General features: G+C 39.5%; 1 protein-coding gene across 3 annotated transcripts; it reads right to left on the reverse strand.

Annotated features, from left to right (window-relative positions):
* Positions 1-61,777: 61,777 nt before the first annotated feature.
* AKAP11 (A-kinase anchoring protein 11) lies at positions 61,778-111,219 on the reverse strand. 3 transcript variants are annotated; one of them, XM_036932392.2, is made up of 12 exons: positions 111,107-111,219; positions 101,241-101,338; positions 96,007-96,123; positions 93,282-93,329; positions 91,631-91,765; positions 89,559-89,823; positions 84,500-88,997; positions 80,225-80,380; positions 75,610-75,693; positions 74,793-74,839; positions 67,986-68,146; positions 61,778-65,618 (listed from the first exon to the last, which is right to left on the reverse strand). In XM_036932392.2, exons 2-12 carry the CDS (start codon positions 101,289-101,291, stop codon positions 65,478-65,480), a joined length of 5,703 nt encoding a protein of 1,900 aa, XP_036788287.2. In that variant the 5' UTR covers positions 101,292-101,338; positions 111,107-111,219; the 3' UTR covers positions 61,778-65,477. The 3 variants fall into 3 exon arrangements, with proteins under 3 accessions (XP_036788287.2, XP_057350629.1, XP_036788288.2); XM_057494646.1 differs by lacking the exon at positions 111,107-111,219 and adding an exon at positions 105,867-105,966; XM_036932393.2 differs by lacking the exon at positions 75,610-75,693 and having other exon boundaries at positions 111,107-111,162.
* Between the last annotated feature and the right edge of the window lie 10,677 nt (positions 111,220-121,896).

Genomic DNA, 121,896 nt, shown 5'->3' on the forward strand with positions numbered 1-121,896 from the left:
ACAGTGTCGGTGTTTCTGCTCCGATCCATAACCTGACACACGGAAGGAAGGAAGGAACAAGATTCTGATCATGAGCCAGGCCTCCTCCTCACATCTGCTTTGCCCTGCACACTCATTTCTGTGTCTTGCCCTGCCCCTCCTCCCACCCCATGCGGCCTCACGACAGCTGTGTGTCCTGAGTCAGAAGCTCCACGGCCTTTGTCGGGGGGGGGGGGGGGGGGGCGCAAGCTCAGAGGCTCCCACCCTGTCCTGCTTCTCCTGAACTTTGAGAAAGCCCACCTGTTCTGCAGAGGCTCCCAGATCCACAGACTGTCATTTATCTACAGACCTTTCCCCTGCCATTTATAGAATCCTGTGCCTACCTGTGCTTTCTAATTGCTGTGTATTTTTTCCGTAAGGCAGGAAGAAGTGTTGTCTGATCACTGGAAAGATTGCTTGGAGACTGAGAGGCTGTGTAGCCTGGGGAAGATTACTTTGACCCTCTGGGTAAGCTGGTGTTTCAGCAGCTTGGCTGAGTAAACAGAAAGCAGCTCAGGCACCCAGAGAGGGGTGTCCTCAGTTGCTGGGCCTGCCTGGTCAGGAATGGTTCAAAACCTCTGGTGCCTGTGTGGCTCCTAGGACAAGCAGGTGTCCTGAGTCATGGACCTACTTTTTCTTTCCCTTCCTCCAGTTTTGACTCTTTGGCTCCTCCAGCTTCAGTTGATCAAAGAAACTCAAACCTTAGACACCACAAGCCAATGCTTGCCCAATAAGCTTCACAAATTCCTACGTGTGCCTGAGAACCAGGTATGCATGAAAAATAGGCTGAGCCTGGAATGGATAAAAATAGAGAGTGCTGTCAAGAATTCTGATCAATGACTCCCTATTCCCAACTCCTGTTCATAAATGTCACCAAGACACTTTCAGTCTCAAGGGACAGAAATTCAACTCAAATTGGCTAAGCCAAGAAAGAAACCCATCGGCTTACATACCTGCTTATATCTGACCACGGGCAAAGCTGGATGTAATGTTATCAGAGTCTATTATCAAAAAGGTAAAAGGTAACAAATGTTGGTGAGGATGTGGAGAAAAGGGAATCCTTGTGCACTATTGGTGGAAATATAAATTGGTACAGCCATATGGAAAACAGTATGGAGGGTCCCCCCCAAATTAAAAATAGAACTACCATATGACCCAGCAATCCCACTACTGGGAATATACCCAAAAGAAATGAAATCAGTACTGCAAAGAGATGCTGCACCCCCCACATTCCCTGCACCATTATTCATGATAGCCAAGATATGGAAACAAACTAAGTGTTGACAGATTTATGGGTAAAGACACTGTGGTATAGATAAGCCAGACAGAGAAAAAAAACACTGCATGATCTCACTTATATGTGGAATCTAAAAGAATTGAATACATAGAAGCAAAGAGCTGAACAGTGTTTACAAGGTGCAGGAAGGTGGGAGAAATGGGGAGATTTTGGTCAAAGGGTACAAAGTGGCAATTATGCAAGGTGAATAAGCCTAGAGATCTCATATACAGCATGATGATTACAGTTAACAATACTGTACTGAGAACTGAAAATGTGCTAAGAAAGTCGTTTTCACAAGCTCTCCTAACAACAAAAAAGAGGTAACCATGTGAGGATATATACACGTCAGCTTGACTGTAGTAATCATTTCACTATGTATATCAAATCATCATGTTGTAACTTTAAATGTATACAGTTTTCATTATAAATAAATTAAAAATAAATTTAAAAATGTCTTTGGAGCTCTGCTTCTGTTTCTACCTGCTGGATAGGTGTTCTCCAAAAACTTGGAAGACTGCTGCCAGCTGAGAATCCCAGCAGAATGAAAGTCTTTCCAGCAGTTCTGGCAGAAATGCCCTGGGATGCTTCTGTTCCAGCCGACTTGCTTGGCCCTCTCCTCAACTACTCCTGGGTCATATGGCTCCTCTGTGGCAGGCTGGACCTGGCTCAGGTTGTGGAATATGTTCACCACAAGAGAGAAACCTTCAGTTCCTGGAAAGATAGAAATGGATGATAGACAGGCAAATACATTCAATGTCTCCTACACCATCTGGAGCCATCTAGGTGCCAAAATGGCAGAAACGTGCAACAAACTGGGTTGTCTACTGCATCCAGGCCTCAGCATTCTAAACCTTACACATTTCCAATAAAAGGCAAAGAAAGAACTGAGGCCACGTGCTAGATATATAGAGCAAAACAATATGGCACTCTGTTTTTCTCTATAGTTGATTAAGGCTCTTCCAGCTTGGGAAAGTTAAATACGAAGAGCCAGAGACTTTGCTACAATCATCAAAATATTTCTATGACTCAAGAGATAAATGAGAAAAATGCACAGAAGAGTGAACATTACACTGAAGTTAGATGTAATCACACCTTTGAGTTCTGACAGCCCACTGACATGATCCCACTTACATGAGAGCACATAACTGACTTGGTTTCTCCATGGAGGGTACTTGATCAGTCTAAAGCAGATCCCCCTCTGTGGATTACCTGAGATGAGCTTTTCACACACGTTGGTTTCTCATCAGCAATCAGCAAGGCTCCTGTCTCTACCACTGAAGATAAACACGGACTACAGTCCCAAAACCCAAATTTGAAGCTACCAACTCATCTGATGAGCCACAGATTAGCTTAAAGGACATCACTCTTTCTTCAAACACTAACACAGAGGGCTCCAAGTGGATGAGGAGACTTTTTCTATAATAAAAGGGTCAGTACTCTCCGTAGCATTAAGGACACTTTACCACCTCGATGGCTGCCAGGAAGTAGGGACCTCTGAGGTAAGCTTCACAGTCAGAGAAGAGAACCCCAGGGAGTACGTAAGTCAAGCTCAACAAGCAGAACTTACCCGACTTTGTGGTAAACTGAGTTTGCTCAACCTCAAGGCTCTGTGTCTCCCACAGGCTCCTGTCGCAGGAACCACCAGCCCCCAAAATTCATGGGGCGCTGCCATGTGCCAGGCCTTGGTTCACAGAGATAAACTGGAAGAGGCCCTTCCAGGCAAGGTACAGTTGTGAGCTCAGTTCTGAGCTCTCCGGCTCTACTCCAGGCCAGCAATGACACGTGAAACATTTTTTGTGCATGTTTAAAATCATGCGGACAAATAAGTATTTCCATGGAAGAGACTCAGACAGTAGTAAACAGCTGGAAGGCAGAGAGAGCCAGAGTTTGTATCTCCGGGATAACAGGGAATAAGTCCTGAGTCAGGATGACCGCCTGAAGCCACGGATGGTGCTGATCTTCATTTACAAAAGAAGCAGGAAAACTGTAGCCATTGGCCTAACTCGCTGGCTTTCTTACAGAAGCCAGGAAGCAGCAGGCACAGCCTACAGCCCCATCCTGGGTGAAGCCACTCACCCTTAGTGGCAGCATGATTGTGTCCCCAGCACGTGGGAGAAGCTATCTAGCCCCTAATATTTCACCAGAATAGAGTTCCTGAGAGCCAGGCGGAGGCAATATCAAAAACCACGCAACAGGAAGAAAAAAAACGCAGAGCTCTAAGGAGGGGCAAGCCACTCAGGATGAACATGCAAACCTAAATTTTAAAGGCAATCTAACATAGCAAGTTAGACAATCTCAAAATTCCCTCAAATATGGAAATACCTGAGCAATCTCAAAAATCATTTAAAATGAGTATGTTTAAAACCCAGAAAGGATAAAAGCAATTATATATGTGAGAAACAAAAAAATAAATAAAAGAAGATATGAATGATGAATATAATATATGCTTCTGAAAAAAAAGCCAAATACAAATCCTAAAAATAAAAAATACAGTCACTAAAATTAAAGCCCATAGACTGCATAAATGTTGAACACAACTGGTGAGAGAATTAGGAGCTGGAAGACTGTACTGAGGAATTTATCCAGAATACAATGCAGGAGATAAGAAGGTGTAAGACAGGGAAAGGAAGATGAGGGGCCCCACCAAAGACTGGGAGCAGCTTCAGAATGAAAGGATAGAGGAATTGGTGGGGGAAAAATACAAAAGGACTAATGATTATTGAGTTTCCAGTATTGAAGAAAAACAAAATTACAGACTTATAATAAGCACAGGATGCCATGCACAATATATTAAATTAAATACACACAAATATATATACACATAGATGTGTCTGTATGTCTGTATTTATACCTAGACACATTGTAATGAAACTGGAGGACATCAACTATAAAAAAAAACATCTTGAAGCTGCCAGAGAAGATGGCTAACCTACAAAGGAATAACAGTAGGACCAACAGCAGAGGTCCCATCATCAGCAACAAAAATCAGAAGACAAAGAAGTGACGTCCAAAGTCTAAGGGAAAATAACTGTCCATTATCCATTATGAAGTCCTTACCAAGTTAAACTACCGATGAAATAAACAACAAAGGTGTCCACCAATGGATGAATGAATAAAGAAAATCATACACACACACACACACACACACACACACGCATACATACAATGGAATATTCAGCTATAAAAAAGAAGGAAATCTTGCTATTTGCAACAAGATGGATGGATCTTGAGGGTATATATGTTAAGTGAAATAAGTCAAACAGAAAAAAACAAATACCATATGACCTCACTTATAGGTGGAGTCAAAAACATAAAACAAAAAAGACCCAGCTCAGAGATACAGAAAAGAGATTGGTGGTTGCCAAAGGCAGAGGTTAGAACATGTGTGAAATGGGCAAAGGGGGTCAAAAGGTATGTTTCCAGAATACAGTAAGTCATGGGGATGTAATGTACAGCATGGTGACTATAGTTAATACTCTACTGAATATCTGAAAGTTGTTAACAGAGATCTTAAAAATCCTCAACACAAGATAAAGAAAAAAAATTTTGTAACTTACATACAAATTTTGTATGTAAGGTGACAGATGTTAACTAGACTTAGAGTAGTGTTCATTTTGCAATATATACAAATTTCGAATTGTCCTGTTGTAGAACTGAAACTAAAATAATGTTATATGTCAGTTATACCTCAATAAAAAAAGCTTTTAACATAAAAAAGAAGTTGAAATAGACTTTTTTAGACATATGAAGTCTAAGAGCTTTTGACATCTATGGACACTCTATAAAAGAAATATTATATAGTTCCAAAAAAGGAAAGAGGAAATAGGAAGGACTAGAGACCTTCTTAAAATGACAAAGAAAGAAACTAGTAAATTATGTTATTAATGTAACTATTAACTCTTGAAAAATAACTAACTTTGTATTTTACATTTTAGATGGCAAAAACAAGAAAGACAGAAGAGGGAAAATACAGGAGAATTAACTTGCCAAAGTCTTGTGTAGGAGGAGGACAGAGAGACATGCTGGGTAATTTTATATGTTGTTATAATGTACCAATATACTAAAAATGTATGGATGGCTTACCAAAAAAAATTAAAGTTATAGTTTCCAAAGAAATGGAGAGAAAGGGTGAGTAGGGGAGAAATAAAAATACATTTTTAAGATGGTAACAGGAAGTCCAAATATAACAATAACCACAATAAATAACATATTAAGTTCATGTGCTAAAAGCAATCTACCAGGTTGATTTTTTTTAAAGCTCATGTGTTTTAAAAAGTGCACTTTCTTGGCAAAAGGGTTGGGGAGTGCAGAATTCGATGTCATGGGATCAGGTGAGGAGCCAAAGCTCTTCTAGGCAAGAGACTGTGGGGGATGCACCTGAGGCAGCCCTGGATTGGGCTGGAGAGAAGTGGGGTTGCAGAGACATACAAGAAGGGGGACTGATGGACATGCCAACAGATAGGAGCAACTGAGTGAGAAGGAAGATGAGCAGAGTTTCATGCTGGGCCTCAGCTACACGCAGGTGGTGGTTAAAAGTCAAGATACTGATCAAATTGCCTGAAAGGACAGGAGAGAGGTAGGCATCAAATCCTGGGCACCACCAACTCTGGGAGGACACACAGAGGAAGAGGATCTAACCGAGAACCCCAAAACATCAATTTCGTCACATGGTAACTGAGAAAAAGACTTTGGAGGCAGGTGGTGACCAACTTCAAATACTCCCCAGGGTAAAAAAAGAACCAGAAAGCACATGTTGGACTTGACAATATGAAGGTCACTGGTGGGCTTTGGCCTTTTCAACTTAACAGGTCTTGATTGAAGGGCCAGATTGAATGCAAACACAGATCCCTGTGGGTTCGTCCACAGGGCTCCCCAGGTGACCTTGGGTGTTGACGTCAAAGCAGATGGCTCAGAAGACAGATCTTCAAGCTCCATTCTCTGACTCCCCAGCCTCTTTCTCAGCATTTTCTCACTTTTTCTCTTTCAAGGAAAGGACTCCTTTGTTTTTAAAGGTGGAATGGACCGCCATCCTGCTTTTATGTTCAGAGCAACCAGTATTTACCAAGCAGCTTCTCTGTGCCAGGCACTCAGCAAGGGGCTGTCATGTTTTTAATTTACTCCTTGCAAGCATGTGGTGCAGAAAGGCAGTGTTATCCTGTCTTACAGAAGAAGAAATTCTCCAGCAAAACTTTACAAATGCTGCCTCTTCACAGCTAAGGGTAAACAGGAACACTCATTCCTGGGTCAAAGAACTACTGCAGCCGTGTTGGACATAAATAGCATCCCATTGGTCCAATACCAGGAGCCAAATGTTGGAATTATGAATAATTTTAAACATTTTGGTTCAATTCCCAGACAAGCAAAAGTAAACATTTTGGGTATAGTGTAGCATAGGGAACTGCTCAAGGAAGTAGACTTGGGAATAGAAGTGTCTAGTCTTCTCAGGTTTCTGCAACAAAATATGATAGATGGGGTGGCTTAGCCAACAAACACTTCTCACAGTCCTGGAGGCTAGAGGTCCAAGATCAAGGTGCCAGCATGGTTGGGTTCTAGTGAGGACTCCTTTCCTGGCTGTTATACCTTCTCACAGTATCCTCACATGGCCAGGAAAGCACTATGACTTTGTCATCCCCTTTATGGGCCCCAATGTCATCGCAGAGCTCCACCCCAGTGACCTCATCCAAATCCAGGCACCTCCCAAAGACCCCGCTTCCAAACACCATCACATGCCTATTAGAACTTCGACGTATGAATTTGGAAGGACACAAACATTCAGAGTAAGAGGGAAAGAAGGAGGGAGAGACAGGGAGAAAAAGAAACAAAAGATGTGGGAGTAGAAGGAAGACTGGTGCAGCGAAGGCTTGGGCCAGAAATGCACAGCCACCACAGGAAGTCCTCCTCAGGACCCAAACAGCCTGCCGGCCGGGAAGAGAACACAGCTCACACCTGGCTTCAATAAAGAGCTCCTCCTGCAAACCCTGTTCGGTCTAGCAATGGTCATGAAATACTGGATTTTTTTTAAAACCCAAAAGTCAACTTGCCTGGCACTCTGCCACTTGAACTACTGTCTACGAATTTTTGGAAGCAATGGATTTATGCTGGCTCTGCTCATTAAAATGCTATTTGAGAAAAGAACTGTCTGCTACTTAAGATGCCCAGAGTGAAATGCCTGTTTCCAAGGAAGAGAATGCAGGTAGAAAAGTGCATTGGTCACTCATTTCTCCTTGCCACTCAACACGTTAATTTTCCAGTGGACTTTCAAGTCAGACGAACTGAATGCTCCTTCCCACCCTCTTAGGTTCTGCTGACACAGGCACTCAGGGATGCTGCTTTGATGGCATTTCTACATCCTCCCTCCTAACAACTCTATCATCAATACCACAGCCTCCATTGTATTGTCTGGATTTGGGAAAAAGCCATTTCAGTTTGATCATTTATGGTTTCCCTACTTTGTGATTAAGTTATCATCAACACCATTTAAATATTCTCTATTTTGTTTTTATAGGCTTGAACAAAAGCCATTTTCATACTGGCCACTTACATTTTCCTTAACTTTGTGATTAAGATTGAAACTGCATGTAGTTTTAGGCTTGAAGATCCGACTCTGTATTTCCACTTGCCTGTGGTCCCACATGATGTCAATATTTCTAGTTGTCCTAGAGGCTCTCCCTGAATCAGCCAGTGTGACCTCCCACCACCCCACAGCTGCAGCCTAAGGAAACCGGTGAAGGGCTTTTTCCACCCAAGCCCACAATTTCTGAAACCACTTCCTCTCCTCACTCCCCTTGACCTCCTTACCACACCCTCTTTACAACTCTCTGGCAGGGGGGTGAGGGGCAGACTGTATTAAGAGCAAACATTCTGGCATCAGCAGACCTGATCATGAATTGCCATCTGCCACTCCGAACTGCAAGACACTGAGGAAGCTGCATAAAAACTCCGAGCCTCTGTTCCTACATCTATAAAAGAGGAATAATCTCTACTTCATAAGAATTGTGCTGAAAACTACATTAGTTGCTTATAAACTGTTTATAAGGGTCGCAGTCTCCAAGAGTTAACCATAGATGAATGCCCCCCAGTTCACATTTCGTCTCCCTTGCTGGCTCCTAAACAACTTTGCCCAACCTGCTTCAGTCTTTAGCCACCTGCTCCTCTCTCTCTCCCCTCTGTGTCCCCGACCTTCCTCCCATACCTCACCTGGGAGCCAGCAGACTGGCGGAGCAGCCTTGCACTTACAAATGACCCTTGGAGAAAGGGCATCACCTCTAGGTTTCCGTTTCCATGTCTGAGTTGTTGAGTGAGTGAATGATAAGACAAGGTTCCCAACTGCCCCTTTCTAAATAGGTGAAGTGATTTCCCCTGCCTCCTCCACAGTCCTTCTATATCCACTACTTTCCGTGTTCTCTCCTTCCTATTCCACGTTTCTGAGGCCTGGAATGGAATTTGGACTCTGTACCAGATTACAATAGTCTAAGTTGGAAATTGCTAGTACAAGATTCTGTCTCTTAGCCCCCATCACCTAGCAGAGCTATGGCTTTGGAGATGTACAGTAACTTGGATACCTCTACAAGGAATGGTTTTGAGAACTTCCTTATGAAATTTAGTTCATCTTAGTGAAGAGCATAAAATTCATGAAGACACTGAGGTGTTTTCTCCCTCATTAAGCTGACCTACAGATGGTAATAAATCATTTCCATGAGAAAGTAGATGCAGCCATTCTGGAAAGCAATTTGACACTATTTAAGCAAATTGATTACTTACCTATACTCTACTGTCCAGCAGTTACAAGTACAAAGGTCTTAAGCAGTATGAGAACAGTCACCATGACAGAGATTTGAAGGCAGTCTTGGTGTCTACTGGGTGAACAGACTCATCAAATGGGTGATACACATCCCGGAATGCAATATTATTCAACAAACAGAAGCTAAGAACTAGTATACATACAGCTCTATGAACAGATCTTAAAAACAGCACTGAATTTCTTATAAAAAAAAGGATAAAACAGAATGCAATATTTAGCACAATACCATTTATGTAATTAATAATACACACCCATATAATTGCAAGGAGAATGCAAGGGAATCAGCACATTACTTCTGGAAACTGGTAAATAGAAGGAAAGAATCAAACAATTATTCTGACTTTCCTCTATGCATTACACCATGGATAACAAATTATATCAGGGTAAGTTTCTTGTTATAGAAATGTTCCAGCTAATAAACAAAGAAGGACTGTTAGAAGTAGAATATCACCATTTTGCAACAAACTCTAAGATGACCCCCAATTGCCCCAGAGTTCATGTCCTTGTGTAATCCTCTCTCCTTGAGTATGGGTGGGACCTGTGACTTTCTTCTAACCAGTGGGATACGGTAAAGGTGACAGGATGCCTCCTCCATGATTATGTTCCAAAGATTGTACTTCTGTCTTACTAGCTGGCTCTCTCTATCTTCCTTGCTGTCTTTGATGAAGTGAGATGCTATGTGGAGAGGCACAGGTGGCAAGGAACTGTGATGGCCTCTCACCAAAGGCCGGCAAGGACCTGAATCCTGCCAACAACCACAGAAGCTTGGAAGCAGATCCTTCCCCAGTCGAGCTTCAGATGACATCACAGACCTACTGGACATCTTGTTTGCACACTTCTGAAAGACCCTGAAGCTGAGACCTCAGCTAATTCATGCCTGGATTTCTGACTATGAGAGAATTAATGTGTTTTGTTGCAAGCAACTATGTTTGTGGCAATAGTGTCACATACCAAAGGATAACTAATCCACTAATAAATGAACGGGATCATAAGCTTTTTTTACCAATGGTGCTAACATCACACAAAAAAAGAGACAAACAAATATTATGTGCATCCTGATGGAAGAACATAAGACAAACCATTAAACAGTATTGTCAAAAAATTAAACATGAATCCAATAGTCTTTTGATTCAGCTACCAACTCAAAGGATCTGCAGATTCAGAGGAACTTGTTAAACCAAACCACAGAAATGCAATCAGCAAAATCACACTATTATGGGATAAACAACCTAAGTTACTCAACATATAAATTACAAGGAGAAAAAACAAATTCAGTGGGAAACCTAGTGATTAAAAAAGACTTAAAAAAAATCAACCAATAACTTATGCATGGGCCTATTCCAATCCTGATTCATATAAAAAACTGTGAAAAGAAATAACATTTATGAAAGAATTGGAATTTTGAGGCTGGCTAGTCAATGGCATAAAGGAAATAGTGGGCGGGGGGGGGGGGTTAAGCTGTTGATAAAGATATTGTGGTTATGTTACCTGGTAGAGATGCACACTAAAATACCAATGGATGAAATGATACAGTGTCTGAGAGGAGGGAAGTGGATGGGGTATGGATGGGATAGGATTGGCCATGGGCTGAAGACAGTTGAAGCTGAATGGTGGCACAGAGAGTTTATTATATTCTATCATCTCTTTTGGGGTGTGCTCAAAAGTCCCCATGATAAAAAACTTTTTAAAATTATATGCAAAAGAAAACAAACATTTTGTCAGAACACTTACAAACAAAAGGACACAAATGTTAGAATGATTGCATATGGAGAAGGAAACAAGACTGGAGAATGGGGATAAAGAGGTATGAGTAAAGCAACCCTACTCCTGGGTAATTTCCAAAGGAAATGAAATCAAGATTTTGAAGAGATACCTGCACCCCCACATTCACTGTAGCATTATTCACAAAAGCCAAGACATGGAAACAATCCAAGTGTCCATGAAGGATGAATGGATAAAGATGTGGTGTATGTGATGGAATATTATTCAGCCATAAAGAAGGAAATTCTACTATTTGTGACAGCATGGATGAAACTTGAGGGCATTTTGCTAAGTGAAATAAATCAGACAGAGAAAGACAAATACTGTACATTCTCACTTATACGTGAAATCTAAAAAACCACACTTATAGAAACAGGGATTAGTGGTTACCAAGGGCTGAAGGTTGGATGAGATAGAGAGATGTTCATCATGGCATACAAACTTCCAGTTATTAGATAAATAAGTTCTAAGGACTTAATGCACAGCCAGTGACTATAGTTAACAATACTTGAAAGTTGCTAAGAAAGTAAATCTTAAATCTTTTCATCATACACACAATCACACACACACATACACACACACACACACACACACACAAAGTAATTATGTGAGGTGAAGGATGTGTCAACTAACCTTATTTGGCAATCATTGCACAATATATACATATATCAAATAATCACTTTATACCCCTTAAATCTACACAGTGCTATATGTCAATTATAACTCAATAAAGTTGGAAGGGGGAGGGGGCATGAGCAAATAAGTAAAGGAACAAATAAAATAAGTGAGGGTCTTAATGAGACCCAATGATGGCAGTGGTTATAAACAGAAGCATGTGATTAACTCAACTCTCTACTCAAAAGGGAACTGTTTGCCCAGGGCCTTTCCTGTCAGAAGTTTCCAGTCCTGCCCTTCCCTGCAGCCTGACTCTCATACCCCTTAAATCTACACAGTGCTGTGCTCCTGTTATTCTGCATCCCATCCAGTCTCCTGCAGCATCTCTCGATCCATCTGCCCGCTGCTACACCCCAGGCAACTCCGCATCACCGGCGTCCTTCCGTGGTCTCTCGCGTTCTCCACTCCATTCTCTCCCTCTCGTCTGTGGGAGGTTCCCCACCAACGATACAGTCTTCATCAAGTACAGCCATATCACTGCTCTACTAAAAATCCAGTAACCTACAAGATGCTGTTAAAAATTCTCTTCGGAAAAGGCAAGGCCTTCAACAATTAGCTGCAACTCCTCTTCTTACTTTATCTCCCATCACTTCTCAATATGAACTCAATCCCACCGCCTGTCCCCACCCGGTGCTCCCCTTCCCCAGCTCAGCCAAACCAAGCCAGCCGGCACCAAAGCACCAAAGCACTTTGCGGCTTGTTTCTAACCCTGTCTTTGTGGGGGACATAAACCCCCTTTAGCTCCGCCCCAAGGGGCGGGATGCTAATCCAACTTGGTTGCATCTCCAAAGCCCATCCTAAGGGGGCGCTGTCTAGGCCCTGCCGCGGGATCTCTGGCGCCAAGGCTTCCCCCCGGGCTGGAGCTGTAAATGGGCTCCAGAGCCGCCACGCTGGGGCAGCCGTGGTCACCCCTCTTGCTGTCTTGGGCTTTGCTCGTCTCTCACGCCTGAGGCAACAAGGGTAAACTGAGCCAGGACTGCCGCGCTCTGGGCAGCCCCAACCGTCTGGCTCTCTGTCCGCTCTCCTGTGTGTGGGGAGGTCGGTTTCACTTGGGCTATGAGCCTGAGCTGCTTCCACGACCAGAGAATCCCCGCGGGTAACCAAACCGTGGTTTCAGATATGCCCCGGGGTGAGGGTACAGCCTGTCAACACTACAGTGAAATCGGGAGTAGTCAATATTACCCAGGAAAAGTCCTTAAGCTGCCCCTAGAAGAGTGCCTGGAATAAAGGCTCTGTGCATGTAATCCTGTGTCCTTCCAATTCTTGTTGGCCTGTGCTTCTCTGTGACTTTCAGTTAATTCTTCAGTTTATTCCTGGAAGGTGCCAAGCCCTCTGTCACCACCCTCAACTAAGCCGTCTAAGCAAAGTGCTTCTCTTCTTGGTCAGTGGCTGGAAAATCCTTACAAATCATTTACAAGAAGGGGAAGGGGAAACTGCAGTGAGGTGGAGGTGGTCGGGCACAGGGGGGATGCTTTCTCCACTGGGCAGTGGGTACTTGGGAGCGTTCACTCTGTCGTAACTCATCAAGCTGAACAGAAATGACTGGTGCACTTTTCTATATGCATATTATATTTCAGATATTTTAGAGTTTATTTTTAAATACGCCTTCTTTCCTTGAATTTTCCTGGAAGTCTTAACTGTTTTAGGTTTGATGCCAGGACTCATCAGATTCAGCAGAACAAGCAGAGCTTCTTTCTCTTTCTCTGTCTTCTTTTACCCAGTTGTTACATTCTAGACAATTCATTGAGGACAGGATGAGTGAATTAGAAAGTGGTTCTGTCACTGACTTCTGGCAAAAATTGCCCAGCCTCCCTCCACATCTCTTTCTGGTCTGCAGAGTGAAAGTCTCAGTAGAACCTTCCACATACTACTTTGCTGGGCTGTTGAAAGGGGATTAAATGACATGTGTGTCAGTTGCTTAGGAGAATGCCTGACACATAGTTAGCACTCAATGCATCATAAGTTTTTGGTCTTGTAAGACATTTCCCACTTGTCATTATTCCCATTTGTTATTTCTTCCTGTAGAATGGTAGATTTCTTCCTCTCTAAGATATTTCAAAAATCAATAGACAGTTGATGAATTACTTGGAAGGCTATCCTAAAAGTGATATATTCCGTGGGTGGACATTCTGAACTAAAACTAATGTGTGTGCCATTCCTGTAATGCTTCATGTGAATTAGCTCATTCTCAATCAATGAGATGATACTTATTCCAATTTTACAGATAGGAAAACGGACAGTTGGGGAATTAGTTACAGCAACCAAGGCCATCCAGTCACAGTTTGTGTGTGACTGGTGGGACGAGAACTGTCCAAGCCCTAAAACTACCCCTTTTTTTTAAATTTTACTTTTTATTCATTTTATTATCATTAATCTACAATTACATGAAGAACATTATGTTTACTAGGCTCCCCCTTTCACCAAGTCCCCCCCACAAACCCCATTACAGTCACTGTCCATCAGCGTAGTAAGATGCTGTAGACTCACTACTTGTCTTCTCTGTGTAAAACTACCCCTTTTGAGAGATTTGTGAGTAGGGCAGCACAGGGCCTCTCTTTCCCATCTGACTCCTAGATATGCCCTCTCCGGCCTCTCCCTGGAGAGCTTCCGGGGGTGCTGGAATTGGGGAACCCTGGGTCCCTTGACCTCCCCTGTTCTTGGCAGCCTTGGCATGTGGCCCAAACTCCTCCAAGCCCTCCTCCCACCACTTTTCACCATTCTCTGAATGTCCTGTGCCCTTTCATTCATTTAGTTATTCAGTCAACATTTATTGAGAACCTATTATGTGTCAGTGAGGACACGGTGGCACAGTGCTTAGCAAGATGCATCCACATCTGGTCTGTGGCCCCCCGTTGCCCACCGTCTGATTCTTTTCATGACTCCGTGCTGTTCCTTCTACAGGCATACCCATTTTATGGTGTTTTGCTTTGTTGCATTATAGATACTGCATTTTTTACAAATTGGAGGTTTGTGGCAACCCTGCATGAAGCAAGTTTATCAGCCACAAACCACCGCCAACTGAATTTCGTTGATAAATGTAGTATGTGTTCTGAACGCCCCACTGACCAGCCGTTGCCCTGTCTCTCTCCCTCTCCTCTGAGACTCCACAATATTGAAATTAGACTAACAACCTTTCAATGGCCTGTAAGAGTTCAAGTGAAAGGAGGAGCTAACCGATATGGCAAACTTCACTGTCGTCTTATTTAAGAAATCGCACAGCCACCAACCTTCAGCAAGCACCACCCCGACCAGGCTGCAGCATCAGCGTCAAGGCAAGACCCGCCTCAGGCAGAAAAATTACATATGACTCGCGGAGAGCTCAGATGATGGTCTGCATTTTTTAGCAATAAACCATTTTTAATTAAGGGATGTACATTTTGAAGACATAATGCTATCGCACTTACAGTATAATGTAAACATAACCTTTATGTGCACTGGGAAAAAAAATTGTTTGACTCACTGTATTGAGATACTCACTTTATTGTGGTGGTCTGGAACCGAACACCCAGATCTCCAAGGCGTGCCTGTATTCGTAGTTCCCTGCCTTTCCTCCTCTCCACCCCTGCCCCAGCCAGGCACACTCCTGCTGAGCCCCAAAATCCAGTTTACAGTCTTACCCTCTCTTCCACCTTCCCCAGCTCCCTGAGGATGGCATTCAAAATATTCAGCAACCAGTTTAGCCCATGTAATGGATGCCCGCGCTGAGCCACCCATCCACCACATGTCCTAGCTGGACTTCTGCCCTGCTCAGAGTCACTCACATCCCCCAGTGGGGTCCTCAGCACCCAGTCCGTACAAACACTGATGTACTGTCCTTGATCTCTTCCTGTGAGGGGTCTTCCCCATTACCCTCCAGCCGCCCTCCCCGGCGTACCCACACCCACACCCACACATGAATGTACCTTTGAGCTCCAAAAGAGCAAGAATGTTTTCTTTGCCCAGGAGACTGGCATAATGCACGTACGTAACAGGAGCTTAACGAACTACTGAATGAATGATGCAGGCAGGAAGTAATCTGGCCGTCATCCTGGAGAATTTCCTAAAATACCATCCCTGCTCAGAACAGCAACCTTTCCTACTTTTGAGACTAAAAAAAAAAACTTTTAATATGTGTTGGGCTCATTTTCCTTTATTTTAGTTAACATTTAAATATTTCCTTTGTGTAGCAGCCCTTATATAATGCCTTAGAAGGCATTCCTATGCTTCTTATATTTCTCCCTCTGGTTATCAAGTTATAACAAAAGAGTACTGTGATGGGCTGAATTGTGTCCCCTTCCAGTTTTGTATGTTGAAGTCCTAACCCCCAGCACCTCAGAATGTATCTGGAGACAGGGTCTCTAAAGAGGTTGTTATTTTGAAACAAGGGCAGTAGGGCAGGGCAGGCCCTAACCCAACATGACTGGTGCCCTTAGAAGAAGAGGGGATTAGGACACAGACACGGACAGAGGGAAGACCCCTTGAAAACACTGGAGAAAACAGCCACCTGCAACCTACAGAGAGGAGCCACAGAAGAAACTGGTCCTGTTGACACCTTGATCTAGGACTTCTAGCCTCCAGAACTGTAAAGACATAAATTTCTGTTGTTTCAGCCACCCAGTCTGTGGTACTTTGTAATAGCAGCCTTAGCAAACATGTGTAAGTACCAATCTCTCTTGTAAGTGAACTATTGCTATAATGAACAACACAACTTTTCATTGTATATGTACTATTTCCCAGTACATTGGAAACTTCTTCATGTTAGTGAAGATGACTTTTATTTCTTAGAATCATAAGGCATAGCATCATTTATATATATAATATATGCTCAGGAAAAATTTAGAACCTATTTCCTGAACCACAGAATACATGAGAACATTCATCTTCATCTATTCCAAGCTTTTCAACCTCCAGCATTATTGACATTTGGGACTGGGTAATTCTTTGTTGCAAGGGGCTGTCCTGTGCATTGTGGATATTTAGCAGCATTCCTGGCCTCTGACCACTAGATGCCAATAGCACACATAGCTCCCCATTCCCACCATGTTGTGACAACCAGAAATATCTCCAGACACTGTAAAACATGCCCTAGATTCAAGACACTCCTGGTTGAGAACTGCTGCTCAAGTGTGACACTGTCTTTTTCTCCTCTTCTTGGGTAGTTGGTTCAAGCGCTGTACAAATCTGGAGATTCCTTAGAGAAATGTACTATCAATCTCAAGAATCAGAAGGATAACAAGAAATGGGGCCAAATTTAATGGGGGCAGCTGGTGCACCTCAGAGTATGATCTGGTAGAGATATTTTGTCACATTTGGGCTGTAGGAAGAATAGGCTCTACAGCAGGAATGGACTGAAGAAGAGGCTAAAAATGTCAGGCCGTGGTTTCCGCTGAGTCAGAAGCCCAGGCCTCTATTCCCAAGATTTCACCTCCTGGTCACTGGGCACCAGCTAGGATCAACAGGGACAAGGAGTTATTTCTATCTTCAGTAGGATTAACTATTTTAAATGAATCTGTGGTTCTGGGGTAGACAAACCCCACATCACAAAAACCACCAGGGAAATTGCTGCTGATCAGCGTGCTCGTGAACGACCCAAGGAGAGCGGGCAGCGCTGGGGCCCCAGAACTGTGGTCTCCGCTCTGACGATGGGCTGGCACGCTGGCGCTAAGTCTGGAGGGAGCACACAGCGAGGTCTCCTGCTGCCTGATCCTCCCCGGTTTGGAGAACCATCGGAGGGTCTCAGGATTGACCTCTGGACCCCAGCAGCAAAACCGAAGACTCTCATCAGCGAAAAAACAAAATTATAGTGGAAAAGATCATGGGGTCAGTTCTAATTACTCAGAAGCTGAAGGAATAATGGGTTGTGCTGTGTAGCCAAGATCTGCAATCTAGTCAGAAGGTTCCAGCACCTCTACCATCTGAGATCAAATACATGGAGGCAGAAGGCAGAGGCTGGAAAGGCAGCCTAAAGCCAGACTATAAAGGCCTATGATGCCCAAACTAAGGAACTGGGCTTCTTTCTGGGCCCATTAGACTTCCTTTGTTAAGAAGTCATTCTCTTTGATATTTCCAGGGGAACCATGGATGGTATTTAAGAAACTGGTGTCTTGGAGCACAGGAAATCCCTGCGATCCCCATGCTGGTGGGACTCCCAGCAAAAGTTGCCAGGAGAGGAGAACAGACACTCTCCAAGCCTCTCTAGAAGCACTTTCTTGACGCAAAGCCCAATAGCAGACACAGCAACACTTTCCCTTTCCACTGTCCGGATGACTCACCGTGCTATTTACCATCCCAGATGTACCAAGAGTATCAGAGAGACAAAAACGTACCCGCGCTTGACTTCAGAGGAAGTCTGTGTCGTATTTTTACTGTGGCCTGTCATGCCTGCCCCCTTTCCCTTGGCGACAGATGCAAAACTCCTTCTGATTTGACTAAAAGTCACCCACACATCTGAAGTTTGAGTGAATACCCACAAGCTGCAGACTAAATATGTCAGAGGGAGTTTCACAGGGGTCTTCACAGCTTCCCTATTTCCTTTCAGTCGGCGGCAGGACGCACAGGGCTCTGTCTGGGACACGCAGCCTGGGGACGTGCTAAGCTCAAGGGGTGAGTCCTGTTAGAGAAGGGCAGGGTGAGCTGCCATCGACCGACACCTCCACACAAGCCACCCCTTAATCACATTATCGTGGTTCCCATTGTCCTCTGTACCATTTTCTGTGGCAAAATGAATTCCCTATGCAAAAGTCACTATTTGTACAGAGTTATCTCCTGGCTGTCCAACTTAACCTAGAAAAAGAATCAATACTGACTACTTCACTGAGCGCATACAGAAGCTTTACTACTTTCGGACTAGGTTATAACAGCCACAGCACAGTCATTTTAACTTCACTTAACAAACCACAGAAAAAATATATGAAGAATCAAAAACTGGCACAGATGCTGAGGACACATAATACACTACAAGTGCCTGTGATTGAAGTTGAGCTTCGTCCTCACCTTGGAAAAGAGTGTCAGAGAAGTCAGTTTTGTTTCCTTTTAACACATCCTGTGTCTTACAAGCCCTTCGTCCAAGGGGAAAATCACAAGTGCTGACAATTTAGAACACCTTTAGCAGGAACGAAGGCACCGCGCAAACTGCTATGGCACAGCCAGCCAACACGGCCTCAGGCGGACTGGAAGCGTATTTTCCTTTCAGGAATCCAGGCTCCTCTTCTTTTTTTTTTTTTTTTCCTGTTTTCTTATTACTATGATTATTATTAAGGTCTATTATCTAGTCAAATTCACTTTTTAAGAACCTCTGCCTTGCGGCCCCGTTCTTCCCGCAGGGAGTCGCTCTCCCGGCAGCTCCTGTCCTCCACCCCAGCCCACAGGCAGGGTCAAGGAGAGCACCGCAGCCGCTTCTTTTTAAAGGGCAGCTCATAGCCCATTGCCTGGAATTGAATCACATGCCTAGCTTCCAGGGAGCTAAGAAATGGGGTCTGTGTGCCCAACTGGAATGTGGAATTGTCTTTTACTAACAGAATGAGGGGGAAAATGAATACAATTAGGGGATTATGGCATAGCATTAAAATCTTAATGAAACTTAAGAACTGCGCTATTGTGCAGTATCTTGTAACAAATGAGAATATAATACTAGAACTAGGCTACTTGAATTTGCAAATAATCAACAAAGCAAAAGTTTGTGCAGCAATATCCACCTCTAGCATTCTTGTTGGTCGTTATTTTATGCCTATTTTGCTTCCATTTGTTTCTAAAGATCTGAATCAACTAAAAGCATGAGATTTGCTGTCAAGCACAAGAGACTATTGCCACATAGTGTCTTTCTTTTCTTTTTTTATTGAAGTATAGTTGATATACAGTATTGGTTTCAAGTATACAACACAGTGATTCTCCAGTTACCTACATTATTAAATGCTCATCCCAGCTAGTGTAGTTTCCATCAATATAGAAAGATATACAGAATTATTGACTAGATTCTCTATGCTATTCTTCATCCCTATGACTAACTGATATTATGATTGAGATTCTGTGCCTCTTTATCCCCTTGCCACATAGTGTCTCTGTTATTTTCCTTTGGCACAATACAACGTTTGCTTTCAATGACTCTGGCAATCATAAAAGGAAGAAATCTGTGGAGCAAGAACCTTCAGCCCAAAGCTGTTCTACAATGCTTGGCAAGTGTCTGCAGTTCAGAGTTATCTGGCAATAACAAAAAACACCCTGCACTTCTTTCTGAACCATATCTTTCCTATGCTATGGGCTATGACTCTGATTTGATCTTTATTTCCCACGACAATTATGAAAATTTGAGAAGGACAAAGTTCTATAGAATGTCAATATTCCTTTAAGTAGTCACTGCTTTTGATGAAAGCATGACTAATTGTTGGCAGAGAAAACTTTGGACTAGTGAAAGAAAATAAAAGATGCTATCAGTGTGTTAATGAAGAGACTTTTATGGTGTGTACACAAAACAAATAAATGACGATGTCAATTCCAAATCATTAAAACAGCAGTTGGTGTGATGTTTTATCTGTTCAGAAAATATCAACGCCCAAGGACAGTAACTGCTATAGTCCTCTGGCATGCCGTGTTATACTGAGTGGATGGCTTAGCAAAAGGATATATATTCTTCTGGTATCAACAGTGAAAATAACAGTGACGATAGCATAATTAATAGTAGCAGGTGAAATTTCTTTAGTTCTATGTATTGGCCACTATGCGAATTATTGTTTATGCAATTTTTCTTCTAATTTCCCAACAATATTGCAAGGTAAATATAATGGGCATCACTCTCTTTTAGGCTCAGGTAGTAGCTGCCTAGGCTCAGTGCGCGGTTGCAGCAGTAGAGGTACTAACACACTGAGCGCTTCCTCTGTACCGGACCACGCACTCAGCACAGTGAAGCCGAAGTCAGATCCATGGCACCCATGCACGGTGTCTCTCAAAATGAGACCTTGGTTACCACAGACAGAATCCTGATTTGTCCCAAGCCACTGGCTTCATCCTGCTAATGCAGCCTCAGAAGTGGCGTCTGAAGGTGCAGCCTCTGAGCGTGCCGTGTCTATCAGTGGTGTGGGAGTCTAAAATAAATCCGACCCGTGGAGCACCTCCCTTCTCCTGCAGCGTGTTACATGGGGTTGAGGAGGATGGTGTATTACATGGAGCCAGGCCATAGCTACAGAAATGCTGTGATGGAATTTGTGGCTATCAACAGTTGGGCTTTAATTCAAAGCCTTCAAATTTTTCTGAAATAAGAGAAATACGATGTTGATTGGAATGATATGCCCCACATCCTCAAATACTTAAAAGCAAAAAAAAACATTTAAAGGAATAGTTGTGATCGGTGTTTAAGAGGAAATGAAATAGTTGTGATGGTTTTTAAGAGGAAAAATTGAGTTGACCAAGCAGACCACGGATAATTCTCTGCTCCCTGGATTTCAAACCATTAGGTCATGGACTAGTAAATCTAACGGAGATTTGGTTGACTGCTTAAAGAACTAAGATGCTGGTAACTAGAAAAGTTAAATGGCAGATTTCTTTGTTGGGACTGTCTTCCATTAAATGTAAAGAAATAAGGACCCTCTTGCTGACAAATTATTTTTATTACAGAAGCCTGCATTCAGTCATCTAAAATGTAAACTTCTGTCTGTAAACCATGTTTTAATAGTTTTTAGGAGGTCATGACCTGTGGTTGGGGAAGATATAAAGATAGTCACAAATAACACTTTTAATTACTTTAGATACAACTGAATTTAAAATAAACTTGCCAAGTTTTATTAGTGCCATTATTACTATCGGCAGTAGTAGTTGTATTTACTTGAATCTTACCACTGCCTGTCTTTGTTCTAAAAACAATTTTTTTAACCCAGAGAAATTTTTAGTTGTTGAAATGGCTGTTACAGTTTTGCCTCCCTCCTATGGAAACTCACAAAAACAAGCATTGATCGAGTAATCGTGCTTCTGACAGTATCTGACTCTAAACATCTTGCTTCAACACGTGTCTGCCATCATATGGTCTCCCCACCCACATAGGGAGACCCAGGAGGGCAGGGCTTCCCTCTCAAAGGTAAGGCTTTGTAGTGAACCCAATCTACCACAGTCCCAATAAATTCCCACTAAAGAGAAGAATCTTCATAATCTGCAATTTCCTTGACAGGGAAGGATTTGTTATTGTTTTTTCCTCAGCAGTGACTGGTTGGATGTTTGACTGCAACTTGGATAAAAAGAAACAGAAACCATATAAGCATCACAATTGATAAGCAAACTAAGGATAATTTGAAGTGATACATGCCAGCAGGTAAATAGATATCTTACACTTTCAGTCACACACAGTTTTTCAAGAACACATCTATTGAATTGGTGAGCTGCACCTGTCCACGCAGGGTCCAGTGTTGCCGCAAAAGGCCACAGTCACAGAAGCACAGTTTATAAAGTTGGTGAAGAAGTTCACACAGATTCTGTTCATGGTCACTGAGCACCTGCTAAGCCCAGCACTACCATGGGCACCGTGAGAAATACAAAAAAGCAGTGAGATTCTACAATGAAGAGGTTACTAACGAATCAAGGTAATTAAACCAAAAGTTAATGGTGGATGTGCCCTTGTTTCTTGTAGTTTTCTAACTTTTTAGTCTTAACACCCCTTTACACTCTTAAAAATTATTGAGGCCCCCCCAAAGAGCTTTATTTATATCTGTCAATAATTACCTTCTTAGAAATTAAAACAAAAAATTCTTTAATATATATTAATTCATTTAATACTAAGAAAAATGACCCCACTGCATATTAATATAAATATGTTCTTGTGAAAAATAACCACATCTTTTCCAATGAAAAAATCAGTGATAAAAATGTCATTGTTTCCCATTTATGCATGCACATCCCCTAAATGCCTGATTTCCTAGAGAAGAGTCGTATTCTCAAATCCAGTGGTATATTCAGTGGACTACAATATATGCTTTCAGTTGAAGTATATGAAGAAAATCTGGCCTCGCAGAGATAAGCCATTGAAAAAGAAGTATCTTAAGCCATTTTAGATCATTGTGGCTACTCTGTGATACTAAACCAAACTCCAACGAGTGGTAGTTTCTTAATGGTTATCTTCAATGCAGAATCTAAAACCATTACATAAAATCCATTAGTCTTTCTTGCAATTCAAATTTTGCAGCATCATGTATTGGTCTTTTGGAAAATATCAGTAGATCTTTGAAATGCTGACACCTCCATTATCCAATATAAAAAGATTACATTTGTTCATATCATTACTGATCCCATTAAAAAGTCTGTATTTTGAAGCTGTCAAATTCCTGGTGGCAGATGCAAGTTTTCCAAAATTCTAATTTCCACTTAAAAGCTCTAATTTTCACTTCAAAGCCATAAATACTGTCCATTGATTCCCTTTAAGTACCGGACTCAAGTTTCTCATCTCTAAGAAAAATATCTACCAAATATACAAGTCTGTCAATCATTCTTTCACAGAAATGTGGTGTCCCGTGGAAAAAGCAGCTAGTTGAGCCTGCAACTCAAACAATTGCAAAAGTGCTCAAAGGTCTGCATTTATTCATCTAAAATGCAATTTTTCTGCTTGTAAACCAGGTCCTATAAACTGTGAGAAAGACATGACAGATGGGTCAGGGCAGGACATAATGATATTCACAAATTATACTACCAGTTCCTGGTAGGGAAGAGCACCATGATTTGATACAGCTTGGTGCCACTGTCTTGACTGGTCTGAGGATATGAGCAATTTTATCCACCATAAATGCAAATGTCAACCCAGTGAAATGGGCAAATCATGACTTGAAAATATTATAAAAATAGTTTTTGCCTTGCAGTCCAGCTGAAAAGATATGAAGACCCCCACCTTGAAAACTGATAAGGTAAGGAGAACCTACCACACACACCCAAGCCTAGTTTGGGATTTAGGGTTTTAGTGTCCCTTGGCTTCATTAGCTATACCAGTGCCTATTAGCTTAAGTATAAAGTAATGTATTTAATATCTCCTGATAATAGAGCCCTGCTTCTGTAGCATTAAAATCACAGAGGTTTCTTTTGCAATTGGCCATAGCAGCTATTGTTGGGAGCCAAAATAAAGTAAAAATCCCATTACCAATCCTCTTTTGTCCTTAAGGCAAAAGCATCCTCTGACCTTCTGTCTCCTAATTACCCCCGATGGATGGCTAGCAAGATGAGTTAAGTCTTTCTGATTTCAGCAAGCTCTGCAGGGGCAATCAGGAGGGAAGAAGAGGGTTAAATGTCACCAACCCCACTTAATAAGATCAAAAGGTCCAGAGCCCAGCAGTTCAGAGCTTCTTTTCAAAACCTTTTACCAAGTGTGCCTGTGTGCTTGCCACAAACATATCTAAAAGCAGGATTCACAGTAAAGAATACCAGAAAAACCTTGTGGCTTGGTTTTTTGCCTTCTTACCTTTTTCCTTAAATTGTAAAATATACACAACACAGCAAGTATTTTGGAATATTTTTATAGAAAAGAAAGTACACTGTATCGCCAAATATTTTATTGCATAGGAACAAAAGCACTTAAGCATTCTAATTGTAGAGACAAACACTGACAGGAAAAATATATGCTGAGAGGTTTATATGAAAAGTTATGAAAAGGGCCCAGATCATAGGAGATGAGGGAGTTCCTCTGGCCTGCTGCCCCTGGGCCTGGCTATATCTTCCTGCGACCTTATGACCTCTATAGGAAAGCAACATTTGGTCAGAAACAAGTGAGTCAAATTAATCGACTTCATTTTTTTTAAGAACAGTTTTAGATTTACAGAAAAGTTTAAGAGATAGTATTGAGAATTCCCATATTCTTCCCCTCAACCCCCCCACCCCACACACAGATTCTCCTATTACAAACATCTTGCATTAGTGTGGTACATTTGTTACAATTAATGATCCAATATTGATGTATTATATTATAATCAACCAAAGTTCATAGTTTACATTAAGTATGTAATACTTACTTCTTTGTGTTGTCCTTTCTGCAGGTTTTGATAGACATACAAGATCACGTATCCACCACTGCATTATCATACAGAATAGACTCAGCACTCTAAAAATCCTCTGTTCTCCATCTATCAGTCCCACCCCCTTCAGTCCTGGCAGCATACATCAAAGTAAGTAATATACCTTCTTTTCATAGCCCAATGAGACATTTACTAATTTTCTGACACAACACAATAACATAAACTGACAATAAAATATGATTTTAAAAATATCTTCTTCAAATGAAAACCTGATCTAAAATAATTATTTGGCCAAAGGAAAATTAAACCTTGAATTATACATTACTTAAGAATTGATGACAGTATGAATCCTCCATAAACAACTTGAGAGATACAGCCAATAGCATTTTCAATAGAAAATTCATTAACTTAGACGTGGTTGTTAATACATAAGAAAAATCCAATCCAATTTAATGAAGAAAGCATTCAACTAAAGAAGTTTTTAAAAAAGCATAATAAGCCAAAAACAGTAAGACTAAAGAATGAATAACATAAAACCAGAAAAAAATGATTTAGAAGGCAAATAAAAGCATCAGAATGAATAAGATGCAAAAAATAAACTAACCTCTGAGAAAAGAAAACACAACTAAATTAACATGGGAAATTTTAATGTTAGGTCAGATATTTTGTAAAAGAATACTGTGTAAAAACTTTGAATTGTTATGACTGTTTTCCAGAAAAAATGAAATCAACAGAATTTATCCCCCAAAAGAAAAATTATTTTCTTAATTGAAAATATAGTTAGATTTACCCCCTGAAAGTAAATAAGACTTGATTAAGTTTATAGATAAGTTACAACATATGATAATTCCTATAATATTTATTAATTCCAAATGAACAAAAAGTCTAGAAGATTTCCATCTCTCTAGACTTGTATAGTCTTGATCCCAAAGCCTGATCATGACCGAAAACAAAAATAACCAAGGAGATCTATTTGTGAAAGTGTCTTAGTCCCTTTGGGCTGCTATAACAAAATATCATAGACAGGGTAGTTCATGAACAACAGAAATTTATTTCTCACAGTTCTGGAGAAGCTGGGAAGTCCAAGATCAGGGTGCTGGCAGATTCAGCCTCTGCTGAGGGCACACTTTCTGGTTCATAGCTGTTTTCTGGCTGTGTCCTCACAGATGAAGAGCTGAGGGAGCTCTCTGGGTCTCTTTTGTAAGCAGTAATCCTATTCATAATGGTTCCTCACTCATGATCTGATCACCCCCCGCAAAGACCCCACCTGCAAATACCATCACATTGGGGGTTAAGATTTCAATGTATGAATTTTGTAACACAAACATTCGGTCTATAGGAAAAGTTACCATGGAAATTAGTCATGGGAGAAAAAATGAGCATCTCTATAAATTCTAGAAAGACATTTGATAAATTTTCCTACTGATCAAAATACTCAGCAAAGTAGAAATATAGGAACACTTTCTTACCACCATACTTATTTCTCTGTGCCTGTGTATGTGCACGTAACCTAGAGTACAAGATGTGTTCCAAATTAGGAACTAAAAAGTTATCCTCGCAACATTTATGTTTAACACTGAACAATCTAGTTAATATGTATTTTTTCACCAGCATTTAATTTCCCTTGCAAACCTCAGGACCAGCTAATTTGACCAAAGAATCCTACCTTCCCAAATCCTCTATGAAACAGGAAGGCAGTGGAAGATCGGGGTCCCTTTCCTGGTGATGAAACCCCAGTGCGCCCTGCTCTTGCCTGCCATCCTGCTGGCCCTGCACCTGAGGCTTTCCTCACAGATCTACATGAGCCTGTCCTTATGTCAGCTTTCCCGCCTTTTCTGTACTGGTTAGGGTTTGATTATAGAAGCAGAACTAGTATGAATATTAAAGAATAAGGAATTTACTATTGGAATTAGACCTTGAATAACTGTAAAAGGAACTAGAGTAGTACAGTTCTGAAAAGGGTAAGAGAAAAGTCACTGGGGTGGATATATGACCAGCACTGGGGTGGGTATATGAGTCAGAGTTTGCAGAAAGTTAGGCATATCCCCTGCAGGATGGATGGGACTGGTGAAGAAGCCCACAGAAGGTTGGTAGCTCCTCATGGCTGCCACCTGTCTGAGCTGCAGCAAAGAATCTGGACTGGTCAGCAGTGAGAAGGGATACATGATATTAGGAGAAGCAAGAGCAAGCTGGAGCCCACCAGAAACTCGGCACCCATCCCTCCTCACCTCTGACCACACTGTAGCTGCTGATTCATTCTCAAGAAAAAAAGAAAGAGGACACAAATAAAATCAGAAATCAAAATAAAATTACAACTGACACCACAGAAATGCAAAACATAATAAGAGAATTCTATGAAATTTTATATGCCAATAAATTGGACAACCTAGAAAAAAATAGAAAAATTCCTAGAAACATACAATCTTCCAAGACTGAGCCAGGAAGAAACAGAAAATCTGAACAGACCAATTACCAGTAATGAATTTGAACTGGTAATAAAAAAACTCCCAATAAACAAGTCCAGAACTAGATGGCTTCACAGGTGAATCCTAATAAACTTTTAAAGAATAGCTAATACTCATCCTTCCTAAAGTAGTCCCAAAAATAGAAGAGGAGGGAATATTTCCAAACTCATTCTATGAGGCCAGACAAAAAACTACCAAAATAGAAAACTACAGACCAATATCCCTGATAAACACAGATGTTCATTTCTGACTCTCAAATCTCCTGCAAATTTCTCCTAGGAGTAATCCTAACCTGGTCAACAGGAATAAGAATTCTGGGAAATGTAGGTGCTCATTAGCTACTCCAACAAAGAACAAAACATCACACTTTGCTGAATAACCAGAAATAAACTTCATCTACAATACATAGCATTTATATGTAGAAAGTTATAAACCAGAAAACATTACTGAAAGGTATGAAAGAGAATATGAATAAATAAATGAGCATTGGTGGGTAAAAAAATCAGTATTATGGTGCTATCAGTTCTAAATTAATCTATAAACTCAGTGCAATCCAAATAAAAATTGTAGTCAATCAAGAATGCTTCTAAAATATTGCTAGCAGAAAAACATGAAAAAATACCCAATCTGAAAAAGAAGAGAAATTGGAGGTGGGGTTGGCAACAGGGAGTTTGCCCAATCAGATACTTAATATACATAACCATAGTAAATTTATAAATGAGTCACTATGCAGGAATAGATTCACTGACAAGTAGAAGAGAGACTATAAACAATCTCATAAGTCCAAGTATGTATAGAAAATAAAGACAACTTCCAAATGTAAAAGATACTTTAAAATGTTAAAATCAATAGGGAACTACGACCTATTTAAGAAAGATATTGGAAAACTATTTGAAATAGGGAGAGAAATAGCACAAGGTCTCTGCCTCTTCCCTTATACCAAAATAAATTCCAGATACCTCAAAGATTTGAGGATTTGAAAAATAAAATTATATGAAGTATAAAATGATTTGGTGGAATATTGCTAAAGCTGTGGGAAAAAAAATAAACATGTCACAAAAAACAAATAAAAAAACTGATAAATTTACATATAATTTGAAATTTCTATTTTAAAACACACTATAAAAAGGACTGGGAAAATAAATAAGCTAGAGAAAAATATTTGCATGACATACAAAAGACAGCAAGGAATTTATTCCCCATTAGGGTGTGGGAAACAGGCACTCATATACCCTGATGGAACCATAAATTTATGTACTATTATCAAAGTATAAGTTTATAAAATATGTATCAAAATATAAAATGTCCCAATAAACTGGCTTCTTAGGATGTTACCTAAATAAGTATCACCCAATTGGAAAAGTATATATACCCAAGGATGTTTTTTAGAACATTGCTTACTATAACCAATTAAAAGAAGGCTCTTCAAAGTAGATTATAGAATGATGAAACATTATGTATCTGTTAACAATAATGACAAAAAATCTTTCTCTTCTGATAACAGAAATCTGATTAACGTATATTGTCGAGTAAAAATGCAGGTTGCTTCATTCCATTTATGTAAAGTTCTGTACACATAACTAAATTACATAAATGCATAGAAAAGTGTCTGAAAAGAGTTTTTTTTCTCAACTTAGTAAGAGTTGTTATCTCTAAAGATTTGGAAATCAGTTTATTTCATTCTTCTCTGGATTGATTAAATTTTTACATGAAATATGTATAATCAACCTAAAATAATTTGTTTAATTTGGGACTTCTTCAAACGAGGCATTTCTTTAACCTTCACAATTCCCCCTCTCCTGGACCACTTCCTTTTAGTCCCTCGGACACTCACCAGCCTGTTCCTTCTGGAGGTACAGGATACCTCCTTCCAGTTTCTTTGGATGGGCTTTTTTTAAAATCACCTTTTAACATCTGATTACATGTATAATACGTGTTGGTTGGAGCTTTTTTCAATACAGAAAATCACCAAAAATATCGTTAAGAATCACCTCAATTCAGCAGCTCAATGCCTTTTTGCAATGTTTCCCCTTTCTGCTCCCTGTCATTTCTTTCCATGCTTTATATTTTGAAACTTGAGCAATGTATCCAGGAAATCATACCCTGCAGCTCAGCACCCCTGCTAGAAAGCCCTTGCTTTTGTTTATATGGCAGGGGCTTCTGGAAGCTGCCTTGTCAGACAGACCTCTAGGTTGAAAATCGTACAAAAATGAATCTGTGGATGTGTAGCCTAACTGCCTCTTTTGCAGCTTTATTCGGAGTCTACATGGATATGACATGTAGGAGGCGGTGCCTGCAGGAGCCCTTCAGTAACTGAGACACTGCTCCGTGTATGCAACAGCCACATCGTCTTTGAAGGATGGAGGAACCAACCACTGAAAGATTCCTGTTTCTGTAAACATTATTAAGATGGATGAGAGCAGACTAAGGGAGGAGTACTAACAAGTACGAGCTAGTTCTCTGAAATTAAACAAGAACTCTGTAGATAACCCAAACGTCTAAGGCAACCATAAATTGCTACCTTGAAGAGATGAAAGAAAATGAGCGAAAAGGTAAAATGGCAGCAGGAGGCAAAATACTTGCAGTGTGTTGTGTGTGCTGGATGCCTAAAGGCCCTCGGAGATCCATGTACAGCCCTCTTGGGAGATTGATACCATTATCCCTGTTTTACACAAGAGAAACGTGAGTCTCAGAAAGGTGGAAAAAATCGTCCTGAGGTCACATAGCTGGGATGGCCTAGAAGTTTCCAAAGACTGGGACAAATCAAAATGTATACCTCCCTCCAGTCTAATTATTTAATTTCATTTCTATGAGTCACCTGATTTGTACAGATGAATTAGGGTGAAAAGGACATTGAGAAAAACTACCCATTTCTTTGATTTTTGATAGGTTTGGATTATAAAACCACAGTGCAGTTGAATTCAATTCAACATTATTATTTATTGCTCGCCCCATGTACAGGGCAATGTGCTTTATAAAATCTCAGGAGGGAAAAAAAACCAACATAGTTAATTAAAATACACATCAGGATATCCTGATGAAATAAATTACCACAACTAAAGACACCTAGGAATAACTGTTTTTGAGGTCCAATTTTTATCAAGACTTTTGAGGCTATTTACCAGCTTAAAAAAAAATTTGTGGCTTCTCTCTCTCCTATGATTAAAAAAATATCAAAGTTCTGTGGTCATATTTGCTGTCTCATCTGCTTTGCTACACTCATTTGCTGATCTACGTTAAGTTTTCCTGATGCACTGACTTAACAGGTTCTGCTAACGCGCCCTTCTCTAATATGACAGGTCTGCATTCCCATCAATACCACGCCACCCAAGGTAGCTGGGAGGAGAACAATGCCACTGATTATAACAGGAGGCCTGACAGCAATGAGAAAATAATGTGATTTATTTTATAATTATCACAATCATGATGACAACAACAGACTGTGGTGAACCCAGTACTGACATGGGTCCCTGATTTAGACACAAGCAGTCATGTACTTCAATTTCCCTCACTTATAGACAGGAAGACAGAGATCTAAGGTGTCTGAGATCCCTTCCTGCTCTAAGGTGCCAAGAGGTTAAATTCACATAATTTTTCAAAGCCACTACCCAACATGGCTATGCATTATATTTGTTCAGTGTTTAACTTACCAGCCAAAACACTTGGAAAAAGAAAAAGTTCTCCAATAAATCTTTTAGAGGCTGCCTTGCTTTTGCTCCATGCTTCTGAATTTTCTATAGCTTAAGTTATTTTTACTCCATGTCCACCTGCCAGTCTCACCTCTGGACAATAATTGAATGAGCTGCTTCTCACTGCACTAAGTCCTTCTGATAGAGCAGGACACCTTCGGCCTCCAGGCGCTCCCATGTTCTTTCATGCTCCTGTATCTTCAAACTTTCCCATCCTTCCACCTAAAATGTTCTCCTCTTCCTCTTCGAAGGCCAGTTCAATACCCAGATCAACAAAAGCAATCGTGCGTCTGGCCGGAGGTGCTTCCACCTTCTGATCATCCACAGTGACACAAACTAGGGCTTTTGGCTTCTCCTCAAAACACATTCCCAAAAAAAGGACCTAATGCCTCCAGGGGAAATGAGCTCCCAAGAGTCATACTTACTGCCTTAAAGACAAGTCAGACAGCGTCAACTAACCGTCCCAAACTGTCACCGACACATTGGCTGGTGGCTAATATGCCTAGAGAAATAAAGGACACTTTATTGTCAAGACTGAGAAGTGACAAAAACAAAATGGAAACATGTACGAAAGATAACACAGAGAAGGGATAAATGCTTGGAAGAAGGCGGCTGAGACTAAGCTTGTGAGTTAGAATGTCAGATTGAGGGACTATTCTAGAAGGAAGCAGGAAAGGGTCAAGAGATAGAAATTTTAAACAAAAAGCCAAAGACGCAGAAGATAGAAGTAGAAATGCTATTACTCATCGGACAGGAGCCCCAGAAAGAGAAAAAGATTTAAAAAAAGAAACAAGGCGGCGAGGGGCCCTGGGCCGGGTCAGCGCCTCTCCTCCCTCTGAGCTCTTGAGAGCGGATCAGCACCAAAGCCCACCCCCTGCCTCCCCTTCAACCCGCCTTCTTCCCCATTTCCCTGGTGGGGGATGAGGCAGGAGCCTGCAGAGGTGATTACAGTACCTTCTCCCCTCCACTCAAGTCCTCACATCGCAACAAATTGGATGCCGCAGGCTCGTCGAGAGAGAGAGAGGAAAACCAGTCGCACTGAGGTTGTCAGCCTCCAAGGACCTCCTGACCATCATTTCGTCTCTGGAAACTTCTGTCTCCCGTTCTTACAGCACCTGCTTACAAAGGCCTAAGAGCCTCACAGACCCCATCCCACCCCGTGAACGGAAGCAGGGGCTCAGCGCTCAGATCTTCGCTCCACAGCCAAGAAAGGGAGGCAGCAGGATCTCAGATCTCCTGTGCAGGTCTGTCGGGGAGCTGCGGGGTGCTCAGACCCCGAAAGACGCCTGACGCCAGGCCCTGGGTCCTGCCGGGTGACAGAGGACACCTCGACACCACAGCTTTGTCGTTTGACTGCTGCCAAGGCCTTGTTCTGTTGCTGCAGGGGAAGAAAGACTGTGAAGCACCACTGCCATTCAGCTTCCTCCACAGTATTTATTTCCACAGTGTCACAGAGAACACATTAAAAGTACCAGAGCATGGAAAATGAAAAATGACTACTGTATGATATAAATTGGACCACATACCTTAACCATTTAATGGTGTGTCTCCTTCATAAACATTGAATCAGGAAATCCACAAAGACCAAACTGACGTCATAATTCCTTTCTGGCTGGTACTGATCCCTCAGGTAGACAGAAGTAGCCAGCACCAGCTCCTCCTGCTAAGCCTGTGCGCGCACTCCCTCACTGGAGGACACTGACCAGGTGTGTATAGTTTATAGATTGTTTACCTTGTGCACTGAATCGAGGGTGCAGCGAACATCTGCAGTACCCCTGACCTGACCCTGTGGGCAGTACTCACTGTGAGGATGCACTGACGCTGAGAAGGCGGCCCTGGACCTGTGCGTGTACACGGGGGCATCAGCCATCCAAGGCCCAGGGCCCACGTGGATTAACATAAACAATGCTGTCAGGTCAAGGAGTGACAGCATGTTGGCTGTGATTCAAGCTTAGTTCAGAAGCACAGTTACAGAAGAGGGGACTCTGGCAGATCTCCCACTGTGGACTGACTGGTGGCATTCGGAAAACTACCATCAAGAAGTAGTTACGGTCTTTTTATTCACAGTTTCTGTGGCTTGCTTGCATGGGTTCCGTTTGCTCCATGAGTAACACAGTTTTCACCCCATATGTGGAATTAAATCATCCTACTCTTTCAATCGATTTCCTAAGTTTAAAAACAAAAAGCTGATCGTACCTTATAGGATAAGGCTGGGGCTTCCCAGGAGTCTGTACCTCTTACGCATTTGATCTGCACACATTCGTAGCATCCCAGGAAATATCTGAACCAGATAAGTGAGAATCTCTAAGAACACTGGTGCTCTTTTGAAACAATATTTTACAAATTATAAGAGAAAAAAAGTCAGTAATTTTCAGTCTATGGGTTTATAATAAATTAGGAAGGAAAGAATTAAAATAAAAATTAATCTGCACCCTCTGTGAGGGCAGGGAACCACTCCCAACTTCAATTCTTGCATCTCTTAATGCACTAACACAATACGGGCAAGGCGGATGCTGCTGCCACTTTTTCGTTCACTCATTCATTCACTCAAAAATATCTTTGAGCACTTATTATGAGTGAAGATACAACAGGGAACAAAGCAGACCCAGAAATCTCTGTCTTTTAGGTCATATTTTAATCCAAATTATAACCAACAGGACAGAAAGGAAGGGCAACAAGAGCGCTGGGATCACGGACGCTGCGCCTTTTTGGCCTCACAGCTCCCCCTGAGGGCCGCGGGTGGGGGTGTGGCATGGAATGGAACTTATCAGGGAGGCAGATGCTTGACTGGGGCCCAGATTTATTGCAGCCATTCACAAGGCCACTGTGGGTGGTTATTGCTTCTATTGCTTAATCTTCTCTCAGGGATCTCTGAATAATTTTTTTCTCCACACAATGCACATACAAAGTTTTTAGATCTTATTTCAAATAATGCACAGTAACTGCCCCCCACCAACCTCAGCCCTGTTCCTCTCTGTGCACCAGCCTTATTCTCCTTGCTATCGAGGCACTTCGCCTAAGCAGGGGGAAAAGGGGAGCACAGCGTAACAGAGAGGTCCAGGCGTGCGTGATTCCAGTCCAGCATCTCTAGGGGAAAGAGAGCGTGCTATCTCCACTTTCATATGAATTCCCTGGAGAGACCCCTGAATGCTCTGGCTTGGGTACTAGACCATCAGTCCAGGTTCCGTGGCCTTAGGGGTAACACACCACGATTGCCGGGTCTGGCATAGCACACAAGGGCCCATTACTGTAGCTGGAGCAAAGGATGGTTAACCGCAGATGGCAGCGCCATCAAACTTAACTGCATTTTTTTTCTCTGACTCTTAGTGGAGTTGTTTTTAGGAAAGTGACCCAAATCTCTCACAGCACCCCCCTCAATTGCAACTTGAGGGCAACTTTCAAGTGTTCAATATCCACCTGCTCTGGCTACCATATTGGACAGTGCAGCTGTAGACCCCTGGCCTGCCCTCTTTTACTCTGGAAAGCTCAAAGCATTTGCTAAATATTGCATTCGTTTACTATTGCTGCTATACAAATTACCTTAAACATAGTGGCTTAAAATAATAGAAACTTACTGTCTTACAGTTCAGGAGGCCAGAAGGCCAAAATGAGTTTCACCTGGCACAAACCAAAGTGTAGGCTGGGCCATGCTCCCTCAGGAGGCTCTAGAAAAGAATGTGTGTTTCTTTGCCTTGTCCAGCTTCTTGGGTTGCATTCCTTGTCCATGGCATCTTTCTGTACCTTCAAAGCCTGCCAGAGCATGCTCAAATCTCTCTCTGCTTCCATCGACACACTGTCTTCTGGGCCAAATCTTCCTCTGCAGATTACATTTTAGGGCTCATCCAGATAATCCAGGATAATCTCCCCATTCCAGGATCTTTAACCATACCTGCAAAATTCCTGATATCATAGAAGGTAACATGCACAGGTTTTAGGGATTTGGACCTGGCTATTTTTAGGGGCCACTATTCAGGCTACCACAGACGGGTTGGAGGTAGCATGATCATTCCAAAGAGAGGACACAGCACATGTTAAGACATGGTTGTGTAATGGGGAAGGCAAGTCCTTAGTCCTGCAAGGCCACTGAGACTGAAGTGTAGAGAGAGGGGCAGGGTGGATGAGACAAGGCCAGAAGAGTGGGCAAGAACCGGACCATTGAGAACCTGTGCCATGAGAAAGATTTGGGTCTTTCTCCCAGAGCAATGCAAGTCCACTAGGGGTAAGGAAGAGGAATGCATTTGCATTTTTAAAAAGATCACTATCCCCGTGGTATGGAAAAGAGACTGGGGGAGGAGGGCCAGGGAGGGACGAGGAAAACCAATTTAGGAGGGGACTTCAGCAGTCTCCGGGAAAGGTGGTGGTGGCTGCAGTAGGGCAGTGGGAATAGAGAGAACGGGACAGACAGGAGAACTAATTAGTAGAAACACTGATAGGAATTGGAAATGAATTCAGAGGAAGAATGAAGAAGAGGGGAGTCTAAAGGATGACTTCCTGGATTTCTGGCTTACATAAATGACGGCGTTCAGAAGAACTGGAAGAAAAGCAAGAGTGGCATTGGAAAGAGAGTGGACAGCATGATTTTAGTTTTGGGCCTCAATGTGTGATGCCCTGGAGACATCCAGTAGGCATGCTGGCCTGGAGCTCAGAAAGTTGAATTTAGAAATCACCAGGGTAGAAGCAGCATGGCTTTGTCTAAGTCAGGAATGTAGTCGCCTGGCACAGAGGGCTCTGCTGGGTGCCCAGCCAGGCTGGCCCACCGGTTCAGGCAAGAATGGACTCCTCTAACCTGAAAGCCTTGTTACCCGCGAAGGAGCCTCTCAAATCATGAGGGCTAGGGCCTGGAGGCACGATCGGAAGGTCGCTGGAAGGTCGTGAGAAATAGATCATCCTAAGTCTATGAGACCAACAGTGGTTTCTTCCCTTGAGTAGCTGTGTGTCTGGTATTAGAAAAATACGGGGAAGCAGTGGGATGGGAGAGGTCTAGCAAAACCCTCAGTCACACTGGGAATAAGGACAGATGGTCAAAAAGGAGAAAATGGCTACCGCACAGATCAAAGTGGGAACCAGTGCAACAAAATCTCCACATTTAAAAACAAGATTGAAATTTTATCTCCATAATTTCAAAAATATTCAATACAATACATTCATAAAATTGGAGTATTAAAATAAGGTATTAAGCTCAATAATCCAGACCATTTAAGGAATGACAGAGGGTTAGGAAGAAAATCGGACTCTTCAAAAAATAAAACAAAAGCTATCACTTCAAGCAGACTGATAGATTGTTGTCATTAAAGCCCTTGGAACTAAACAAAAAGATTAGGTAGATCAATAATGGCATATACCACACACCATTTGTTTGTGAACAGACAGACACCTGTAATAAAACTTGTTTTTTGTGCTTGATGATATTTACAGAGTTTGTCTCCTGGAAGTTAAACATAAGTCATTTGCTTTGTGACCCCTGTCTTTATAGAGGATAAAAACATAAGCTCCTATGTTGTATTTTTATTTATGCTTTTACTCTATAAACATCAGCCCCTTTCTGAACTGAAAAGTCCAAGTGGAATTCAAATAAATTAATATGGAAAGTCCCTTGAATTCTCTGGAAAGGAATTAGACCTGTGCATCATTTTTCTGAGTCTTGCCATGACCACTATCAATATTTTATAGTGACACTGTCTTAAACAACTTGAACAAGGAGGGACGAGTATAATCAAAGATACCTCACCAAATAATAAGCAAACAGATCTGTCTGAAGATAGCATTTTTAAAAGTAACATATGCTTTTAAGAAGAATAAACATAGTATGGCCTCATTTTTCCAGCATGGCTAAGCAGGGAGGTTGTGCACATAAACGCATTTTCCACATAGCAGCTGATTTCCCCTTTAAATGACAATATATCAAAAATTATCTTAGTGAAGATTATTTTGACATGTAATACAGTTCCCCGCTAGCTTACTTGAGCCAATCTATTATGTCCTTCCTGAGCCCTTTTTTCATGACTCAAGATCCCTAAATATTAATATTTTTTGAGATGGTGGTGGCACAGTTCATCCACAGGGCTGACTGGAGCCCCTGGGGTTTTCAGCTGCTAGGCCTTCTTCCATCTTACATGACCCTCCTCACTGCTTGTCTCCTTTCCGTACAATTGTTTGTATACCTTCCTCCAGCAGTGTTTGTCATTTTTTAATTTGATACTCAAAAAAGCATCATGTTATCTCCTATTTTCAATTATGAAAATAATACAGGCTTATTCCATAAAGCTTGAAAAACTATGGCAACTTTTTAAAATTCATGAAAAATTTAAAAATACCTACAAGAAGTTTTTTCTTCTCTTTTTAAACTCACAGATTTTTTTTAAAGTTGGGAAAGCAATAGATGAAGTAATAACAGATAAAAAAGTATAGTATGTTTTTTGTGCTTAATATAACAATATTTTTTTCAAAAGAAACACTTTAAGGATAATAATATTCAATCAGGGAGATTTTCTTCACTAGAAAGTTCTCCTTGTATCTCACAGATGGTGCCCTCTGGTTTCCCTCTACCACCTTGGAGCTGAAGACACTTCATGTCAGATCCCCTAGAGTAAATCCACCTCACCAGGCGTGAATGAAACATGTAGACTGCACTAAAGAGTTTATGAAAAGACAGGGAAGAAGTCTCTTCATAATTTACAATTTAATACTATCCATTAAAATGAAAATGTATTAAAATGAGCATCAGAACATTGCCACACAAAGATTGGAAGTAATCTTAATATTACATGTAAAAGGGACTAGGTTTATACATAAGAAATAAAATACTATGTTGCATTTAAAAGAATTATATGCAGATATGGAATGATCACTAAGTTATGTTATAATGAGAAAATATAAGATGCAAAATGATACATATTTCAGATTCAAAGAGAGGGAGGCACGCACATATATGTGCTCTAGACACTCAAACTGGTTCTGGAAAGATCCACAAGAAATGCAGCAGGGACTGCCTAAGGCTGGGGAGGCACTGGGAGGCTCAGGGCAGGAGTCCTGCTGACTATTCACCCTCCGGTACTAATGGACGCCTGTGGTTGTTGCTTCACTGTGTGTGTATTACTCTTTCTGTTCTTTCAACACCAATATGAATAATTCATTTTGTTTTTAAAAGCATAATAATAATAGCAAAAGCTTATTATTTACCCTGTGCCAGGCACTACGAGCTTTTTTACATGTAGAATTCCACTTAGTCCTCTCAAGAACCCTGAAAGGTACATACTATTATTATTTCCATTTTACAGATAAAGAAACCAAGAAACGGGGGAGGTCAGGAATTTGTCCATCTTCACACCTATGGGGAGCAGCAGAGCTGAAGTTTAAGCCCAAGTAGATTAGCACCAGCCTGCTTTCTTAGGTCCCAAAACACACAGGCTACAAACACACACAAAAATAAAAGGTATAATGCCACTTACAAAGTCAAAACAGACTTACATAAAATCAATTATTATTTTCAGTAAAAAGTTTCCACACTGGTACAATATGCTGACACATAGCTTTTTTCCATGTCTTCTAAAAAGCTCCAAGCTGGAAGTGACAGTGTAGCGCTAGGTGATGGCTGCCTTCCCTCTGCAGAGAATTCTGCCGAGTATTTTTAATATGTATATATACAAAGTACCTTTTATGTTATCACTGGAATAATTGGAAAAACACTTCTTTACCACGGAAGCCCTCGACAGTGTCACTCCTATATCCCTTCCCATTTCTTTTCCCACCTCTCTCACAAGTGCCGCACTAGACATGTGAGTAGTCATGGGGGCCTGCTCAGGGTCCCTGAGGACAAGCTCTGACACGTCCCACTCCTGTGCTTGCTGTGCCTGAAACACTCTTTCACCTGTGAATTCCCGCCAGTTGCAGTCCAAGGTCATGAGCAAATTCCTCCTCCTGAAAACTCCCCTGAGCATCACGTCAAAGCTCACCTCTCCCTCCTCTGGAGCTTTCTTAAATTCCATTCACTAGAAATGTAAACACAAATAAATAATGCAAAAGAAATGTAAATTATGAAAATGTCTCTCCACCAGCTTCCTCTCCTTTGCAACGTGGGTCTCAGGAGAACAAGGACAAAATCTTTCCATTATTTGCACCACCACCCTCACACTGTCTGGCACAATATTTGAATAACTATTCAGCGAAGGTTTGCAAGAAATGAAATACAGGGAATGGCATGAGTCATCAAGAAAACCTGGGGCCGATGGAAATGCGGGAAATATGAGCAGTCACCACCGGGCTCTGGGATGACATTACTCACTGCAGCTCTGCTCCAAGGAGGTGGCGGTGTCCCTCATAGAAGAAGCAGGAACATGGTGCCAGAGAAAGCACGTGTTTTGAAAGAAACAGAGGTGGCAGTTGGGCATATTCATTCTGCCCATATTCATTTAGGGGGACCTATGTAATGCTGGCTCCAAAACTAGGTAGGCCTGGGACTCCTTAAAGCTACTGGAGAGAGGGGTAAGCAGAGCTTCTGTCAGCCTCAGCCTCCCACCCTCAGCCCTGGCTCTGGGTTGTTTGTGTGTTGAGGGTTGTAGGTCTTCGCATAATACCTATCAACTTGGATATTAGCAAGTGGTTTTCTTTGTGTTGTTTTTGAAGAGTTGTGTGTACTTGGTTCTGAAGAATGTTAAGGATCCAGAATTAACAGAGCTTGTCCATACCCAAATAGGAAAAGCTTTCTCCCTGCAGGAGACTGAAGGACCCTGGTGGAGACGGCCTGAAAGGAAAGCGGACAGAAGGCCAAAAGGAGAGGGGCTTCCAGGAGCCTGTGCAAGACTGGCTTCCTTTGTCCCAAGGACTCCGGAGAGGAGCCCCAGACGAATGCCTGCGGTGCTCTGCCTCTGGGTATGCTCCTGCTCGGCCGTGAAGAGGAAGGGACCCTTCTGATGATGGACTGGCCAGCCCGTGAGCCATCACAGCCACTGCAGAACAAGGCCCAGTAGCCAGGTCTTGGAGCTTTAAGGCTTGTAAAGCCAGGCTTTCCAGAAGACTAGAACCTGTCTTTGTAGTTGGGTAGCAGTGTAAATGCTCTCTGCCAATCTGGGCAGGAGAAATGGGTGAGGGGTTAGCATGGAATCCCCCCGAGACCTCCCAGAGGAAGGGAATGAAGGAGGTGACTGCAAGGTCAGTGCCGGGTGGCTGGGAGCCCAGAGGAGCATCCGTGGGGAACACACAGGAAAGTACCTTCTCAGCGGAGAGCAGGCCCGGAGAGCAACCGGCAAGGGGAAGTGCAGAGGAGAGGCCAGAAGACAGGACCCAGGAGAAACAGGCCAGGAGGCTGGTCCTGGGCGCGACCCCCAGGTCACATCCTCGAGGCAAGACCCCCAGCTCCACCTAGCGCTTGGTTCAGACCCACGAAGATATGCCGTGAACTTTCTCCTTCATTTGTGTCTCTACCCATTTGACACTTGCTCTCTTGTACTTTGGTTGCCTCGTATATTTACGTAGCTTCTCCAGTCAAAAGGTCATTGTACACCTTTAGGAGCTTTATGAGTTGGAAGGAAAAGAAAAAACCCTCTACATCAGTTTCCTCAGCTGTAAAGCAGGGTGGTATCTACCTCATGAAGTTATTGTGAGAACAACTATGTGAACGCATTTTTATCAACTAGAAGGCATTCGACCATGTTCCCTGATTGCTGTCATTAGCCTTACCCTCACCGTCATTATTACAGACCTGGAGTGGAAACTCGAGGAAGTCTTCCCACCGACAGGTCCTTCCTAGACAAAGCCAGTCACACACATTTTTGGAGTTGCTGCCCCAGGGTTGTTGAAGCCTGTTGGCACACACTCACATTAGATTATTTCAGATATGCTTCTTTTCCTTTGGGAATGAAATGACGAATTCTTCCCAGGTAGCAGCAGAAGAATCAAAAGTATAGCCAATCTGCACTCTTGCCTCAAATGGAAAAAATAAAAAAGACAGCAGTCCCCTTTCCAGTGAATGTCTGCCATCAACTCAAGCCCAGCAACAGATGGGGAAAAAGCCCTGTGAGACGGAACGCAACACCCCTAATCCCCAATAAAAATTATCAATAGTGGCTAAAGCACCAGAAGGCAAATATGCTTCCAGAAGGCCGTCGAGTGCGCCAGGAATCATACGTGGGGGGCAGCTGCTGACAGCGTAGCCTGCCAAGGGGAGCTTCCGTGCAGGAAGCCCTTACATGTCCCCTGCAGAATGGACGGAGAATATGCTGTGTCGTGGGGAGGGAGCACGGGGGCAGGAGGAGTGGCAGGGGGTAGAGAGGAGGGAAAAAATCAAAATGGATAATATAGGGATATACATAAACGTCACTGACAAGTGAGTCCTGACCATGAGAACAGACATTCAGCAGTTTAAAAATGCCATAATATCAAGGAGTATATGTCATTTGTCATCACTCATTAGAAACACTCCAGATGCATTTTGAGAAGGTAAACAGATGTTCACTAGGGCAGAGGAGCCAAGGCAAATAAGGAGACCAACAAAGAGCCAAGAAAAGCAGGCGCCAGTCCCTTCATGCTGGGGCGGCTCTGTGTGCTGTGGTTGCATTCCATCATCACTGTGGAGTATTCAGCAAGAGTTTGAAAGGGGTACTGGATGTGCCTCCATGGGCTCAGTGTGTCACCACGGCATGCACATTCTGCAGCAGGGCACCTCAAGCTGACGCAGTTATGAAAGGTAGATGGAAGAAACGAGCAAGTCGGCATGGACACACACGCAGACATGCACTGGATACTCTCTAGTTACTCCTTCCCATTCCTGCAGCACAGGCAAGTCTGGCCTTCCCCCCCCCCACCATACAGCTCCTTTCTGAATGAATCCCAGCCCAACTCCACAGCCAGCCCTCAGGGGTGTTGTCCTCCAGTCTTTTCTGACCTACCCTCTCAGGGACGTCACCAGGAAGTCCCAAGGAACAGCTGGTATGGATCAAGATCCCTGACAGGGAGTAGACCAACTAAGAGCAATGGCTGCTGTGGGTAAAACTGTAGTATTTCCAGAGTATCTCACCTGGCCTTAGTGCATCTGCATCCTCACGAGTGGAGAGAAGGATGGCTTTAGTGCATTTGCATATCAACAGGCATTCCTCAGGGGTGGAAAGTAGTTCATTTCCATATCAGTGGGTAATTACCTGGGCAAAGGAGGGCTTATCTGAACCTGAGAGGTGAGGAGAAGGGTTAGTTTGGTTCTGCTGGAGCAGGAAAGAAAGATGGCCCCGGACTGCAGTTTGTAAGCAATAAATGGATTTTAAACTTTATTTCTCCCTTTGACTGATTTCGGTTTTAGAGGTATTTTGCCCAGGGATTTCCTCTCCCCGGACTTACAGCTGCCCTTGTCCACCAAAGCGCCTGTGGCCCTGAGCCCTTCAACTCCCAGGGAAATGCTGGTTGATGATTCCTCAGAGGAGTTCTCATCTATTGACTGGATTTGGTAACTGTCTTTTGTTGGAACTTGTTAAAAATGTGGATTCTTGGAACATCTTTTAGTGGCAGAAAGTCCCAGAAGTGTACAAAACACACACACACACACACACACACAAATAATGGGGATATATCAAAGGGATACAGGCACCAACTGAAAAAATTCCCAATGAACAAAGCTGGAGTAATTTGATATACACAGTAGTATACAAATATAACTCAGTATCTGTGAGTCCATACTGATATAAATAGATGACTAAATAGATAAATAAATGGAGGAGAATAGACAAATCTCCCATGCAGAAGAATTCCCAATAATTTATGTAGCCACTCCCTCCCTCAGGAGATGGACTGTAAGTCCCTGTTCCTTTAATGTGGACCACCCACAATGACTTCCTTACAAAAAGTACAGCATGAAAACATAGGAAAAAAGAATCACTTTAGAGGGGAGAAACCTATCAAAACCATCTCAGGTGATCCAGGTTAATATCAATAGTGGGCCATGCTGACGGTACGCACCCCCGATGTGACGTGACAAGAAGGGCCCGTCACCTCTGTGGGCTTCCAAAACCCGAAACCCCAAGCTGACCATGAGAAAAACATCAAAGAAATCCCAGTTGAGAGACATTCTACAAAACACTGCTCAGTACTCCTCAAAACTCTCAAAGGTCATAAAAAAACAAGTCTGAGAAGCTGTGACAGCCAAGAGAAGCCTAAGGAGACATTTACATGACGTTTAAATGTAATATGGCATCCTGGATAGGATCCTGTCATAGAAAAGGACATAATGTGAATAAAGTATGGACTCTAGTTAATAAAAATGAATCCATATTGGTTCATTAACTGTAACAAATGTATATTAACCTAAGATATTAAGAAACGAAATTGGCTGTGGCATAAAATGAGAGCTGTCTGTCCTATCTTCGCAACTTTTCTATAAATCTAAAACTATCCTAAAATTAAAAAATTTTTTAAAGAAATCAGGATTCCTGGGTGCCCCATCCCCAGAAGCTGTGATTCGTAGGTCTCGTGTGAGTCTCACCTACCCGCAGGTAGAAGAAGCTAACAAGGTATTCCATGTGGGAGCCCAGCACTGGGCTCCTCTGAAAATGTTACATTGTTCCATAGCCATCACCAAAGGCCACATTTCCTCAGGTTTTGACAATCCCCAAGTACAACCACATTCACAAAGATAAGCTTTAAACAGTGATGATCATAACACACTGTCCTATGACATCCTTCATTAGGACAGCTGCGAGCTAGCAAAATGAAGTACAAGGGGAATAAAAGGCATGGCTTCCAGCAGCCCTCAAACTGAACACATTACATAGACCAAAGCTACTCATTCGGCAGGGAGGGAGGGCACGCACCACGCACATCGTCAAAGCTTAATCCAACTGCACCCGGTCAGATATGGTCTCATAGCATCCTCCCAAATGCTAAGATATTTCCTCTATATTCAATCAATTCAAAGAAACATTAACCAATGAGTTGTCTTCAATTTTAAATAGGAGCCTTAAGACTATTAAAATAGCTTAGTTGAAGAGGATAAACACACACGGCTATAAATTTTGTAAATCTTACGCATATCAGAATAGGTTGCATAGACTATTATGGAATAGTTGGATTGTGTTTCTATTATTTTCTCTGTGGGTGGATAGTGCCTTCATTTATGTAGCTTGTGTTTTGGCAGGCCTGTTATTCATTTCTTGTGAATATGACATTTTCATGGCAGCAGGCTGGTCAGTTACTCCCAGGCCATATCATTTGTCTTAACTTACAGATTTTCTTGAAGCTTCAGGAAAAACAAAACTTGGTGTGTGTGTGTGTGTGTGTGTGTGTGTGTGTGTGTGTATATGTTTCTGTGTGTATTTAGCACAGCAGCAATACTGTCTGCTTGAAGACAGTCCTGGGAGCAGGAGCTGTGAGTGTGAGCTCACGCTGTCTTCAATTACCAGGCCATCAGCACTTTCTCACTGGTCACCCACACCAAGCCCCAGCGTGGGGCCTAACGAGCTCAGCCTGTGAGCCCAGCAGCAGTCTCTGCTGGCGACGCTTATGACTAATTCACTTTCTTACTCCTGGGAATAAATGGAAACTCTCTCTGTTTTTTACTCAAATGCACTGAATGCTGAGCACAGCCAACCTCAGAGGAGGGCTGACCATAATATCTGGCAGGCAAGCAGCCTTTCAGACCCGTGAGTAGGTTTGCATTTGGCAAACAGCCTAGCATTGGAGATTTGGGGTCTGCAGTGGAGAACCATGGAAAGAATTCATTGAAGAAATTTAGCTCAAATCCACATTGTCAACCTCAAATGATTAGTTTCCATATAGAAAACAAAAATAAAGACAAGGACAAGATAAAGTTTATTCCTCAGACTGCTCTACTACGTGAATCATCCCAACCAAGTAACCGGGATATTTCCGTCCACAATACCTCAAGACAGACTCAAATGGCATTGAAATCAATTGTATTTCCCCATTTTTAATGGCACAAAGTTCATTTGAGTTAAGCAAATGACATCATACAGGGAAAAATAGCCAGCAATGTTCAGCTGCACAGAACCGTGGTGGACAATTTCAAATATGGTATTTCGGACCCATAATAGCTGTTGAACCACAACAGATTCCGCAAATGTCAAAGTCAGGAACTGAGCAGAATCCCAAATCCTGTTCCAGGATAATTTTTTTCTGAGGCAAATTATTCCTGAGATGTAAAAAATACTTTTAATTGGAGTCACTAATTAATCCTCACAGTGCTTGGTGCTAAAAAATATAAACATTTGCCTCTTTACACAGGCATGATGAAGGGAACTACAGGGAAGCTAAACTGATCACGTGGCAAATCAAAGAACCAGAACTTCAAATGAAGAGTTTGTCTCCTGATTCTAAGTTCAAGCCATTTTTCTCTGCTTTACTTGAAAATTGCCCAGAGATAAGAAATAGGCACCACGGAAATCACTACATGGAATCCTTCTCAATACTGAGGCTCAGACATCTGAGGCTGCCTTTTGGTTTCTAAGCCTTTTTGATGTCTCTCTTTCCTGGAAATGCTAACTGACCCTGTCCAGGAGGGGTAAGGTAGGGCAACAAATATTGGTCACAAGGGGAAAGACTCAACTGTTGTATCCTGTTTTCTGTTAGACCACAGTTTCTAGTTCCTTCAGGACAATTGTTCAAACCAAATTTACCACCTTGATGTGCCTTGTCAAAGCACCTTCTTGAGTCAGCAGCATCAAAGGTATGCTCAGCAAATAAATACAGAGCATGTGCCAGCCACCCTGCTAGGTGCTGAGGCTGTGAAAACCCCTAAGACACCTTTTCTTTCTATCCAGTACAGGAAGATGCAAGAGAGCCTGATCTTTCTTCTTAGAAATCCATCTCGGAATATTTTTATCACAATTCACCACTTGGTTGGAGAGCTGTCCACCACTGAAATGACCTCCTCCTACCCCTCACTGATGCTATGTAGCAGCACTGGCCAACAGGAGTATAATGTGGGCCACAAATGCAAGCTGTGTATGCAGCTTACATTTCCTAATAGTCACATATTTTAGAAGTTAAAAAGAAGCAGGTGAAATACACTTTAGTAATATATTTCATTTAAATCAATACATCTAAAATAGTATAATTTCAACATGTAATCAATATGAATAAATTATTCATAATATTATTTTCATACTACATTTTTGAAATCTATGTGTTTCAACTTGTGCAAATCTAAAATTGGAGATTTGGGGTCTGATGTAGAGAACCACGGGGAGAAAATTCATTGAAGAAATTTAGCCCAAATCCACATTGCCAACCTCAAATGATTCGTTGCCGTAACTTGGTCTAGTCTCATTTCAAGGGCTCAGTAGCCACACATGACTAGTGGCCATCATACTGGATGGCACAGCTCTGTACTCCTGGCCAGAGCCCTCTTCTTTTACTCAGGGGAGCTTAAAGTATTTGTCCAAACAAGAACGTAATGCATCTGTTTCCCATTGCTGCTGTAACAAATTACCACAAGTTTAGTGGCTTAACACAATACAGATTTTATTATCTTACGGTTCTGTGAGTCTCACCAGGCTAAAATCAAAGTGTTATCAGGGCCACATCCCTTTTGAGGCTCTGAGGGAGAATCCATTTCCTGGCCTTTTCCAGCTTCTAGAAGCTGCCTGCACTTGATGGCCTTGGCACCTCCCTCCATCTTCAAAGCCAGCAGTGATACATCTCTCTGACCCTTCCTCCCCAGTCACATCTTTCTCTACTTTCTCTAACTACAGCTGGGAGAGATTCTTCCAGTTTAAGAAGACTAGGGCCCACCTGGATAACCCAAGAAAATCTCCCCTTCTCAGGTCCTTAACTTTAATCACATCTGCAGAGTCCATTTTGCCATGTAAGGTAACATATTCATAGGTTCTGGGAATAAGAAAAGAATGTGGAGTCATTTGGAGTGAGGGACATTTATTCTGTCTACCACTGATATCAAGTCATTTTGGTTTGGGTTTTTTAAAAATATGTATTATAAAGAGAGGAAAGTAATCATTTTAAACTGGGGACTTGGAGGACCCCAAAGATTATATCAGAAAAGGCACTGCCTTTTGCCCTCAAGCTCACTTAGACTTCCTCCCTTGGATAAGAAAGGCAGAACCATGTCCATCAAGTTCCATACCTCAAGGATATGAGTGTTTTCTCTCATATGCCACTGACCATTCATTCCAAAAATCTTTTAAGGTTTTCAAGATACCAGACACTACAAATCCTTCACAACAGCCATGACCAAAGCAAGAGGAAAATCATGGTCTGAGGTGACAATTTTTCTTCAAAGGTAAGCTGTTTTTATTATTATTTATTTTGAAACCAATTTACCATGTTGGAAGTACACTAACAGCATGACATTTTTCTCAAAATAATGTCACTAATTTTTCAAAATAAGGGGCTGATAGGTATGTCTGCTATAGATACAGAGCTGTACTTCTACAAATAAAGAACTCTTTAAATAATTATGAATTACTAATGAGAAGAAATGACCTAGGAGAATCCCCAAAAAAAGAACAAAAGTTTTAAAATCTTCATTTGTTAGAAAAATCAGCATCATTAATACATGGAGCCAAGGTCAAAATGGAAATATAAGTAAAATAAAAAATACTACATGTATTACATGTAATATTTTTTTAGGAAAATGATTTTTTAAGTCTTAGAGAATATAAAGCAATCATGTGTTTATCCACACATATAAATGCATCTTTTTTTTTTTTTTTTTTTTTTTTAATTGAAGGGTAGTTGACAACAGTATTGCATTACATTAGTTTCAGGTGTACAACACAGTGATTCAACATTTATATCCATGATAATTCTAGGTACCAGGTATCACCATACCAAGTTCTTACAATATTTTGACTATATTCCTTATGCTATACATTACATCCCGGTTACTTATTTATTTTACAATTGGAAGTGTGTTATATATATATATATATATATATATATATATATATATATATATATATATATATATATTTTGTGAGGGCATCTCTCATATTTATTGATCAAATAGTTGTTAACCACAATAAATTTCTGTATAGGGGGGTCAATACTCAATGCACAATCATTAATCCACCCCAAGCCTCATTTTCGTCAGTCTCCAATCTTCTGATGCATAACGAACAAGTTCTTACATGGAGAACAAATTCTTACATAGTGAATAAGTTACATGGTGAACAGTGCAAGGGCAGTCATCACAGAAGCTTTCGGTTTTGCTCATGCATTATGAACTATAAACAGTCAGTTCAAATATGACTATTCATTTGATTTTTAAACTTGATTTATATGTGGATACCACATTTCTCTATTATTATTATTTTTAGTAAAATGCTGAAGTGGTAGGTAGATACAACATAAAGGTAGAAAACATAGTTTAGTGTTGTAAGAGAGCAAATGTAGATGATCAGGTGTGTGCCTGTAGACTATGTGTTAATCCAAGCTAGACAAGGGCAATAAAACATCCACGTATGCAGAAGATTTCTCTCAGAACAGGGGGGGTGAGGTTCTAAGCCTCACCTCTGCTGCTCCCCATTTTCTCACCAGATGGCCCCCTGCGACTGTGCCTGTCTTAGGTTGTTCCTCCCTTGAGGAATCTTACCCGTCTCTGGCTAACCAGTCATCTTCCAGGGCCATACAGGGAAATGTTAAGTTGGTAAGTGAGAGAGAAGCCTTATTGTTTGAAAAGGTTAGCTTTTTACTTCTTTGCATATTTATGCCCTGTGGCTTCTATGCCCAGCATTTGTCTTGAGGTGTCTTTACCACTTGGAAGAATTATGATACTCGGTAAATTCGACATGTGGCATGAGTTCTATTTAAAGGTTGTGATTAGGTAGGAAGAAGAAAAGCTATAGAAGTAGCAGGCGGAAGAAAACATGGGAAGATTGATTATTTCTTTGACATATCTTCTTGTAGAGTACCTTCAGCATGTATAGGTTTTAAACTACTAATTAAATTGTGCACACACATTAACATAATAGGAATATAGTTACCTAACCAAAGCATACCTGTAATTACCAGCCATCTCCAGTGAAACCAAGAAAACCAGTTAGGCACCTTAGGCATTTGTGAAAACTTATCTATGATATGGTGGATATTGTCCGACTGAACTTAAACAGTCTGAGAGAATTCAGATAAACTAGAACAACCCATTCCTGGGGACTGTTCATATCCCATATGTTCTTTGAACGATAAATAGTCTGTGGTTGTAAGATTTTGGAGCGCTACAATTTGCACTTCTCCTAATTCTTGGTTGAGTTCCAACAGTATAGATCCAGTCAAATTTTTGTTTTACTGTATGCACAGGCCAGCTTAGATATCTCCTTCTTCATTCCCATGGCAAGTCCAGGAACTGGTGGGATGAGTGCATCTACAGCTGTAGCAGTGCATGGATCTTTGTTGGGGTTTTTTTTTTTTTTTTTTTTTGCTGATCATCTTCTGTCATGAGTCTTCCCGAGAGTGCTGATGTTGGAAGTTCTTTTTCATATCGTATCTTAGTTCATTTTCGGGGTAGCCCAATTAGGCTTTGATCCTCTATATAAACACAAACAGACCCTTTGCCTACACTTTTATATGCCCTTTATATCATTGTGTAGAACTCATTAAAGGTCACCACATAGGAACTGCTTTTTTTTTTCTTTTTTTTTAATCATTAATCTACACTTACATGACGAATACTTTGTTTACTAGGCTCTCCCCTATACCAGGTCCCCCCTATATACTCCTTTACAGTCACTGTCCATCAGCGTAGCAAACTGTTGTAGAATCACTACTTGTCTTCTCTGTGTTGTACAGCCCTCCCCTTTCTCCCACCCCGCTATGGATGCTAATCTTAATATCCCTCTTTTTCTGCCCCCCCTTATCCCTCCCTACCCACCCATCCTCCACAGTCCCTTTCCCTTTGGTACCTGTTAGTCCATTGTTGAGTTCTGTGATTCTGCTGCTGTTTTGTTCCTTCAGTTTTTCCTTTGTTCTTATATTCCACAGATGAGTGAAATCATTTGGTGTTTCTCTTTCTCTGCTTGGCTTGTTTCACTGAGCATAATACCCTCCAGCTCCATCCATGTTGCTGCAAATGATTGGATTTGCCCTTTTCTTATGGCTGAGTAGTATTCCATTGTGTATATGTACCACATCTTCTTTATCCATTCATCTACCGATGGACATTTATGTTGCTTCCAATTCTTGGCTATTGTAAATAGTGCTGCGATAAACATAGGGGTACATTGGTCTTTCTCATACTTGATTGCTGCATTCTTAGGGTAAATTCCTAGGAGTGCAATTCCTGGGACAAATGGTAAGTCTGTTTTGAGCATTTTGATGTACCTCCATACTGCTTTCCACAATGGTTGAACAAGTTTACATTCCCACCAGCAGTGTAGGAGGGTTCCCCTTTCTCCACAGCCTCGCCAACATTTGTTGTTGTTTGTCTTTTGGATGGCAGCCATCCTTACTGGTGTGAGGTGATACCATATTGTAGTTTTAATTTGCATTTCTCTGATAATTAGCGATGTGGAGCATCTTTTCATGTGTCTGTTGGCCATCTGTATTTCTTTTTTGGAGAACCGTCTGTTCAGTTCCTCTGCCCATTTTTTAATTGGGTTATTTGTTTTTTGTTTGTTGAGGTGTGTGAGCTCTTTATATATTCTGGACGTCAAGCCTTTATCGGATGTGTCATTTTCAAAGATATTCTCCCATACTGTAGGGTTCCTTTTTGTTCTATTGATGGTGTCTTTTGCTGTACAGAAGATTTTCAGCTTAATATAGTCCCACTTGTTCATTTTTGCTGTTGTTTTCCTTGCCCGGGGAGATATGTTCAAGAAGAGGTCACTCATGTTTATGTCTAAGAGGTTTTCGCCTATGTTTTCTTCCAAGAATTTAATGGTTTCGTGACTTACATTCAGGTCTTTGATCCATTTTGAGTTTACTTTTGTATATGGGGTTAGACAATGGTCCAGTTTCATTCTCCTACATGTAGCTGTCCAGTTTTGCCAGCACCATCTGTTGAAGAGACTGTCATTTCACCATTGTATGTCCATGGCTCCTTTATCAAATATTAATTGACCATATATGTCTGGGTTAATGTCTGGATTGTCTAGTCTGTTCCATTGGTCTGTGGCTCTGTTCTTGTGCCAGTACCAAATTGTCTTGATTACTATGGCTTTATAATAGAACTTGAAGTTGGGGAGTGAGATCCCCCCTACTTTATTCTTCTTTCTCAGGATTGCTTTGGCTATTTGGGGTCTTTGGTGGTTCCATATGAATTTTTGAATTATTTGTTCCAGTTCATTGAAGAATGTTGCTGGTAGTTTCATAGGGATTGCATCAAATCTGTATATTGCCTTGGGCCGGATGGCCATTTTGACGATATTAATTCTTCCTAGCCATGAGCATGGGATGCGTTTCCATCTGTTAGTGTCCCCTTTAATTTCTTTTAAGAGTGACTTGTAGTTTTCAGAATATAAGCCTTTCACTTCTTTGGTTAGGTTTATTCCTAGGTATTTTATTTTTTTTGATGCAATTGTGAATGGAGTTGTTTTCCTGATTTCTCTTTCTGTTGGTTCATTGTTGGTATATAGGAAAGCCACAGATTTCTGTGTGTTGATTTTGTATCCTGCAACTTTGCTGTATTCCGATATCAGTTCTAGTAGTTCTGGGGTGGAGTCTTTAGGGTTTTTTATGTACAGTATCATGTCATCTGCAAATAGTGACAGTTTGACTTCTTCTTTGCCAATCTGGATTCCTTGTATTTTTTTGTTTTGTCTGATTGCCGTGGCTAGGACCTCCAGTACTATGTTAAATAACAGTGGGGAGAGTGGGCATCCCTGTCTAGTTCCCAATCTCTGCGGAAATGCTTTCAGCTTCTTGCTATTCAATATAATGTTGGCTGTGGGTTTTTCATAGATGGCCTTTATTATGTTGAGGTACTTGCCCTCTATTCCCATTTTGCTGAGAGTTTTTATCATGAATGGATGTTGAACTTTGTCAAATGCTTTTTCAGCATCTATGGAGATGATCATGTGGTTTTTGTCTTTCTTTTTGTTGATGTGGTGGATGATATTGATGGACTTTCGAATGTTGTGTCATCCTTGCATCCCTGGGATGAATCCCACTTGGTCATGGTGTACGATGGTTTTGATGTATTTTTGAATTCGGTGTGCTAAAATTTTGTTGAGTATTTTTGCGTCTACGTTCATCAGGGATATTGGTCTGTAGTTTTCTTTTTTGGTGGGGTCTTTGCCTGGTTTTGGTATTAGGGTGATGTTAGCTTCATAGAATGAGTTTGGGAGTATCCCCTCCTCTTCTATTTCTTGGAAAACTTTAAGGAGAATGGGTATTATGTCTTCCCTGTATGTCTGATAAAATTCCGAGGTAAATCCATCTGGCCCGGGGGTTTTGTTCTTTGGTAGTTTTTTGATTACCGCTTCAATTTCGTTGCTGGTAATTGGTCTGTTTAGATTTTCTGTTTCTTTTTGGGTCAGTCTTGGAAGGTTGTATTTTTCTAGGAAGTTGTCCATTTCTCCTAGGTTTCCCAGCTTGTTAGCATATAGGTTTTCATAGTATTCTCTAATAATTCTTTGTATTTCTGTGGGGTCCGTTGTGATTTTTCCTTTCTCGTTTCTGATACTGTTGATTTGCGTTGACTCTCTTTTCCTCTTAATAAGTCTGGCTAGAGGCTTATCTATTTTGTTTATTTTCTCGAAGAACCAGCTCTTGGTTTCATTGATTTTTGCTATTGTTTTATTCTTCTCAATTTTATTTATTTCTTCTCTGATCTTTATTATGTCCCTCCTTCTGCTGACCTTAGGCCTCATTTGTTCTTCTTTTTCCAATTTCGATAGTTGTGACATTAGACCGTTCATTTGGGATTGCTCTTCCTTTTTTAAATATGCTTGGATTGCTATATACTTTCCTCTTAAGGCTGCTTTTGCTGTGTCCCACAGAAGTTGGGGCTTAGTGTTGTTGTTGTCATTTGTTTCCATATATTGCTGGATCTCCATTTTGATTTGGTCATTGATCCATTGATTATTTAGGAGCGTGTTGTTTAGCCTCCATGTGTTTGTGAGCCTTTTTGCTTTCTTTGAACAGTTTATTTCTAGTTTAATGCCTTTGTGGTCTGAAAAGTTGGTTGGTAGGGTTTCAATATTTTGGAATTTACTGAGGCTCTTTTTGTGTCCTAGTATGTGGTCTATTCTGGAGAATGTTCCATGTGCACTTGAGAAGAATGTGTATCCTGTTGCTTTTGGATGTAGAGTTCTGTAGATGTCTATTAGGTCCATCTGTTCTAATGTGTTGTTCAGTGCCTCTGTGTCCTTACTTATTTTCTGTCTGGTGGATCTGTCCTTTGGAGTGAGTGGTGTGTTGAAGTCTCCTAGAATGAATGCATTGCATTCTATTTCCTCCTTTAGTTCTATTAATATTTGTTTCAGGTATGTTGGTGCTCCTGTATTGGGTGCATATATATTTATAATGGTTATATCCTCTTGATGGACTGAGCCCTTTATCATTATGTAATGTCCTTCTTTGTCTTTTGTTACTTTCTTTATTTTGAAGTCTGTTTTGTCTGATACCAGAATTGCAACACCTGCTTTCTTCTCTCTGTTGTTTGCTTGGAATCTTTTTCCATCCCTTGACTTTAAGTCTGTGCACGTCTTTAGGTTTGAGGTGAGTCTCTTGTAAGCAGCATATGGATGGATCTTGCTTTTTTATCCATTCTATTACTCTGTGTCTTTTGATTGGTGCATTCAGTCCATTTACATTTAGGGTGATTATTGAAAGGTATGAATTTATTGCCATTGCAGGCTTTGAGTTTGTGGTTACCAAAGGTTTAGGGTTAGCTTCTTTACTATCTTACTGTCTAACTTAACTCGCTTGTTGAGCTATTGTAAACACAGTCTGATGATTCTTTATTTCTCTCCCTTCTTATTCCTCCTCCTCCCTTCTTCATATGTTGGGTGTTTTGTTCTGTGCTCTTTTTAGGAGTGCTCCCATCTAGAGCAGTCCCTGTAGGATGCCCTGTAGAGGTGGTTTGTGGGAAGCAAATTCCCTCAACTTTTGCTTGTCTGGGAATTGTTTAATCCCTCCTTCATATTTAAATGATATTCATGCTGGATACAGTAGTCTTGGTTCGAGGCCCTTCTGTTTCATTGCATTAAGTATATCGTGCCATTCTCTTCTGGCCTGTAAGGTTTCTGTTGAGAAGTCTGATGATAGCCTGATGGGTTTTCCTTTGTAGGTAACCTTTTTTTTCTCTCTGGCTGCCTGTAATACTTTGTCCTTGTCTTTGATCTTTGCCATTTTAATTATTATGTGTCTTGGTGTTGCCCTCCTTGGATCCCTTGTCATGGGAGTTCTGTGTACCTCTGTGGTCTGAGAGGCCATTTCTTCCCCTAGTTTGGGGAAATTTTCAGCAATTATTTCTTCAAAGACATTTTCTATCCCCTTTTCTCTCTCTACTTCTTCTGGAATGCCTATGATTCTTATATTGTTCCTTTTCGATTGGTCACTCAGCTCTCTTAAAATTCTTTCATTCCTGGAGATCCTTTTATCTCTCTCTGCATCAGCTTCTCTGCGTTCCTGTTCTCTGTTTTCTAGTCCATTAATGGTCTCTTGCATCTCGTCCATTCTGTTTTGAAGTCCTTCCAGAGCTTGTTTTATTTCTGAATTCTCCTTCCTTAGTTCTTGCATATTTCTCTGCAAGTCCATCAGCATGGTTATGACTTTTGTTTTGAATTCTTTTTCAGGTAGACTGGCTAAATCTATCTCCCCAGATTCCTTCTCAGGGGAAGATGTAGCAGATGCTGAAGCTGTCTGGGTTAGTCTTGTCTGGATCATATTTTTTTGCCTTTTCATGTTGACAGGTGCTATTGACTGTCAGCTGGGAGGGCCAAACTTTTCTCTTGCTACTGGCCTTTCTTTACTGGGACAACTGCGACCCCTAGTGGCTTGTGTTGGGTAATTGCATGTAGAGTGGGTCTTTGTGTCTTGCCTGGCCGGAAGGGAGAAATTTCCCTTTCTGTGGGCGGAATTTGTCTCAGGCTGCTTCTCTGCTTTCGCAGCGCCCGGTGGGGTAATGGATGGGGGGGCTGCTTGACTGTTTAACTCCGTGAGGGGTCTCAGAGCTGTTGCCCAGGGGGTTAGTGCGCCCGGTTTTCCCTGTAATTTCCAGCTGCTGGACTGTGACCTGTGTTGTTTCCGTCAAGCTGTTAAGTCCCTGTCCCTTTAAGACTTTCAACAAGCCCCCGTTTTTCTTTGTCACAGGGGCATCAGCTTCGGCACCCGCTCAGAGGTCTTACTCCCTGTTCCCCCAGTATCCAGGGCCCCCTAGGCACGCACTGTGTCTGCGCTCTGGCCCGGATGGCTGGGGCTGGGTGTTCCGCAGTCCTGGGCTCCGTCTCCCTCCCGCTCTGCCTGCTCTTCTCCCGCCGAGAGCTGGGGGGAGGGGCGCTCGGGTCCCGCAGTCCGGGGCTTGTGTCTTACCCCTTTCACCAGTCGCTGGGTTCTCGCTGGTGTAGCTGCAGTCTGGCCACTGTCCTGCGTCTTCTGGTCTCTCTTTTAGGGCTAGTTGTGTTTGTTGTATTTTCAAAAGTATATATGTTTTTGGGAGGAGATTCCCACTGTCCTACTCACGCCGCCATGTTGGCTCCACCTCCTAAATGCATCTTTTGATGGTAGGTAGTTACTTATAAATGTTTCCTGCCAAGAACACATGTTGTCTATCTCCTGGCTTACGGCCTAGGCCCCTTTTGGATGCATAATCATAAAACCAAAACCTGTCAAGGCAGGTAAGAACTTCGTATCATGAAGTCCAGCCCACTCCTTTTACACATGAGGAAACAGGCCATGCTGGGAGATCAAGTGACTTGCTCAAAGCCTTATAAGTGACTAATGGCTCCACTGGTGCCAGAATCCTAGACTCCAAAACTCCTAGTCTGCTTTTTTCACTGGTGTTTTGGGGAGGAGTAAAATTCTGTATCCATCGTCCCACCCACCCATACACTCACCCATCCATCCTTTCATTCAACAAACTTTTGCTAAGTGCCCACTACATGCCAGACACTGTTGTAGGGCTCAGGAAGCAGAGCAAAAGCAGTCAAGTCCCAGCTCTCAGAGAGCTTTCACTCTAGAGAATGAAGAGATGATAAATATACACTTATCTCAGGTGGGAAAAGAGACCAAGAAAGAAAACAGAGCAATGCAAGGGAACAAGTAGTGGTGGAAGGCAGTTGCTATTTCACATCCTTGGTCAGGGAAGACTATCGGTAAGGTGGCATTTTGAATAGAGACTGAATTTGGAGTAAAATTTAGTACACTTAGAATAAAAGAAACTATAAATGGCATGGACATGATGAAATGCTAATAGAAAGCTCCCAAGTACAGAGGAGTGACTGAGGATGTATGGAGGGGAGGCGGATGGGAACGGGTGAAGGCAGGCAGTGACTTACGCACATGAGGAACGCTGGTGGCGACAGTGTGCAGTCTGCTCACCTGAGCAGCATGTGACTGTCTGAGGATCCCCTTGGACTTATCTCTTCTGTGTACCTGGCCCTGTGCAGGTGGTGGCCGTGAGGACGGCTCCCAACACCAAAGGGCAGCAGTTCTGACCTGGACCTGAGCAAAAACCAGCAAAGATTTGAGAAAATGATCCAGATTCTGACTAGGGGTGGAAGTGGATGGACTAGCCAGACCTTAGAAACCAGGCTAGATCAGGAGCCAGCCTATTTGATACAAGGAATGCCCACAAGAGACTGAGAAACGATGGTTCAAGCAGTCAGGCTACTCGTGCCTCAGGAAGTATTTTCACTAAGTTTAATTCAGGCTTTTTGTAAGCCGTGCACTGTGCTGCTGTACCACCTTGAGGCTCAGAGTAACACTGCAGCGTCGGGAGAGCAGAGCGGATCACCCTTGTTTCCAGACCGGCAGTCTGGGCTTCTGTGGTCTCTTCCCAGACTCCCCTCTCATGGCGACAGAAAGAAGGCAGTAAGCCCCTGGGCTGCTTGCCAGCCCTGCTGTGAACCCCATGAGACAGGCTGCAGGAATATCTGCAGAAGGGCAGCATGTCCAGTCCCACAGCCCAGTAACCGTCCAGCCTGGGGTGGGGGTGTGAGACATGGGCGCCACTGTCAAGAGCCAGCTGCCAAGATGATCACCTCAGCCTACCCGGAACTCAAACATCAGTTCCCATTTCTTCATGCTGCATCAAAAGGCAGCTCACTGGGAGATGAGCACTTCCCCGTCCTGGCTGAGGCCCACCCTGGCTATGCTGCAGCTCTGCCCCTCTTCAGCCTCCCCTGGCCAAATGGCGTCCTTCCCTTTCCTGCCATAGGCTCTGCCTGGAAGTGCCCTCCTCTGTCTCCTTCCCTCCTCTGCCTACCTCCCTGCAGTCTCCTCCTTGGATCCAGCCCTTCTGCAGGACAACAGGCACTTCCTGTTAGAACATCAGGGCATGGGTGACACCAAGCTTCTGTCAGGAGCTGGGGTGGGGCTCAGATGTAGGCGCACAGACCAGGAGATGCAAGACATGGAGAAGACAGGTGAGGGCAAAGCTTCTCTTTGACTGCCTCCTTAGACAGCAGTCCTCTCTGACCCCAGCCACCCCAACCTAAAGAGGCTAACAAACACAAACCCCAGGTAACATATACCTTCTCCTGGGGCAATTCAGAAACCACTGAAGTTTTCTGACTGGTTTTTTTCTTATTCATCAGTTATGCTTAAGCATCATTTTTCTTCAATTTTGTTTTTGTACAGAATTTACAGAAACCACCTAATACATCCCACAGCCCCCTTTGAACAAACTGTTGTGTGTGTGTGTACATATATATGCATACACATATATATGGCCACAGAGGGATGTGTATATACAGACGTACTTTTGCCTGTTTATGAACTTTATCTGTATGGGCTCATCTTTTTGTATTCTTCTGTGATTTGCTTCTTTTGCTATTGTATTTTTGCAATGCATCAATACTGAAGTATGAAGTTATAGTCCTTTTTCACTGTTGTATAAAACTCCATGGGATGACTATATTACAATTTATTTTTCCAACCGTTAATAGCGCTGTTCATACCTCTGGGGTATATGTTAAGACTTTCTCTAGTTTGTGTAATAAACTCTAAGTAAAATTACTGTGACATAGGGCACACCTAAGTCCAACTAAACTAGGTAATAATCATTTTCCAAAGCGGTTGCACCAATTTCACAGATAAGGCTGCCTTGAAAACACTGATATTCCTGGGGAGGAAGTTTACTGGGGTGTGCTCTCAGGATCACCCGGGAGGGAAAAATGATAGGGAGGATTGATCTCTGTATTTGGAGATGTGAAGTGCTTGCCATAAATAGTAAACAGAAATCCTGTAAGAACATGCATATAAAGCCTTTGGGTGGTAGCTCCTTCTCTCATTCATTTTCTCATTTACTCATTTTAAACATTGCTTCTTCACTGTTTCCTTAGAGCTGAACTTCCTTCTTATAATAGTATATTCATGTTTTTTTCAGCACAGGTAAATTAACTGTAAACGTTCTCAAAGAGTCTATTGGAAATTACCTTAATGTTATGTTCACTCATGAGAAGTAGAAGATATGAAATTCTAGATCTGATTCCTTTTGATAAGCATTTGAAGATATTCTTCTATTACCTTTGGGCTTCTAGGATAACTGTTGAGTGGGTTGCTGTGAATTAAACTGCTGTTTTCTACGTAACCCATCTGTTCTGATTGTTTTTAAGGTGATCAGTTTTGCAGTTGTTTTTTTAAACACTGGGTGTGTGCATGTGCTTGTGCACAAGTACACATATGAAATGAATACACAGAATTGCACAGTCTATAGACAGGTCAACCACTATCCAAGCCAAGTAGAGTACTGCTGATACCACATTAACGTCCTGTATATCCCACTGCTCAGAAGTAACCACTAACCTTTTTATGACAATCATTTCCTGCTTTGTGACTCTTCACCATGAACATTCAACAATAAACAACAGCCAATCCAAGCTTTGAAATGTCCTGCGTAGCCCAATTCCTATGGAGCAGAAACTGGTAACCTGTTTGTCTCCATGAGAGGTGGTTGATGGCTAGAGAATGGTGAGAAGGAACTTGTCATTGTACATTCTTATACCTTTTGGAAGTTAACATCATGTGCCTTTATTGTAAGATAAATTCTAGCTGGAATAAGCAAAGAGAGGCAACAAAGGGCCAGGTACTTTATTTAAATACCCCCAGGTGATGTTCTCGTGGCCTGGGTACTACAAGCCAGAGAAGTCACGCCCGGTTAGGGAGGTGGGGCGCTTATAAGGGATTAGGAGGCGGAGGAGTGGGCAAACTATCTTAGGGGGGTGTTGAGAGGTATGATTGGCCAAAGGTGACATAATAGTCAACTAGAAACTTTTTTCCTTCCAAGAGGGAGGAGGCTGACATCCTGGTCTTAGTTGGCACATCAGGATGGAATTCAGGGAGAGCTGTCCCCTTTCCATATATGGCACGGACTTTGGGGTCTGGTCTGTTCTCCCCCAATGGCATCTCTCTGTTCTGTTTGCATGTCCTTGTTTTTCCTTTCTCCAGCCTAACATTTATAACCCTTCAAAAAGATAAATTAAAAATAAGGACAAAAATAAAAGGGATATCAAGGGTAAAGTTCATGGAGAAAAGCAAAAAGGTAATTTAATACATGTAAATTAAGGTATTGAACCTGGGAGGGCAAGTTGGATAAAATATTAAAACATCTTGAAAGCATCAAACAGCTAATAAGATAACGAAGAATCAATGGGTCAAAATCTAGCAAAAGCAAAGAACCCAAGAGGTAAAACCCAGCTCTCAACACATTTTTGTCTTAAAAATATCTGCCAAACCTGAAGGAAAACTGTGATATTGACTAGTATTTTGGCAGTCGCAGAGAGCTAAAAGGTTAAGTCCATTCTCTCCACCCCATCCAACAGAGAGATCTCATAACCCCCCCACACACATACCACCTATAAACTTTGACCCCTGAGGGGTACCCCCTTTGTACAGAAGCCCTGGCCTGGATGTACAGCATAATTTCAAGCTACTTAAAAGATCCAGAAAACCTCAAGGCTTGAAATTAAATCAAGGAGCTCCAAGACTAGTTGTGGCCCCAGGCATCAGACAGAAGCAAATGAAATTCCCCCCCTGGAGGAAAATACCATCATCCTAGGTCGTTGTTCTGGGTCAGATAGGTCACAGTGGCAGAGCTGTGATTTTAATTCAAGTTCTTTAGACCCCAGAGCCCAAGTTCTGATACTAAACTGCCTTGGAGAACTGTAGTGTGTGGTAAAGGATGTGACCTAAATTATGAACTGTTTGAAAATGAAATATTTATCTGATAGAATCTGCTCTTGGTAAACCTGTGCTGATTGCATCTCAAACATCTATATGGCCCCAAGTGGGCAACAATAGAAATTGATGATGTAAAACAGGTCCTGAAAGAAGCTAAAAGAACAGAAGCCAGGACTAAAGCAGCAATCATTATTCAGCTCCTGCCAAACTGTTGCCACATAGTTTAATCAGTGTTCCAGAGCTTCCAATTTTTCAAAGACCTGAAACACAAAACATTTAAAATGAAATTGCCTTATTTTCGAGTGTTGGTAATTATTTTAAAAAGATGTCACTTTGGGCCAAAGCCTATCAGGGGGCAGAATTCAGCACACAGGAGTACAGCTTTAATGCCTTGGCCATGCTAATAAATCTATTTAGGGTCGTGTTTACAAAGAGCAGGTGTCAGGGGAGAAGCTAGAAAGTCAAATTCACGGCTTCAACTCTCTCTTGAAAATACTTATCTCTTTCCAATCCAAATATTCCCTTCCTTGCCCTAGAGCACATCAGTAAAATGAGATGGCTTACAAAACTATGAAGGATGAGAAAAACAGGGCGACCCCTCCCTTCACATGCTCCACTGTTCCTGCTGTAAACATAATGCTGCAAAAACTTATTAGAACTTGACTCTTTCCCTTTTTGCATAATAGCACCAAGATTATGTTCATCCTTCGAAATGTGAGTTCTCTCCATCTTCCATACTTTTAAAAATCTGAGGTAATTCTTCAAGCCCTTTCTCTTACCTGTAAGATAAATTCTAGCCGGAATAAGCCGGCAAAGAGAGGCAACAAAGGGCCAGGTAATTTATTTAACCCCCGGGTGAGGTTCTGTGGCCTTCTTGCCAGAGGCCAGAGAAGTCACACCCGGTCAGGGAGGTGGGGGCTTATAAGGGGTTAGGAGGGGGAGGAGTGGGCAAGCTATCCTAGGGGGCGTGGAGAGGTATGATTGGCTAAAGGTGACATAATAGTCAACTAGACACTTTTTTCCTTCCAAGAGGGAGGAGGCTGACATCCGGGTCTTAGTTGGCACATCAGGATGGAATTCAGGGAGAGCTGTCCCCTCTCTATATATGGCACGGACTTTGGGGTCTGGTCTGTTCTCCCCCTATGGCATCTCTCTGTTCTGTTTGCATGTCCTTGTTTTTCCTTCCTCCAGCCTAACATTACCCTCTGCTGAATCCCAGCTGAGACAGATCACAAACGACCCCAATGTGCAAACTGCTCAAGTATCATTTGTTACAAACTTCCCATTCCTTTTGGGCCCTTTTATCCTTTTTGGAATTACAGTCTAAGAAATCTTGCTTTTCCCCAGCATTTTTTAACTGTTTTCTTGGTGACCGGGATGCACTCACACCCAAGCCACTGCTGCTACCATTATTTCCTAGCATTGTGAAACACTCATGAAAACTACAAAATCATTCCCTAATTTCTGGACTTAAAATACTTAAAACAAAGTCAAATTCCATTAGTAATAAACCACCAGCACCCGACTTTTCAGTGCCTGACACTCCATGGCATGACGGTGATAGGATCCCTATATCCTATGGGAGGAGTGCTCGGTCCAGGCCAGAAAACTCTGTAACATGCTCACCATACGCAAGGCAACCATATTTTACTTTGCACTAAAATCCAAAACAGATTGGGCAAACACCCCTTCAAGTCACTTATGTCAGCATTCAGACACACCTAAATAAGCAGCTGGAATCCAGTGTCAAATGAAAAACAATGCTGTTTTTTCTTGTTCTCAAAAAAAGTTGGAAGCACTGAGATCATTCAATGTTTCTGTTTTCATGGCACTTCCACTTATGTTTTGTCTTTTTTTTTTAAGTTAGTATAGTTAACAAGATATCAAAGAATGAAAACCAAGGCCAGGCATCTCTGACATTTATTGGAGAATTCTTAGTTGGGAGAGGAAAGATCACAGACTTAAACAATTTGATAAAAGATAAAAGGACAATTAATTGCAAATTATTACAAAAGTAATTTCTGAAACGTTTATTTTGAGCTACTGCAAAAACAAAAATTTAGTGCATCCTGAAGTTCATAGTTCATAGTTTCAGTATTACTGAAAAGCAAAGTTATTGTTACACAACACAAGATCTTAATGCAGTAACTCAGAACAAATAAACAGCTGCAATTACACAAAGCTGCTCTTGCTATATATCTGGTATATTAAATAAGAATGTGAATTACTTTTAACACTGCACAAGTAAACGAACTAGCAAATCCAGCAGTATTAAAACCTGATATTAAATAGTATTCAAACATTGCAACAAAAACAAAACATGAACTTCTAGAACTACAATTCTACCCATGTGAAAGGAATGTACATGGATGGTGAAATAAATAAATAAATAAAGTGACGAGCGTGACTAACACTGCACCTGCATCTTCCGAGCAGGAATACAGTGAGTGAGTGAATGTGGGCGGGACCTTCTGCTGAAAATTAGAAAAATGCGTTCCACTTCAGTATAATTTTATAACTCCCACTGAAACTAATTCTCTTTAATGCTGGTGACAGGTGAACAGGTTTTAAATGGAAAGCATTCTCCCTACACCCTAAGTACGGATGCATTATCTTTAAAAAATTCTGTGAAAAGTTTCTTTTGAAAAATGTGTAAAGCAATATATGGATGGGAAACTGATAATATGTGGAAGAGTAATATTAGCTAAATAATTAACTAAGAAAAAATCTGAGTCCAGGCTCTGATGATAAATCAAGGTTAAAGTTTGTGTACTGATGTCTAAGTCATGTGGGTAAACTATCAGTTTATACATGGTGCATTTAATAATTAAATTCTCCTGCCAACATGAAAACCCTTATTTAAGCAAAATTTAAGTATTATAAATTGAATTAATTCACATCAAATATCTGAAAGGGTAAGTGAAATATTTCAAAGTATAAAGATGCTATCACATATATTCACTGAAAGAATACTCTCAAAGGTTTTATTACTCCATTAAACTGTATCATACCATCTGATACTGTAATTTTCTTGTGATTTCATAAATGAATCATTACTTTTGTATAGATCAGGAAATATTTCCAAAATTAACATTAATATCATCCAAAATATAAATGGAATTTAAACTTGGCTTGGGAAACTATGAAAGAATTGCCACACATTTCAGGCTGAATTAATGTTCTAAAATCCTCTTATCAGAGGCCTCATTCACTTTCTTTCTACAAATCCTTTGATAGTTCTGAAATAGATAGAAAATTCAATTCAATGCGCATCACAACTTCAACAGTTCTGAGTAATAAGACATGATACTTCATAAGAGCCAAAATGTACAGAATGGAAAAATTACTATGTTATAAATATGTCAAGTAGATCTGTAATAAAGTAAGACAGAGTTGTCCTAAACAAAAAGAGCTACTCTAAAGATTGAGCAACCTAACAGAACTACAGTGTCTTTGGAAAAATCACAAAGTGCCTTTAAAGAAAGTAAGTTAGACTGTATTTAATTAAAAGATACTGCTCTAAACTCAAATGGCTTCACTCTGTATGCGGAAGCTCACCTCACACTTCTTTTCATGTCTGCCAGGGCTTCATATGTTCTCTCTGCTCCTGCACTGAGCAGATACGAGTATGGGGCTCCACTGTGGTTACTGCCATGCATGCTAATCCCTAAAGCCTCATCTGTCATTATGTAGTAGCTGAATAGGGGAACATTGAATCCAGCACAGCTCCAGAAAAAGGCAATGGAAACAAGGATATGAGGGAAATCTTACGTCAAAATGATTATTACTGTAAGAGAAATAAACATAAATATTTCCAAGCGCAGAAAGCTTTACAAGCTTTACAGAAGATACTATCACTTTAAAAGAAATTCAGAATTCAGTTTTGCTGTTAATCACACCCACACATACATTGAAGTTACTAAACACAACCTGATAGTTACATATACTTGTAAAAATTCAATCTGAACTTAATAAACAATTAATCCATGTTATAATCAACAACCTGGTTCCTAACATTTAAAAACCCAGTCCAGTGCTGCTGCATCTCAAGTTCTGAGAAGCTAAAGACAGAAACAATTCTGGTTATATACATTTCCTGCATTTTTCCACCTTACAAAATACTTGAAGAAACTTCAGGAAAATTTATTTTTAAGGCTTGCTCTATTCCTTTAAGTTGAGAAAAACCGCAGCTTACAATGTAACCTCAAAATATTTAAACAGCTTTTGGCATTTTTCTTAAAAAGCAGATTTGACTCTTTCGTTATAAAATACATTTCTCTACCATAATTATTAATTACGATTAATGTTAAGTGCCCTTATTCCTTGCCCCCTGGCAGGTGCTATGTCTTCTATACTTTGTGCACCTTCCAGGACAGTCAGTGCTCAGGAAAAAAGAAAATGTAATGGAGTAAAACCAAAGCCCCCAACATAAAGCGATTTACTCTAGATTACAACAATCCACTAACGTTAAGAAGGAAAAATTCACATGCACGTTTCCTCACATACATAACCAAGATACAATCTTGGTCCTTTATTGAAAGCAACTTGCAGTTTCTAAAGATAAAGTAATAGGAAATGTAGAGCCCAGAAACATCATATCAGAGGACTTTACAAAATAGTGCAGACACATTTTTTCAAGGGTTGGGGGGGTATCCCATTTTTTTCTAGAAAAAGCTTACCCTTGCTAAAGTGGATTGTTTTTTCAAAAATCCAAAAGTGAAAATCAAATTACTGGGCTACTCTAAATGTATTTCTGCATTAACATTTCAACATGTTTCAAGCCTTTTTTTCATTTATAGGATAAGCTGGGCACCCAAAATAATAAAAAAGAAAAAACTTTTAATGCACAATCCTTATACACATTTCATTGTAAGCACCTTTTTATGTTTACAGTGGGTTTCTAAGAAAACTAAAATTAAAGGGGGCACAAGCCACTAGCAAGGTAAAGCACTCCCTACTAAACACACACACATTCTCACTTTCATGCCAGAACAATTGGTAACATTAGCAAATAATATCATTTGATAGAAGGCTTGGGAAACTATGATATTTATAGAAACCTAAAATACTAATGTTTCTGAGAAATTAGTTTGGAGGATTCAAAAAGATGATACCAAAGCTGAGCCATGAAAATAAAACTAAGTTTTTAAAATTGGACAAAATTTTTTTTTTAAAAGCCTTACTGTTATTGTGGATACTATTTGTTTGCAAAGGAGCCCAATTTTAACTCTCTCCCTGGAAGTCATCCTCAGTCCCCTCAGTGCAAGTTACTACAGCACTATTTGGATGCAAACAGAGTGCTGTCAGTCAGTGTCCCTGAAAACATCACGGTTATTATTATTATTCCTTCCTTCAAACACATGTTCTTAGGGTCTTAACACACTACACATGTGTACAGAAGAATAAATGAAGATAATATTTGATAGAGATTACAAAAGTATGAACTATATATACTGTGTGATGACACAAAGCACTTAAAAAGCTGTATTTACTTCCTCCCAATTCACTTTATTCATATTCACTACTCAAATTTAACCCTATGCATCTTAACTATTTCTTCCTCTTCTGAAACAAATGATAAAATATATTGGTTTGGAGTTTGTTCTATGCATTTTCCAAGAGCCAATCAAACAGTGACTTGCAATGCTCCTCACTGGAAATCTTTTCCATCACTTCACAGTATTTCAGTACAGCCTGCAGGAGGTCTCCCACTTTCCATTCTTTCTCTTGTAATCTTTTTGAAAGCTAGTAAAAGAGAGAGAGTTCTATCAAACATTAACCCCAAACAATTTTTCAACAATAAAGTTTTCATTTTTAACATCAGATAAAACTGAGAGTCCTACTTGCAGTAAAATATTGTTTCCCAGGTATATATAACAAGGTCTTCTCCCCTACACCACCAGCCCTTGACACAACTTAAACATTTCCCCTTCCTGCCTGTTATAAATACACCTCTTCCACAAAATGACACTTTGGGAGCGCTAGGGACAGAACTCCACAAACCTCACCCAGTGGACAGTCCGTGTGGGAGTAGAGGTTACACCCCTACCGGCGGTTCTTTAACTAACTAAACAGTTCTGTCACACCCTCAATTAGGAACATAAAATAATAAAGTCAATGTCAAACTTATTAAAAGGATGTGGCTTTTCCTTCCATAACATTTGGTGTGGTTTTTTTCTGGAATACACACTCTAGCCTCAAAAGAAACATGGCTTTCTAAGTTAAGAAATGTTAATGTTTCAACCAAAAAGAACAACTGAAAAATTAAATACTGTGGTGACTATTTCACTGTACAAATATGGAATCATTATGATGTATACCTGAAACCAATATGTTTTAAGTCAATTATGCCCCAGGGTTAAATAAACTATTGTGATCAATCAGAACATGTCTTCACTCATCTTTTTTCTGTTTAGTTTCATAAAAACTACCTTAATTTTTTTTAAATATAAATATGCTTACCCTTTTAAAAAATGGTTTGAGATATAACTCACACACCATACAATTCACCCATTTATAGTATACCAGTCAATGGTTTTTAGTATACTCACCAAGTTGAATGCAACCATCACCACGGTCAATGTGAGAACATTTTATCACACCAAAATGAAATGCCTACTCATTAGTAATCACTCCTCATTTCTCCCAGACCACTCAACCTAGGCAATCACTAGCACACTTTCAGTCTCTACAGATTTGGCTATTTTTGGCCACTTCATATAAATAGAATCATAAAATACATAGTCTTTTGTGACAAGCTTCTTTCACTCAGCCTAATGATTTCAAGCCTCCCCCATGGTGTGGGTATGTATGTACTTCATTCCCTCTTACTGACACATAATATTCTGTTGCATGGATGTACCACAGTTTATTTACCCATTCATAAGGTAATAGACATTTAGAAGGTTTCCACTTTTGTTTCATAATGAAATAATGTTGCCATGGACGTATGTTTCCATTCCTCTTAGGTACATACTGTGGAGTGGAATTGCCGGGTTATATGATAACAGTATGTTTAACTTTTTGAGGAACTGCAAGAAATTTCTCCTAGGCTACATGGGGACAAGGTGCCCTTACCCAAGCACCATCACCCTCAGCTCTGCCTAAGGCCTTCCTGAGCCCTCAGTTTACCTACGACCAAAAACCTGGAAAATGTCTGCCTCCCTAAGGTCAGTTCTAACACCTTTCCTACCAATTCTTTCTCCTTGACAGTTCATTTCTGAGCATCTCTTTTTGTCTTATTTGCTTTTTCTGCCCCAAAACAGAAACCTAAATCAGAAAAATGTGAAATTCTAAGTAAAAACAAAATACCAAAAAAATATTTTTACATATCTTCTGCATACTTCTTTCAACAATACCTTTGTAAATTCTGAGTCAGGAATAAAGAGTAACTGGATTATTCTTTATTATAACTGATCGAATTCACATGGTTGTTCACTGGACTATTCTATATAGGAATAAATTAAACCAAAGTTCTGATGAGGAAAATTCTGGGACAAAAACCGTTAAGACTATAAACTGAAGGTAATTAACAAGGTGCTTGGCACACAGTAAGTTCTCAATAAAAATATCCTATTGGTGTATCAAATCTAAACATTTTATTATTCGAACCCTATTAAGCACTCAAAGTGGTCCATTGTCTCTTATTAGATGTTAAAACTTTCACTGGCTTTTGATCATGCTAGCATCTCAAACTAATGAAACTGGATTAACATAGAGACACACTAGGCCCAATTATGAATCAATTAAATACAAAGAATAATAGAATTTTTTCATATGAACACATGAAAAGTTTATTAATGGCACCTAACTCTGAGAACTTAAACCAGGCACTACTTAACAGTATTACATTTAACCCTCACAACCTCTGTAGGGTAAATTCTGTAGTCATTTCCATAATGCTGATAAGGAAACTGAGACTGGTAAACTTGCCCCTGGTTACACTGATAGACATTGGCAGGACTGATACCTGAAACCAACTATGAGACTCTATTGCCTAAGGATTTATGCACTCTACTATCATCAGGCATCTTATTAGATCAACCACATGGCAAAGAACCTCGGGTGCTGTTAAAGCCATCCTCATAAACACCCTATAAGGCTGGTACTTACCTGTATAAACTCTTTCTTTGCAGAGTCATGAAAATAAAGTTCTGCAACATCAGCCTCAGAGGCAACAAGCCACTGAAGAATGATCCTTAGTTGGGGTTCTACAGTGCAAGGCTCCATGTCAATATTCGTAATTAGCAGAGTCTTTCCATCTTGCTCCAAACCTAATATTTAAATTAAATAACAGGAAGTGAAATTTACCAATGCAACTCTCAATACTCTGGTTTCCAGAGATACGTAACTATTTTCCATTTCTTAAGAGTCCAATGAATGCTGGAAAAACCCATCTTTCCTTAACATCAACTAAAACATTTTTTTGAAAGGACAAAATCACACTAAAACAGAAGAATGACTTGGATCACCTCCTGACTGCACCGATGCATAACTCTATTTTGAGGCACTGAACTCAAGTACTGTAAATGTCTTGATTTGTGTCAAAATATGATCTACAGGTAAAAAGAGAAAAAATAAAACCATAAAGCAGTGATTACAATCAAAATATAAACAGAACACAGAAATAAAACCTCAAATAAATATATTAGGTAGACTTAAAGAAAGTTTTCTGAACTAAGAGAAATAACGAGCAGCAGCATACACATGAACAGCATATATTACATTGTAAGTATTGCTCGTTAAATACACTAACTCCTTTAATCCTCACAACCATCCTATGAAGTAGGAACTATTATCGTCTCCATTCTACAGGTGAGGGATCTGAAGCAGAGAGACATCCAGAATCTCAGAGCAGGGAAGTGGCTGAGCTAGGACATGAACACAGGCAGTGTGACTCCATGCTCTTAATCACTTCATTCTTTCAGCAAAATATGAAGAAAAAAAATGTCATATGCAATAACTTACTTCCCAAACGGCAGACAAGGGAATTTTCTGGTGTACCTCTATCAAAAATAAGATGTTGCCCTCAGGTTCATTTTCATATTTTACAAAAATTTTATTTTCAATGTAAAGAAGGATGAACCCCTGTTGACAATAAAACTAAGGACCTGTGGACCAACATGTGTTTAACACTCTTGCTTAATGGTGGCTGAGCGACAAACTCTGCTGATTTCTTTCTGGGCTCTCTGTGGATAAAAGTGTAATATTTCCAGAATACCTCGCCTGGCTTTAGTGCATCTACATATCAACAGGCATTCCTAGGGGGTGGAGAGCAGTAATTCATCTCTATATCAATGGGTAATTACCTGGACGACCAAAGACTTATCTGAACCTGAGAGGTTGGAGTGAGATCTTGCTTGTTTCTGCAGAAACAGGAAAAAGCCTGGACGACAGTTTGTAAGCAATAAACTGGTTTTAAACTTTATTTCTTCTTTTGACTGTTTCGGTTTTAGAGGTATTTTGCCCCGGGATTTCCTCTCCCTGGAGTTATATCTGGGGTAGTCAGCAGGATCTCTGAGCCCAAAATCTGTCATAATGGGTGTGACCTTTGGGAGGGTTGCCCCTAGATATGAGGGGAGATGCCCAGAAGCCCCAACTGTGGATGGTGGGGAGGCCCAGTGGATGTGGCAGCAGAGGGTATAGCTTCACCTGTTAGTGTCCCCCCATCTGTGGGGCTTCCAGGTTGGGAGCCCCTAGTAGGGAATTGGTCTAGGGTAGAATACCTCCTAGAGGGGTGGGGCCTACCCCAGAACTGGGGAAGGGTAGAGACAAATGGAAGCTGCCGAATTAGCCCTCCACCATATAGAAGACTGCTTAGAGGCCCTGAGAGGCCATGTAGTGGCTGGCATTGTAGGGTCTCTCTTCATCGAGACAGTGGAAAATGTTATACAGGAGAAAGAGAGGATTATCAAGAGGGTTAGCGAGGAGAGGGACTTAGGCAGGACAGAGATGCACTTCAGCATTGCTTGGAAGAGCTGGGTGATAACCTATGGGATGCCATTAAGAAAGAAAGACAGTTATTGAAAAGACAGGTTGCACCCCTGGAAGATTCCTTAGCAGCGGTGAGGGGGGAGGCGACAGGAAAAGCTGCACTGCAGGAGGCCATGGAGAAGGGGGAGGAAAGAGTGGTACCTTCATGAAGCCCCAGAGATGGAAGAGGAGCCGGGGGCGTTGAAGGGGAGAAGAGGCAGGGCTATGGGCCGATCCTCCACCCCAGGTACCAGCCTGGCCTGTTTTAAAGGCCCACCCGGCTGTAATTAAGAAAATAAAACAACTGCAGGCTCCTGGGGTGGGGGGAGCCGCCCCCTCCCCAGGTTGTGGAACACTCCATGCTCCGTCCCTATACCCATAATGAGCTGGTGGACATGAGTGCCCAGTACAGGCAGAGGCCATGGGAATCTCTGCCTACATGGCTTTTACATCTCTGGGATACGGGGGTGGAAAACATTGTTGTGGAAAACATTGTTATGTCAGGTACTGAGATGAATAGAATGGCTTCCCTGATGACTCACCCTTCCCTCTGGCAGCGGTTGCAAAATGCCCGTCACACCACAGGGAACCAGACACTCCTGGTATAGCTGACAGCTACCATCATGGTAGTTTGGCCTAATCAGGGTGATTTACCATATTTACCCAGTTGTTAGAAAATGTATGCAGAGCTCCAACAGGTACTGCGGGAATTGGGTATGAAAAATATCATCTATAATATGGACGCCCAGGGCCCCAATGAGGAGGTGTTCACTGTAGAAATGAGAAATCTGGTGCTGCATACAGCTACCCCATCTCTCTTTGGGTCCCTAGTGACTACTCTTGCCTCCCCCCGCCATGTCTGGTTGGCGATGGTGCAAAGAGGAACCACCCTTCCAGAACCATTAGAGTGTCAGCAGCTGAGAAGGCAGGAACAGCAGCCTCACCACTTGGCCTCCTCCCTCCTGGAGGATGAGGCTTGCCAGACTTCTCAAGTCAGCTGAGCCCGGAAGGAGTGCCTTGTGTGCTCTTAAGAGGGACTTAGTGAGTCCCACAGCAGCATGGGACAATAGTAAGGCGGCCGATACCCCTCGTCAGGTGGCAGATAGACTATATTGGGCCTCTGCCCACATCAGAAGGATATCGGTATGCCATGACTCATGTGGACATGGCTACTGGACTATTGGTTGCTCTTCCTGCACATTGTGCAGATCAGCAAATCACCAAGAGGGGCCTAGAGCATCTCTTTGCAGCCTATGGCCTGCTGCAGGTGATTGAGAGCCTTTAAGGCACCTACTTTACTGGACATGTGTTATAAGGATGGGCGCAGCCATTAGGAATAAAGTGGAAATTTCATGTACTATATAACCCTACCAGGGCAGGCATGATAGACAGGTACAAAGGTTTGTTGAAATCTGGCCTGAAGGTGGACACCAATAGTCTACGGGGCTGGTCAGTTTGCTTATGGACAGGGCTACGGTGTTTGAATGAGAAGCTCTGTAGAGGAGCTCTGGGCCATGTGGATGTGCTCACACACCTTGCGGCCTCTCCTATACAACTGTGTGTAGAAACCAAAGAAGAGTTACTGAAGCCAGGATATGACCGGCAGAGAAACATCCTGCTGCCAGCCCCTACTGCATTAAACCCTGGAGACACTGGACATGGCCCTGGACATTTCAACACATGGACCAGCGATGGCCGGCCCTTCTGGCACCTAAGGGAAAAGGCCTGGAAGCTGGCCTCCTGTGTGTTCCTGGAGTAACAGCAGAGTGGCCCCCAAAGATCACGGTACTGTACGCAAAACATCCGGGAGGAAGAGCATCTTACAGGGAAGTTTTATCTTTATGGCCAGTGCATGTACCTCCCGTAACCCTATATATTGACCCATCTGTAACTCCCACACGGAGGGGTTGAAAGTCTGGTATGCTAGACCAGGATATGATACCATCCCTGCTACTGTCCTATCACAGGACCACTCTCTTGCATGTATCCTACCTCATGGAAAAGATTTGCCTATGCTGGTTTCATTAAAATATGTATCTTATCACTCTTAAAGCTATTTTCTTCTACAGTCCTTGTGGCCTATATGCACCCGCTAGCTGTAGCTGCCATGTGATGATTGCTCTGAACTCTCTACCTCTTAAGTTACTGCCTGCTGGAATGGACTAGCTTTGGACTTAATCTGCATAGGACTTTGACCCTAGCTGAATCCTCCAGTTTGAGGATTATCATGATTTTATTGCTATTGTTATTGTTATGTCATTTGTCTGGTCACAATGCTCATTTTCGATGCTCATTTTCTCACCAGGGGACCATTGCAGAAGAGGGGGAACGAGTAGATTGTAAGGCAAGATTTCTGGAGGGGTAGCCTGTGGGTAAAATTGTAGTATTTCCAGAATATCTCACCTGGCTTTAGCGCATCTACATATCAACAGGCATTCCTAGGGGGTGGAGAGCAGTAGTTCTCATCTCCATATCAATCGGTAATTACCTGGGCAACCAAGGGCTTATCTGAACCTGAGTGGCTGGGAGGAGGTCTTGCTTGCTTCTGCTGGAGCAGAAAAAAAGCAGCCCTGGACCACAGTTTGTAAGCAAAAAATGGGTTTTTAAACTTTATTTCTCCTTTTGACTGATTTTGGTTTTAGAGGTATTTTGGCTGGGATTTCCTCTCCCCAGAGTTACACCTCCCACACAAAGAGTGAGCAAACACAGGGCATGCTGCAGGCATCATGCTAACTTTTGCCAATAATGGAAATATGTTGGTGATCATCCCTGATTCCTCTTTATAGTTTGCAAGGCATTCTAGACCATTACTAATCATTTTTAGGATTTATGTTGGCCCCTAATTTTTCATTTAAAAATTGGTCCAAAATGTATTGCCTTTCTCTACTCTCTCCCCACTGACCTCTCAATCAAAAATGGGTCTGGTGCAGAGAAAGATAAATGCCATATGATTTCACTTATGTGTGGAATCTAACAAACAAACAAATAAAACAGAAATAGACTCATAGACACTCAGAGAACAGACTGGTGGTTGCCACCGGGGAGGGGAGTAGGGAAATAGATAAATAGGTAAAGGGGGAAAAAATTGGTGAGAATGTTTGATTATCTCAATCTGGGTGATGGTTATATGAGTGCATACATATGCCAAAATTCATCAAGGTATACACTAAGATTTGTGTACTTTATTGTATGTACCTCAACAAAAAAGTAAACCCTAAAAACAAAAAAATACCATTTTGACAATATTAATAAAGTCAAACAAAACAAAACAATAAAAATGGATATAGTGCACTATAGCATCAGACATGGTGTCTGGGCCATTTTGTAAGTCCTGCCGAGGTCATGGTACTGGAAACTAAGCCACCATAAGGCTTTTCTTTACTACTGTCTCCCAGTTCTGGGCAACTGGTTGCCTGGCCTAACAGTGGTCTCTCTCTTTAGGGAAGTTACTAAATACTAGTGAAAAGAGAAGCGCCTGGCAGCCTGTAACTGCAAACACCACCACAAAATGAGGTTTGTTGCCTTCAGGATTTCCATAATTTTCAATCTTTCTATAAATCCATATCAATCTATCCCCTAATTTACCAATTTCTAATTTAACAAATTTGAAAGCTGGCTACAATTTTCTATACTATGTAAGATGCCCATAATCTCAAAAGCTGAGTAATGCCCTGTATCTACATATAATTAATTGCCTGATTTCTACATACTCACAAGGAAATACTAAGCAGCCTGGTTAGTGCCAAAAGTAAAATTTTTAGTATTAACTTGTATCTTCTTTCCTCTTAATATTTCTCAGTAAAGTTTAATAAGGAGTAATTCAGGGAAATACTTACAGCTTGCATTTATTTACACCATGTACAGCCTTTGGGACAACTTTGCCCACAGGTATTACATGGGAAAAAGTAAACAACTTCTCTAAACATAATCAATTTTTTTAGGCAACAAAAATAAGTATTACCTAGTCGATCCATAACTCTAAAAAATACTGCCCTACCCCACCTTATATCTGATGATAAAAACTTATTACTAGAAGCACTATATGAAGCATGTCTACTTAGCAGACACATTACTAAAAAAAATAATAATCTTAGGTCTCATGATTTTAGCTCAAAAATTGGTACATGACTCTCCTAAACAAGAAAAGTATAACTGGTGATAAAACAGATGGAAACTCAGGTGTTGTAAAGTACATTTCAAGAAATTCATTTCAGTAATTTGCTCACTTCTAAAGAAATGACGACAAAAATATCACTGGTTCAAAACAAACATCTCAAACAATTTGAATATTTTTATGTGCCACTCTATAGAAGACTATTAGTGTTTTCATAATTAGGAAATGTAAGAGTTTTAGGAAAAAAATTCAACAACCATCTAAATACAATGAAAACTCAGATTCGACAGGAAAAGTTTCTAGGTTCATTCAGACACTCAAATTCATCTGAATTTAAAGATTTCAAATATGTGTGTATGTGAGTCTAAGACTTGAATTGGGAGAGAGGGAAGAATGGACTCACAAACACTGACTTATGTAAAATTGAGATCAAACACTAATTCTACAAGTTACTGGTTTGGAAGCAAAAAACTATGACATATGCCATAATTACAGTAAGTCATAATATGAGTAACAATTTTATATTTTGAAAAACAGTATTAGAGATTATCATAAATTTCCTTCTCAAATAACTGAATAATTCTTTCAAAGTAGTTCAGCCTTCACACCAATGAGTAGTTTATTAGTTTAGCAATCAAGTAAGACAAACAGCTCAACAAAGGACCTGACACTACATAATTAGCATAAGAATATCCTGTTTTATAATGTAAATACACTGATTTTTAACAACTGATGTCTCACTGATGAAAACACACAAATACAAACGCTAAAGACTCCCTAAGGAACCTTCTGCAAAAAACATGCAAACACCTTGAGAAACAAATTGTGATTACCTTCTGTATCATCCTCATGCTCTTCATCCTGCTCATCTGGCCCATCACTTTTCAAATGAAAGAGCAGAAAGTTAAAAAAAAAAAAAAAAGCTTTACTTAATAATTATATTAAAACAAATCCTTAAAATGTGAAGAATGAATGCTACAGTATGACAAATGACATTTAAAGAGGGGAGAAATGACAATTAAAAAAGGAAGCTTTGCTTCTCACACCATTTCACATTAAAATCTAAATTGTAAATGATGCCTAGATAAGTTACCAGTAACCAAGAAGTTCTACCTGACCATGACAGAGAGCACCAAGTAATTTCATAGTAAAATTTTATTTAAAATAATTTAAAGCCAAAATATTCTACTAATTTGGTTTTAGATTACACAGCATCTGAATATCATAGAATTCCATGAATATTTACTCATGTTTCTGCAGATGCCATTTATGTTTGTGACACAGTAGAAACGAATTTTTCCTACACTTTTCTTAAATATGAAATAAAACTATATACAAAAACCAAAGAAAAAAACAGAAATCCTGTAGGAAGCAAGCCCTTTTTAACGAAATTATTGGTAGAATGAAAAATAACAAGCAGAGCAATACATGCATAAAAAGTAACACATTTTGCAATTAGATGTCAGTCATATCTTTAGCATAGTTGAATTTTTTATTAGATGCAAATTTACCAAGCAGAATCATGTCAAAATATAGGAGAAATGCAGGTTGATATATATTGGCACGGTAACCCACATTCTTTTGTGAATATGACATCATGCATTAGTGGGGAAAGACTCATCAGTTTTTAAGTTTCTGGACTGGACCAACCTGTCTGATGTTGGAAAGGATAAATTGTCCTCATACAAATCTCCTTCTAAAGCAAGACTGCTCCAGCTACTGCTGTTACCATTACTGCCAGAGGAAGAAAAGAACAGAGCTGAACTAGGAAATGCATAGTTCAGAAGACCCTGGTTTTCCTTGGAACAGCTTCTGTCAGTGGTAACTGGATGTTCTGAAGCTGCCTCAGTGGAGTGGAGGAACCAGGAAGGTAAAGGGAGACCATCACTGCTACTGCAAAAGAACCCTGACAGCTTTGGAGACTTGGAAGCCTTACTTATCTTCAATATATCATAAAAATTGTTCTGACTTTGTATTTATTTTACAGATTAAGCCAACCAAATGACTTTTTAGGACACCACATGGAGTAAGAAGTTTCACAATGAAACCAATGGCTATGGCAATCTTGGAATATAATGTTTAAAAAGCCAGTTCTCTCTAGTTTGGGGTACAGTTTAAAAAGAAAAAAAAACACAGGTTAACATTCTCTCAAGTTTGCTGATAGTGTAAACAGTGATGGGCTTGTGGGGGGTGGGGAGGAATGGGATGGTAGCCACTGAAACACAGTCCCAAATAGACCTTTTCTAACTACTTGGAGAAAAGATACTTTCTGATTTTCAAATACTCTTATTATGTCAATTACTTTCATTTCAAATATTATATATAATTCAGTAGCTGGCAAATAACATACATTTTCTCCAGAATATTGAATTACCAAGGCTTACTCAAGCCTTACACTGGCCTGGTCATCCAGTCACTAATGCCACAACAGATAACTTCTTATATCAGCTGATCAATAGAAAAAAGCGACTAAATTCTAAAACAGCAGCAAAGCAATAAAAAACAAAAAGCAACTGTGTTTAAAAACAAAACTAGTTCAATTTTTCATATTAAAACTGAAACATGCAATTTTAAAAAATACTAATCATTACATTAGTAAGCACATTAGTTTGCAGTGGTAAGCAGCCACATTCCCCAAACTATGCTAGGTAATTCTAAAAATGTCTAGTCCAATTAAAATTTTGGTTCTAAAAAATGAATTAACATAAAATCATCTTTTGTACATCAGTAAATGTTGACAAGATTACCAAAAAAAGAGATGCTTATTTAAAAGTTCTTAATACTGTACAAGCAATCTCAGCAATTTACATATCCATATTTACTCTGGCAACAAACCGTCACAAACCACAATGTATTAGAGTCAAGTTAAACTGAGCAGTGTCTTTCAACTGACGCTCAAACGTAACTCTATTATAAAACCATTAACAAAGAATTCTGTTCATGTAGTCTGTTGTCAGACAAAACCAAAAATGAGAGAATATGGAAATACAGAATGGACAGACAGCTATGAGCCAAAGAGAAAGAGAAAATTAATAAACTCAGGGACTATATTTATTTCTAATAGAATGATTATCTACACAAAGAAAAAAAAAGACAAAATTCTTACCCACATTCTAATAACAATGATTTCTCCATTTAATTAATAATAAAAATCCATCACCTAAGTATTAGGTGAAGATGAAAATACAGCAAAAAAATGTAAAGACTAAAAATTAAAATTCCCTCTTTCTAACTTTCATTCCCTCCCCTCTGCCCCTCATAAATAACTGACTTCAAGCCAGACTTGAAGTTAGTTATTTATGAAATGCAACTTCTAACTAGGGTGACTAGATAATTTTTCATCCAACCAGGCCCTTACAAAAATGAAATAAGTCACCATTAATAATTACACCAGAACAGGAGAAATGAACCAAGACTGTCCTGAGCAAACTGGAAGATATGCTCATCCTACATTAACCCAACATAGAACAACTTAATTTCTTCACTTTTTAGTCTTCCTATTTCATTTTTTGAACACTGTCATGCTTCCACTTTATTTTGTATCTTTTTATATTTCTTAATGTCTAGAACAGGCATACCTCAAACCAGCAGTAGTCAAGCACTAAAACTCCTTATTGCGGCCTTCAGCTATATGAAGACTACTATCAATTCTGATACAGCTCATGAAAGTTATCTCAACTATTCTGCGAATCTGGGCCCCTATCTTAGTCAATCTCCTACATGACTCAAGAAATACACAAACTGCTGAAAAACTTAAAAAATTCACAAAGTTCTCTTTCTGACCAAGTAATTATAATCCCTCCTAAACACCTATGAAAACTTGAAATTATTATTTCTTCTTTAACTTTTGCCTTCTACTGCACTTCCTATCCAGAGTGAAAGTGCAAGGTATGTCCAAACCACTGAAGTCTTTATCTCCTACCTGGATCTCTGTTCCAGGAAATAACAGTTCCTATAGCAGATGGCATCAAAAGACAAAACACGTCAAGCCACATATCTTAAGTGTGGACTTTGAATCACCTGCATTAAATCATCTGAGGTGCTTATCAAGCATGCAGACTCTGTGCACTCTCCTAATGACCCTTAATCTCTAGGAGGTGAGGCCCTAGAAACTATATGTACAAAAACACATCACCAACCCTGGATGAGCTCTGCTTTTTCTTTGTTTCTGAACCTTAATACCACATTGCATAGTAGTTCTTACTAAGACTGTAGTCAATTAAAACCACAAGTGTTTTTCTGACAAATGCTATCAAGCAAGTTTTCCCCATCCTGAATTTAAACAATTAATTTTGTAAACCTGAATGCATTTACTCATGTTAAACAGAATTATTTTAGCCTCAGCCTGATTCAGTCTTTTTGAATGTTGATTCTGTTAACGGGATTCTCTCTTCAACTTTGTTTTAAGTCATTCACAAATAGTGAGTCCAGCAGTCCCCCCTTATCCATGGGAAATACATTCCAAGACCCCCCTGTCTGAAACCACGGAGAGTAGCGAACCCTGTACAGACATACTTATGTATGGTAAGGTTTAATTCTTAAATTAGGCACATTAAGAACAACTATAACAAATAATATATTAGAATTATAAAGTATACTGCAATAAAAGTATGTGAATGTGGTCTCTGTCTAAATACCTTATTGTGCTCTATTAGCCCTTTCCTTCTTAGGATGGTGTAAGAGATGAATGCCTATGTGATGAGATGGGGTGAGGTGAGTGACACAGGCATTGTGAAGTAGTGTCAGCAGTTACTATGACCTTCTGAGGACGTGTCAGAAGGAGGATCATCTGCTTCTGGACTGCACTTGACCTCAGGTAACTGAAACCTTGGAAAGTGAAACTGCGGTAAGGGGGACCTACTGTATTATATATCACCAATAAGATAATGCTAAAGAGGACAGGACTAAGGACAGAGCTTGATCGCAATTTTCATCAAATAAGATCACACTCCATATAAAGTTATTCAACCACCTACTGTCCTTTAGTGCCGCTTGCCTCTAATCCTTGTTCTCCCTCTGTAACACCAGGATTTCCTAAACAATACGATCCCTCACTGGAATTCTAGAAGCCTGTGTTTCCCAAAGATGAGAGGAGAATTTAAGTGTTAACAAAATACTCTCTTCTAGATAAAGTTACAGAAAGGGCCAAATGATGATAAGTGATATTACCCCCAACTTCCCACTACCAGTTGTAAAGACTTCCTTTTAGGATCTAGATTTTAAGAAATATTGTTGATTTTTACAGGATTATTTAGTTTTGTTAAGAAAACTAAAACAAAACGGGTATTTTATAAAAATATTAATACTGGTTAATCCCAGCATCAAACAAAACACTCTGAGATAATATGCTTTAACAGGTGAAAAGCCATCTCCTCCCCTCTGCTGCTGCACCCCCTCCTCCAGCAGCCTTCTTACCTCCCCCTCCCTGTAGGTCAGCTCCAACGGCTCTTTTCAACTGGAGCCTCACAAGGGCCTTGCTGCATATGCCCCAAACGGGAAGTACATATGCTGAGAGCCCTGTGCTCTCCTTAGACTCATCCATGGATGGTATTTATTATTTCCAATTTTCAGTTAACATGGATAAAGACTTTACAGCATTTTATAGGTTAGTCAAATGCCTTTATAGAGTTATGAATATAATAAGCCATTTTATCATAGCAAAACATTCCAGAGACTGTTAGAAACAAAACTAAGAAAAGTTATATATGAGGTAAATGTCTTCTGCTGCACAAGATCATATTTTTATAATGAGTTTATTATTTTTAGTCATTCAAATATAAATGCTCTAGGTCATTTTGTTCCTGAATAGCAAGACAAGTGAATCCCCCCTCCCAAAATACTACTTTTAACTGATACCAAAAAAATTACAGAGCCATTTTGATGCCTTTTGTAGATAACTGTCCTTTCTCCAATCCTCTAAAGATTAAAAAAGTACCCTCTTGAAAGTGAGAAAGAAATTTCTCTCTTCTTCAAAAATTCACAGAAAGTCCAGGAAAAGCTTAAAGGGTATAAAATCAAACATATGCAATAGTTTTAAAATCAACTATTGACACACCCAAAGAAAATTAGCTTGGCTCATTACTGGATTTAATAAATGTCAAAAAACATTAGAAACATATTTCTAATAATAAAATAACATTTTGAAAATAATGGCAGATTTTCAAATTCAGAAAGTTATTTTAAAATAACACCCAATGTAAATTTATAGTTAACTTCTGAGGTCTGAGGACCTAAACTCTGCAATGACGTGCAGCATTTTAGTTACCTTTCACTTAGGTGATGAAAACTGCTGCTTTCATCCTGGTGTTCATCTTCAAAACTTAAATTGGACCAGCTACCCGTGCTGTCATCACCAATACTGAGATTCATCTGCTGGCTACCAAGAGACTCAATTGACTGAAAGTCTTCTATTTCTTTTGGACTAAAGGAAGAAGGAAAGAAAGAAAAAAGGGAAAAGAAATTCAATTTGCAAGCACCAGACTCTGAACTTTAAGACTATCAATTTCATGAAAGAGCCATGGTAATGATATGCAGAGCCAGACCAGTGGTCCACTGAACCCTTTGTGTCAGCTAATAAGGAGACACTGTAGGAGAGCATATTAATTCAAAGTTAAATGAGGCAGCCACCAACACTTCTAACTTACCTTGTTAATTCCATCCCAAGAACCCAGATTCTCCATAGAGCAGTTCATATTTTCAAGTGGGACCACTCTGAAGGAGCACAGGTTCTTCAGCTCATCATCTGCTTCATAAGATAATACTTTCATTTGTACTAAAAGGAACCTCTTTCTAGTAGTTCAATGAACTCTAGTTCTTTCAATCAAGCCTATAGTCAAAACTAGCCAAGTCTCTTTAAGATTTAGAACTTGGATTACAACCTTCTCATTTATTTTTCAATGAAGAGACATTTATATTTTTATTTCATCTTCACAAGAAAGGCCATTCACTGTTCAATTACTGAAACTGCTTTCTCTACATTTTATGCTCAACAAAGCAGTTTAAAGTGATATTTTCAATGTGAAGAGGGAAATTCTTAGTCTTCTGATCAAAACCTTCTAGTGGCTTCTCACCAATCAGATGAGTCCAAATCCTTATAATATACTATCTGGTATGAAAACCTCTAAAACCTCCACTTTATCTCCTATTGCTCTCCCTGGCTCACTCGCTTCAGCCATGTAAGCCTGTTGCTTGGCTGTTTCTCCAACATGCATAGTCCTTCCCCTTTGCCTAGAACTCTCTTCTTGGATTCCCACATGACTTACTGTCTCTTCATCATTGGTTTTTTGCTCAAATGTTGCTAAGTCAGTTGCTTCCCCTGCTGCCTATTCAAAACTGCAAGATCCCCACCTACTGCAACTATCAACATCACCACGAGCTCCCCTCCGTACTTCAGTTTTCCTCCAAAGCAGTTATCACCGTGTGACATACTACATGTCTTATTTGTCTGTCATATTCCACTGTAACATTAGCTCCACACAACACATATTTTCACCTGTGTTTGTTACTTTTTATTGCCAGTGCCTAGAATAGGTCCTGACCTGCCCCCTTCTTTGGGGCTATTCTCATTTTGTGTTTAAGATATAGCAACAAGAATTGGGCATTCCAGGACAGGCACACTATAGTTCCAAACCATTACAGACTATTACTTTTTTTTTTTAACTTTCCTGGTATGTGCCACATCAAATGGGTTTTTGGCTGAAATGACCTACTAGATGGGGTGCAGAGAAGAGTTTAATGACTGTTAGGTTATTTTAGCTCAGAAATAATAGCTGAGAATATTGTTAAGATGTTTTCTCTTCTAAAAATGAACTAGCATGTAATTCCCCATTTGACACTCACATGCCACCTTTCTGTACATTACAGTTTTGTGAAATACTTTCATTAATCAAACATTTCTAAGAAAAGAGATACTAGGGAAATAATCCAAATAAAACCTTCAAAAATAATCCAGTTGATATTATTCAGCCATAAGAAGAAAACAAATCCTACCATTTGCAACAACATGGATGGAGCTAGAGGGTATTATGCTTAGTGAAATAAGCCAGGCGGAGAAAGACAAGTACCAAATGATTTCACTCATATGTGGAGTATAAGAACAAAGAAAAACTGAAGGAACAAAACAGCAGCAGAATCACAGAACCCAAGAATGGACTAACAGTTACCAAAGGGAAATGGACTGGGGAGGATGGGTGGGAAGGGATGGATAAGGGTGGGGAAAAAGAAAGGGGGCATTACGATTAGCATGTGTAATATGGGGGGGGCCATGGGGAGGGCTGTGCAACACAGAGAAGACAAGTAGTGATTCTACAGCATCTTACTATGCTGATGGACAGTGACTGTAATGCGGTTTGCAGGGGGGACTTGGTGAAGGGGGGAGCCTAGTAAACATAATGTCCTTCATGTAATTGTAGATTAATGGTACTAAAATAAAAATATAATAACAATAATCCAGTTGAATGAAACCCTCTTAAAGCTTGAAAGACAAACCATTTTAACTTTACAAATAGAAAATGTGAAAGTTACACTGTCAACTTCTGGTAGTCAGTCCTACAGAACCCTAGCACAATTACTGAGAGAAAGACGAAAAGAAATATACAGTAATATTCTATCAGCCTTGAAAAAAATGTTGGAATTGGATGGCACCAGCTTACAGGAAGAACTCCAGGGAACTACCTACTCATCCAGTTGTTAGGAGGAAAAGTGAAAAATACTGAGGAATCAATAACAAAGGTATTTTTGAGGCCCTGGAGGAATGTCAGAGGGAGACTGTTACCTAAAGGTGTATCTAGAGGCAAGTCTCTTTTCCTCCCAGGAAGCTAGGATGGAGTGGGGGTGAAAACAGTTAAAATGGCTTGAGAGGGGAAAAATTAGTGAGGAGGTTTGATATTTTGATCTGGGTGATGGTTACACTGAATGTAGAATTCACATGTCAAATTCATGGGGCTATATACTTAGATTTGTGGATTTTATTGTACATATCGCAGTAAAAAAATAGATCAAGGCTCATATGAGAAATAAATCAGGAACATAACAGTGTGGATATACTTAACACGACTGAATTGTGCATTGAAAAAGAGTTAAGGTAAATTCTGTTACGTGCATTTTACCACAACTAAAACGTATAAGTCACACAAAAAAAACAACCTGAAGCCACTTTCATTTGAGGGTCTAGCTTACTAATATTTATTCATTTGTGTATTAATCAATCACTTATTTTATCTATCATCATATTAGAAACTAGTATATAATCATGAACAAAGAAAATATGGGTCTAGGACAAAGGCTCACACATTTTTTCTGTAAAGGGCCAGATAGTAAACACGTAAGGCTTTGCCAGTCATAAGGTCTGTGTTCCAACTACTCACACCTCTACCATGAAAGCATAAAAAGCAGCCATAGACAATACATAAATGAATGAACATGTATGTGTTGTAATAAAATTTAATGTACAGGCATTGAAATTTGAATTTCACAGAATTTTCACATTGCAAAATAGTATTCTTTTGATTTGTTTCAACTATGTAAAAAATGTAAAACCATTCTTGGCCCACAGACCATACAAAAATAAGCATATACAGTGTGCCACCCCCTGGTCTAGGAGAAAGAAGGTTGCCTGATTACAGCAAATGGAGACCTCTCCTAGCTCCCCAGAAACATACATCTCTCTTCTCAAGGGTTCTATTTTATAACTGGATTCAAAGTCCTGGCCAAACTGCTCTTCCTATTTTAGGATGGCCAAGAAAAGAGGCAGCCCTAGTCATGGCTTTGACAAATGCTACTAAAAAATCTGGGGGATCATGTGACTCAGTTGAATTCCATCTCAACTGGAGGAATTTTCTCTTTCCAGGGAGACTAACAAATATAATCCTACAAAGTGCTAACACAAGTTAGTCCTGATGTTTTTCAGGGAGAAAGGTGGTTAAAAGTGAAAATTTGAACTAAGGTGTTAGAAACACTAAGCACAAGACAAAGCTGCTGGAGAACAGGACATGTAGGACTACCAAAAAGAACTGTCCCTTTAGATACTGGCCTATCGAGAGAAATGGTAGCAGTAGAGGAAGTATTTGGAGAAACCGTGCCTTCTTCCACATAGCAGCTTCATTACATTATGTTTTTTATGAGAAAACTTCCCTTTGTGAACAGAAAAAAGAAAACACTATGAAAATTTAATCTCAGAGTTGTAAATTAACATGGTAATACTCTTTATTTGCTAAAGAAAATTCTTCAGCTGTTTCTTTGACTCAACTTTACCAACTTCCTAGCTATGGGAAATTGGGCAAAGTGGTCGTCCTCTCTCAGCTTCATCATCTAGCTCAGTAAATGGTTCACACTTTCCAACAAAGGGTTGTTGTGAGATAATGAGACAATGTCTGTGAAAGTAATGTGTAGAATATGAAACACACAAATGTAATAGGGAAAATTTTTTGTTAATTCAGAGTTAAAAATGATATTTTTCTGATTAGGACCTAAGATAAGACATACCTAACTGAGCTTAACTTTACATTTTATCTTTAAGACCCAAAAGAAATACAAAACTTACCTGCTACCAGCATATCCCACATTCGTCATCACTGATGTCATTATTTCTGTGGTAAGGCTTTCAGCAAAGCTAATGCCTTCTTGCCCAATTCCACTATCAGCTGCCAAACTGGTATTGCTCAGCTCTCTCTCTGCTTTTTCAATAGCTTCAGCAACTATCTTCTCCGCAAGCACCGTCTTCTTATCAAGATCAACATAAATTTGAGGGACATCAAGATGAAAAATTCTAGATTTCTGATAGATGTTGCTAAATTTTGAAGTAGAAACTGGCTTCCTACTGGCAGGGGAATCCTGTCTGGAAAAGTGTTGAGATGAATTTCCAGTGCAATCATGCAGTTCTTTACGATCACAGTACCTGCAAACTTGACTTACAAGAGGTGACAATTTTTCTGCATATGTGGTCCTATTAGCTGCTTCTGTAGTCTCAGACAGATGGGAAACTGCAGATCCTAAACTTAGCCCCAAAGTGTCATCCACCACTTTTTTAGCATACTGTTCTATAGCCTGAGCAACATTCTCTCCACAGCCATGTCCATTCAAGCTGCTTGTACTGTGGTAAAATCTGTGATTTTGTAAAGAAGGCTGAAGAGACTTAGGCAATTCTGGCTCAATGTGAGATCTGGTATCTTCATCACATCCAGATTTTTCATAAAGGCAAGCATCTGTTAAGGATTTTGGCAAGCCAGTGGCAGATGCTGTCAGCTCTTTTTTAACATCTCTTGTTATGCTATGAGCGAGAGAGGATGAAAAACTGTACAGTTCAGAGCACTCATTTCTATACGTACACCGTGTCCATTCACATGTACGATTCTTAAAAAGGGAACCTCCTCCACTTTCACTCTGTCTTTTTTCATCCACTTCTTGGTGGGGTTCTTTACTAACAAGTACTAACAGTTCATTGTTGGTTTTCACCTGTGGATTCTGCATGGGGAACACTTTTGACTTGTACTTCATTTTGGCTGTTTTAGCTGCTTCTTGTAATCCTGACTTAACAGATCGATAAGCAAGTCTATTGGCATACTGATCCATTATTAACTCACTATTGCCACCTTCCTGTTTTAGGATTTGGATAATGTGTCCAGCATATTCATCTGTCACACTTTCACAACTGGGATACTTATATGTCAGACTTGATAAGTAAGAACTTGGTGGTAATGAAAGAATAAACTGATTTACTTCTCTTGGGTGTGCTATAGCCTCTACATTGAACTTCTCTTCTGATCTATAATCTTGGTCACCGCCAACATAACAACTGTTCTTCCTGTGCCTGGAACGCAAACAACTTCTCACTTTTGCTATTTTCTCAGCTTCTAGAATGACTTCTGCTGCCATATCATCTGCAAAATTACATAACGTTTGTAAATTTTCATCTGAGCTATTTAAAAAAGTAGGTGATATACTTCTTTGCACATTTAAGCAGGGGCTTTTAACCTTGGCTTCCTGAATTCTTTTATCTAAATGGGAAGCTGCCATTTCAGTTGCAAGAGAAATGATGTGCGCAGCTAACATTTCTGCAAACTGAACTTTCTTCCCTGAGTGCTCTGACTTCACATCCACTTCTGAACGCTCTTCACCTTCACTACTTTCTACTTCTTCTGAAAGAGACCGCATGAGTTTCAACATGAACTCTTCTTTTTCTATAGCATTTTGCTCATTTTCAGACAAACTACCAACAGATGAGTTGTGAGGTGTAGAAGGTGGTGTTGCAGGTGCAAATTCTTTTGCTAATTCCCCCTTGAGCTTTTTGGTTAACTTCTTGATATCCCATTCAGAACTAGCCTGGGATGGTAACAGAGGAGTTGATGGAGGAGTATCAGGTATTACATTTCCATCTCTGATTTTCTGTTTATCTTCCATGTGGAAACCATCTGCACATGTAAGCACTGTAGATGAGAAAGTATGTGAATGGGGCAAAGGGGTTTCCTGCCCAAAAGACAAGGGTTCAAGTGCTGTATTATTCAAATTATGCTTTTTCACTTGTTTGTCCTTAGCAATTTCCTTCAACTTAGGTTTCTGACCTGCTGTGGTTGGGCATGGTGGTAGTGTCTCTAAAGAAAATCCATGAGTCATAGAACCTTTACATTCTGAAACACAATCCTTTCCTACTGAAAGTGAAAAGTGAGTTAACTGATCTTGAGCATCAAAAAATTGGGGGAACTTTTCCAAGATCAACTGTGACTCTTCTCCAGGAACAGGCAAGCCTTCCTTGTGTACTGTTTTTTTATCAACATTTGGGATCACTGATTTGCTTTTGTCTATGGAATGTTTAATAACAGATTTACACAATCGATCAGCAAACATGTCCTTATTACTAGGTTCACTCTGTTGCAGTGGTGCCTGATCACAGTGGAATGAAGGGGTTTTTCCCATTACTGTTTTAGTTAAACAATCTGTGCACTCATCAACTGTTTTTGTAACTTTGAATGACATCATTGACTCTAAAGTTTCATTTACTATAGTATGCACCATTATTGCAGAAAAATTGCTAATAATCACAGGATTGCTTGTTAATTCTGAAGAGCTTTGTATTTCAGTGTCATCATTAGATGGTTTAAAATCATTCTGTTTACCTGGATTGTGTTCTGAAGGTAAAAAAATATTTCTGAAACAAGCTCCTTCCTCTCCTTTGCTTTTTGTTGTACCACATGCTGTGGTAGAATTACCCTCTGAGTTATTATCAGGCGACACATGAGACTTTGCTTGATATATATTAGATGAAATATGATATGGAAGGGCACTTCCTGCCAATGGCACTGGTATAGAAGTAACAATTCCAGAAGTACAAAACAAAGCCTGCTGTACTGTGTACTCCTTTTTATGTTCCTGCATTGGTTTTGTAATCCTAGTAGTTTGACTGATAAAAGTAGGAGAAAGTGTGGAGATCTGGGTTAATGGCACTAAATTTTCTGTACTCACGTACTTTATGTTATCTGTAGAAACGCTAACTGCTGCCTTTGTTGTAAAGGTCACATCAACCTGTGACAGTTCAATGAATGCTTCCTGTATTACAGATTCAGACAAATCTTTTGCATATGACTTCACTACTTTGTCTTCATAGTCAAATGACCAACCCTGTGGAGAGGCAGGTGTTGCAGGATATGAAAACTGACACACTTCCATGATACCTTCAAAAACAAGCTCTTCAGCAAGATCTGCAGCAAACCTAGCAACTGTGTTTGTAAATACCTGTTTCTTGACATAGTGCAAATCTTTTAAAGCACTTGACAAAGCCTCACACACCAAAAAGTTAGCCAGACCACTAATGGCACGTTCTTTCAGTGAAAATGCACGCTGCCTTCTCAGTTCATTAAATGCCATCTGAAAAACAACTGATGTCAGTTTGAGGGCTAAGTGGCACAATGCATTGGTGCAAGAAGAGACTCCTCTCCGTAAATCTTTAAATGCACTACCAAAACTTTTTTCCACAAGATCTGCTGCAAATTTCTGAATACTATCCTTGATCATTAAGGATTTATTTTTAGATTTAATTTTTTCATCAAGGCAGTCATTGTTAAGAGCTATGGTTTTATCTTCTCCCCTTCCAATACTCTTATTATTTGACGTTGCATTCGTATACTGGGTATGAAGAACCGAGCCCAGTACTTCACATGAAATGCTATCCGCATAATCTTCATAGGTGTAATAAAGAGAATCATGATTTTCATGAATCCTGTCTCCACCAATATCTGTTTGGCAAACACATTCAGCAGGAGTACAGCCTCCAAGAGGACTAAAAGCAGAGGTTCGAATAGGGCTAAACAAACCACTGTCCTCCCCCGATGCCTTCACTGGGCGAGGAGAATCCGGAGCATCACACAGATTACTGTAAGGGGATTCTGGTTTACGAGGAGTTGGCTTTCTGACATTGGCTGGAAGAGCTGGATGATCAAACTCGAATTTTTGAGGATTCATAGTAGTGGTTACAGAACAAGATTTTTCATGTTTGTGCCCTTTCTTTTGCAATGGCTTCCCCATGACGGGATCTTTTAGAAATGGACAAGAAGTCTCTAAAGTCTGTTCTAGTTCATCAAACTGATCAAAACTATCAAAAAATTCACTGACTTCTGAATCTGAATCCTCTATATCATCTTTCATCACAGGAATTTTAGGCAACTCGAGTTTTGCTTTTAAACTTTTTTGATATCCCTCTTCATCCAAGAAAATAACCGGGCTTGGACTTGAACATTCTGATTCAGAGGAGTAGGCAGGAGAAGAAGAAAAAACCATTTTCTGTGTATCACTACCTTTATCTGAAGCATCAGATGACCTATAGAAACTCCTCTGGATCCAAGGCTCTGAAATTAATGTTGTAACTGAAGTTTTCACGGAAGGTAGTTCTTTATGTCTCAGAATATTTATTAAGGAAGTTGAAGGTTTAGCCAATGATTTCTGCTGCCCAGAGCTAATGAGAACCCTAAAATCCTGGGTTTCTAAATGGTGCCCAGAAGTAGTCTGTGAAGCAGCATCACACTGACTCCTTAATGCATTAATGTTCATTCCTAGGGGGAAAAAAATTATCAAATTATTCTTGAGCAGAATTTTTTAAAAATTAATTTAAGTCAGTGAGAAAAAGACTTTAAGCAAGAAATACTTATTTGTACTCTAAGTGTCTTTTAAACTATGTTAATAGATTCATCCTAAGTCACACTTTAAAGAAAATATAACTTTAACCAACATACTTGAATTTCACCCCCTATCTGGGACTACCTGGCCTATGGAATGCTTAGCAGGCCTGTCACACATGTTAGAAACACTAATGTGGTGACTCTGCCAACTAACTCTTCTCAAATGTGCACCTAGGCATGTTCTAAACACTCAAGGTAAACAAAGTGCTTGAGCAGTACTACCAAAATAAAACATAAATAGCAAAGGTAAAAACCAGGTAACAGTGAACTTCAAAATCACAAGAAAACTAATTCCTTAGACAATAGGAAAAAAAGGTTAAAATGTTTCAACTGCATCAAATTTCAAAATAAATCTCAACTGAACAAGTCTCCTTAAAGCCGCTGAAACTGAACTTTAATTCTGCATTTCAAGAAAGAGTCTAGTGAACAACAAACCATCAACATATGGCTTTGAAGTTTCTTCTTCCTCTAAGTGCTCAAAAGCAGTGACAAAGTCATCCTCTATGGAAGACACAGACTGGTTAGTATTGTCGTCATCTTCATTAGTGGTCTCAAGTCGGTGCTTCTGATGCAAGTGTGTGTCCAGGGTGTATCTTATACCAGTGGCATATTTACTTAAGAGACTGAAGATAAAATCCATTCTGAGTCTTGGTAATGTAGGTGACACTCTCATGACACAAAGCATTCCAGAATGATGACTCTTGGGAAAGGTGAAAACAAAATTTTAGTTTCAGAACACATTATACATACTAGTCATGTTTTCTGGATGTGAAATCTAGAAATAACAGTCTCAGAAAAAGAAAGAAATGCACATATACTGAAAAGCTCCGATTTTGTAATGTTTAATTTTCTTCATTCTTTCTCTACATTTCTCACTTCCCAATCTTTTTTTCTCCCATTTTTCTCTTTTCTGAGTATTCAAATTCTACCTGTGAATTCTCTCTTTAAATGTTACAGAACTTACTATTCATCCTTTGATAATTATGTTTTCCTGTGTTATTGTACAGCCCTATGATTTTTCCTATTTAATTATTCACCTATCTCACCAACAACATTGTGAACTTCTTGAAGGCAGGAACCAGGTTCTAGTCTATTTTTGTATCCCATTATCCTGTAGTGTCCAGCATGATACCACTTCCTCTCCTATCATAAAGGAGTTGACCCTTCTTTTTATCTAAATTTCTCTTGTACTACAATGTGTGGAATGTTTACAGCTTTAAGACTGTAAGTCACCATTATGCCTCAGAAGATTGGAGACTGACAAAAATTAGGCTTGGGGTGGAATAATGATTGTGCATTGAGCATTGACTCCCCTATAGAGAATTTTATTGTCGTTAACAACCATTTGATCAATAAATATGAGAGATGCCCTCACAAAAAAAAAAAAAAAAAAAAAAAAAAAGAAGGACAGACTTCCAATGGTAAAATAAATTAGTAACCGGGATGTAATGTATAGCATAAGGAATATAGTCAAGATATTGTAACAGCCTGGTAGGGTGATAGCTGGAACCTAGAATTATGTATATAAATGTTCTACCACTGTGTTGTACACTTGAAACTCATGTAATGTAATACTGTGTGTCAACTACCCTTCAATAAAAAATAATTATTTAAAAAAAAAAAGAATGTAAGTCACCAGATTTTTCCATACATATTATCTTAAAAAATGAAAATAGTTAAGAATGATTTATTCAAGAAATAGAAACTATATGTAATAGCTACTCATCTCTTGTATCCTTGAAAATAAAACATGGAAGTATAAATCAAGAAAAAAATTAAGGAAAAAGGCAACAATCTACTTTTATTTGTATAGACCTCACAGTGAACAGTGTCTGTTATACTTAGAATAAGTAATCCAAATTTTAAAACTACTTACTCAATTTTTAGGAAGTAAACCCTGCAAAGTATTTTTCTTTGATGGATTATTAATACTTAGTAAAGAACGAAAAACTGAATGTTGTAAAACTAACCACCTGTCTGAAATGGTAACATTTTCAATTCATAAATAAAAAACACATATCCACTTTATACTGAATTTTTTAAACCAGAAAATGAGGTAAAATATGTTCTCTAAAACATATAGCACAGTGTGTACATAAATTTAGAACTGGCCATAAAGAAGAAAAAATTCCTATAGCTTGTACAAAGGTAGAAGCTGATTAAGAAATCCAGAAATAATGAATTTTTAGGAAAAAAGTCAGTATGTACTTGTATACCATTTATGGAACTTCATAAATGGAAAATCTAATTTAAAGCTATGGCCAAAATTTTTCTATCCCTCAGTGATTTCAAATCTTCATGAGTTAGATTCCTTATGAACCATATTTCCTTGAGATAGCATTTCAAAAAAGGAAACTTTATCCAAGTGTATAAGTTTAACATTCTCCATCAAATGTCACTGCAAAATTTACCCTGATAAACTCATTAGACATGATATATATACATATACATATACATATATATATATACACACACACACATATATATATATATATAAATGTTATTACCTGGCTTAGAGGACCACTGTTCATATCTGATGATTTATGTATATCCTTCATACAAATAATTTCATTTTCATTTAGACTGCAGAAGTGCAGTGAATTCAGAAGATCTGGAAGTTCCCAAGAAACTGCAGCTAAATCCTAATTTAAAACAAAAACACTGTAGAGTAACACTTTTATTAATATTTCTAAAATGTAGGTCCTATCCAAAAATCATAAGGTCTACTGGTTAGTAAACTTTCCAATTCATGATCATTAACATATACAGTTTATCATCTAAAATCAAGTGCTTTAAAACTAAAAAATTAAATGTACTAAAATATTTTAATAGCTACTTTACCTGTAGCATTTTATACATATTGGTATCAATGTCCACATTGTACCTCACATATCCAAGACCATTAGGCATTGATAGTGTCTAGTGGCGAATGTCGATCAGCAGTCTTCATGTTTAACCAAGGAATTTTCCATTTTTTTCATACAGATTCTTACCTATAGAATGTACTTCTTTGGAGCCTTTTATATTTGTAAACTACAAGTCTATTTTCTTCTCCAAGGTATTATATTAGACTTAAACTGAAAATTTTATGAAAATGTAAAGGAAAATAGCTTTTATGTTTTCTTTTCATTTGCCCTTTTTATGTAAATACTTTACTCAGTTAAAGAATTACTAATGTCTTTGACCCTTCATAGAGTACTTTCCAATATAAACATGATTTTATCAGTAAATCTTAACAAGCAGAATAAGAGAGAAATACTTGGAATACTTCTCTTTTCAGCTTCACATTCTCAGGAATATGTCCTCTCTTCTGCCTTCTGTCTACGCTATTTCTTTTAGGCAAGGGCACCATCAAGACAAAGAAAGGGCAGTGTTCAGACATTATCACCTGATATGCACTATTCTTCTTCTATTAGGAGATGCTTTACACACAAAAGGAAATGTATGGCGATCACAAATTTTAAAAAGCAGCACATGGTTAAAAAAAGTTTGCATATGCACTATTCTTCTTCTATTAGGAGATGCTTTACACACAAAAGGAAATGTATGGCAATCACAAATTTTAAAAAGCAGCACAAGGTTAAAAAAAGTTTGCATACCACATCTACCCAAGTTTCCATCACCCTTTATGTAACTGTGAGGCTTCCTTTGCTGAGCCTAATCTCCACTATCAGTCCCTCTCTAAAGACCTGCCTAAATCAAATTGAAATATTTTGCATTGATTAATCATCTTTTTTTTTTTTTACAAATTCTACCTTTTAAATTTAACTATCATAACTAAAAATATAAGAATCTGACTGTGGAGTTAGATCATAAAACCATCAAAATTTAAAAACAAGTCTTACATTCCACATTATGCACAGACTGGAGAAAATGTTAGCCTGCATTTTGCTACCTTGTCAGATAAATGACATTTGTGGTTTCCTAACCTAAAACTGCTTTCGGTAACACGAACACTGAGTGAAAATGCTAAAAGTGAAAATGTCCAAGGCACACTCAAAAGCTGATCTCAAAATGTCTTCTTTTAGCTTTAAACAGGAATGATAAGAAGAGTTGGTGTAAACTTTGAGCTAATATGGCAAATTTTTCATGGCCTCAAAATTTGTTCCAAATAATCTCTTACAGTCTTTGACAGTTCAATAAACTAACTAACCATACCTGTATATGAGCAGCATCTGTTTCTTCATTAAAACCTAGAAATGTGACCTGAATAAAAAATGAATACAGTACCATTAATGAGTTTTTAAATCTTAATCTCAATTAGATTATGATAGAACAGAGAAACAGGAAAATAGCAAATAAAGCATAAAATACAAATATCAAAATCATTATGTATTAGAACTGAAACTAATATAGTATTACATGCCAATTATACCTTAATTTTAAAGAACTGTCAACTGTCTTAGACACAATGACTTGTTATTTCAGAGATGATCACAAAGGTTTTTCAGCAAAGACTTGGCTCCATAATGCAGTACTTCAACCTCCCCTACATCTATTTCATTAGCAAGTTCAATCAATTCTACTCCCAAAACATATCTCACATACATCCACTTCTCTCCATTCCCCCGCCTCCACTTCTCATTTGCAGTACTGCACTCTGTCTCCCACCTAGTCCCAGGAATTTTGGTGTCATTTCCCTGTCAAAACCCTCCATGCTTCCCAGTGCAGTCTTGACACGCCAAGGCTCTGAATTAGTGGGTTACCTCACTTTCATTCACACACATGGGCCTACTCCCATCTTCTGGGTCTACAACATGCTTGGTATGTTCTTCCCTATGGGCTTTGCAACAGTGCCTCCTCAACCTGGATCTCTATTCCTTGGATGTTTACGTGCCTAGCTCCTCCTCATTCTTCAAGATCCAGTTTAGATCCACCTCTTCAGAAAAGCCCTCACTGGGTAGGCCCCCAAGAATATCTCCTTATTGATTCCCTGTGATAGCATCACCTATGTCCTTCAACACCCTCATAAAGAGATTGCTCTGCAGAAATGTATATGAATAAACTTCTAAAGAATACCCAGTGCATGAGAAAATGTTACATTACTAAGTAGAAAAGACAAGTTACAGAAAAATGATATAGAACACGCACACAATTTCAACCTTATTTTTAAAAACATATGCATAGAAAATAATACTGAAAGGCTGTACACCCAACTATAAGCAGTAATTAACTTTAGATGATGGAACACTAAGTAATCTTATTTTTTCAGTGTTTTTTCTTTTTTCCCTAATTCATACAATTAATGGTTTTTCTTTTTGCCCTTTTAGTATTTATTTTTCTCTGAGGAACATGTACTACTTTTATAACCTGAAAGTACTATTTCAAAAATTCATATTCCCTTTATATCTTTGATGCCATAGGAAGAAATTTTTTCCATTTGAAGACAGAATAGTAAACTGTCTACTAAGCAAGTACTGCAATTAAAAATATGAACACTTAAATGATAGCAACATGGATAATCAATTTCAACAACTAAGGAAAAACTGCATAGTTAAAATATAAAGCAACAATCCACTTTTGATCTCTTTCTGGTAATAGAGAAAAAAGTCAGAATCTTAAATTAGCTCAGGATCTTTATTCTGATTAAATATAGATACTACCTCACAGAAGTGTTACAGTCAGTTTCCCAGTGTTCCAATAAATTGTTAATCTCTAAGAGCCTGACTCCTCATCTATACAATTCAAGGCAAAACAACTCTTCTCCCGTAGTTGTGAGACAATGTGGAGAAAGGTGCTTAGCACATAATAGGCACTCTTTAAAAAAAAAAAGAATCAAAAACAAATTTCCTTCCTTTCTTTGAAAAGATACTTGTAGATATGCACACCCTGAAGTGAGACAGAAATTCTTTCCATTCTTTCAAGTTTCCTTTTACTGAATACAAAAGAGAAAATAAGCTGACATGGGATTTTGAAGATGCCAGCGAAGTTTTCTATTTCCCACTGATCAAGGAATATGGGTTCAGAAAGGCACTACGTAAGTGACTGGAAAATTGTTTGAGGGCAAAAGGACACAGGACACTTGTCACTTGGCAACAACTAAGGAGATTGGCTCAGCTTTACTAAAATAAAGTAAAAAGGTTAACAAAAAAGTCAAGAGCCACAGGAATTGAGCTGACACAGAAAGAAAGAGCTCAGGTTAGAGAACACTACAGGCCTAAGAGCTGTGCTCATCATTCTGTGGAACTACTTCAGATACAGTTTCTCAAGGAATATGAAAGAAAATTATTGGCAGAAATAAAAATAATCAAGACTTTTTACCAGAACCCTGATTTAAAAAAACATTTATCAGTTTTGAGCTTCAATAAGCTAATACCATATTCTAATTTGGTAACATAAATGTATTGACAGACTATAGTTGTATTGTAGAAAAAAATTTACCATTTTTTATAGTAAAAACTTCAGACAGACTAGAAACACTGATGTAAAGAGAAAAAGGCGAGCAAATAATGTCTTATCCTTAAGCAACAGATTATCTTAATTTCAAAATAAATTTATCACACTACCTTTTCACTTTGAATTAAAGCACTGAACTTATTTAATCAAGACAATAAACAATAACCCAAAAAATGAATACATACTTTATGTTTCATAGTAGAAATATTAGTATTAAAGTACCAATTACTGGATATAGTAGGAATCATCTATTACAGTGCTATATGTCCAATGAGTGGTCAATAAGGACTATGCACTTAATTAAATGTGCTCATTAAAACACACTAAAACAATCATGCCAGTTGGTATTTGGAACAGGTAGTTCTCATACATGTACTGATATGTAGAGATTTTAGGCATTATAAAAACTGATCATGCAGTTTTACAAAGAAGCATGGAAATACATTGTGTTTTATTAGGAAAGGGAATAGAAAGTAATATGTCAAACCTCAGTCAAGTTGGCACGTTCATCCTGCTTCAAACGGTCCTCTGCTGATATACTACATAGTTCCTTTTCACTCTGTAATAAAGACTTTACAGACTGGAAAACATCTTCACTGAAACTCTGCAAATAAAATACATTTTTAATTTATTTAATTCTAAGACACAGTAAAAGATCCTGGAGATATTCTTGTTTTGAATGTTAAGTTACTACCTCTCCAATTAATATTCATTTGGCACCATTCAACATACACAGAACTCAACTCAGAGGAAGAAAGAACAAAAAGCTTGAGTTCCACACACTCAAAACACACACACACCATAGCCTAGGTATTCAACCTACCAGAGACCACAAGGCACTCACACTGGGTTCACTTACTCTTACCCTGCACTAAAATCTAACAAGACTATGTACCTGATTTCCAAGGCATTGGCATAAGAGTAGCAACAATTTATATAAGGAGTGAGATGATGCGGAAGCTACAGTAAGGCATGATAACAACAGCAATTATTCTCTTAACAAAGTTGGAGATGGAAAAAAGAAAGAGATAATAACCCAAAATAAGGCTTTTCAGGGGCCTTAAGGCAAACATGATGGAAATGAGGAAAGGTAATCTAAATTTGGCAGGGGAGGATGTCATAAATGCAAAGGAACAGAGGGAGGGAAAAGTTACATACAGAAAATAATGAGTAGTCAGACATAAATAGAATATTAATTTCCTTCTGCCTTTTCTCCTTCTGCTGATTTTTTGATATGCTCTTCTATTAGACATGTTTTTATTTCCCAATCTTACCCTGTAGAAATCCTACCAATTCTAAGATCTGTAAAGATTTTCTCACCACTTAGTTATAATACATCTCTCCCAAAGTTCCTAGTGTACCTTAGACCATTTGATCATTAAGATCATTTGCACATTAAGATCATTTAACCTATCTCACAACATATTATTGATGTCTTCATTTATATTTGTCTTTCCTAGTCATTACACCAAATTAGTGAGATCAGAGACTGTATTTTACTCAGTTTGTTTCCCTAGATTTCAATACCTTGCATATTGTATAAACTAAATAAATGTTTGCTAATATTAATAAATTAAAAATGAACAGAAATCTTTGGTCTAAGAGAAGAGATACAAATACATAATCAAAGCAGTTAAGAAAAATATGTAATGTTAAATCTGAATTTTAACTATCAACATGAATTCATGGTTCTTTATATACATATATATACTATATTTTCCACTGAAAGACCACAGAAACAAGTAGCAGCTATACTCAGTAGCAATGAGCAAAGCCAGCAACCACATTTTAGTTTCTAAATACCATTCACCAATAAAAAGGACACAAGCTCCTTGGAAAAATGGCTGGTTCCAGGTCTGAGGCAAAGAGAGCAAGATGTGTGGCTGGAACATCTTTCTGTGACAGAATGCTACGAAGCACTCACAGATTAACTGGGTCATTTCATAAGAACATAAAGCCAACTTGAAGGAACTTCCAGTGGCCAAATTTGGGCATCAAAAGAATAAATATGGTAATGGATTACAACAACTGTATTTTTTTTTTAATCTACATGTCCATTAAAAGAGACAGCTAAAAGGGTGGGGGTAAGGGGAGAGCACTTCCTTAAGTAAGAATGCTGGCTGACAAATATGGAGAGAATGACAAAATTGGTAAATCTCATTTGTGACTCCCAGTGTAATTACTGATTTAGGAAAGGATCAATATATTCTAATTCACTGGGCTAAAAGCTATTAGGGAACAGTATACTCACACTGTCTTGCAGCCTTACCCTACAGATTACTTATTAATCATATTAATTACAGATCAATTATGTCATCTTTATATTGGAGATATCTGGTGGTTATAACTTTAATATGTCTGCAGCCTACCCTTATGTGGTTTCAAAAAAGAAGTATGTACATGTGTATAGGCATATGTGTGTGTATGAATATATGTGTAAGTGTGAGTGTAGAACAGGGTTAATTAACAGAGGGTGAATCTAAGTGAAGAGTATATATAGAGTTCACTGGTTTTTTTTTTGTTCCCAACTTTCCTGTGGGCTTGAAAATATTCAAAACTTACAATTAATGGGTGGGAGTTTTCAGGCTAAGGTATAAACATGGACTCAAAAAAGGGAAAAATAAGAAATGTGAAATCTGAACTTAGACATGGAAGGAGCAATGGGCACTCCTAGTACCCAGATCTTGGTTTCTAAATACTACTTAGGGCTCTTTGAAAAAAAACCTAGTTCTGGTCTGAAGAAGGGAAAATGGGTGTGAAACTGGGTCAATCTGTTGTATGAGAAAGCTATTAAACAATCAAAGAATTATGAGCCTGAGGCAAAAGGAGAGAGGCACTGGCTTGGAGGAGCTCCCAGGGACCAAGTGTGGGGCAATTTGAACAACTTAAAGTAAATAAATGAGAATGAACAAATAATTATAAATAATTAGAACATTGGAAAATATATAATTTTAAAAATCCATCGAGTCCAGAGCAATATAAATGAATGAATGAGTGGAAATAATTCATTTGCCACCATTTAGGTGTGACTATTCCACCAAATCATTGATCTGAAAATTGGCAATTAAAGGGAATCTACACTGCTATTACAGCAGATACTGTAGTTTACCTATGGGTTGATGAGGGAAAGCTTTTCTTTAAGACAAATGCCAGCTAATAAAAATAAAAAGAATGATAAAATTAGGAAAACTGCCATTTTGCAATTTCAGGACAAAATAGATTCAGGAAAGGGTCATCAAGGGATGCCAAAAATATTAGGTGAAAGATTGTTGGAAAAAAACACAGCCAAGCATCATCCCATTGATCGCTAACCAAAAAAAGAAACTACCTTTAAAATGGACAGCTCTGGCAGAATTATTTATTACCTTAATCAACTGATCAATTTTTTATCACTGATCATACGAAAAGCTAAAATTCTTTCCTCAAATCACCCTATAAAGTATTCTTGCCAAAAATGTTTAACCTGAGCCTAATTAAGATTTTAAACCTAACTTGTTTATATGTTTATATGAAAGTTTATATATTATAAGTTTATATGAAACACAGAAGAGAAAACAATAACTTAAATAACACTGTAAGAAAACAACTGGACAAATCTACAATGTGGAACATTCCATAAGAAACTGGCCTAGCTTGTTCCAGAAGTCAGCCTTGAATTTAAAAAATGAAATGCAAGGAGACACTCTCTCAGACCAAAAGAAAGGTAAGCAAGTCATGACAATCAAGTGCAACTTAAGGCCTATGAGCCTACACTGATCCCAGAATGGGAGTGGGATTCAAAGACATTGTAGGGATAATACAGGAAATCTGAGTATGGCTGAGTATTAGGTAAGGCAATTATATTTGATTTTCTTGGATGTGATAATGGTGTTATTATATGGAAGGACGTTGTTATTCCTGGGAGAAGCATGCTCCAGTGTTTGGGAGTGAAGAGACATTAAGACCATAACCTTCGGATGGTCCTGCCAGAAAGTAAATATATACACACAGGCACACGAGCACACAGGAAAGAAGAAAAAATATTAAAAACTGTTGAATATATGTGGATAGTATGCAGGTTTATGTGTGGGTGTACTATGCTTTAACTTTTCTTTATGCTTGAAATTATAATAAAATGTTAGAAAAAAATAATAGAGTAGAAAATACAGCTTTTTCTGATTTTCAAAATACTTGGTTCCCAATAAACACTCAATATATCTTTAATACAAAAGTAAAGTAAAATCTAGGAAATACAGTACACCTTTTGAGGTCCACATTAGCCAACTGGGAAGTTTCTGTCATTCAGCTATACCAAATAAAGACATGAAAAGTGGTATAAGTATGTAACACACACACACATATAAATTGTATATGATATTTGGATTCACACACTTATCCAAAAGGGTTCCCAAGAATTCAAGTGAATTCAAATCAAATCTTTTTTGTACCGAATAAGGATTATGTAAATAACAAAAAACATTAAAATAGTATGAAATTTTAGCTGCATCCTAATTCCTTATCTTAGGTATATACTGGTAAATTCAAGTCAAATAGGTATGTAGTATTATACATGAAAAACAAGGTAACTAGCTCACTAGTGTATTTCATATACATATTTCTTAGTTCTAATTATTAAAGCAATCAGTACAATTTAGGTATTAGTTTAAAGTTAAGAGTCCACTAGCTAATCTGAAAAAAACTATATAGTCCACTACAGTTTACAGAAAGTAGAAACACAGAGAAAATACCTTTTATTGTACTTTTTTCAAATTAAAAGTGGACCTATTAAGTTTAAAGGTATTTAACCTAAAAACATATGGAGCATATTACTTTAAAATGCAGTTACCATACTGTTTAAAAATTAAGTTTACTTTGTTTTCCAATTTTGTAAGCACCCTACAGATTTGAGAACTATTCTTATACTTAGCAAACCAAACATTTCTTATTTCTCAAGAAATGAGTGACTAGATGAAAGAACAGGCCTACAAGCTTATAAGAACACTAACAGAAGTTGGGAAGATCAGCAAAGTAGATAAGAGTTATCATGAGAGAAGGAAAACAAGACAAATGCTGTTAGAAGTCAAAGAGCATTTTAACATGTGAGGACCAGTCATCAGTGTCATATAAAGTAGAAGGTAAAGCTTAGACAAAGGGTTTACAAAGGCTGCTAACCATCTCCTAGCACCCATTCTCCTTTCCTTCCTTTAAGCAATACCACAAAGTTATCGCAAAAGACAAAAATGTCAAGAAATGGAAAGGTAACCAAGCTGTCTTAAGAGGAAAAGGGGGTTCTTCCTCAAACTAGAAAGAAAAGATGAGGAATCATATTTAATTGGATCACTACTGATAATCCAATACCTAGTATAAGGCCTGGCATTTAAGAAGCAAGCAAATTTATACTGAATGAATGAATGAATGGTAGTATTTTGGAGTAAAGCTAAAGGTATATAAGAAAATTTACACCTGAAGTTTATATTGCAAAAAAAAACTTAAGTTCTACTGAGAAGAAATGAGGAGAAATTGTGAACTTTGGGAAATAAGGTTTATTGTCTTCATGATTTCATATCACTATTTTTATATATGCCAATTTTGCAGTATTTTAATGTTACTAATTTCAATAATGAGATTCACTTAAAATCAAGAATATCACAGATGCTTAGCTTAGACTTCAAAAAACAAAATCAAGATTTTTATTAAACTACCACTAAGCAGAGCCTAATATAGGGAAATTACTTTTCTTACCGATGCTCTAGTCTTCACATGACTGCTTCTGAATGTCTGGAAGGTCGCCATAACTACACTACTGTATGTAATCAATGAAGAGTTAATCCATAAAACACCTGAAGAAAAAGAAAACAACTAATTTATTGATCTCAGTGGTATTCAGGCAAGCATTCTGAAATAACATCTTCAAATTTAGCCATTTAAAAAAATAAACATAAACAAAAATTCTGAGCCATAGAAATTTACTTAGCAATCCAACAGGAGTATTTAAAAAATATGTGAATATGGTTACTTTAATGAGTTAAATTATTACAAAAATCTTTTTTTTAGGTTCAAAATTATTATAGTTACCTTTATCTGGTCAATCTCATTACCCTTGTTCATTATAAAAAATAAAATGTTTGAAAGCCTCAATGAGAATACTTGGAAAACCTTTTAAAATCTAAAACAGAGAATATCACAAGAAGAATTCTAGCTTTCTTGCTTCCCCAAAATCACCCTATCCCACAGCAACTGTGGATAGTCTAAACATTCTTTTTTCTTGGGCAGAAAGGTTTGATAATATATAAATGAGAATATGAAATCTGTACATATCATATAAAATCAAATAAACAAAAACAAATCTCTTACATAAGAATCTTAACAGCATACCAATGACTAAAGTTCAAAAAACATCCAAGTTAAATGATTAACAGTACTTAAAACATATGAGCACACACACACACACACACACACACACACACACACAGACTAAAACTGTCTTAACTTTTTTTCAGTGCTTTAATAAAATACCTTTGAGAGCTTAAATCAACTTGGGTATTAACCACTCAATATTCACATCGGACCAGAGTAATCTGTCCATTCATTCAAAGCCTATTTGCACTAGATGCTATGGATACTGGGGAGAACAGGCAACTATGACCCTCTGAGTTCAGAGCCTTGTAAGGAAAATGTTGTATTACAGTAAAGGGTGAGAGTCACAACTGAATTCTAAATCACTAAACAAGAAAGATTTGAATCAATAATGATTTAAGAAATGGCTTATTAGTTTCAACCAAACTGGCTTTATCAAGAATTACCTAGTTGAGATTTTTAAGACATTTGGTTAATATAAATTTATACCATGAAGAGATTTATATGCAAAACCAAATTTCAACCTAGTCCACATCAGAACTGAAAAAAACCCTAAATTTTAGTGGAGTTCTGATTTTATATTCTTTCACTATAGAGACAAAACTGTGCAGACATGCAGGCACGCACCTCCCTTTAGAGATTTCTAGATTCTAATTCTGAGACAAAGAATTATGATGGTATCTTATTTTGAACTAAGATAAATCCTAGTGGTCTCTTTAACAATAACATTTGACAAATGACTGGAATTGAAGCAGGATTGTAAGAAAGGAAAGAGAGGTTCCAACAATTCAAGATAGCAATATACCAGGGTTCAGAAGAGTGCCACTCCTGTTCCTATTCTACCTCTCACTAGCCTGGTTTACTCTAGATCAATTGCATATCTCTGGATCTGTTTCATCAATGTAAAAATTACCCTACTTACTGGACAAGTTTATGGTAAGAATCAAATGGAAAATAATTTATAAAAGGTACTTTGGAAACCATAAAACACAGGTAAAGAAGAATGAGAATGTTTACTTAAGGACCAAAATGATCAAAAGGATGAAAATTCTCAAAACAAGATGCAAATATAAATATTTATATGGCCAAAATCCTTTTACTGTCCCAGGCCAACTCACTCTCTTTTTCCCACAGTTCTCTTCAACTGCCAGAAATCCTCAGAGGTAAAGGGACTTGCCTCAAACTTCATATAAAACACAAAATATGGAGTTCAACACAAGGGTTCCAGAGAAGCAAAACTCTCAAACTCAGCTCCTGATTAAACCAGCACCTCCTTTCTGCTGGGCAATTTTGTAGTGAATGTCAAACCCTGAAAATATTCCTGCCCTACAAAAAAATTCTCCTGGGAATTCATCACAGTAAAGAATGATTCTGTAGCACCCAGGGTTCTAATGAGAGCTGATAATGCACCAAGGGCACTGCTAAGACATTTATGTTAACATCTCATTTAATCCTTAGGACAGGCAGAGTAGTATTCCAGCTTTACAATGAGAAAAACTGAGGCAAAAGGAAATTAGGCAATTAGCGTAGGCCCAGTAGAGTTGCAATTCAAATCCAAATCTTCAAACTCGAAAGCCCATGCTATTCCCACTCCTTCAGAGTGTTTAAGGTTTGAAAAGCTGTTCATCACACTTTATAACAGAGAGAAGTAAGAAGAATTCTAGGTGCCAGAAACTCTAAGAGAGTGACTGAATAACCTAGAGTGCATCTCCCATGATACAACGCCACTAAAAACAAAGCTAAAGGACAGAGAACACACAGACCATCTTTACTTTCTCCTCTGACTCTGGAAAGGCAGAGCTGGGAAAAGAGATAGGAAGCCGCAATTACCTCTGCAGCTGCTAACTAAAGTCAATATTAGCAAAGATTAAACACTAACTCTTTGGAGGTTTCACCAGGAAAAAAACTGACCAATTATCTAGAAGAGCTGCTCCCTGGAAGACATGCCCCTGAGGCAGAAAAAATGGTTACAGGTTAGAGGGAGCCAGGGTGATCTGAGATAACATCCTGGATTTGACACTGCTACCTACCCAGCTCACTTTACACACAATATTCCTGAATGGCTGACCTAGATAAAACACTTTTTTCAAAGCCGTGTACTATAGCAAACAGAACCCAATATGGACCTAAGAAGGAACATTAAAAACAAAAAAAACTTTAGAGGAGACATTAAAGGAAGAAAAAAAAATCCAGACCAATATGATCATGCCACCCAAAACTCACATCATCTATTTTCAGAATAGTACCTCAGAATTTACATTAATAAAAAATAAACTACATTTAATTCCACATTTACACTCTGTTTCATTCATTGAAGAAGAACGCACACAGTTACTGAACTCTACTACGTCATTTCATATGCAATTTAAAACATAAGTAAAATATTATCCCACAAAGAAAAAAATCGATCAGGATATCTATGCAACAGTCCATAAAAGTGAATCCAATAGGAGATATGACTTATACTTCTGGTAAAGCAAAAAAAACGAAGTCCGCTTTGGAAATGATGGAAAAACAGAGACACGGATACTTTCAATAAATCACACCTACCCTTTGATCCTGTAGTTTCACTTCTCAAAATTTATACTACATATACACTTGCACAAAGTTCACAAAAATATATGAAAAAAAGACAAAAACCTAAAAATAATCTAGAAGTCCATCAATTCAAATGAATCATAACACATTCGTATGACTATTATCCAGCTATTGAAAAGAGATCAATACATACTGACATTGACAGTTGCTATTATCAATACATACTGACATTGCTCCCAAAATACTAAAGGAAAAATAAGTTGCAGAACAGTATAAATAATATGCTCTCTACTTGTGATTAAAAAAACCATCATATACAACTCTGACGTGTGTGTCTATGTACATGCCTAGGAACATTATGACACAGATTAAAGTAATGATAGTGGTCACTGATGACAACTGAGATATTTTTAATGTTATAAAATGTCATATACCTATAATACGTTAAGATGATAGATTATTAAGTAAAAAAAAAGGCAGGTTCCAGCATGTTCACATAATTTCATTATGTGTTAAAATCTGTATTACTACATGTGTGTATTTATATATGCAACATAAAAGATAACATAAACTAGATGGGTAAATAAAAATACTGATTTTATCTGTGTACATGAAAGTATATGTGCTTTATTTCTGTGGATGTGCATCAATTCTTTTATTATAATAATAATAAAATATTCCAAAGTCCTTCCTCCTTTCCTTTAGCCTAAGAAATGTTCCAAGTCAGCATCATCTATTTATAGTATGAATTAGTTTTATTCTCTAAGAAAAGATAAGTGGGCAGAACAATACGCGGTGCCAGATAACGCTTGGAATAGTTCACACTCCAACCAACCAGAGTGGAAAAACCTTGTAATATATCAGTGGACAGACTCCTCAGAAGGAAATCGCCTTAGTAGGAATACTAAATCAGCACTACCCTGAAGGCTGATCTGGGCTTACCCTAACAAAGCTTAAAGACAAGTCTCAAAACAATGGAACAAATTCCAAATACCCTAACTATGCACCTCCCACTAAATCCAACACTCTCAAGGAATACAACAACACTGAGCAGGCAACAGCATAAAACTCAATGGCTGGCACAGTCAAAAATTACCAGGTATATAACAGAGGAGTAATATATGGATGAAAAAAGTGATTAAGTACAGACCCAGAATTGACAGAAATGATGAACAGAAAAGGTGTTAAAACTATAATACAAATATGTTCCATATACTCAAGAAGGGAGAGGAAAATATGATCATGATAAGGAAAGAAACAGATGATATAAGAGACCCAAACTGAACTTCAACAGATGGAAAAAATATATATCTAAAAAAATATACCAGATGCAATTAACAGCAAATAAGACACTGCAAGAGGAAAGTTCAATGAATTTAAAGACATTGCAATACAAACTACCCAAAATGAAGCAAAGAAAAAAGAAACTTAGAAACAAATGAAGCAGCATCAATGATCCATTGTAAAAGATACCTGCAGTCCCAAGAAGCGTGGGGTTGGGAGGCAAATATATGAAGACAAAGTGGCTCAGAATTTCCCAAAGTTGATGAAAACGATAACCTGACAGACACAAGGAAGATCAATGAACTCTAAGAAAAATAAACATTAAGAGAAACACACAAAGCACATCATAACCAAATTTCTGGAAGCTAGTGATACAGAGAAAAACTTAAGAGCAACCAGAGAGAAAAGTATACATTACACACAAAGGAACAAAGAAAGAGAGCAGACTTCCTGTCAGAAACTATTCTTCAAGCCAAAAAAAAGACAACGAGCAACATCTAAAAAAGGTGTCAACCCAGATATCTACACCCAATGAAAATATCTTTCAAAATTAAGGTAAAATAAATTTATCTGATCTAAAAAGAGCTGTGAGAATTAATCACCAGCCAAGGATCATTAGAAATTCTTCAGTCAAAAGAAAACACTACCAGATGGAAATCTGGACCTAAACAAAAGAAAAAAGAGTTTATAAATTATAACAAAGATAATATAAAAGATATTTTATAAAGATATTTTCTCCTGTTTTAATCTCTTAAAAAATAAGTTTAAACTAAAAATAAAAGCAAAGCATTATGGGGTTTACAACGTACAAAGAAGTAAAATATTTGACAAAATAACACACAAAATGTAATGGGCCGAAGTTGAAAAAATACTGTTCCTACACTATACGAGAAATGATCCTGATAAGTGAAAGTTATCTTGTAAGCCCTAGATCAACCACTGAAAGCAAAACAGAAAATTACCTAACGAGCAGACAGTGGCACAAAGGTGATGCCATCCCCTTTTTGCAGATAAGGAAGCTAATGTTCATCTTCACAGGATTGTTATAAGAACACAATTAAATAATGTATGTAAAAAGAGTCCCTGACATAGCAGGAACTCAAATGTTAGCTTCTTCCTTAGGTAAAGAGCTGTTGTTTGACTTATAAAATCTAAAAATACTACAAGCTACCAGTTACTACCTTGTTTTGTCTTTCAAAACAATGATCAACCATATAAAAAAGATTTGACTATGGCTTAAGTGGTTATCTATGAAAATATCTGCCTCTCTATTCCCTGTATTTTGACAATAAACACAACTTAAAAAACAAAAACAAAAAGCTAAAACTAAAATTCGGAGGCTGTGATTTCAATGTGAATGTGCTGCCTGAAACTTGGAATAGTGTTCTTAATCCACAAGATTATTTTTAACAAAAAGTACATTCAGAATTTTAACCCAGGAACACATTTCTCTTCCTCAGTCCCATCCGTAACGCCATGACTCTATTAGTATACTGCTAAAAAGGCATTTAAGCAGCTCTAGCAAACAGCAATAAGGCCCTACTCCACCTAAGCTGCCAGCGTCAGGAATGCTCTACAGATGGTCCAGTGCTCAGCACAGAGGAGATCCTGTAAGCCTGTGCAGAACCTATTAACTGACAGGATGTAAAGGCACAAAAAAAGAAAACCGTGAAAGATCATTTTAAGGTTTCAAGCTCAGGGAGATGGAAGAAAAGAGCCTTTGCCAACTACAGGGTAACTAGAAGACAAATGGTTTATGTCAATATAATATCCAAAGGCACCCAAAAAATACACTGAGTTGGGGTGGTCAGGGCTAGAGCTGTTACTCTAGGAATCAATCCTGGAGAAGGGGAAAGAACAGCAGAGCAAGAGAGAATCAAAGGGACAACCACGATAAAGGGTTCCCAGGCAGGTTAACAAAGAACCACAAGTAAGTGGCAGTCTAAGAAACAGGCAAGGTAGAGATTAAGAAAAAATTAGTGTCACATTAAGTCAAGAAACAGTTTTAAGCATAGAGTGGTCAGCCCTAGACTTTAAACTCCTGACAGTACAAATGATAATTCTTTCATCTCTGAAATCACCATATCTGCCACTGAGTATGCCCTCAGTAATAATAAAACCACACACTTACACTGTGCTAGTCAGGCACTGCTTAATTGCTGTTAAAGAAAATTTACATTTCTCACAACAGAAGCTGCTGTAATGAAACCCATTTTACATACAAGGAAACGGAGGCACAAAATTTTTACAGCATTTGCCCTAACTCACAGACCTAGGAGAATTATCCTGAAAAAGACCACTGCTGAGAGCAAGTTCAATGCAGTTCTAGGGGAAAAACAAACTACAGAATATTAAAGTACACCAGAGGTACCCATCATTTACCCCTTGTCCACACCCTTTTTAGAGAACTTTCAGTACCCAGTCTAAAAAGCACAAACTGCTGAGACACCTAAGTCTCCTCTCCATCATACTGCTATCTTTGCCCACCCTCACCGAACTGAATTACAAGTAGATACCTGACCATCAGATCTCTCTCCAGGAATTCAGAATTAAGATTCAGAGATATTTTTGAGAACCAGGCTGCAAAACTGAAGTTAAGTCTGATGCTGGCATCATAGCAAACCAAAGTTTCATGCAAATCAATGTTGTCAGAAAGCAGAAACCAAGAGCTCTAAAGAGAGCCATTCTGAAAGAAACTACAACAGACGAAAGAGTACAGAGCAGCAGAGAACAAGGTAGCAGAGAGGAAAGACCCCCTTCCCAGAGAAAAACAGTAGGAATAACTGCCTGGACATTTTCTGTTCCCAGGATGCTGAGCTGGACCTCAGGCAATGGACTTCAGAGGCAGTCCTCCAAATGTTATGACAAATGCTTTTTAGTATGTTAATTCAAATGGGTTTTTGTTCCCTCCAACCATATAATCTGAAAGCCATTAAAAGAGGTCAAAGAAGAAATCACTGAGTAAGCAGCTACTATGTGCTTCACAGTAACTTTTGAGTTCTCTGAACTCTCACACCAAGCTTTGGGGAAAAGCTCAGATATTGATTAACAGATCTGATTAACTCCAAAACCCAAACTTTATATACTATACCTGATTTTCACTCAAGTAACATCCACTCTGTTCCAGGCCACTAAATCATCTTCTTTTTTTTTCCATGAAACATTCTCAAATTAATCCAAAAAGTTAAGTTTTCTCCTATTTTCCTGTCCAACTTCTAATCTATACACTTAAAATGCCTTCACTCTGGTATTTAAAAATAAAATGAACTTTTATATATAAAGATTAATAGCAGATTGAAGACATTTGGATCTATTTGGTCTGTTTTTAAACTGTTGAAGTATTTTTCTTTCCTTTTCCTACTTTACCAATTTATATACCCTTAATTCAAGTCCAGGTTAAGCTGAGATCTTTTCCTGACCTATTCCACCCCACATTCCCTTCAAGTGGCTGATTTTATTACTAAAATTCAGGCTACTTGACAGAAAAAAAAACAAATTCAGCTTACCTAAATAATTAGCCCACCCAAAGTCACTACAATTATTTTTCAAAGGTAAGCAAAACAACAAATATCTACACCCTAAAATCTTGAAACCCTTGCCAAAACGTTCTAAGGACCAGAAAAAAAATTCTATTTTTTCTATCCCTGAAAATCGGTTTGCCAAGATGGAATGGGAGGGAACCTTTTAAATCTAGACTGGTCTCTTGTGCCCATTCGCCTAAGTTTTTCACATTTCTCCAAGTATAGACAGAACTCCACTGTCTATTTATAACTGGAAATTTCTTACAAATAACCTAAAATGTATCATCTGATTTGATTTGATTTCATTTTCCAAACAGTTAAAGTTCCTGGAATTAAAAGAAAGAAATGTACTATCCTTCTTCCAGCCTCTAAAGGCAAGGGAGGAGTTCTTCAGCTTCTAGACTAATCTCAGGAGTTCAGAATCTAGAGAATTCTTCACTGTGGTTCAGGGTCTTCCATAAGTCCCACATCCTAAACAACCAGGAAGTATCACTAGCCTAGGAGCATACAACCACGCCCTTATAAATAGTGCAGTTATGTGGGTAGATACATGAATCACTAGTTACCAGATCAGCCCAGGAACCCGTTTGTTTCGACTGCCTTACATTCTTTGATTTCTCATAAAGTGCTCTGTTACTCACAGCTACAACTAACAGTGAAATTTACTGTCAACCCTTGGGTCAGTTCTGCCAGAAAGAACATAAAAAAGTATGACTAACTGAGGTACTACTTGAAAAACGTAACTGTTTAAAAAAGATTCCCTAAACTGCACTATTTTAACTGACACTAACTGTGCTACCAAATACTCCAAAATCATATACAAGACATTAAAATAATCTTTGCATTACTGAGTACCCTATATTTTCTAAGTATTTCCAGAATATCAAAATCAGTATCAATCAAATAACATCCCTAACAAGGTGTGAAAAAGCTATGGAAAGCTTTTATGTTTTGCAAGGGGATGAATAATTACAAAAAGCAAAACAAAAATTTTTAACTCCTGTTTGCACTAAAGCCATTAAGACACATGGTTCAGCAATATTTCTCACCCTGAAATTTCCTTAACATCTTAAGCTAAACCCACTCCAGTGTACTGAGGTTTTAGAGGAGAGAGAAAACAGAAGAATTGTTATTATGAAGTCATACCACTGTGGAGGTTTAGATTCCACTGCAATTGTCATTTTGCCACACTTAGGTCACATATACTAGATGTGTATGTGTGTGTGTGTGTGTGTGTGTGTTTAATATATAAAGCAGCTTAGGTGCCTGGAATAAGAGAAGTATACTCAAATCTATTCGAAATATGGATGGCCAGCACTTAAACCATTAACAAAGCCTTGGAGAAATTTGACAGCTAATCCAAACATCAACACTTCAGTTGCTGCTGCTTGAAGCCTTCCGCTTCTGTCACAAGATTTGGGTTTCGCCTGGTTCCAGGGCTCAGGGGTTCTGACTGTGAAGGATGCTGTTCGTGGCCAAAGTGCAACGTCCTCCTCCTCCTGCGTACGCTTCTGTGCGCGCATCACGAACACAAACTAAGCACACGCGCCGCCACCACCCACCGAGGGAACTCGGCTCTGAAGACCACCCAGGGGACGGAAGCTGAGGTTGCCATTCCGAAGGGCTGCAGCTCCGCGGCCACACTCCAGGCCCCAGGAAGACAGTCTCGAGCCCGTTTGACACCGCCTCCCCCAATTCCCCAAGCCTTGGGCTTCCTTCCTCCACCCCGCTCCTCCCGCCCTTCTCCCACCGCCGTGCGAAAGCGCTTATCTGGGGAGCCCTGCAGTCAGAGTAGGTGCTGCCCGCAGGCGGAGAGCCTGGAGGGCCCGAGTCGGGCCAGTCCATCCACCGCGGCCCCTCACCCCGGCGCCACCCCAGTCAACGGCGCTTACACTGCGCTGTGCTCACCTGGGGAAGCAGCCTGCGCAGCTCACAAGCAAGTCACCGGACCGCAACGAGGAGTCGCACGAGCCACCAAGCTGGCAGACGCCCCCGCCCGCATCGGCCCCCAGCCCTCCCCCCTCCCCGCCCCGCGGCCCGCCCCCGCCCTGCCCACCCTGGGCTTCAGCCGCCGCAGTTCCAGCCCGCAGTACCACCTAGTTCGCACGCCTCCCACTCACTCTCGCGAGAGATTGAGCACCTCTCGCGAGAACTCCGGTACCAAGCCCGCGCAAAAGTAGAGTGGCTTTTAAACTAGAAAAAGAGGAACAGGAAAAACCTTCCCACGTGCTCCGGGGCTGCTAGAGGAGCGGGCCCGTGCGTCGCGTGACGTCGAGGAGGCCTCTTCATTGGCTAGAGTTGGCTCACCCGTGGGAGCTTTAAACTCGAGGCTGACCTACGACCCTGCGGCGGACGTCATGCGCGCTTCCTGATCCGTTACCGTGGAAACCGTTTAACCCTTTCCTCTGGAAAAATATCCAAGCCTTGGCTTGCTTTGCAGGTTTGATTTTAGACCTTGTCTCCTTTCCTTCGACCTCTTGGTCTTACCAGCTGATGTCAGCTGGCTCCCTTCGCCACAGGCTAGCTCTGCCTTCTTCGGATTCCCGGCCCTTTCCCAGAGCCGCAGCCCAACCAGATCTGATGACCCCAGCGAGGCTCAGCCTTTCAGCGTGGCCCCGCCCCTTCCCCCTGTACCTCTAAGGGAGGACCGCTCCCGGCGCGCCAGGCCAGCGGCCTGACCCGAACCTCGGCAATTAGCATCGAAGCCCTAGTGCTTAGCTTACGTCTTTACGCGATATCGGAATGGGGAGGTAAAGCATTTTCTTGGAGAAACCAAGCCCTAAAATGAAATGCTTATGTGTGCTTATTTCCATTTAGAATCGGAAGGGCTAGTCCAGTCAGGTTGCACAGTCACCTCAAGGACATCAATTCCTCAAGGGTGGAAATACTTGATAGATGAGAAAGACATTTTTAAGAGTATCCTCATTCTGAGGTTTGTCCCGTTTAAGAGAGGGGGACATAAATGAAAGGGTGCATTCGTATACTCATTTCTTACACAATGTTTTGTTGAGCTCCTGAATATGCTCAGCACTACTGCAGGCTGTCGAATGAACAGCGACTAAGAAAAATAAGTCCAGGTTCTAGGGAGTTTACGGGGAGGCGGAAGGTAGAAGAAACAAAAATATCTGTTGGCGTTAAGTTTTATGCAAAGAAAATACAATAAATGATGTGATTTGGGTGGCTACCCGAGGGGCGGCCCTTTGGAAGAGGACACACTTAACAGGCATAAGGAGACACGTTAACAGGCATGCAGATATCAGTGGGAAGAGCATGCTAGGCAAAGCAAACAACTAATTAAAATGCCCTAAATTGGGTTTGAGGGGGAAAATAAGAGAAAGTAAGAGGATATAAGGTTGGAGAAGTAAAAAAACGTGGGCCAGATCCTGCAGGGCTTTGTAAGCCAAAAAAAGGAAATCGGAGTTTAAGTGTGGAGCGTTTTCAATAGGGGAGACACCTGCAGAGACTAGATCTTAAGGAGGCCACAGAAGCAGGTTGATTAGTGGACTTGAATTCCATGTGAGAGACAATCCTGAGAGATGTATTTCTGATGACTTTGACGTTCCTTTTCTAAAATCCATTAGGTTCAAAGCCCTGGTGCTATTTGCTGCCTTTTGTTAAAAACATCTGGATACATCTTCAGTAACTACTACTTAATTACAATAGGAGAAATAAACGGGGCTTTTCTCTTTTTTGGGAAAAATGGCTCTAAAGAAAAATCACCTTTGATTTTTTTTCCCCCTCCATTTATAACACACAGATAACCACCTCTTTTGTCTATTTTTAAAGTCAGTTCTAAGAAAAAGCAACATAAAGTTAAGTTCAATCAGATATTTATTCCTAAGTACAAGATTTGAGAAGATAGAGGTTGAAGGCTGGAAAATGAAGGTGTTTAACTAAAAGAAACAAATCAGGAGACTTGATTTCCAACTGAAAGACCTCTCATTAACTGGAGAAGCAACCAAATCAAGGTATCTTATCATTCTAGAGTCTCAGCTTCCTCATACATAAAACAGTAGTGTAACTAGCCTCACACAAAGTGGTATAGCTTGAATTACACTTTGCCATGCACACACCAGTAAGACGGAAACTGGAAAGGGAAATGAATTTCTATAAAAACCTAACAGCAGCACAAGCCAAACTGGACATGCGCATGGGTGCGCGCGCGCACACACACACACACACACACACCACACACACACACACACCACACACACACACACACACACCACACACACACACACACACACACACACGCGGAACTATGAAATTGGTTATATTAATATAGATACCAGGAATGCTTCTCTAAGAAACCTTAGCTGCCTTAGAGTGTGAAAACGGAAGCATTGCCACATGCTCAACCTCATATTCCTTTTCTCTGTAACTATTTTGAACCTATGTAGTATTTAATAAATAATGGTTCATATGTTTCTAATCAAGATTTTAAAAATAGAAAAATAAATGAAAGATCTGAGGCAAAGTATTATGCTAAAGCCTTAACATTAATAAAAACAAGATTTCAAAAAATATCGTAGGGTTACTTTTTAAAAGAAAAAATGCAAAAAGGAGAAATGATTTATTTTAACAAATTAAGACCATTCTTTTAAAATGCACAAAGAGTTGAGTACTCTTTTAAAGAGTGCTGTTTGCAGTCCTCATAATGATTAACTGAAACAGCTGCTTGGTACTGCTTATTTAGATGAACAATGAGCTCAACTCTTTACTATTCTAACATGTGTTAATAGAGCCATAAACCCTCCCAACTCACCCTAGCAAGACAGTCACTTTGGTCTCTCTTGCTAGCTACAATAATTAGGAGTACAACGAATATGAAGTGAAATTTAAGACTGAGATCCATTTCTACAAATGTCCCTACTTCCTGGATTCTGTTTTAAATTATTTTCTTTTTTGACAGGTTTATTGAGGTATACTCTACATACCGTACAATTCACCCCTTTAAAGTGTACGATTCAGTCCTTCACAGAGATGTGCACATATCAGCAAATCTAATTTTGAACAATTTTGTCTACCCTAAAAAGAAACCTCACCTTCATTAGCAGTCAGTCCTCCAACTCATCCCCAGTGTTAAGCAACAACTAATCTACTTTATGCCTCTATCAGTTTGCCTCTTCTGGACTTTTCATCTAAGTGGGACTATACAATATGTGGTCAGTGTGTCTCACTTCGTTCACTAGCATAATGTTTCATGATCAAGAACCACATCTGTTTTTACTTACACATGCCTGGCACAAAGTAGGTGTTGTTAATGAAACTATTCATTGAAAAAGAGAGGAAAGAGGAAAGAAGAAAGGAAGGGAGGAACGGAGGGAGGGAGGGACGAAGAGGTCTTCACAGCTTATTTCTATTTTTCTCTCGCTCACTTGTGTTGAAATTAATTTCTAGGCTGGCGATAAGGCTGCTCCTGCCCAGGTGCCACCTCAGCAAACCAAAATGTAGGTAACTCTCATGCCACTATAAATGCTCCACTAGTCCAGAAACACGGTATATCCAATCTACCAATCCCCAAATGCCAAGGCAACTCAGGACACTATACCTATTTTCTTCCTTCTCCCCCAAAACAAGGTTGTTATGTGGCCCCGGACAATCATATATTTTCTGTTTTTCTCTTCCTTGTTCTTTAAATTTTATGCTCTAAAAGCTCCTGTCTTCTGCAGTTCTCCAAATAAAGACTGTCTGCTTCATGAAGTGTTAAATAAAGTTTATTTGTATCACCTCAGTTGTTTTCTTTAATCATTTCTTGAACTCTAGGGGTCTTCAGTTAAATCTTGATAAATGTCATAAACCAATCTGTGCTGCGGTAAGGGTGATTCAGGGAAAGGCCTGTCCCATGCTTGGGACCTTGTAGCAAGGATCAGAAGTACCCCCTGCCCGTGCTCCCTGCAGAAGGGGGCTGTGGAGAAGGGAAAGCCGGTGGTGTACTAAGGAGCCAAGGCCGCCTTGTGGCTACTCAGAGAACAGGCTGTGTCTAAGTGCACCTAAGGTTCCTAAGGTTGTGTCCAGGAACCGCCACACACCCTCAGGGGCAGCTCAGTGAGCAATTCCCAGTAGTCAAGTTGGTAGTGTGTCCTCCAATGTCATTTTGCTTTTTAATGGAAATGCTGCTCTCATTTTTTTACATAGTCAAATGAAGCCAATGTATTTGGGTTATATACACATAGAAGAATTATGATCCTGCAAAGTTGAATGATTTGTTCTAGATCAGATAGGGCAGTCAATGTCATAGTTCAGACCAAAATTAGCTGGGTCAATCTGGTTCTACCTTTCAATGGAGCCAAGCTTACTGCACAACACTAGCCTCTCAGCTTAATCCTCCTGATGACCTTCTGACCACAAAGGCAAGCATCATCTTTCCCCAGGAGCTTTAGAGCCTTACACTGGCAACCTCTGACAGCCACAGGCGGATTCCATTGCACTTCCTGTTTTAGAACTTGAGTCTCCCTTTGGCCCACTTGCTGAGTTCCTGTTTCCTGCCTGAGTGATGGCCCCAGCTGGTAGTTCACTTGTAAAAGAGAGATACCAAGTCCTTCTTTTCTACATTGTTCAGTTTTTGGATATTGTTGTTTTATGATAAATTAATACATACTTACTATGTAGAATACTGGAAAATACAGGGAAAGATAATGGAGTAAACCATCTTTTTTGGCGGTTGGCTTTATGTGCATTATTTAATTTAATAATGCCTAATAAACTAATGTAAAGCATTCTGAAAGTGGAAAAATGTGGAAATTATAATTTCATCAAGTTTTACAGTTTGTTATATAGTTTATGTTATATAATTACCTTATAATTACTTGACTTTTGTAGTGTGTCTCTTAAAGGGCAGAAACACATCTTAAACATTCTTATGATACCTACTAGTGTTTTCATATATAGTAGGTGTTCATTAAATGCTCAATGACTCCTAAAATCACAACTTTAATTATTAGTAAATAGTAGAGATGGTAATTCATAAACAACACTCCAAAGCAAAGAGCTCTTGAGTTAGCAAAATAAATTTGAGTGTTATTATACATCATACTCAAATATAACGATTCTTCTGATCTAATTCATCATAGTCATAAACTGGTGACTTCACTTCCAATATGTAAAATGCAGATGTACTATCAAGAAAATAAAACATATAACTGAAATTAAAAACAAATAATTATATCAAAGTGTAATTAGTTCATAAAAGATTTTTTTTTATATTATTGCTTTGATTTTAAATGTTTGGTGCAGTCAATTATAAAATAGAAACACAAAGTATTATAAAAAGTTTATGTCACAGACATTTCTAATTCAAATAAACACAAATATAATCAAGCATTTCAAAAGCTTTAGTACAAATGGGAAAATAATTTACAAAAAAAGTTACACACAACTTTCCAAAAGGTCTTTTAGAAAAGGCGAAATAGACCTCCATAAAAGCCAATGGAGTGCATGCTTACTACTTTTAAAATGATAGTAGATTACTTCCTTTGGATTAAGAATCTAAAGGAAAAGAGAAGCCCTTTGAATATTGAATACTTTAGATAAGATAGAACAGATCATAGGACAAGTTGTTCACAGGTTTATCACTCCTTGTTGCTTCATTGTTTTGCTTTTCAAATGGAGTATTAATTTAACTTGCAGATAAAAGTATCCTTACTCATTAGATAACACGTGATATTCAACAGAAACACCCTTATGTTACTGAATTTTTTGAAGTAGGTAATACTCATACATGTGAAGCATGAATCTTGCATGTCTACTTCTGGTCCAGCATTAAACATTGTGGTAGAAATCTAGGCTGAAAAGTAGCAGAACTTTTACAACACTTTGAATGTTTCCCAGGCTTTAGAAAATCCCTATTCAATTTGGGGTTTTGGGCCACTGAACTATGCTAGAGATGTCTGGTCTAGCCCCATACTATTTTTGAGACCTATTTATTTTGGATTCCCTGAGGTCATCCCAAACATATTTGATCTCCTTTCCCACAACAGAACTTGGGAATCAACCAACTTTCTGAAGAACAGTCTAGGACTCCTCATGGTCAGTCTTCATGAACTCCAAAGTAGTGCCCCATCTCTGGTTTGTTGGTTTACTGGCTTACATCACTTCATGGGTAATACAGTGTCCTTCCCATAAAGGATGTGGCTACCAAAACACAGCAAATGCAACCTTAAGCTTAGTATGTTGGTATGTTGCTCCAACAAAAGTATGTTGGTATGTTGCTCCAAACATACTAAGCAACCTTAAGCTTAGTATGTTGGTATGTTGCTCCGGACAAAAGAGGTGGTGGCCCTACTCTGCGCTAAGCTAGTCAGTCCACACCTGCTTAACCATGTGAGATATGACCAGAGGTGAGAGTACTAGAATATTTGCAACATGTGCAATTTAACCTGTCTATACTTCACCTGGAGAAGGGAAGACTTACAACGATATGGTGAACTGAAGTTGAAAGGCTATCATACAAGAAAGATCATTCAATATGTTTTAGACTTCATTCTTCCAGAGGGAAGGGAATGGATGTGGGTTCAAATATAGGAGGGAAAATAATTAACACTGTCTTAAAATGGAATGGGTTATCTTTATAAATGGTGTCAAATTTCTTGACATCTATGCAATTTATTTTTAAAGTTCCCTTTCTAGAGCCCAAATTTATAAGGTCCTAATCTCTTACTTTGTCATTTTTAGCTTTTATCTCTAAATTGATTTTAAAATTCTTCCTTTTTAAAGTGTGTCTTTATCTCACATTTGATTATTCAGGTTGCTATACTTATGAGTAGCTGTAATAAGATTCTTACAAAGATCTTGTTATTTTGAAACATCATGCCTATAGACAGGGTATAATTGGTATAACAGGATTCTTAGGAGCTCCTGTTTAACAGTTTAATGGCCTCTAATTTTCTCTCTCTCTTGTTCAGATGGTCAGTAGCTATTCTGAAACTGCCATATAAACTACTGATGAAAAGAAGGAAGGTGTGCAGCAAAATCAAGTCTGATAAAACCACCCCATTGGTTTTTGTGTATGGCTTGAGGAAATGTCATTCCTTTATGGGAAAGAGAAGTCACCATTTTACAAGGTGCTGCTTGAGCTTTGCTGTCAAACCTGTGCCCTTCAACTTTCAATATTAGTCAGCATTTTTTATAATTGTTTTTTAGTTTTCATGAACATTTCTTGCTCACTTGATTCTTTATGTAATTTTAAGAATTCTTAACCAAGTTCTAGGAGGAACTGAAGTCCTCAGTAGAAGTCTGCTGAGGTGTACATTATCCTATCTGATTCTAGATCATTATTATTTCTCTTGACCATCATTACCGAAGTGCCTGGTCTCTACCTCTGAGGTCAGTGCTGCTTCCCACTACAGCATCTCCTCATTAAAACACAACTGGACAATGCATTTTGCAAATAGGTAGCTCTTTCTGTAGAAATAACACTTGGTTCTTAAGATACTGTACAGAATCTGTATATCGTCCCTTCTGCCAGGACATGGCAAATGCTTCCTCTCCTTGCTTTCAACAGTCCGATTCACCACCTCCAATGGGTCTTGTGACACCACAATGTTCCAGCCTTCCCAGACAGCCTGTATTGGATCTCTCGTCCCTCATCCTGAAACAGCAATAACATATGAAGAGACCAAGCAAATCCTCTGCTTGCCCTCAGAGAGAAATCTCTATCTAGTCACCTGCATGTCATAGAAGATTGTCATTAATCCTGCCCTCTGCCCATTTATTCACTTTGGCTAACTTCAGGTTCCATTTTCCTTGACTCATGATTTCTGATACTGCAGGTCAAAAAGTAAAAGTAATGATGTATAAGATATACGCAAGAACAAACACCTGCTGGGAGAAGCCATAGGCTTTCGGTGTCCCTTGCCAAGCATTCAGTTGCCCTGGGCAACCTTCAGAATGGATTTCCTCCCTAAGCTCCCTGTTTCTCAGTATTATAACACCAACTTCTAAGCTGTTGCAATAACAAAGTTGCTCACTTCCACCTATGCCAGAAGCCAGTGAGATATTCATATTGCTCATCTTTTACCTCCACAGAGGCATCAACAAGACTGCTCTGGGCTGAGCATTCCTCTGGATTTATTTTCAGGGTGACTTTACATACTTTTATTGCCTGGTATGAACATACACAAGCCAGGTGCAATCACAGTTTGGGCCCATTGTTAGTGTCTCTTTCTCAAAGATACCGCAGTTTGTAAAATAAATTATGACATTGTATTTATATCCTGTCTCAGACAGACATCTTTACCAGCCAGGTAAAAATGGACGTGTCCCAGTACCACCCGAGTCAGCGAGCCAGAGAGAAATAACCAGCTACCCCCTAAAGCTCCGTCTTCAGATCCATTTTTCCCAGGACCAAGACGACTAATTGGTTGTTTCTCCTTCCTGCCTTCTAATACATTTATTTAAATCTCACCCATCCTTATCTCAGAATACCAAATGTGCATGAACATTTTCTAACTAAAGTACTTCTTGGGCTTAATTCCCTTTTCAGTACCGTTAGCTGTAGAATATATTGAGGAATTCTAAGCCATAATGTATAACTGACAGCCTTCCTCAAAGAAGCCAAAGTGACCTTCAAATGATATGTCAGCAGTGGTGGCCAGGGACAGCCCCACCAGCATGTTACCAGTCTCAGTAACACCTTGGTAGTTCTTCTCCCTGAGACCTTACACAAAGCTGCGAGGCACCCTTCTCTTCTCAGCATTAAAGCTCTTATACCAGCATCCTATAATTACAGCTCCTAAAGGCTCTCAAATTCTACAGTTCAACACCACCAGCCTCTCTTTCATCCTGCCAGACTGAACCCCTACCCTTCATACTAATAATAGATTTTTAGGTGTGTAGTTCATGTCATCCCAGATTCTTGGATGCCCTAGAAAAAAAAAAAATCCAGTACTTCAACAAATGGAATACAAGCAGAAGACCAATGCTGAGAGCATGCCGCCTCATCGCTGCTTGCCATTTGGAATCCTTGGCCTCAACCCTACAGAGATGACACAGAGACCTATAATTCTGGAATTTCTATTGCCACCTGGTCCCTTAGAAAACTCTTTATCCACCTGGAGAAGGTGGCATCGCCTATTTCCAAGCATCTGACTGAGTAATCAGAATTCTCCCCCTGAAAAACTTGGCAGAAAGCCTTCATGGGATAAATTTCCCTAGACTCTGCCTCGCCTACCTCCTCTTTCACCCATTATCTTTGCTTCCATACAACCCATTTGACTGTTGTGCCACTTGAAGGCAGGCAGGGACTGTGTCTTGCTTCTCGTTAATTTTTCTTGCCTGTCATAGAAAAAAGGTCTATCACAAACTGGGCAATAGGCATCAGTTGAGTAACAAACACATCTCTATATCTTTTAATTCTCTTTTCACGTGCTTGTCTTGAGGCTTGGACTGAGGAATGGGGACAAAATAACAGTGGAGGTCTGGGATCAGAATCAGTACCTTTGACAATAACGCAGCTTCAGGTCACACGTGGTCTAGTTGCTAAAGAGGCTAAATCAGGCATGAGCTGTAGTATTCTCTAAAAGGACAATAGACAGAGGGTCTTGAGGAAAGGCAAAAGCCAGCCTAGGCAGAGCCAGAGAGAAATCTTGAGATAGCAGAAGGGCCAAGCTGTTCGAATGCAGAGCTATTCAGGAACTAAGGCAAAAGGGTTGCTAACAGATGTACTTCACAAGGCATACAGGCTTGGAGCATGTCTTCCTGGTTGCACACTCAAAGGACTCACAATGCCCAGTCATCTCTAAGACAGGGTTATAGTTCAACCCAAAACTTTATCTCTAGATCTGAGGAGTAAGGGAAGGTAAAGGGAGACAGCTGTGTCCTAATAAATGTGTTTCTATTTTGAGGGCCTGGACCTCAAGAGTGTTAAATTTGATCTGTCTGACACAGGTTAGGAAGGAAGTCTGAAAGCTTAACAGGTGCTGAGAGCTGTAAATTTTCATCAATCTTAGCTGGGCTATCTATTACACTCATCCACTAGTTTGGGAAAGGTTTTAGGCAACAGAGCTGGGTGCAAATCCAGTCTGGAGCTCAGAGTTCCATGTCTGAAAAATAGTTTATCAATACAGCAGGTGTCAAAGGATCTCACACCAAGTATGAGAGGTGATGCAAAAAGCAGACAAAATACAGCGTCAGGGAATCTAGGCCCAAGTGATACGCAGAAATTCAGGCTGACAACTGGCAGGCACTAAGAAAGTGTATCAACAAATAAAATGGACTCTATTCATACTGGGTTCAGGAGTAGGACACTAGCTGGGGAAGAGAAATGGCCAACTCAAGGGAAACTTCCACTCCTCAATCGATGCTTTAGTCACCAAGGGATCTAAAATAATATCTCATTTCTCTGCATTTCTCTGATTACAGTACTATGGAACATATTTTTAGATGTTTATTGATATTGACTATTCTGAATTCCTTTGATGGAAATTGTTCATGGAGTTGTCCATTTTTCTAATGAATTGTTTGGTTTTAAAAATCAATTTTCATGAATTTATGCAGATGGCAAAGAAGCACATGAAAAGATGCTTATGTCACTAGTCATTAAGGAAATGCTAAGTAAAACCACAATGAAATAACCTGACGTACTAGAACTTACCTATTAGAATTGCTTTAATATTCACAATACCAAGTACAGCAAGAATGAGAGCAACTGGCACAAATATTCATACATCGATGGTAGTTATGAAAATGGCATAGCACTT

Source organism: Manis pentadactyla, chromosome 17 (assembly GCF_030020395.1).
Source record: "Manis pentadactyla isolate mManPen7 chromosome 17, mManPen7.hap1, whole genome shotgun sequence".
Lineage (NCBI taxonomy): Eukaryota > Metazoa > Chordata > Mammalia > Pholidota > Manidae > Manis > Manis pentadactyla.

What these genes read in the sequence shown, in the direction of transcription:
- AKAP11 (XM_036932392.2), bottom strand. Translation starts at nt 101,291, where the DNA reads ATGGCGACCTTCCAGACATTCAGAAGCAGTCATGTGAAGACTAGAGCA. An exon ending in ACAGTGGTCCTCTAAGCCAG is followed by an intron (nt 89,824 to 91,630) that starts GTAATAACATTT and finishes ACCTTTCCCAAG; the next exon opens with AGTCATCATTCTGGAATGCT. An exon ending in CAAAGAAAGAGTTTATACAG is followed by an intron (nt 65,619 to 67,985) that starts GTAAGTACCAGC and finishes CTCTTTTACTAG; the next exon opens with CTTTCAAAAAGATTACAAGA.